The sequence below is a fragment of the Dasypus novemcinctus genome, chromosome 4 (genome assembly GCF_030445035.2).
Source record: "Dasypus novemcinctus isolate mDasNov1 chromosome 4, mDasNov1.1.hap2, whole genome shotgun sequence".
Lineage (NCBI taxonomy): Eukaryota > Metazoa > Chordata > Mammalia > Cingulata > Dasypodidae > Dasypus > Dasypus novemcinctus.
Genome location: NC_080676.1, coordinates 71526988 through 71642064, shown reverse-complemented (window position 1 = coordinate 71642064; position 115077 = coordinate 71526988). Strand labels below are relative to the sequence as shown.

The following is a 115077-nucleotide window of genomic DNA, read 5'->3' as shown; positions in this document are numbered from 1 at the left end:
AGTTCTTTATGTCTTGACACTCCATGGAAATCTTTGAAGATAAACAAATAAACAACAGCCCACATGGGGGAGGCCAGGCTCTATAAAGGGCCTCTGGCATAGCCTCTAAGATCCTCAGGGAGTGAGGAGGGGAGGGAGTGACGGTGAAGAAAGAGGAGCCCTGAGCCCTCTCAGTTCAGCCACTACACAGGAGACAGTCTCACTGGGGATGCTCTTGAGGGAAGAGCATCATTAGGGGAACTACACCTTTAAAATGTTTCAAGTCTAAGAATTTTGTTTGGGGAATAAGGACTACACTTCCGGTTAGCCTCAAGCTTTATGGTCAGTTTCAGTGCAGTCACTGCCTGATGAGTCTCTCCTCTGTATCTAAACTGAGTCACGCTGGGTGGCACTGCGCGGACAGTTACCGGACATTGTATGTCCTCCCATGGCCCACTGGGTGGACTGTGGGAGAGTGTGGGCTATGGTGTGGACCCCTGACCATGAGGTGCAGCAGTGCTCAGAAGTGTGTTCACCAAGTGCAGTGAGTGTCCCATGATGATGTAGGAGGTGGTTGTTGTGGGAAGAGTGGGGTGAGGGGGGTGGGGGATATATGGGGACCTCATATTTTTTGAATGTAACATTAAAAAATAAATAAAGACAAAAAAGAAAAAAGAAAAACAAAACAAAATAAAAATAAACTGAGTATGGTCATGGCAGAAGGGGTTCACTGCCATGACAGATAGCCCTTCTTTGGAGCTGGTGTTTCTGCGTGATGGAATTGGACTCAGAGGGGATCTCTTTTCACAAGACTTGCATGCTACTTTATTGGAATTGTAGTTGGTGCTGGGTTTAAGATATATGTAGGGGATTTGAATCTCTGGACTGATAATATGACACCCAGGCCCAGAGCCTCAACAGACTTCAGCTCCTACACTTTGATTTTTTGGACTTACTCCACTCAGCTAACATGGAGTTGAAGAAGGTCAACCACCACAACATGGAGCCTAAAGTGTCTACAACTGGAAGCGGGAGGAGTGCATCCAGTACCCATGTGGAATCTAAGCCCTCACTTGACATAGATGTGCAATGGACACAACCAATCCAATGTCCACAGAGAAAATGTGGAATGGGTGTGGGAATGGTAGCCATGGTGGCTGCTGGGTGTGGGGAACGGGAGGAAGAGATGAGATAGTGGAGGCGTTTTCGGGACGTGGAGTTGTCCTGGATAGTGCTTCACGGACAATTACGGGACATTATAGATCCCCTCAGGGCCCACTGGATGGAACTTGAGAGAGTCTGGGCTATGATGTGGACCATTGACTATGGGGTGCAGTGATGCTCAGAGATGAACTTACCAGGTGCAATGGATGTGTCATGACGATGGGAGAGAGTGTTGCTGTGGGGGGAGTGGGGTGCGGGGGCTGTGGGGTTGAATGGGACCTCATATTTTTCATAATGTAATTAAAATAAATAAATAAATAATTTAAAAAAATAAAAATAAAAAAATAAACTGAGTCACAGGCCCCAGTGGCCCAGGCGAGGTTGGGGATGCCATGGCCAGTATGGCAGGGACCTTCCTTGCTGCCTGAGAAACAGTCAGTCCTTATGACCAGGAGTCAAGAGTCTGGTTCTGAATCCTGGTTCTGTTACTTCCTAACAGACTGGGCAAGGTATTTAAACTCGCTAAGCTCAGGTTAATCATCTATAAAATTTGGATTATTGATCCTGCCTCAAAGGATCACTGGGAAGACCAAATGGGATAATGCATATAAAATACCTCACCCAGGATCTGACTTGGCATGTGGGAAGTGCTCAATAAATGCTTTATTATTATCATCATCATCATTATTATCAAATGTGGCATCCTGGCACTTGTGGATGGTGGCTTTCCCATCTTCTGCCTAGCTGGGCTACGGACTTGTGTTAATTAGGATTTGGTTTCCCTGCAAAGACAGAATCCCAAAATAGTGATAATGCAAAGAAAATAGCAGTTTATATCTTCTCACATAAAATCGGAGTGGGTGGTCAAGGGTGCTAAGTGGCTTCCCAGTGTCTGGGATCCAGACACTGTCTTGGTCTGCTAAATGTGGCTTTGACCTGATGGTCAAGATGGCAGCATCCAAGTTCCGGGCAGCAAGGATGGAGGAAGGGATGAAGAAGAAGCCAAAGGTTGCTTGTAAGCCATCTCTTAAGGTTGGTTCCTGGGAGCTGCAGCACTTTTTGTGTACATCCCATTGGCCAGAACATAGTCACATGACAACTCCTAGCTGTACTGGGAAATGTAGTCTTTATTATGAGCAGCCATGTGCCCAGCTAAATATTGGTGGATATGGACCTATAGAAGGAAAGCATGGCTTTCAGGGACGTGTAGCCATCTCTGCCACAAACCTCCAGCTTATCCAGGCCATCAAGGCAGCTAGGAGCCTGGTACCTGAGGGCTAAAGAGCAGGGACAGGAGCATGCTGCTTTCTCCTTGGCCACCCCCAGTGGCTCAGTGTGCAATTGAGAATGTGGCAAACTGCTGCTCCCCAGGTTTACACACTTCTTTCTGGAACTCTGGCCTCCTACCATGGGTCAGAGAAAGCCCTGCCTGTTAATCACTCCCCTGTCCCTCCCTGACCTCAGCTTAAAGGCAAGAAAGATACTGGAGAGGCAGCTGGCTGCCCCCTTCTCATCAATGAGAGGACACTGAGCAAAGATGAAGTTCCAGGGACAGGGCAGCACAGCAAACAAGAGTGCCAGCCACAGTTTGATGACACCACCCACAGCACGACGGCCACCTACAAACTGTGGAGAGGCCAGGCCACCAGCCCATACCACCGTCCAAATGCCTAACTGGAAGGACAAATCCCCACTAGCAGCTTCTGCCCTTCTTTTCCTGGTAACAATAGCACGCTGGCAGGCCACCTGGCCTCTGCCGGGCTCACAGTACACCTGGCACCCTCCCTCTTAGCCTACCTTTCTCCCAAATGTTCTTTGAGAAAGGAAAGAAAGTTCACCCTGATGCTCCTGAACTTGCTTCAGGAGTTTCCTCGCTAGTAATTACAAAGGGGCAAGCAAATCCACAGTCACAGATGCTCTAGCTCTCCCATCGTGCGTGCGGCGGAAGGGCACTGGCTAGGGGCAGGGCACCTAGATCTGTCACAAACCCAGGACACAGGCCCCTCCTTTCTCAGACCGTTCCTTTCCTGTCTGTGCCTTGGAGTCAACACTTAGAAATACAGGTTCCTGGGCTCCACTCCAGGCTCACTGGTTCAGTGGGCATAGGGAATTTGCCTTTTAATCAGCTCCCCAGGAGAATGCAGTTAGTTGAGGAACCCAGGGGCTGGATGGCTTTTGAGGTCCAAAGGAGAGTGATCTGGTTTCGACAGAATCGGTCTGTCGGACTGGTACTCTGAGCTCTCGCACCCCGTTCTTCTCCCACCGTCCTTTTATTCCCAGGGCCTGGAGTTCTTCAAGCCTCCCCAAATGGCTGCACTTCCCCTTTAAAGGGGCAGCCTTCTTGGATGTGGGGTCTTCACCCCTGCTCTTCTGTGTGAAATGCCCTGCCAAGTGTCCTGCCTCCGCTCCCACCTTGTAAAGGCTCAGCTGGAGCACAACGCCTTTAGGAATTTCCTTCTTCCTTCCTGGGTTCCCACAGTGTGCCTGCCTTGTCGCAGGCTGTCGGGTGGGGCTAGTTCTTAGTTTGGTGCCCATCCACCTGACCCCATTCTGCACCCGCACAGCCCCGCAGGCCTGGGACCTCCTTGAGGCTGGGAGCGCTGAGGGCAGGGCCCCTGCAGCTGGCCCTACAGAGAACTCAGCCCTCAGGACCTGGATGCCGAAAGAGAAAGGGCTGAAAGGAAGCTGGGGCCTAGTTAGGGTTACAGCAAGACCCCAAGCACAGACCGCCATCGGAGTGTCCTCCTCCCCTGAGCTGAATGGGCTGATTCCCTCTTCTCACCCCACCCCACCCCCAGGGCCACTTCAAGGGGTTGTGCTTCAGAAAATACCAGTCTTCTCTGCCTAGGGTGGACATTTTGTCTGGGCATCTAGGCTTAAGCCCTTCTGGCCAATAATTCCTTAATCCACTCAGCATCCCCTTCAGCATTTCCCAGCAAGGAGGTCACGGAGGGCTGTAGAATTTGCTCTGCATTAGCAGTCAGAAAGCGGTGCCTGCAGGAGGAGGCCCCTGGGAGGAGCAGGCCTCTCGTGGCTGTGGTTCAACCCTAAGTGTTGCTCAGTTTCTCTCTCTGCCCCTGGAACACTTTTGGACTGAGGTCTGAGCATCCCTCAAAAAGGTTGGGGCTGGGGTGGGAATAGGAGATGCTGATTAAGGCAGCAGGTACACTGGCCAGGGCACTTCCTTGCCCCAGATCGGTGGCAAGGGGGTTTATACCTTCGTCTAATCTACACACAATCCTGCAAGGTAAGGATTGTTACCCCATTTTAGGCAGAGGGACACTGGGTAATTGGACAGCATTATGCACCTGGAAAGTTACAGGTTTCAAAGTCAGGTCCATATGGCTCCAAAACTTGCGTTTTTTTCTACCCAAACTTTCTGTTATGCCTAGAACCGAATTTCCAGCAAGGCCTGTTTCTCTCCCATCTCTCTGACTGCAGGGTCACTGAGGACTTGTCACCTCTAAGGGGGCATCGCAGCATTGTATGTGGGCTGCCTTCCCAGGGGTTGTGCATCCGGGTCTCTTACCGGGTCTCTTACCGGGTCTCTTACTGCTTCTCCCTCTGCTGCAGGAACACAAAAGCCTCCCCTGCTGCTGCTGCTGCTGCTGCTTTTTTTTTTTTTTTTAATGTTTTATTGCATTCTTTTGTTAGATGCTTAACCTCACTGAAAATAAAGCCCCAAGGTGGAAAACTCCAATTTGTCACATTCCTTGAGGGGCCAAGCATGCTTCCAAGTCTGTGCTCAGCCTGAGCTGGTCTGGGTCTGCCTTCACCCTCCATCCACGCGCCCAGGCCCACGGGCCACAGGGCCCCACCGCAGGGGTGGTCTTCGTGGCCCTGGCACCGTTTGCTCGGCCACCTCATGCTACAGGCATCAGGGCAAAACCAGCAGTGCTATTCTATGGATGCTCAGTTTTTATTATTTCAAAAGTCAGGGGACTCCCAATGTGGGGAGACTTCTGTCCATTCATGCCCCCACACATCTCCAAGACTGCGGGGAAGAAGACGGGTTGTGTTGAGACTGGAAATGACTGTAGCTTTATCATAGCTGGTGGAATAAAGCCTTTCCCTTCTTCCCTCAAATACAAGACCTAAACCAGAACCAGGAAACTCCGTGGCATATAAAACTTTGCGTTTTCTCCCGCAACCCTTCCAGTTCTTTCCCCTTCCAGTTGCAGCCACATTCCATTCCGAAATAGTTAAAAGGCAAGCCTTAGATCTGGTTGTAAACTGGTGACTGATAGTAAATCTTGTAACACTGCATTCTTTAGAAGTCCTGCTGCCCCTCACCCGTCTTCCCCATCTGCATGTAGGAATGTAGTATAGAAGACCCCTCTTGGGGAGGGGAGTGGGTGTGCTCAGTGGTTTGAGTGCCTGCTTCCCATGCAGAAGGTCCTGGGTTCAACCCCTGGTGCCTTTAAAAAAAAAAAAATGCTGTCTCTCCTCCTGTGCAGAGGACAAGGTACATAATAATTGTTCATTGGGAAATGGACTTTGGCCCAGTGGTTAGGGCATCCGTCTACCATATCGGAGGTCCGCGGTTCAAACCCCGGGCCTCCTTGACCTGTGTGGAGCTGGCCATGCGCAGCGCTGATGCGCGCAAGGAGTGCCGTGCCCCGCAAGGGTGTCCCCCGTGTGGGGGAGCCCCACGCGCAAGGAGTGCGCCCGTGAGGAGAGCCGCCCAGCGTGAAAAGAAAGTGCAGCCTGCCCAGGAATGGCGCCGCCCACACTCCCGTGCCGCTGACGACAACAGAAGCGGACAAAGCAACAAGACGCAGCAAATAGACACCAAGAACAGACAACCAGGGGAGGGGGGGGAAATTAAAATAAATAAATAAATCTTTAAAAAAAAAAAATTGTTCATGAAAGGGTATTGATTTTTTTTTTTTTTTAGCAAATTTGGGTGTTGCATGTTGAAGGCCTACCCACCAAGCTTCTCATTCTCCTGCGATCCTTCCTCCATGAACAGCCTCATTACCTACCAAGCTGCCCAAACTGGATTCCTGGGAATGATCCCTGATGACATTCCCCAAACTCCCTCATTTAAGCCACCACCAAGTCCTGTAGAATCTCCCTCCAGATCTCTCTTGAATCCACCTTTATTTCACTATCCTTATCCAAGCCACCTTTTGCCTGGATTATTCCAACAACTTTTTTTTTTGAAGAGGTACTGGGGATCAAACCTGGGACCTCATACATGGGAAGCAGGTGCTCAGTCACTGAGCTACAACTGCTCCCCTCCAACTTTCTAATGGTTCTTCCTGTTTCCACTCTTGCCTCTCTCTAATCTGTTCTTCACACAGAAGCCACAGTTTCTTCCTAACATGTAAATTAGATCATGTGACTTGATTGATTAAAACCAATTCAGGGAGGGAAGCGAATGTGGCTCAACTGATCGAGTGTCTACCTACCATATGGAAGGTCCAGGGTTTGGTATCCAGGGCCCCCTGGCCTGTGTGGCAAGCTGGCCCATGCGCAGTGCTGCCGTGCACAAGGAGTGCCATGCCACGCAGGGATGCCCCCGACATAGGGGTGCCCCACCCACAAGGAGTGAGGCCCGCAAGGAGAGCTGCCCCACAAGAATAAAGTGCAGCCCGCCCAGGAGTGGCACTGCACACACGGAGAGCTGATGCAGCAAGATGATGCAACAAAAAGAGACACAGATTCCTGGTGCTGCCTGACAAGAATGCAAGCAGACACAGAAGAACACACAGCGAATGGACACAGAGAACAGACAATCGGGGGGGAGGGAGAGAAATAAAAATTTAAAAATCTTTAAAATCAGTAAAAGAAAACAAAACAATTCAGGAAGTGGATGTGGCTCAGGCAATTGGGTGCCCACTTACCACATGGGAGGTCCTGGGTTCAGGTCCCAGTGCCTCCTAAAGTAGACAAGCAGATGCTGCACCCACTGCAATGAGCTAGATGCTGCACCGCCACAACGAGCAGACATCTAAACAAGCAAATGCCACAAGGCAGCAGATGCCACAGCCCACAGGGGGCAGATGTGACTCAGGCCATTGGGCACTGGCCTCCTATGTAGGAGGTCCTGGGTTAAGTTCCCAGCGCCCCTGGAGAAGACGAGTAGACAATAAGTAGACAGATGAGAGAGCCATAGTGGGGTGGGGGGAGGGCAAAATAAAAATAAATAAGTAAATAAATAAAACTTTAAAAAACAACCAATTCAGTGACTCCCTGTTGTCTTTAAATTAAGTGAAAAACTCCTGCCAGGACTTACAGGGCCCTTGGTGACCAACTCTTGTCTGTCTTTATAGCCTCCTCTCGCTCAGCTCAACTCCCGCTGTCCTGAGCTCTTGCTTTCCTCCAGGACTTTGTAAATAGGCCCTTTGAAGATGTTATTGGTTTGTACCCATGGGAGCATGGACTAAGACTTGAACATTTCTTTGTGGGAGACATGATTCAACCTACCACAATCAGCCAGGAAAAGAGTTCCAAGCAGAGGGAATAACATGTGCAAAGTTAAGGAGTGTCCACCCCAAATGAGGATGGGCCTTACGCCCACATGGCTGAAGTCCATATAGGCAAACAAAACTGGGCATGAAGAAGAAGCCACAAGTTAGCAGAAACCAGAGTGGCAGACACAAGGAGAGAGAGAGCACTATGTCATAGAGGATTACTGGAATGCAACAGGTTCTGGGAGAAAGCAAGCCTTGACAATACCTTAATGTTGAACTTCCAGCCTCCCAGACCATAAGGCAATAAAAGTTTACTGTTTAAGCCATCCCTTCTGTGGTATCTGTCATAGCAGCCCTGGCAAACTAACATACATCTACTCATCTTTTGGGTTTCAACATAAATGTGACTTACCCCAAGAAGGCTTCTCTGACCCCAAAACAGGTCAGGTGCCCCAAATCCCCCCAATCTACCTCCATCATTGTACCTACCTGTCACACTGGGTTAAACTTTCTGGCTTCATCAGGTAAACTGTAAGCTGGGAGGTCAGTGGGTTGCCTGCCATTGGTCCTCCTATGCCTAGCCATAGCCTTGCACAAAGAAGAGACTCAAATATTAATAATAGGGGGGTAGAAGGGGGGGAGGGCTGTGCTATTAAGCATAGGACTGCACTCCTGAATATGGATTATCCTTGGCAATTGCTCCTTGGTTCCCACCAATGCCCTGAAATCACAACATGCCTGCAGCCAATTTCTTCCACTGGAACAATAGTCTATCGATGGTGCCAGCCTGCAGTGACCTTTGCGATGCCCTTCATAATGTCATAGAACTTTCATCAACCCCTTGTGGTCTGCTGCTCTTACCCTGTCTCTTTGAGGCTGCCCTGGAGTCTCTATAAAATCTCGTCCAGCATGATGCTCTCTGTTTCTCATACTACTGTACTACTTTTATACACCTTTGGTCAGACACCATGGTCCAAAACTTTGGACCAGAACACAACATATGTGGAAGAGAGAGGCCCCAGCAGAGTAAGCAACCCAGGCACAGATCTCAGGCCCAGCTGGCCCAGCAGGGCTCTTGCCGGCTGAGTGGTCCCAGGAGGGTGGCGCCCAATACGGTCCCCCATCTTCACTCTCAGTGTCTGAGAGCAGAGTTTAGCAGCACTCTGAAACCTCAGGATTGAGCAGATCCCCCTGAAAGTGGGGTGGCTACAGCTGAAGCTGAGAAGACAGCCCACTGCTATTTCTGAAGGAGCCCAGAGTGATTACTCAGTGAGCTGTAATTAAGCTCATCTATAATTTGATAAGTGAGAACAGCCTCACATTTATAGAGTAATTAAGTGTGTCTCACTGAGAGAGTAGCACGTGGTGTTTCCAGGTCCCAGTGCCTCCTGACATTGGCCCCCACTCCCACTCCCTCTCTCCTCTAACACATCTCCCTCAGTGCTGAGGCCAGGATGGTCCTCAGCCACAGCCCTGGAAGCCCTTCCTGCCCCTGCTCCCTCCACTCTAGAGCCTCCATCAGTGCCCAGGCCCCTGGGAGAGACCCGGACACATGTGCAGTGAGGACAGGGAAGGCCAAGCCTTCCTTTCTGTGCTGCTGTCTGCAAAAGTGTAGACTGGGAAAGAGTTGACTTTCATGTTCCCCCATCCGTCACTCCTTCACTGTGCTACATGGCCAGCCTCTGACAGAGCTGAGATCAGCCCAGTTCCAGGGTCCTGATGGGGAGACTGAGGCAAATTGGGGTAAAGGAAAGGCCCCTGGGATGGAAGCAGCAAGGCCTGGGTATCTGCTTTGGCTCTTCCACTTTCTGGCTCTGTGATCTCGGGCAAATCATTTCACCTCCCTGAAGCATTTTCCTTATCTGTAAAATGGGAATATTGGTACTTGCCCTGCCTAAATCTGACGCGTTTTTGAGGATTAGATGAGAGATTAGTCATGAATGCGGGTTACCTGTGCTATGGGCACCCATGCACATGAGGAGCTGTCAGCCTCTTACCCAAGGTATGAAAACCTGTCTCAACATTCTTGGTTGCTTAAGGGGAATTCTGGTGGCCATTCAGCCTGGCACGTGTCATTTAGAACCAGGAATGGGAAACCACAGCCATAATCTTCTCTTCAAATAGGGAAGAGTATGGAAACCTGGCCAAATGAGGGACCTAGGCTCTTCCAAATATCCAGCAGGCTATTGAAAACATCAAAATTATTCTGTGCTGTGGTTCTCAGTCATAGCTAGGTGTCACAGGAATTAAGTTAGAGGGGTACAGTCTTTGGATAAACTCCTATCATGAGGTAATGATCTCCCTGTCACTGGAGGGGTTCAAGCCCTGGCTAGCTGGCCCCATGCCCAGGAGGCTGAGAGCTAGTTTGATGATAGGTGATCCCCTTTCCTTCTCTGAGTTTCTGGGGGTCCTGGCAGCTGCTCTCAGCCCTAATTCTCATCCTTGACACTGGACCCAATAGACACTCACCCCGTACCTCTGAAGCTGCCCCTCATAGATCACCCTTCCTTATTGCCTGCACACACCAGAAAGGCCTTATTATGCTCTGGGTTTTGTTTGTTTTTGTTACCACCAGAGCATGAGTTCCACAGCCTTCTTCATTCCATGTCCTTACCTGAGGAGAAATACTTCCTGTGTATCTCAAGCTCTTTGCTCATATAGCCCTCAAGCCCTGTGAGGGCAGCCCCAGAACCTGCTTCTGCCCAAGGTTTGGACTTCAGGATTCCTAGAGCATCCCTTTGAAATGGCCCTGTTGGGGCAGTGCTAGCCCTGCTGAGGCAGATTCCCTACAGAAGGGAAGCAGGGGGCTCCTCCAGCACTTCTCTCAGCCCAAGGGGAAGGGAAGGAGCTGGCTCATGTAGTGGTCCTCTGCTACTGTACATATGCTTAAGGATTTTTCTCACTGTTACATAATTGAGGTTTTTTTTTTTTCCCCCTCTTTTAGATCCTGGTACCATCTGCCCTGCTTTTCATGCATCACTAGCTCTGGGTTGGAGGTTATGACTGGCTTGGAGATCTGGCTCTATCCCTGTCTTGGTGAGATACTAGGGGTAGCATGTTTCCTTCTCTATAAAATGATTTAATATCCACACCCTGCCTAGCTCCCAGGGCTGCTGTGAGAATCAGGTAAGAGGAGGCAGGGAACGGGCTGGGTAGTGTGCCCAATTCTGTATGGCTGTGCCTGGTGACACTCCAGCAGCCCCAGCCTGGTGCCCCCCAAGCTGGGGGAGCCTCCTCCCATGTCTGCACCTGTTCCAGGGAAGAGATTTGCAAAGGTTTATGGAGCTGGGTTCTGTTTTAAATACAGGAAGTAAACAGACCTCACAACTGGGGAGTCTACAGGTTCCCTGCTGTGGGTGGCAGAGGCAAGCCTGTAGGACTCTGGCAGGTAGAGCCAGGGGCCCTGTCACAGGCCAGCATAGCTTCTTGGCCCCTGGCAGACTATTAAGTGCAGCATGTGCTTGGAAATAAAGCACTTGCCATCAAGAGTCTCTTGCAAAAAGCCCTCACCCAGCCTCCAGCCAGAGTGGGGGTCAGTGCTGGCTGGTGGCACTGGACCATGGGACCCCACTGACAGAGGAACTGGGTGAAGTTCTTTTTGGGTACAAACTGAGCCGAAGCAGCCTGCAGGTCGATTCAGCAGTGCTGGCTCCTCCTAGAGACCTCCCATTCCCTGCAGACCAGAGTGTCCTCTCCGGGGTGCAGTGCACTGTGGCTTCGGACCCAGCAGGTGACCATCTCCCCTTCCCTCTAGTTCCCTGGTATCGTTACACAAGTGGAACTCAAGGGTTGCATCCATTTTTCTTTAATAAAATTTGGCATGAAAACAAAATCTACCAAGATGTAAAACTACTACTCTGAAAGGTTCCTGGGAGACGTATGCCCAGTAGTACAAAAACATCTTATTGTTATGTAAACACAGTGGCCTTCAAGCACTCCTCTCAGGGCTCTGGACAGATTCAGCCTCTGCCTGTCCTCCTGTTTGAAGATGAGGGGACAAATGGCAAACTGAGCTTGCTCATTAGGAGACCCATTTTCCTGGGAAAAGCCCAAGCCCCATGGCTCATTCCTGCAGCCCAGGTTCCTCTGCCATCCCCTGACACCAGGCTCCAGGTTTAAGCCAGGCAGTTGATAGAAGAGCAAGAGCGCTGTGTCTAGAAGGGCCTGGCTTCTTTGTGCAGGGACTGTTTCCCAGATGGCGATCGCCAACCCTTTGTGAGCCCTCAGGCTTGCCTGGAAGCTGAATCTGAGCAGGGCAGCCCTCCCAGCTATGGATGAGGCAGGGAGCCCTCTAGCGGCAGGCCGATCCCCACAGAAACTCCAGCTTGATTTACAAGACTGGCAACTGGCAATCGGCGCGCAGCCACCTGGATGACAGTGGTGCCTGGTTTGGGTCCAAACATCCAGACCCTGGGCAGGCAGCCTTTAAACGCAAATCCACAAGAAGTGATCACACAGACTCTGCCTATCGGGGACTTGGCTTATTCATTAAAAATAAGGCCACAGAAGGAAGGGTGAGTCATCAGTGAAGGCCACCCTGAAACCCTGCAGAACAGAAGTGTGTGTGAGTGTGAGTGTGAGCACCACGTGAGACCGGCAGGGACCAATCCCCGAGGCACAGAGCCCTGCCTGAGCACCAAGGCTGCTCCATCCCCAGGCAGGACCAAGCAGACCCAAAGCAGACAGCAACTGCCCTCCAGCCAAAGAGCATCTCCACACAAGTCTACTTTACATCTTTAAAGACTGGGGAAACCTCAAATGGAAAAGATCCCGAATGATCCCACGCCCTCCATATAGTCAGCCTGAACCACCTGGCCGCTGGCCAGTCGCACAGCACTGAGGACATGCAGAGAGGACATGAAGTGGGCCCCTGGTATGCGTGGCTCCGACGAGGACACAGCTGGCCTGCCGTGAAGCAGCCCTGAAAAACAAAATGGGAGGTGTGTCCACAGCAATGGCAGAACACACGACTTGGACCAAAGGGGTTCAAGTCTAGGCTCTCTACTTAAAAGCAATAACGGCTTAGTCATGTGTTCTCTTTGGGCTGCAGATTCCTCAGGTACAAAAGAAAAAATGATATCAGTTCTTTTTACTTAGGAGGCTGCTTAAGGATCAAATGAGATAAATTGTCTGAATTAACATTTTATCATAAAAGTGCAAGGAAATTTGGATTCTAGTCTATAATAAATCTATTTTTAATATGAAGTTGTTTCTCCAAAATCTCTGAATAAAATCAACCCTAGAAAGGTGGGTGCACCATGTTGTATGAGGTTTAGGGGTTCCTGTATCCCATTTGTGAAGGCTCACTGTGCAAACAAGTGAGGCTGGGTTATTCCCTCTGGTTGATGTGAAAACTGGTAGTGCGTCCCCCTGGGACACCGCTGTGAATGTGGGTAACCCAAAGGTGACTAAGGTGGCAGTATAAGCTCTCCTCCCTCCCTCCCTCCCTCCCTCCCTCCCTCCTCCCTCCCACCAGGCCCCACATCAGAGGCCACAGAGAAACTCCTCAGTGTATATAGATCTTGTCAGAGAGTGCTCCAGGCAAGTGGGTCATGATCTGCATTCGCAGCCACCAGTAGTAGTCCATGGGGTGGTAGCGGGTATAGGGGGTGGTGGCGGTCAGGGCGTGGGTGACAGCATTGATGACGGAGGACGTGTCTGTGGAGCCACTGTTGCAGTAGTCCTCCATCTTGGCGATTTTCTTGTCAAAGTACTCCCTGCCGTAGTCCTTGCGCACCACCTCAGGCAGCTCATCCCACATCTTCTTGGCGATGGCCTTGATGGTCTCAGGGCTGTAGAGGCTGGTAGCAGCAATGAAGTTGCCAGGCTCCACCACACTGACCTTCACACCCAGGGGATGCATCTCATAGCGCAGGCAGTCAGAGAAGGCCTCCACGCCGAACTTGGTGATGCAGTATGGGGAGCGGGCTGGGTTGGCCATGCGGCCCATCATGCTGCTGATGTTGACAACGCGGCCTACAGAGGGAGACAGCAGACGTCTGCTCAGGTGTGCACACCTGTGGGGACAGAGGCTAGGGCCAGGCATGCTTCTGGAGACCTTGCTGGAACCTGGCCATCCTGACCCCTGACACATGTCATGCTGCCTGTCAGGCTGGGGCCCAGTCTTCTGAAGCACCCAGGGTCCAGAGGCCTTCTCGTTTAATACTCAAGGCTAGCTCATTTAATACTCAAGGTTAGCTCATGCCCCACACCTCAGCAGCAGCATCGCTGAAACGTCTCAGGTGCTTGGCTGTGCCAGGCAGGACAGAGGAGGAGAAATGAGTGAGAAGCAGGCCCACGTGCCATGAGGGCACAGGATAATGGGCAACACACTAACTCAAAAACCAAACAAAGCTCACCAGGTGATGATAATATGGAGTGAAATGCAGTGGGCAAATGTGGGATGGTGAGCCAGCATTCACAACTGGCAAGGTCTGACGCTGGGCAGGGAGAAATACAGCCTAAACATACCTCATAAGGTTTAAACTCGAGCTCAGATAGTAAGACAGATAGATAAGTAACATGGCTGAGTCCAAGCGCTTACTGACAGATGGTGGCAACAACAGGCTGGGGCAAGCAGGAAGAGCCTCAAGGCAACGTGGAAAGAGGAGAAGGACTTGCACTATTAGGATAGAGTCCCCAACTCTGCCCCATTCTGGATGGAGCCTGAGACAGCAGGCAAAGAGGGAAGCAGATAGGGCAGGAGCAGGGTTTCCGAACCTGACTTCAAAGCTAAGACACGTGGGCAGTCTTGGGCACTGGAAGAGAGCTGAGCTCGAAAGGTCTGTGGGTGTGGGGACCAAGCATGGCTTCTCCCAGCCCTGGGGGCAGACTTCCTAGAAACTGCCCTTTAGCTGTTCTAGGAAGAAAACCAGTTAGTGCCTACTGAGGTGGTTTGTTCACATTTGGCAATCCAACGTGGTTTGGGTATTTTGTTTGTTTTCCAAACTTCTAATCATTCACTGTTTTTCTTTTACTTAATACCAGGATTGTCTCATTTTTTAAAACCACAGCATAATAACCCATGGAATGAATATGCCAAAATTTACTTAACCACCTCCATAGATACAATGAAATGTAGTTTTGTGCACAAAGGTGAATATTTTCTAGTTTATGGTCCTAGAGGTGAGATCACTGCTCTAATCTTCCTGCCTTTGGTGCTTAGACTGCTGGCGTCATACCTGCTCTACTTTCTGAAAACCACAAATCCTTTCCCACTGCCTGGACATGGCACCTCTGCTCGGCACCACCACAGGCCCTGCATGACCTTGGGATTCAGGTGCTCAGCCTTGCTGGGCTGGGATATTGGATCTGCTGAAACAGGCCCTGCCATTCTGAGCAAGGATGGAAAGCAAGGTGGGGGGCAGGTCCAGGGAACAAGAAGGAGGTTCCTTTCTAACTCACCTTTGGCCCTTCGGATGAGGGGGAGAAAGGCTTTTGTTGTCCGTACGGTCCCCCAGAGGTTCACTTCCGCCACCTCCTTGTAGGTCTCCATGCTGGTGAACTCCACCTCCCCAAATGTAGAGATGCCTGCATTGTTAACCAGGCCCCACAGTCCTGGACAGGAGAGGACAGACTTGGCAGTCACCCCAAGGGCTCAGCCTCGGGCATCACCCTCCAGTTCTCCCCACTGTTGTCCCCTTGTCCCCTTACTTCCCAGTCTCTTGCCCATGGCTCTCAGGACCCTTCCTAGAGTCACCCAAGAGTGACAGGAGAGCAAAAGGCCTGAAGTGTAGATTGTGACCCTCTCTATAGTCTAGAATCTTGTTGAGAGAATCAATTCTCTGGGCCAATCACGACCAGCCCTGCCAAGTTCTCCTGGTCTTGAGTCCTACTCCACCTTGATCACTCACTTCTACTCTACTCCATCCAACTCCTCCTGTACCCCAACTCCTCCCCGCCCTACTTTCAGGCACCTGCTTTGTCATCCCTGCCTCTGAGCCTCTGCTTACATTCTCCCTCTTGCCAGAAGCCATGGGAACTGTCCAGGTCGACCTCTTCTGGAGGACCAGACAGGAGACCCAGCTTCCAAAATCACACAGCAAGTTAGAGACTCATTCAAGGCTTGATCTGGGGTTAGGCCCCTATACTCCTCTACTCTGAGACCCTCCTAACAATGGTCTTGCTCTCTGACCTCACTTCTCTGAAGCATGGAACTTTTTAATGATTACCACATGTTAAGCCCCTGTGACATGGTGACCTGTTCACAAATATCCTACATGCACACTCCTGGTCTTCGCAGCTAGAGACCAACCCTCTTCCTCGTGTGGTCCCACAGGGCTGAGTACAGGATCAGAGCTAATGTACACTGTCAGGACAGATTTGGGTTTAGTGCTTCCTGCAAGACTAGCTAGGGACAGCTGACTTTCTTAGACTTAGAAAAGGTTGGTGCTGGAAGGGTCCTTGGAGTTCCTTTGGTCTGAAAATTTTACAGTCAAGGAAATTGAGGGGAAAGGACCGGCTTAAGGTTACTCTGTAAGTCAGAGGCAGGGCTGAACTGGAAGAAAGTGGCAACGAGCAGGCAGCTTTGTTCTGTGGGACCCTCTTTGAGTTCACTTTTTGGGGTGCAAGGACTGGACATGCAGGATCCTTAGGACAGAGATAGGCCCTGCCTCTTTGTTGTGGAAACTCTCAGTTTACACTCTCCACACAGCCTGGTGCGAGCAGAGCTTCTGTCTGCCTCTCAGAGCTGGTCTCCTGCCTGCAGGGGAACTGGGAGAGTTAATCTTGGAAATGAGTTCCTGTAATGACAGAGTAATTGGTCTCTAGCTGCCTTCCTTCCGTGTTACCCAAATTGAGCTTTGTCAACTGACCGCTAGTGCCTTCTCCTTCAATTATGGAGAATTAAGGAGATTTGTTAGAGAAAGGAAATTGCTAGTTAACCGAGAGCTCCTGATGTGCTGGCTCCCACTCCCTGCTGTGGCACTTTTGGAGCCTCCCTGCACTCAGATCTCACCCTGGACCTTGCAGTGGCCTCTAGTGACAAGATCTACATCATCCACTACAACCTCCCACACTCCCGCCCCAGCCCCTCAGACCTCCCCGAGCCTCCCAGGATGAGCAGGCGACCATTTTCTGCTCTTCAAGGCTGATGCTTCAGCCCTAGGTTTCAACAGCGACCCATCAATCTTCTCTCTCCTTTAGGCAACTGCAACTTTTACCTTGTCCCTGGCTCCTTTCCCTCAATGTTGCACACAGTAGGGGCTCAATAAATGTTTGTTAAATGGATGGATGTTTACAAATACCATGCTGCCATATCCTTAAAGAACCTTTGAACCATGTGTCCTCTCATGCCACTGTCTTCTCTCCTTCCCTCCATGGCCAGGCTTCTGAAATATTATCTATATTCTCCAGGTTCTCATTTCCCAGCCATTCCAGGTTCCCAGCCCTGCCCTCTCCAGGGTCTCCAGGTTACCACATGCTAAGCATGCCCTTGCCCCCATGCTCACGCTCCTCAACCTCCGCACAGTACGAGGCAGTACTGATTGCCCTTTACACTCACTTCTCCCTTAACATAAATGATAGCCATGCATCTCCTCCATCCTGCCTCACCCTTTTTTCCTACCTGTGCCCCTCTAAGTATAGGTATCCCCCAATGGCCTGTCTTGGGCCTGCTTCCCCACTCAATCCTTAGCCAACCACATTGACTTTATGTCTGTGGAATTTCCCAGCTGCTTTGTGTATGATTTATACAGGATAATATCATGTGACTTAAAATGCATACATCTTGCCATCTAAACATCAAAGCAACTACATCTGATGTGGATATCCAAAAATGTTCAATTGAACTTGCCCTCTGAAAGCACATGGCTCCTGGATTTTAGCTCTGCTCACTTGGTAAGCAATAACAGCTTATGGACCTAGTAGTCTTCATCCAATGTTCTGAATAAACTCACAACATTCCTGCTGGCCTGAGTGACAGCTGTTCTGTGCAAAAGCCACAAATACCACCTCTACATCCATAGCTCCCAGGTTCCCCTTGGGAGTCATGGCTCTCTCCTGACCCCAGTCTCCTCCCCTCACAGACACTTCACCTGAGAGTCCCACCCTAACAACCAACACATCCATTTCCCAAGCTGTGCATGCCAGCTTCTCCCCTTTGTTAACAGTTTCGCTTTCCTCTTTGACTCCTTCACTTCTCCATCTGATGAGTCACCAAGCACTGTTAATATTACTGCTAAAGATCAAAATGACAGCTGCCAAGCCTGAGCTAAGCACTCTGCATCCATCGATCACCTGATCCTCACAACCAACCTAGAAGGTAGACATTAAATTGCTACATATCTGGAAGAGACAACTGAGGCTCAGAGAGGTTAAGTACATGGCTCATGTCACCCAGCTAACCAGTGGGAAGGAAGGGCAGGATGTGGACCCAGGTCTGTCTGCGGACACAGCCCTTGTGCTGAACTCCACGCTGTGGTTGGTTTCCTTTCCTGTGTCACTAGAATCTGTCTTCCTTCCTGTTTCCATTTCTATTGCTTCAGGTCCTTGTTCCCTCTCCCCTGTATTGTTGGAGAAGCCTCTTCCCGGGACTCCCTGTCTCAGTCTCTCTCCTCCACCCCCATCCTGATATGACCCCCTCAGCCAGACCCTCCCTTCCTGGCCCCCAGCTGCTCTCCTCAGCTGCTTCCTGGCCCGTTCCATGGAGCAGCTTGTGAGGCCTCCTTTTCAGACCCCCACCTCCCCCAAACACTGTGCCTTCTCTAAGGCTGACCAGCCTGCCACTCCCCTGCCATCATGGTCCCTTCCTGCCTCTGTTGCTTCCAGGCTCTACTCCATCCCCCCACCCCTCAACCTGACAGCAACAACTGGTAAAATTCTACCTATGCTGCAGCAGCAGCCAGCTCTGGGTGTGAGTCCTGGACGGCTCAGAGCACTTTTCCCATTCCACGGATGGGCCAGCCGAGGCCCACATGAGTGAAAGTCACCCTTCTAAGAAGAGGTGAAGCCCAGAGGAAATTCAGTCTTCCCACACTCTGACTGAGGGTGGCCCTGATGTGGGGTCTTTCCTGTCCATGGCATAAAGCCCCCCAAAGTATATCCAGTCCTCAGAGGTCTTTCCCAGAAGTCAGTGGCTCACATCCAGATGTAAACCACCCCCCGCCAGGCCATGCCCCTTCCAATGCCAGCACCCTCCAAGTACACAGTAGGTACTCAACACATTTTACAGACTGACTCATGATTGATGGGGCCACTGTCTGCCCAGGCCCTCCGCCTACCCAATGGCCACCACCCGGCTTTTCCCTAGGGTGGGGGTGGAGAGGGCTGGTCCCAGGCCAGATGCCCAGTCCCTCAGAGTCCTGCTGGAAGGAGAGGGCTGGCGACAGATGGCTCATCCACTCTCATCAGGGTCCTCTTCATCTCACCCCCTGCAGCTGGCTCCCAAGGATTTGGCAGCAACTGTTCCAAGGAACAAGGATGAAGGGCATCAAACTCACCATCAGAATATGCCCCTCCACGGTGTGGGGGGGGGGGGGCAGCTCTCCTGGAAGGTTCCTGCCTGGGTAGAAGTGAGTCAGCGGCCGTCACCGCCTAAGGATGGCCAGGTGGTCTGAAAGCCCTGGGAGGGCGCCACCTGGAGTTCAACACCAGCATTGTCTTAGAGGAGGGGGACTTGCTGCTGCTTTCCAGGGCAGAAAGACTGGCCCAGGAGAGAAGTGTGTGTATCCTGCATATCTGCCAGATTATTTTCTTTTTAGGACATAAAAATCTTCAAATCTTTTTCCGAAAAATGCAGTACTGGTGAAGTAAGGTCATGGTAAGTGGTATATCAAACCCTCCCTGAACGTGTCATGTAGAAAAAGCAGTCGTCATAGGATTGTGCTGGGGTGCTGGGGTTTGAGCCCAGATCCAAGGGCATGGAGGCAGGCACCTCTCCAGGGCAATTTGGAGTCTACCCTGCCTTGCCTGGTTAGGCTCACTGGCCAGTCCAGTACAGGCAAGAGGCGGTTCTGTCCCAGTGGCTGGGGACAAGGACCGTGGCCCTGAGCAGCTCCTAGTCCTTTGGGGACAATGGCTGAGGGCTGGTGCAGCTCCATTCTGTCCTCAAGTCCACAGTGACGATTCCCTTCCACGGGCATTTTAAATCACCACAAAACCCATAGGCTGTAATGAAGTGGTTTTATGGTGCTGACTGCAGCTGTTTTCCTGCCTACTAGTTTATGAAGGCAATATCCCTGCCACCCCAGGGAAGGTGGTGGCAGGAGGATTTACCACCATGGAGGGCGTGAGCAGGCTGTACATTCCAAACTGATAATCATCCCAGTGGGACCCATCCCGCCAATTCTTAATGGGACAGGAGCCCTGGCTCTGCCTATTAATTATTAAACAGATGTTGGGTGAGTTCAGGAGCTCACAGGCTTCTCCTCAGAGAGCAGGGGGGCGCGGCTTGTTGTGAAGGGTGGGGGTGGAAGTGGGCCGACAAGGTCACATCTCAGTGATAGGCTGGCAACCCAAGCAACAGCTTCTCATATAGCCACAGCACAGAAGCTTAAGAGGCCACTGCTCACAGTTGACCAGCTTTTCTGCCTGACAGAAACTTAGCACAGAGTACCCAGCACCGTCTCTGGTCACACTGCCTACTCCCTCCTCAGGAGAGCTGCTCCCACCTAGGAAATGAGGGAGCTGAAATGGGGTACACCCATGGTATCCTTCCCTTCTTGCCTGGGCTGCCAGGAAGTGCAAAGGAAAATTTCACAGATGAAAGACTAGACCACACTTGCTTCTCCATGAGGCTGCCATGCTGCCGAATTCCAGGATTAATTGCACCATCTCCACTGTATCTATGTGGATGACATTCCCTGAAATTTTATGACAGAGCTCCTGCCACCAAGCCCCTCCATGTGGCTGAATTAGGAAGAACTTGAATCCATAGGTATGGGAACTTTTGCAACACTTGGCCATGTTGGCTACTGGCCCTCTCAAATTCCCTGTTCCTTTAGCTTCTGAAAACACTGCACCCAGACCTGACAGTTCTTCCTCAGTCTCCTCCCTTCCTCTGGTCCCTAAACACTCACGTTCCCCCAGAAGACCCTCCTTGCATCTCCCCTCCTCCTAATCTCACCTCCCTCCCTGGACACCTAATCTCCAGTCAGGACACTCACCAGGTCTTCCATGGGCAACTTCAGCATCTCCCTATTCCTTCAAACTGCTCCTCAGATGAGGGGCATAAGGTATCCTGGATAGAGACCTTTTACCTCTCCCTCAGCCCCACACTCACGAGTCACCAAATTCAGCCACTTCTGGGTTCTCTGTCCCAATACTCCTTGACTCTATGCCTCCTCTTTCCCAGCACCCAGCAGTCAGGACTCTGTCACCTATACTCTCCCTTAAATCCAAGCTCCACACACCACCACAGCCCCTGAAGGAACGCGCACGAATCTGATCAGGCCCTTCCCCTCACTAAAATCCCATCTGTGGCTCCCCACTGCCCTTAGGAGCATGGTGCTCCCTTCTGACACTCAAGGCCTGGACGGCCTGGGCCCCACCTCCCTCTTCAGCCTCACTGGTTGCCACCAGTTCCACCAGACTCGACCCTGGACTAACACCAAACCATGTGTCACCCCAGCACCTGTGCCTCTCCCGACCTCAGAGCCTTTGTTCAAGTCCTCCTCTCCTCACCGGCCACTTCCCCCACCTCGCCCCCAAGACTGGCTAACTCCCTCTTTCCTGGGCTGCTCGGCTCTCTCAGGGCACTGTTCCTGTTGAGATCACCTGGGCAGCCCCCACACTGAACTGTGTCCTCCTGGACAGGACCGGGTCTTGGCCATCCTTGATCCCAACACCCAGCCCAGCCCCTGGCCCAGAGTGAGTGCTCAATCACGAGTAGCTGAACTGACCTAAACCAGACCATATCCATTCATCACTCCTATAGATCCTGACATCACTTTCTGGCTTTATTTTACATTGCCTTATTGCACAGATATATTTAATTTAATCTACTTGATCCCACTGTGCGTGAGGAAGAGTAGAAACAATAAAGAAAACAGTCTCTTGGCAGGATACCAGCAAGTGGAGGTGGCATTTAGGAAAAGACCCTTGGAATTGCCCCACATACCACCCCTTCTGCCCCAAAGTGCCCCCTACCTTTCTCAGGTTGCTTCAGGCTCGAGTGGACAACTGCCACCGCTTTCTCCACCTCCTCGATTTTGCAGACGTTGATCTGGACGGTTTGCAATCGGTCACTCTTCAAGCTGTCCAGCTCCTTGACCCCAGGGCCCCCTTTGTCCTGGAAAGGAGAGAGATGCTGCTTCAACCCCCCTCCTTTCCATCCTGAGACTTAGGGGGCCCCAAGTCCCTGCCAAAGCCTCAGGCTTACTGACAACTGCAGGAGGTGTTTCTGGAGGCCCACGTGGTCCCGCCCCACCATCAGGCATTTCCCTTCAACCCCTGAGCTCCGATGATGCATCAAGCACTAAGCTAAGCACCAGGGACACAGCCGAGGATAGAATGGAGACTTTGCTGATGAAGACTCACAGTCTGGCAGGATGATTTCTCTAAGCAGGTGTTGCAAACTTGCTGTATGTGGGGATCAGACAGTGGGGAGGGTGGGCTGCCTCGGGAGCTGGAGCTCACACCTCGCCTCTCACCCCTGGCAGCAGTGGTCTGTGAGGTACTGTAAGCCCTGGGGTTGCCAGATGCTTACGTTTTTTATCGTAACTGGGATTTCTGTGTGAAATCTAATTTTAAAATACTTTTGGCAACTTATTCACATTTAAAAAAAGAAAAAAAAACCAGTTTGGGCCAAAACACATCTACAGTCCACCTTTGACCAGCAGGCGGCCAGTTTGCACCTCTGTGCTAAGCCAAGGGCCCGTCAAACCCTGAATTGGTAAGAGACCAGGCTCCAACTCCAGTTCCATCATTAACCAGGCTCTGTGTGCTCAGGGCGGTCCCTTAACTTTGTGCCCAGTTTTCCCAGCTGTAAAATAAGGTGGGGCGTCACCACCTGTCCCCACCTGCTCAGGTTACTGGAATGGAGAAATAGTCTTGTTTTGTTTAAAAAAACCTATTCAACAATAAATGCCATGCAAATTCAGGAATTATTAAACATCAGAAAAGTGCCACTCATTCAGCAAGCATTTCCTGGGTCTCTATCCCAAGACAGGCACTGTGCTAGGAACTGAAAACAGAAAGATCAATGATGCAGTCCCAGTTCTCAAAGAGTCAGGTTCTAGGGAAAGAGACATAAAGTAAGCAAACAATACAGTGAGGTGAGTATTTGTGGTATGTAACATGTGTGGGAGGGGGCACAGAAGGTGGGGAGGGACAGGGACAGCTTTCCAGAGGCAGTCTCAACTGAGGATATTTTGTGTGAGTTCACAAGGGGAGCTGGTGGAGATGTGCACTTTAGGAGATATACGAGGATGGACACTGAGTCACTGGCTGGAGCCAGAGTAGAAGTAGAAGCCAGTGGTGGGACACAAGGCTGCAGGGGTGTGTTTGGGGGCAGCAGTGAGCTGCTGGAAGATTTTCGAAAAAACAGACATCATTTCTTCAGTGTTTACTGTGGTGTGTGCTGTGTTAAGCATCTCACATGCATTATCTCGTTAGTCCTCATGTCACAAGGCAGATTGTATTAACATCTATTCTATGACACGTTTTTTCACAATAGGTATGTCTTGCAATCCACATGAAAATTAAATGTTGTCAGTTTAATTGGCAGCATTTTTTTTCCTAGTGGCCCATGGAATATTGGTGCATCTTACAAGAGGAATGGAGTAGCTGCTAGAGAATGACGTGATAGAGAAATGCCTACTCTCCACCCAGGGCTTGCCAGGGGCACATATGACTGGTACTGAAGCAAACATACCAGGCAAAGGGCAAGAGTGGAAAGCACAGATGATAGCATCAAACAAGGGTAGAAAGTTTCATCTAAAGGGCAGGTTGAACCTAGTGAATGGTATAAACCAGGAGAACCTTAGCCTCAGTCCTGGAGGACCTCAGCAGTCCCCACATACAAAGGAATGGAGGAGAGAGTGGTGAAGGGACTCTGTCACACGGTGCCAAAGGAGCTGGAGATAATGACTCTGGAGAGAAGACATGGGGAGAAAAGGACAGTGAGGGAACCAACTGCTTCTATGCAGCCCCAGGGCCAAGGAGTCAAGTTCGCTCAAAATGAGGAGTGACTTTTGCAGTCTGAAGATGGCATGGACTGCCTGGGAAGTGTTCAGGCAATGAATGCGTAACAACCTGTGGTGGTGGTGGTGGTTAGAGTTTGGAGAGGGATATGGTACAGGGAAGATCCAGGCATCAGATGGGATGTCAGGCTGATTTCCCTCTAACATCCCTTTCAACCGTAAACTGTCTCCCAATCACAGCTTAGTTTTCCATCTAAGGGAGCCTCCCCAATGGCCCTTCTGAAGAAACAATGTGATGTGATGTGAACCATGGAGTCCTTGCCAAGGCCTGGCACCAGGAAGGTCAGTTACACCCAGAGTCACTGCTGCACATACAGCTTGATTGGTCCAAGGCTTGGCTCTGAAATCCCCTGGATGTGCCAACCTTCCCAAACAACACAGCAGATGTTCCATCTACAGGGGAGCAGGCAGCCTGGAGCTTATGCTGCCATTCTCAGAGGCCCACACGGAGCTCCACCAAAAAAGAACTACCAGGGAAGCCACCTTTAAGTACAGAATGGGAAGGTGCTGGTACCCACAGACTATGCCTCCAGACACCTCATTCTTCCACAGACAGCACATGGGCATCAGGAAAACATGTATCTTGTTTTATTGCATCTTCCACATGGTGTCTCCTCGAATGGCCCTGGCGGCCAAGCCTGAGTGTTCTGTGAATCTCAGAGGCTGCTTGTGTCTACTTCTAATACTGAAGATTCCAGCTTAGGCACACCAAAGGACGCTGAACGTCTTTTTCTTTTTTTTTTTCTTTTTTTTTAAAAGATTTATTTATTTATTTAATTTCCCCCCCTCCCCTGGTTGTCTGTTCTTGGTGTCTATTTGCTGAAATGGGAAGTGTGGGCGGCGCCATTCCTGGGCAGGCTGCTCTTTCTTTTCACGCTGGGCGGCTTTTCCTCACGGGCGCACTCCTTGCGCGTGGGGCTCCCCCACGCGGGGGACACCCTTGCGTGGCACGGCACTCCTTGCGCGCATCAGCACTGCGCATGGCCAGCTCCACACGGGTCAAGGAGGCCTGGGGTTTGAACCGCGGACCTCCCATATGGTAGACGGACGCCCTAACCACTGGGCCAAAGTCCGTTTCCCATGAACGTCTTTTTCACTTCCCAGGACTTAAACTCTGTTATCAGCAGCAGCAACTCTTGGACTCCCCTACTAGATCTTACCTTGTGCCTCTAGTCAGCATCCCCCCAATGTCCCTATGGTCCTCAGGGAAGCCCCTCACTCAAGGTCAGGGTGTCCACATGAATTCTTAACTGGCAGCTTGTCAGTGAAGAGCCTTTGCTCAGAGCAACTCACTGTCCCTTCTCTGTATGTTGTTTTTCCATCCTTAGATGAGATTTCAGGCAAGTTGTGCAGCTTTTCCAGTAATTCTCAGATAATAGACAGAAAGCTCTTTGTTTTAGCATTAAAAGCCCAGTTCAGTATAATAATCAAATAACTCCAGGCCAGCCTGGTTTGAAACCAGAACCCCCAAACTTGTATCCGATTTAAAGCTTTTCCTTGACCCGGACCTGACCATGCGTGGGAAGCTGGAGAATGCTGGTGGAGGTTGTCTATCTCTATTTTCTAGCTCCTCTTCCTCTTCTATTTAGTAGCCTTAATTTCTGACCCATCCAGGATAGAATCCAGAGGATGACAAATTAGGGGGCAAGATTGTGGCCTTCTGAGCCTAGTGCATTTGTCAACTGCTATCAGTACTCTCAGAAAGGTACACGCACAAGGCTGGCTCTTTCTCCTTGGGCACTTCTGTGGGTTCCACAAAGATCCCCCACTGGAGACACCAACTGCCATTCAAATGGGAAGAGCAGTGCCCTCCTCTAGCTGGAGCACCCTTCCAGCCAGGGTCCCTTGGAGCTTCCTAACAATCTCCCTAGGGGCGTGCCTTTAAGGGGATGACTCCAGGCTGCTCTCATTATCCACATCAGGTCCAGGCAACTGTATCCTACCCAGGTAGGACAGCCCATTCTCAGTGCAGCTCTCTTTGCTCTGCTTCCAGGTAAGTCTTTCTAGCCGCATTCTCAGGCCTGTAGACTTCTTTTGGTAAACAGTATCTTGCCATTCTGTGGCCCCCAAACTCCAGGGCACAAAGGAAAAGGCACAGGCTCTCAGAGAGCTCTTTTGAAATCCACCTCATTTGACTTCAGATCAAAGGAGAAATAACACAGCATACTAACAATTCTTTCCAAAGAAATTCATATTCTCAGTCTCTTCCTCCTCAATTTCTTATAAATACTGAGGAGGTAATGGGCTAATCCTGGCAGGAAGGTTTTACAGTCTCTCAGCACCTCAAGGCAAGCCAGTAGAATATTTGGCACATATTATATTTGAGGATCTTATCACACATAATAGAAACACTGCAGCGACAGGAACAAGTCTGGAACATTGTAATTTTTAGAGGATGAGCAGGAGGAGGAGATAGCGAAGGAGATGGAGAAAAACCAGGAGAGTATTGTGTCCAAGAAGTCAAGAAAACAGGGAAGCGGATTTGGCCCAGTGGTTAGGGCGTCCGTCTACCGCATGGGAGGTCCACGGTTCAAACCCTGGGCCTCCTTGACCCGTCCCGTGTGGAGCTGGCCCACACGCAGTGCTGATGTGTGCAAGGAGTGCCGTGCCACGCAGGAGTGTCCCCCACGTAGGGGAGCCCCACGTGCAAGGAGTGCGCCCCGTAAGGAGAGCCGCCTAGCGCGAAACAAAGTGCAGCCTGCCCAAGAATGGCACCACACACACGGAGAGCTGACACAGCAAGATGACGCAACAAAAAGAAACACAGATTCCCGTGTCGCTGACAACAACAGACGGGGACAAAGAAGAACACACAGCAGATGGACACAGAGAGCAGACAACTGGGAAGAGTTGGGGAGATGAGAGAAATAAATAAATCTTTAAAAAAAAAAAAAAAGAAAACAGAGTCGCAAGAAAGGCAGTCTATTTGGTCAAAAGTTGCTGATAGGTTGAGTATGATGGGGTCGAAGAAGTAGCCAATGGGTTATGCAAAATGGAGGTTGCTGGCATCCTTGATAAAAGCTGTTTCAGGAGCATTTAGGGCCTTTCGTGGTCTGTCCTGCCATCTTTTCCCAGCTTATTTCCTCTTCCCCACCTCAAACTATTGGCAGTTGCCTGGACATGCCAAGGCCACCCATTTCACGTGCTGTTCCCTCTGCTCAGGGAACTCTTGTTCATCCTTCCAGATGGCACCTCTCATCAGCATTCTCTGCTCCTAGAGAGAGGCAATTTATTCCTTCTCAGATACAAGATCTCTCTGTCCCACCCCCACCTTCCTCCATTCTTATCTCACCCTACTCCCCCATCACCACCCTTATTCCCTGTCACAAGGCCTCCTACTGCTTCAAACACACCAGGTACACTCCCTCCTAGGCTCTCTCCTCTTCTTTCAGATATCTGTAAGTCTTGCTCCTTCACCTCTTTTGGGCAAAAGAACTCCAATGTCACCATTGACCTCATCCCTCCATCCCGTCTTCTTTTCCTGCTCTATTTTTCTCTATAGCTTTTATATTCTCCCACATAGAAATAATTTACTTATTTTATTCCCAGTCTATCTCCACAAGGGCAAGGATTTTTCAATGAATTGTTACATACTGTATCTCCAACAGACAACAGTCTAGCCCATAATTAAGTGCTCAACAAATACTTGTTGAGTAAATGAACAAATGAACAGTATGCTAGGGGCAAACCCCCAAATAAGGTAGGTTGAAAAGAAAATGAAAGGTAAATAAGTGGAAATCCTAACTGACACAACCCTTTAAGAGTGCTTTTTTATAAAGGAGAGGAAAAATGAGATAGTGTCAGTGGGATGTGGTATTGTGTAGGTCTGTGTGTGTGTGTACACACACAAAATGACCCAATAGAGAGTGAGGAGTTAATTGATATAGAAGATTGGAGACCTCAGCTGGAACTAAATCCTTGAATTGACCCAAGGCAATGAGATCTAAAGCACAAGAGGAAGGGTTACCCATATATAACAGTAGACAGTATTTGGGCATAGATGTAGCCAGAATCCTATCATATGACTTTAACATCTCAGAAACAGGCTGGAAGACTAAGACTAATTCTCCCTTTTCAATTCCCCTGGCACTGGGAGTAGCTATGAACACTTTCTGATTTGCATAACTAATAGTAGACATACCAGGTTGGAGTAGAAACACTGTCTTTAGACCCCTAGTAATTTCTTGCCCCTCTGGCTTTTGACAAGAAAAGATAGACCACGATACCAAAATGGTTAAGAGGTACACACCAATAGACATACACTGCATTTTGCAATTCCATATGAATTTGAAGATAATCTTTTCTATTTCTGCAAAAAAAAGGCCTTATAAAAAATTTATAGAGAGTGCATGGAATCTGTATATTGTGGGTAGTATTATCATCTTAACAATATTAAGTCTTTCAAACCATGAACATGGGATATATTTCCATTTATTTAGGTTATCTTCATTTCTTTTAGCAATGTTTTGCTTTCATGTATAAACCTCTCATCTCCTTTGTTAAGGTTATTCCTAAATCTTTTAATCTTATAATTGTTGTTGTAAATGGAATTTTTTTCTTAGTTTTCTCTTCATATTGTTCATTGCTAGTGTATAGAAACACAATTGATTTTTGAGTGTTGATCTTGTGCCCTGCTACTTTGATAAATGAGGTTACTAGTTCTAGTAACTTTCTTGTGATCCTTGGGATTTTCTATATAAGATCATGTCTGTAAATAGAGATAGTTTTACTTCTTCTTTTTCGGTTTGGATGTCTTTTATTTCTTTTTGTTGCCTAATTGCTCTGTCTATGACCTCTAACACAATGTTTAATTGCAGTGGTAAAAGTGGGCATGCTTGTCATGTTCCTGATCTTGGGGGGAAATTTTCAGTCTTACACCATAAAGTATGATGTTAGCTGTGGAATTTTTCATAAATGGCCTTTATTGTGTCAAGGAAGTTCTTTTTTATTCCTAGTTTTTTGAGTGTTTTAATCATGAAAGGGTATTAAATTTTGTCTGATGCCTTTTCTGCATCTATTGATATGATCTCATGTTTTTCCCTTCATTCTACTAATGTTGTGTAATACACTGATTGATTTTTGTTTGCTCAACTACCCTTGCACTCCTGGGATAAATCCTACTCTATTGACAGTGTGTAATGAGTTTAATGTGTTGTTGGATTCAGTTTACTAGTGTTTTGTTAGTGATGATTTTTTCCATCCATATTCATAAGGGAACTTTGCCTGTAATTTCTTTTTCTTGTCATTTCTTTATCTGGCTTTGATACTAGGGCAATGCTGGCCTCATAGAATGAGTTAGGAAGTATTCCCTCCTCTTCATCACCCCCCTCCAGCAGAGTTGGAGAAGGATTGGTGTTAATTCTTTAAATACGTGGTAGAATACACCAGTGAAGTCATCTAGAGCTGGGTTTTTTCTTTTTTGGGAGGTTTTGGATTACTGATTCAATCTCTTTACTACTTTTAGATCTATAGAAATTTTCTATTTCTACCAGAGTCTGTTTAGATAATTTATGTGTGTCTAGGAATTTGTCCATTCATATAATTATCTAATTTGTTGGCATATAATTGTTCATAGTATTCTAATAATCCTTTTATTCTGTAAGATCACCATTTTCATTTCTATTTAATTTATTTGAACCTTTACTCATTTTTTCACTGTCAATTTTATTGATCTTTTCAAAGAACCAAATTTTAGTTTCATTGATTCATTTTTTTCTGTTTTCTATTTCATTTATCTCTGTCCTAATCTTAATTATTCCCTTCCTTGTGCTAACATTGGGTTTAGTTTACTTTTTTCCAGTTCCTCAAGATGCTAAATTAGACTAATGATTTCAGATCCTTCTTCTTTTTTTAATATAGGTGTACACAGCTATAAAATTTCCTCTGGGCACTGTCCTAAAAGTTTTGGAATGTTGTATTTTCTTCTTCATGTAATCCCTGTGCCCTTGAGAGGAATGTGTATTTTGCTGTTGTTGAATACAGCATTCTAATATTTGTCTGTTAGATCTAGCTGTAATGTTGTTCATGGCCTCTATTTCTTACTGATAGTCTATATAGATGACCTATCCAACACTAAAAGGATATATTGAAGTTTCTATGTTTTGTAGAACTGTCTACTTCCCCCTTCAATTCTGTCAAAGTTTATTTCATATATTTTAGGGCCCTGTTCTGGGTGTATATATATGTTTATAATTGTTACGTCTTCTTGATAAATTGACCCTTTTGTCAATACAAAATGTCCTTTGCCTCTTGTAAGAGTTTTTGACATAAAATCTATTTTTACAAATATTTTAGCCACCCCCATTTTTACAGATATTTGGTTACTATTTGCATGGAATATGTTTTTCCATCCTTTCATTTTCAACCTAGTTGTGACTTTGGATCTAAGATGAAATTCTTGTAAACAGTATATATTGGGTTACGCTTCTTTATTCATTCCTCCAGTTATTGCTTTTTTATTGGAGAGTTTAATCCATTTACATTTAAGGTAATTACTGATGACACAAGACTTACATCTGCCATTTTAAATGTTTTTAATGTCCTATGCCCTTTGTGCTTCTCCTTTACTCCATTACTGCCTTCTTTTATGCTCAGATAATCTTTTACAGAGAACCATTTTAATCACTTCTCATTTCCTTTTGTGCAAATGTTTAAAAAATTTTCTTTGTGGGGTTATCATTTAATATTCTAATTCTATTACAATTTAGTTCATATTGATATCAACTTTCCTTCAATAGCATACACTAGCTCTACTCCTATATCTCTCTAGAGACGTTCTTCATATTATTCTTGTCAAAACTTACATCTTTATGTTTCTGATATCATAGATTTATGATTGTTTCTTATGCATTTGTATTCTTCACCATGTAAGAAGGAAGAAGCAAATATGGACTGCAGGAGGCAAGGAAGAATGCTGATGTATTGAAATGGATTAGAAGATCAGTATATGCTCATGATTTATACATATTATAGATATGTGAAATATTTATACAAAATGTACATAGGATATAGGTAGATATAAATATAATGTGTGAGTATATAGGTGTGCGATTATATGTATTCTAGCTCTGTCCACAGAGAGGGCTTAGGAGCAGCAATGCCCCATTAGCAATGAGCAGACCTAATGTCTAGATCTTTGTTTCTTTTGTTTGTTTGTTTCTAAATTGTGTTAAAACAGGGGTTTTTAACCTTTTTTGTTCCATGGACCCTTTCTCAGAATGTAGCAGTAGAAAGTTTTATGACACTCAACTAGCATCAGGTCTAACAACTATTGTAATTTTGAAGTATGGATGAGTATAAGTGATTTTTTGAGATATGTAACAACTATAATATGATGTGAAATGATTACTATTGTAATTCATCACACACATTCATAAGTGAAGGAAATGCTAAATTTCTGTTAGAGTTCAGAGAAAATAAAGACATTAAGTTGATTTTTTTCAGCTCAAGCTCATGGACCCCCTGAAATCTTTCCACAGACTCCTTGGGGGTCCGTGGACACCTGGTTAAGAACCCCTGAGAATGTATGCAAATGTTCATAGAAGTATTATTCATAGCAGTAAAAAACTGGAAACAATCCAAATATCCATCAACTGTGAATGGATTTTTTAAAAAGCAGTATATCCCTACAATGGAAAATTATTCAGTAATTTAAAGGAATGAACTGCTGATAGAAGCTACAACATAGATGAACCAGAAACCATTATGCTAAGTGATGGAAGGTGCAAAAGAGTACATATTGCATGATTCCATTTAAATGAAATGCCCAGAAAAGGCATACTTAGAGACAGAAAATTAGTGATGGCCTAGGCTGGAGGTGGGTATGGGAATTAACTGCAAATGGTCATGAGGGAACTTTGTGGAGTGATGGAAATAATCTAAAAGTGGATCATGGTGATGGCTGCACAGCTCCCTGAATTGGGGGAACTTTTCCCTAATTACTTTTGCAGCCTCATGTCCCAGTACTTCCTTTTATGGGCCCCTAAATTCCACTTGATGGGCCCCAAGGAGTCTCGTGTTTCTTAGCCTTTGTTTACATTATGCCTTCTAACAGGTCATCCTTTCCTGACTTCACCTATCACATTATTCATTATCTAAGACCCAGAACACGTCACCTCCTCTCTGATGTAAGAATCAATCCCTTCCTTCTGGACACTCATTTAACATTCTTTGTACATCACTGGAAACCATGCTCACTTTAATTGTCCAGCTATGTCTGTTTTTGGCTGCCCCTCAACACTGGATAGTGAACACTTTGGGGGTAAGGACTTGGTCTTATTCTTTACAGCACCTAGCAAAGTGCCAGGCACGTGAAGCAGATTTGGCTCAATGGATAGAGCGTCCGCCTACCACACGGGAGGTCAGGGTTCAAACCCAGAGCCTCCTGACCCGTGTGATAAGCTGGCCCACATGCAGTGCTGATGCATGCAAGGAGTGCCCTGCCATGCAGGGGTGTCCCCTGCATAGGGAGCCCCACGTGCAAGGAGTACGTCCTGCCTAGCGTGAAAAAAGTGCAGCCTACGCAGGAGTGGTGCCACACACACAGAGCTGACGCAGCAAGATGACACAACAAAAAGACACAGATTCCTGGTGCCGCTGACAATATAAGCAGACACAGAAGAACACACAGCGAACGGACACAGAACAGACAACTGGGGGGAGGGGGGAGATAAATAAATAAATAAATAAATAAATAAATAAATTTTTTACAAGTGCCAGGCACAACATTAGTATTTGGTAATGAATGAATGAGTGAATGAATGAATGAGTGAGCAAAGCTATAAAGAACAAGTGAGACTGAAGCCAATAAAAAAGGTACAGGTGGTTTTAAGCAACAGATGAGCCAGATGTTAAGAATGCTATTAAAAACTGCAAGGCAGTGATTGTGTGTAAGAGACAATGGTGAAGATGGCCCATCTCTTACCTTCATCAAGCAGCCAGCAAACACGAGGAAGCCTTTTGAATGCAGATGCTTGGCCAAGGAGAACCCAAATCCAGAGTCACAGCCTGTGACCAGGACAGCTTTGCTGCCAACCTATTTTAGAAGGTCAGATCCCACATTAAGAACCCAGAGTTCTGAGAATGGAATGACCAGTCCTCTCCACCTTCTGTGAACTAACAATTAGTGCTTCTTGAGTGGATTAGGCCTGACCATCCCGCCTGACTCTCGCTGTCTGAAGAAGCACCATGGTATAGAGGACAAAACTCGAACTCAGAACCAGGAGAGAGGGTTCTAACCCAGACTCTGCCACCAACTAACAATGTTGCTGGGAACATAATTCCTCTTCCTGTATCTCAGTTCCTTCAGCTGGATTCAGCATTATCATTACCATTGTTGTCATGATCATCATCATCTTTACCATCAACACTAACTTTTATGAGTATTGACCATAAGCAAGGCAAAGGGCATATGTTATTCTTATTTAATCCTCACGATAATCATATATAATAAGTAGGATTATTATACCATGTTACAGGTGAGGAAACAGACATTTTTTTAATGCCCAATGTATTTAGTGATAGACCTGGAAGTAAAACCAGGACTGAGAGATTCCAGAGTTCAAATTTCTTTTTTTTTTTGGCCAGGTGTAGTTTTTTTAAAAAATTTAAACTTTAATTCAAATTCAAAAAATAAAATAACAGACAAAGGCAGCTCAACAAGTTATGGAAGCATTATTTCTAAAAAGTTCTGTCCAGGCACTTTTATCTCAGCTAATTCCAACAAAGTCAATCGTTCCTCCAGTGTTCAGAAAGATACACAGTTGAACACGGATTAGTTAAATGAAGTCCAAATTCTTAACCCCTAACTTCATTTGATTTGATGGGGTGGGGGTAGGAAGGGGTTGTCAAATAAGAAAATAGCCCCGAGAGTCCTAGAAGCTGAGGGTAGCCTAGGGCGTGGGGGCTCAGGGGAAGGACTGTGATCATCTGATTGACTCCCCAGGAGCCTGGCTGCCACTCACCGGTTTCACCTCACTGGCATAGGTTCGACGGCCACATGGGGCAAAGGAGGCGGAATAAAGCAGTAGTTTGTGTCTGTAAGAGAAAGTGAAGCCATGAGTACACCCAGCCCCAGACCCAGGCAGAAGCAACTCTCGAAGGGCCCTTGGCGACCACTCAGTCAAAAGCAACACTGGTAGTCTCCCCAACCCAACCTACTGTTGGTACCACTGAGAAAGAGGCCCTCTTTCCACCAGGGTTGTTAGGTTGCTAGAAAGTGAGCCAGTAGTTATCTTGGACCTCTTTGCCACTCTGCAGGAAGAGATGTCCTGGAATAAAGCCAATTCAGTAACTCCTTTTGTAGGGAGGCCTTGTTGAAATTTGACATCCTGTGTAAAGTTCCATTTTCTACTTTCTAAGGTGATCTAGACAGGTAATGTTTCAGAATAATTCATATTTTGCCTCCCAGCAATACAGCTTTATTAATAAAGGCTTCTGCAAATTCAGTGTCTTAACTCCCAGGAGGTTTAATGTTGCTTCCTTAGTTTGTTTTTATCTTAAACTTTTTATTTTGACATAATTATAGATTTGCATAATATAGACAGATGTCCCGTACCTTTTACCCAATTTCCCCTAATGTAACATCTTGCAAAACTATAGTACAGTATCACAATCAGGATATTGACATTGAGGCAGTCAAGAGAGAGAACATTTTAATCACCACAAGGATCCTTCATGTTGTCCTTTTATAGCCACACCCACTTCCCTCCCACCCAATCACCCGTTAATCCCTGGCAACTGCTAATCTGTTCTCCACTTCTAGTTTTTTTCATGTTATATAAATGGAATCATATAGTATGTAATCTTTTAAATTTTTTTATTAAAGCAGTTATAGACTTACAGAAAAATCAGGCAGAAAGCACAGAGTTTCCATACACATCCGTGTTGGGGACTGAATCACATCCCCAACAAAAAGGTATGTTGGGTGTGGATCCATTTGTAAAGAGGACCTTTGAAGATGTTGTTAGTTAAGGTGTGCCCAGACTGGATGAGGGTGAGTCTTAATCCAATATGGCTGAAGTCCTTATACATAAAGGAAATTGGACACAGAGAAGAAGCCATGGGAGCAGCCAGAAGCTGGAAGTAAATGAAATCTGGAAGAGAAAGGAGAAGATGCTGCCATGTGCACTGCCACATGATGGAAAAGCAAGGATCAGGGATTGCTAGCAGCCAGTCCCAGAATGCCACAGTTTTTTGGAGAAAGCATCACCTTGCTGATGCCTTGATGTTGGACTTCTCCTACCCTCAAAACTGTGAGTCAATGAATTTCCATTGTTTAAGCCAACCCATTCTATAGTATTTGTTTTAGCAGCTAAGAAACTAATACCCCTTCCCCCAACACACACACACATCTTTCCTTATTATTACCAATTTTTGTATTAGTGTGTGGTAGTTTGAGGCTTTTATGGACCCCAGAAAAATCATGTCCTTAAAGCTAATCCATTTCTGCAGGTGTGAACCTATTGTAGATGGGAACTTTTGATTAAATTACTTCAGTTAAAGGCATTCTTATTAGATTACTTCAGTAAGGCATGACCCAAGGTGAGACTTAATCCTCTTACTGGAGTCCTTAATAAATGGGATGGATGCAGAGTGAGACACACAAGAGAAACCCACAGAAGCAGAGAGAAAGCCAGAGGAAACCAGATACTGAAGCAATGAAACCCAGAAGAAGGAAGACCATGTGCCTCACACGTGCTTTGTCATATGACGGAGGAGTCCAGGATGGTTGATAGCTGGTCTTGGGGGAGAAAAGCATTGCCCGATGAAGCCTTGATTTGGACATTTTCATGGCCTCAGAAGTGTAAACTTGTAAGTTAATAAATCCCCATTGTAAAAGTCAACCCATTTCTAGTATATTGCATGCCAGCAGCCTAGCAAACTAAAATATTATGGTACCTTTGTTATAATTGATGAAACAATAATTATTAATTCTAGTCCATTGGGTTTATTTTTTGTGTTATACAAGTTCTATGGGTTAAAAAAAATTTTTACTCTAGCAATATATGTACAATCTAAACTTTTCTATTTTAACCACTTTCAAGTATATATTCAGTGATGTTGATTACATTCACAATGTTTTGCTACCATCACCACAATCCATCACCAAAACTTTTACATCATCCCAAACAGAAATTCAATACTAATTAACTCCCACCCCCACCCCTGACACTGGTAAATTGTATTCTAATTTCTGACTATGCATTTGCATATTCTAATAACTTCATACAGTGAGATCATACAATATTTTCCTTTTGTGTCTGGCTTATTTCATTCAACATGATGTCTTCAAGGTTCATTCATGTTGTTGTATGAATCACAACTTCATTCCTTTTAATGGCTGAATAATATACCATAGTATATATACACCACATTTTGTTTATCCATTCATTGGTTGATGGACACAGTTGCTTCCACGTTTTGGCAACTGTGAATAATGCAACTATGAACATCAGTGTGCAAGTATCTATTCATGTCTCTGCCTTCAATTATTTGGGGTATATACCTAGAACTGGTATTGCTGGATCATATTGTAATTCTATTTTCAAGTTTCTGAGAAACTGTCAAAGTTTCTCCATAGTGGCTGCATCATTTTACATCTCTACCAACAATGTATGAGGGGTCCTACTTCTGCACATGCATGCAACACTTGTTATTTTCCATTATTCAGTAGTAGACATTCTAGTTGGTATGAAGTGGTATCTCATTGTAGTTTTGATTTGCACTTCCTTAATGGCTAATGATGTTGAGGGGGATTGACTTGTTTTGCTCAACATAATGCTCTAGAGATTTTTTTTTTTTAAGATTTATTTATTTATTCCCCCCCGTGCCCTGATGCTCTTGAGATTTATCCGGGTTGTTGTGTGTATATATATATATATATAGAGAGAAAATGTAATATATGTTATAACTTACATGTAATATATTATATATTATTATATATATAATGTAAATATTATGAGATATTTCATAGAAAGTGGCTCATGAGACTGTGGGGATGGGTAAGACCAAATTTCATAGGGAAGGCCACAAGCCAGGAACTGCAATGAAGGTTTTCAATGAATTCCCCAGGAAAAGTTGGCTGGCTGAAGCAGAGATAGAAAGTCTTTCTCCTGACTGCTGAAATAATCAGTTCTCCTTTTATGGACTTCAGTTGATTGGATGAGACGTCTCTCATTGTTGAAGGCAATCTCAGTGGATTGTAGATGTAACCGGCCATAGATACAATCAACTTATGGATGATTTAAGTCCACAAAATAGCCTCACAGTAATAATAAGGCCAGTGCTTGCTTGATGAAACCACCGGACGGTAACTGGCCAAGTTAACAAAGGAATTTAACCATCACATTGTATGTATCAATAATTTGTTCCATTCTATTGCTAAGCAGTATTCAATGACATGGATATACCACAATTTGTTTAAACATTCACCCACTGAAGGACAGCGGGGTTGTTTCCAGTTTCAGGCTATTAGAAATCAAACTGCTATGAACATTTGTGTACAGGTTTTGTGAAAGCTTAGGTTTTCATTTCTCTGAGATAAATGTCCAGTAGTGCAATTGCAGGATCATGTAGTAATTGCATGTTTAGTTGGCTGTTTGGTGTTTTGTTTTGTTTTAATAAAACTGCCAAACTTTTGCAGTGTCTGTACCTTTTTATATTCCACCAGCAATGTATGAATGGCCCCGTTTCTATGAATTCTCACAGGCATTTAGTATTGTCACTTTTTTATTTTAGCCATTCTGATAATTGCAGAGTGTAGGGGTCCCCAAAGTAATGTGTGGGGCTCAAGCCACCTTGCCAGGGAGGATGTGTGCAGAGAGGTGGGGGTGTGGTCAGCTGTGTCTGTACCTGCAAGTAAGCAGAAAGGAGCTGATGTCTTGATAAGAAGAAACTCTAAGAAAACCATCCTTAAAGAACTTCATGCCTGATAGCCCCTCCTCTGAGAACAGTGACCTAGTTAACTGCTTTAAATAAAGCTTGTGGTGCCAGCTCGGGGCCTTGGTTTTGCCATCAGCTAGCCTGGCCCGCCTGGCCCCCTCTAATCTTGTCTTTGTCTCTATGTGTCTTTCTTCAGCTCCCGTGGCCTCCCCTCGGGTTCTCAGTTCACCAGGGCAGGTTGCAGCAAGTGGCGCACGAACAGGGACCTGAGTATGGAGGAACACAACGAGAAGGCGAGGAGTGCCCTGTGAAGAGTGGTAAGTACAGGGAGGAAGCGCTGGGTGTAAAAAATGGGGAGTCAAGGCTTGCCACAGCGTAGTTTGTATGTCCAAATGTTGAAAGCTTTGGTAACTGATAGAAGTTCAAAAGTACCTCACAAGTGGAAATGCTTTTAGATTTTGTGTAACAGACCTGCCCTTGGTTTCCTGAGGAAGGCATAAATGAAGAGACATGGCGGAAGGTTGGCCAATGCCTTCAGGACCCTTACAGTGCCGAAGGGCACAGGACATGCCAGTGGGCACCTTTACTTTGTGGGGCTTAATAAGGGATTCCCTGGATCCTCTGAGGGAGTTGGAATGCAAACCTATGATTGAAGCTTTAGCATCCACAGTTAATAAAGGGTTAAAGGAGTCCTCTCCAGCTGCTGCTGAGGACTCCAAGAAAGAGGGGGAAGAGATTACCATGCCCTTGGGCTCTGGACTAGGGGGACTACCACACCAGATGTCTCAATTGTCTGTGCAGGATCAGAACTTGTTAGCTGCAGCTCTCCCTTCTACTCCTGTGGTGCCTGCCCATAAAGCAGAGGCTCCTTTGGTATCTCCACTGCAGCAAGGGCTGCACATGGCATGTCTTGCTGGGGAAGATGTCACAGAGTTCCAATTGTTCCCTGTGATAGAGCACCCAGACCCTAATAATCCCGGTCAGGTCTTGCGCTCTCATGACCATTCCTTTTAAATTGCTGAAAAATTTAAAAATGGCTTGCAGTACTTCACCTTTCACCATGTCCCTTTTGGAATCTGTGGGTACTGACCCCCTTTGCCCAAAGGACTGGACAGTTCTTGCTAAACTCATCCTCCTCAATGGGGGTTAGGGTACCCACATTTTTAGCTGGGATCACTGATACTTCAACCCAGCCAACTGCAGTACCCATAGTTTGGCTATCCAATGAACCTGTCTGGGTGGATCAGTGGCCCCTTACACAGGGGAAGTTAGTTGCTGCAGAAATGCTAGTGAATGAACAGAGAGCTGCCGGCCATCTCTGTGAAACTTTTAGTCCATGGAATACTCCCATTTTTGTTAATAAAAAGAAATCAGGAAATTGGCGGTTGTTACAAGATCTGCATGCAGTAAATAAAACCATGCAAATTATGGGTCCATTACAACCCAGACTCCCGTCTCCAACTGCTATCCCTTTACAAAATGACCTTTGGGTACTAGACCTGAAGGATGCCTTTTTCACTATTCCCTTGCACCCTGCCGACCGCCCCCTGCCTTTTCCTTGCCAAGCCCTAATTTTCAACAACCTTTATGCGATGCTGTTGGACCATACTGCCTCAAGGCATGGCCAACAGTTCTGCTCTCTGCCAAGCTTATGTGGCTAAGGTGCTGACCCCAGTGCAAGAAAAATACCCTTCTGCCTATATTATTCACTATATGGATCATATCTTATTGGCTTGTGCAACAGAAGAACAGTTGCTTTCACTTTTTGCAGACACCCAACCGCTGCTTACACAATGGGGACTGCAAATTGCTCCAGAAAAAGTTCAAAAAGACTTGCCTTTCACTTAGGCCATCTAGTGGAAAAGCAGCGAGTAGTGCCACAAAGGCCAACTATTCGTGTGTCACATTTAACTACTTTAAATGATTTCCAAAAATTGTTAGGGGACATTAATTGGTTGCTACCCTCTTTAGGACTAACCACAGGTGATTTAACCCCTTTATTTGACATTCTCTGAGGAGACTCTGATCCCACATCCCCACGGACACTGTCACTTGAAGCTGAGTCTGCTTTACATCTTGTGAAGCAAAAAATAGCAGACACCCAACTAACACGAGTCGATACTACCTTGCCTGTTGAATTACTGATTTGTGCCACTACTTTTTCCCCTACAGGTGTTTTGTGGCAATCAATAGGCATCCTGGAGTGGATTCACCTGTCTTAAAGTCTGCAAAAAAGTTTGCTTCCCTATATAGAAGAGGTTGCCACCCTTGTTGCTAGAGGCTGTGCTTGTGCAATTCAATTACTTGGCACAGAACCCCAATGGATTGCTCTTCCATACTCAAAAAAAAAAAAAAAAAACCAGCTTGATCAATTGGTAATGTTCTCCACCCCTTGGCATTGCATACTGCTGCAATTCCCAGGAGAAATTAACAATCATTATCCAAAACACCCTCTATTACAGTTTCTCTTGTTAACCCCTTTTGTGTTTCCCAGTCGTACTTCTGCCTGTCCAATACCACATGCAAGTACTGTCTTTACAGATGTTTCCAGTTCGGGTCGGGCCACCATTGTTTCATCTTCCTTCTCTTGCGTCTGGCAAACGCCTGACACTTCTGCTCAGCGAGCGGAGCTCTGTGCGCTTTATGATGCTCTGCAACATTTTCCACATGAGCCCCTTAACGTTTATCCTGACAGCTGCTATGTGATCCATGTGGCCCTGCGAACTGTTTAAAAACTATCCTGTCTGAAGAGCTGTTTGTTTTGTTTTCTCATTTGCAAACTCTTATTCGCCAACTGTCTCTTCCCAGTTATTTCGGTCATCTACATGTACACACATCTTTACCTGGACCCCTAGTGGAAGGTAATGCCCAAGCCGATCATTTAGTAGCCCCCACCTTTGACAAGGTTTCACAAGCCCAATGCTCGCATGCTATGTTCCATCAAAATGCAAAAAGTTTGCAGAAACAATTTCAACTAACCTGTGAACAAGCCTGGCAGATTGTAAAGCAATGTACTGTCTTCCTTTCAGTTGTCCCCATTGTTGGAGCTAATCCCCGCAGCCTGTGCCCCAATCACCTCTGGCAAATGGATGTCACCTATTTTGCCCCTTTTGGCTGCGTTCAGTGGGTTCATGTAACTGTAGATACTCACTCCCATTTTCTCCATGCTACCTGCCAAATGGGAGAAAGTACGCGGCACGTTATCAACCATTGTTTGCTAGCATTTGCAGTTATGAGTTTGCCCCATCATGTAAAAACTGATAACGCTCCCACTTATTGCAGCTGTGTACTGCAACAATTCTTTTTCTACTTACAGTTATCTGCCACTCAACCGGCATTCTATACAAATCAACCAGACAAGCAATTGTTGAGGGGACTAATCGCACCCTAAAAATGCAACTCTTAAAACAAAAAGAGGGGGGATATGAGGAGGCAGCAAGGAGTCCACAGCGTCAATTAGCTGCTGCTCTTTATACTCTTAATTTTAAAAATTGTGATGCTTCAAGGACCTCTGTGGCTGAACGGCATTTCACTAGGACCCCGCGGGAGACAAAAGGGCTCGTTATGTGGAAGGATTTCCTTACGGCCAGGGGCATGGTCCTGACCCTATTATTATGAGGCCAAAGTTATTGTTGTGTGTTTCCTGAAACAGCAGATCAGTTGCTGTGGGTTCCTGATCATGCAGTCTAGCCAGCCACAACACCGGCGATCCTGCCCCGAGCTGAACGAGAAGTTTCAGAAAACCAGGAAAGGGGCCAGCAGGATGCTGAGAAAGGAAGCGGGGTGGTTAAAATGGTTGCTGCGGTTAACCTGCGTTCAAGCATCTTATTCCTATTGGACTTTTTTCCCCAGGCCTCCCCTATTGCACCTGGTCACTTGGTATGACCCGCCTGCGCCTATGTTTGTCAACGATACGGCCATGATAGAAGGCTCATTGATGGATCACATCAAACTTCATGTTGTCAACTCATTTAACTACAGTGGCCTCACTGCCCAAGTGCCTCTTTGTTTTTCTCCCTGGGAAACTGTGGGTTGTCTCCATACCCAGCAGGAAAATCAGACCGCCTACAGAGGCAGTCGTGTAGCCAATGTTGCTGGCCCGTGGGATCTCTATAATACATCCAAACTGTGAGCAAATGGGGATTCACTAATGATACTCCAGTGTCCATGCACCATCGACCCCACTTGCCACTCTGCGCTAAAAGCACTAATTTAGAGTTTAAGGGCTTTCCTCCTTGAGTCTCGTGTGCTTATGTCCCAGCCTGTGCTCATAACATCTCAGGAGGCTTTGGTACTTTATATACCTGGGCCCACCATGTGGACCCCCAGCATCCTATTATTCATTATGTGTCTGCAGGAGGTTTTGTTGCTAATGTCATCGCTTCTCCAAAGTTTGTTTTGCAAGATAAGCTGTGGCAATTGGTTGCTGCGACCCATCACATCAATATCACAGGTGCTGGGACTGCAGACCATGGTCTCCAGTGTTGACATGGATTGAAAGCCTGTGTCCCCAGCCCGTATGCAGTTTGAGCTGGCCGTGTAAATATTTCCTTTCAGGGTTCTTATTATGTGGTAGAACGCGCCCTCTGTAACCTTACCAACTGCATTACCACTGCTAACTGGGATGATGATCTACTCATTGTCCGACAACCTAGCTTTGTCATGCTCCCAGTGACCCTAGATGAGCCCTGGTATGATGACGCTGGGGAACAGACGTTGCAGTTCACACAGCATGCACTAGAGTCACGACGCTGTAGAGCCCTCGGCCTGATCATTGCTGGCATTGTTGCCCTCATTACCATTATAGCCTCCTCTGTAGCTGCTGGTGTGGCCTTAGCAAATAGCATTCAGACAGCTCATTTTGTAAATGATTTGGCTAAAAAAACTTCACTAGCATTAGAAAATCAGGAACATATTGACCAAAAATTGGAAGCAAAATTAAATGCACTAGAAAACATAGTCCTTTCTTTAGGAGATCAGTTGGAGGTATTGCAGTACAGTGTACAGCTACAATGCCATCCGCAGTACACATTTGTTTGCGTGACCTCTGTCCAGTTCAATGAAACTACCTGGAATTGAATGGCAGTGAAACTGCACCTATGAGGGGTATGGAATCATGAAGAAATTAGTATGGATCTAAAACATTTGCATGATGAGATCTTAGGTCTCCAAACTGCTCACCTGGCAGTTAGGGACCCCAAAAAAATTAGCTGAAAACTTCCTACGTACTTTACATGGTTTCAATCCTTGGAACCTGTTGCAGCATAGTTTCTGATATTTAGCAGGTCTTATTGTCTGTGTTCCTGTGTTGTAGTGCATGTTTTCTCTATTTTGCAGCCAAACTTGCCAAGTGCTCTGAAATTTGCAAACTGAAACCATGCACCTTAAACTCGCACACAAGCCTCAGCGTGGCCTCTGATCGCTCCCATGGCACCCCATGCACAATAGTCTGTAGCTGGTTGGTAGTCAATGATGGGTAAGAGTTTCAGAGGAAACCAACCTAAGACAGGCACAGCCAATGTCCAGACAAAAAAGAAAAGGGGGACCTGTAGGGGTCCCCGAAGTAATGTGTGGGGCTCAAGTCACATTGCCAGGGAGGATCAATGTGTACAGAGAGGTGGGGGTGTGATCAGCTGTGTCCATACCTGCAAGTAAGCAGAAAGGAGCTGATGTCCTGATAAGAAGTAACTCTAAGAAAACCCTCCTCAAAGAACTTCATGCCTGATAGCCCCTGCTCTGAGAACAGTGACTAGTTAACTGCTTTAAATAAAGCTTGTGGTGCCAGCTCGAGGCCTTGGTTTTGCCATCAGCTAGCCCTGGGCCACCTGGCTCCTCTAATCTTGTCTTTGTCTCTATGTGTCTTTCTTCAGCTCCCATTGCTTCCCCTCAAGTTCTCAGTTCACCAGCGCAGGTTGCGGCAGCAGTGATATCTCATAGTTTTGATTTTCATTTACCTAATAGCTAGTAATGCTGAATATCTATTTATGTGCTTATTTGCCATCTGTATATTCTCTTTGGTGAAATGTCTCTTTACGTCCTTTACTCATTTTCTAAATTGTTTTATTTGTTCTTTAACTGTTGAATTTTGATAATTCTTTATATATTCTAGATGCCAGACATTTGTGACATATGTGGTTTGCAAATATTTTCTCCCTAATTTGTTTTTTCATCCTCTAACAGGGTTTTTTAGAGCAAAAGTTTTTAATTTTGATGACATTTGATTTCTCAGTTTTCCTTTGTATGGATCATGCTTTTGGTGACAAAGCTAAGAATTCCTTGCCTAGCTCTAGGTCCTGATAGTTTCCTCCTGTTTTCTTGCTAAAAGTTTCAGTTTTATGTTTTACATTTAATTCCATGATCTGTTTTAATTTTTGTACAGTGTATGAGACTCAGATCATAGTTGATTTTTTTGCCTACAGATATCCAATTACTCCAGCACCATTTTTTGAAAACATTATTTTTCCTCCATTGAGTTGCTTTTGCACTTTTGTCCTCTAAAGGTCGGGCATATTTGTGTGGGCCTATTTCAGGGTTCTCTATTCTGCTCCATTGATCAACGTGTCTATCTCTCTGTAAATACCACAGTCCTGATTACTGTAGCTATATGATAAGTCTTGAAATTGGGTAGACTGATTCCTTCCACTTAATTCTTCTTTTTAATAAATGTTTAAGCTATTCTATTTCTTTTACCTTCCCAATAAATTTTAAAATAACCTTATCTGTAACTGCAAAATGTCTGGCTGTGATTTTGATAGGAATTGCACTAAATCTCTATAATAGTGTGTGGAGAACTGACAACTTTACTTGAATCCATGATCACAGTATGGCTCTTCATTTATTTTGATCTTCTTTGATTTCTTTCATCAGCATTGTGTAATTTTTAGCATACAAGTTCTGTATATATTTTGCTAGATTTACACAAGTATTTTTGAGCCATTGTAAATGGTATTGCATTTTTAATTTTGATATCCACATGCACTTTGCTAGTTTGTCAAAATACAATTGATTTTGGTACATTTGTTGTGTATTCTACGGCCTTATTGATTCACATTTTAGGTCTAGGAGGTTTTTTTTTGGTAGCTTCTTTGGATTTTCTATGTAGATAATCAGGTCATCTAGAAATAGAGACAGTTTTACTTTCTCCTTTCTGGTTTGTATGCCTTTTATTTCCTTTTCTTGCCTTCTTGCACTGGCTAGAACTTCCAACACTATGTTATATAAAAGTGGTGAGTAGAAATTCTTGCTTCATTCCTGATCTTAAAAAGCATTCAGTCTTTCATCATTAAGTGTAATGTTATCTGCAGGGTTTTTGTAGATGTTCTTTATCAACTTGAGGAAGTTTCCCTCTATTCCCTTTTTTTTTTTTTTAGAGATTTTTTTTTTTTACCATGAATGGATGTTGAAATTTGCTAGATGATTTTTCTGCATTCATGGATATGATCATGTGATTTTTCTTCTTTAGTCTGTTAATATGTTGAATTACACTGATTAATTTCCAAATAATTGAACCATACTGGTATCCCTGGGAAAATCCCACTTGGTCATGGTATATAATTCTTTTCATATATTATTGAATTCTATTTGCTACTATTTTAAGGTTTTGCATCCATCTTCACTATGGATACTGGTCTGTAGTTTTCTTTTTTCATGTTGTTTTTGTCTGGTTTTGGTATCTGGGCATCAGTGCTATTGCTGGGTATAGGTGAGAGTTCCAGCTCCCCACTAGGCCTCCATGGATCCTGCCCTGGCTGGTAGATGTTAGAAGTGTAGGCTTACTGCTGCTCATACTGCTGGGCAGTTGATAAAGCCCTATGCCTCCTCTCACATCCGAAGCAGGGAGGGCCACCTATAATTGATAGGTTAGGATGAAAGTCCCTGCCCCTACCTGGCTTTCTCTGACAGCCACTCCAGGTCAGGGGGTTGGGACACTTCATTACAGCCTGGTGAGGGTGAAAGTCTAGTTCCCCACTGGCCTTTTGCTGGTAAGTTGGGCTACAATTTTTTCTGTGCTGTTTGGCTGGAGTAGAACAGTTATTTTATAAAGGTTTCTGCCTTGTAGGCTCCTCTTTTCCAGGTCCTATTGCTAGAGAAATTAGTGTTTTGTGGGGCTTCTTTTTGGTCTGCATTCACTGGCATTTCTGGCAGCTTTTTCAACTCCAAGTATGGGATGTATGAAGCAAAAAGAAAATCCAGGGAACTTACCACCACATTGTTTTTTGGGTCCCAAGGTCCCTAGCTGGCCTGCCTTCTTCTCTCCACCTTAAAGAATGTTGGGTTCACTTGATGGAAATGTGAGGTCACTAGGAAAATTTGCCAAGGTAACCCCCTTTCCATTTGAACTGACACAGAAGAGTCTCTTTGGATTTTAAATCATTATGTATGGATGGTCTTATGTGAGCAGAATGATGTGGTTAAATAACTTTACCCAAAGAAAATCATTCCTTTTTCCCATGACCCCAGGTGTTGCTCTGCAGAAAGGACAAGGTGTTTCTGCTGGAATGGATTACGTGTGTTGCCTGCCACCCCCTCAGCACTATTTGACATTTTTAAAAGTAACAAAAAGGACTATAAGAGGAAGAGCTTATTTCAGACTGACTTGCTGCCAGATTTTCTCTAATCCACCTCCCCATTCTCAAATATATCCAGACCTGAACTTGACTACCTCTGATGTATTACACCAGGCTCTACCCACTCATGCCAACTTGTACAGTCCAACTGTCACTGGCATAGCTCTTTTCCACAGAGCACAGGCTCCATCCCTCCACACACCCCCAAACGCCCACCCCTAGAGGCAGAGCCATGACGAGATGAGTTAGTCGGGACTAACTGCTGGGGCACTTCAGTTTGCAAGAAAGGGCCCTGCTGGGCACTGCTTGGCCTCTCAGCCTTCCCCTCTGGACACTGCTAGGGTTGCCTCATCCTGCTCTTTTTTCTCTCTTCTCACTTTGGAGTTCCTACCTTATTATTATTCCTGGCTCGTAGCTGCTTCTCAATTTAGAGGGGCCTTGAGCCTGGAATGGCCTTAGCACCTCAATTCTCAAACTTTAGTTAACAAGCACCTGAGGAGTTTGTTAAAATGCAAACTCAGGAAGCAGATGTGACTCAAGTGATTGGGCTCCCATCTACCATATGGGAGGTCCAGGGTTTGATACCGGGGCCCCCTGGTGAGGGCAAGATGGCCCATGCAGCAAGCTAGCTGAAGCAGAAAGCTGGCCCATGTGAGTGCTGGCCCGTGCAGCAAGCTGGCCCAAGTGGAAAGCTGGCGCAGCAAAATGACGCAACAAAAAAAGACACAGAGGAGAGACAATAACAGACACGGGACCAGGGAACTGAGGTAGCACAAGAGATTGAGAACCTCTCTCCCACTCCAGAATGTCCCAGGATCAGTTCCTGGTGCCACCTAAAGGGAAGACAAGCAGACACAGAAGAACACACAACAAATGGACAGAGAGAGCAGACAACTGGGGAGGGGCAGAGAGAAATAAATAAATCATTTTTTTAAAATGCAAACTCCCAGGGAGCTGCCATCATCATTCTGATTCAGTAGGAAGGAGTGGCACCTGGGTATCTGCATGTTTAAGTCTCTCAGGAGATGCCAGTATAGGAGGTCCAGAGGAAAGGGCTGGTTGGTGTAGGTCCAGAGCAGTGGTTCTCAGGTGCTCCTCACTCGGGAATAGGGTTAGGCTATTAAGAAGAATTCTTATCATCTAGACATAGATACTAAAATGTTAACAAATGAAATATGGCCAGGATTTGCTTCAAAATCACCTAGTAGGGGAAGGAGGGAAGAAAATGGGTAAGGAAATAGAAGAAACATAATTGGGTACAAGATGATAATTGTGGAAACCTAAGTGATAGGTACACCAGGAATCAAAACACTAATTTCTACTCTTGTATATGGGTGAAATTCTCTATTACATAGTTTAAAAAGGATCACCAGGGAAGCCTTACCCCCAACCAGTTAAATATGAACTGCTGTGGCGGATATAGGAATTTTGCCCCCACTGTGCTCTAGGTGATTCTATCCTTAACCAGAGTTGAAAGCCACAGCTTTAGGGGGAACAAAAAGGACTTTTTTCCCTTAGGATTTCCTTTCCTCCAAACACATACATACTTCCTTCCTTTCTCTGGGTGGTAAGCTCCTATTTAATCTATTTTTAAATTTCCTTTTCTTTATAAGTAACATACATAATATAAAAGTTTCCAATTTAACCATTTGTAAGTGCACAATTCAGTGGCATTAATTACATTCATAATGTTGTACAACCACCGCCACCACCCATTACCAAAACTTTTTTTCATCACCCCAGAAATTTTACCCATTGAGCAATATCTTCCCTTTCCCAACTCCTTCCAGCCCCTGGTAACCTCTAATCTACTTTCTCCCTCTGCTTCGCTTATTCTAGATATTTCACATAAGTGGAATCATATAATATTTGTCCTTTTGGGTCTAGCTTATTTAACTTAGCTAATGTTTCCAGGGATCATCCATGTTGTAGTTTGTATTAGAACTTCATTCTTTTCTATGACTGAATAATATTTCATTATATGGATATACCACATTTTGTTTATCCATTCATCTGTCAACGGACACGGGTTTTTCCACCTTTCGGCTATTGTGAATAATGCTGCTATGAACATTCATGTTTAAGTTTCTGTTTAAATCCCTGTTTCCAACTCTTTTAGAAGTGGAATTGCTGGATCATATGCTATGTTTAACTTTTTGAGGACCTGATAAACTGTTTTCCACAGTGGCTGCACCATTTTACATTCCCACCAGCAATGCACAAAGTTGCACTTTCTCCACGTCCTCACCAACATTTATTTTCCATTTTTTAAATATCCCTCATCCTAGCTGGTATGAAGTTGGTGGCTAATGATGTTGACCATCTTTTCATACACATATTGGCCACCTGTACATCTTCTTTGGAGAAATATCTATTCAAATCCTTTGTCCATTTTTAAATTGAGTTGCCTTTTTATTATTGAGAAGAGTTCTTTATATATTCTAGATACAAGTCCCTGATCAGAAATATGAGTTACAACTATTTTCTCCTGTTCTATAGGTTGTCGTTTTACTTTCTTGATAATTATTAACAAAACCTTTTCATTTTTATGAAATCCAATTTATCCTTTTTTTTTTTTTTTTACTTTTGTTGCTTACATTTATGGTGTCATAGCTAAGAATCCATTGCCAAATTTAAGATCATGAAGATTTTCCCCTATGTTTTATTCTAAGAGTTTTATGGCTTAGCTCTTATATTTAGGTCCATGGTCCATTTTGAATTACTTTTTGTATATGGTGTAAGGTAGGGTTCCAACTTCATTCTTTTGCATGTGGATATCCAGTTTTCCCAGCACCATTTGTAGAAGAGACAAATCTTTCCCCATTGAGTGGACTTGGCACCCTTTTAAAAAATCATTTGGCCCTAGGTATATAGGTTTTTTCCTGAAATCTATATTCTATTCTATTGATCTATACGTCTATCCTTATGCCAATACCACAATGATTTTTTGTTTTTATTTTGTATTTTTTTCATTGTTTTGATTACTGTAGCTTTGTAGTAAGTTTTAAAATCAAGAAGTATGAATCCTGTAACTTTAGGGTTTCATTTTGATTCTCTTTACTACAAAAACGCTAACATCTCTGGAAACAAAATCCACTCTAGACCACTGTCCAGCTTTGGCAGTCATTGTCATTTGCCTTCCAAAATCCATTCTTTTCATTTGCTCACTAACAAAATTTGGACTTTTAATGGGCGTGGCAAGACCTCAATGCTTTAAGGACTTCTCTCTAATTACTGGTCATGTGATCCACTTCTGGCCAATAAGGTCTAAGCAGGAGTCTGCAAGGATTGCTGGGAAAGTTTTGCTTTCCTGATAAGGGTTCCACTCACCCTTTCCTCCATATTGTTCTGCTTCTTCCTACCTGGATTAAAGCTGGAGGTGGAGAAGTATCACATGACCCTGTGGGAAGAGCCACACTAAGGATGGCAGAACAGAAAGAAACAAAGAGCCTGGGTCTCCTGAAGCCACACCAGCCCTGAATTTCTGGGGCTTTCTGCTATTCTTAGTGTGATACAATCCTAACTGATATACTTGCCTACCAGGGCTAAGAGTGCCTCTGAGGGTTAAGCTCAAACCCCATAACGTAAAATAGGATACATTTCCCTGGAGGGTCTGTTCTGCCCAGGAAGGTCCTGCAGTGGCAGCAGACTTCTGGTCAATGAAGCCACTATGCACAGGTAGTTCACAGGTAGTTCAAGTTCAACTCAGGATGGCCTGTAAACTTTCTGAAGAGTGGAATCCTAAAGGGCTGGTGGCCAGATTCAGAGAAGAGTTTCCTGATTTCTTCCCTGACCCAGAAGCAGAATGGGACTGGCTGAAGGAAGTGTAATCCAGCCCTTCCCCAAGGGTCTGTAGAATAACCTGCAGGTCCTCAGAGCCCTGGAATCCATGAACCTGCCAGATCACATGTGAGAGACCATACCTTCTGGCCAGGGCATCAATTCTGGCTCCTTCTGCTTCTTACAAGCCCAAGTCTCTACTGCTTTTGTTTCTCCCATCATGAATGGACAGCAGTAACAAGTAACCCAGATTTCTGCTGAGAGAAACAATGAGTTGATTTGATAGACTGAGTCTAATGAACTGGGGCTTAGAAAGAACAAATATCAAGTGGTAGCTTGGGAGAAATATGGCCTTACAGTAACCTCCGCAAAAAAAAATTCAGTCTGGTCAAAATTCAGTCTGGTTTTGGCTGCTCAAAAAAGCTATGTGAGCTCAGGAAAAATGGGAAATAATCTAGGATAAGGGAGGCAAGAGCCCTACTTCACTCTGCCTGGATCAGGTTACCCCTGGAGTGCGGCTTCATCCCAGCAGGTAGAGCCGAGCACTAGGGCTGAGCCAGCTGGTGTGTGTAAACAGGATCCAGGGGGTAGTATCCTAGGTGAGGAACACATAAGTAAATCACCCATTTCAAGAGGCTTCCACACCTTCTGGCAAAGCCAGAGATCTGAAATCTGAGGGCCCTGCAGGACCAGTGAGCAGCATAGATGGCCAGGTACTGGGGCAGGAGGAGCATCAGGCCACTTCTGGAGAGGTTTTTGTTCAGACAGTTGTATGTGCACTGGTGACTCCTGCTCTGAGCCATATAAACAGTGGCAACTGTTCTGCTCTGGATACCACATTTTAAGAAGGAACACATTATTAAATTGAAATTTAGCCTAATATTATATATTGCTTAAGAGTTACCTCTTGAAAACCTTCCTGTTGTTCAAAGGTGGCCTCTATCTAAGCCATGCTCAGCATATAAAGGCACTACCTTCCCCCAGCATGGGACATGACTTCCAGGGATGAGCCTTCCTGGCACCGAGGGGTGCCAAATAGTGATGCATCTGGAAAAAGACCTTGACCAAAATATTAAATAGAAATGAGTTTTTATGGCTAAGAGATTTCAAAGTGAGTCAGGAGGTCATTCCAGAGGTTACACTTATGCACATCTCAGCAGGATCTCATTGACTGCCACAGTAAACAGTGCCTCAAACAGCAGGTCTCCTGAAGGTTCTAGAGACATCTAGACACTACAGGCAGGGCAGACAATCTCAGAAATTCAGCACTCTGTCAGTGCGCCTTACTTTGGAATATGTGCTCCCCAATGTAATAGTTAAAACTCATTTATAAATTCCCTACACACGGTTCTTCTACCCCTTTTATTTGAACCTATAATTAGCACTGGTTAAAATATATGTCCCAGAGACTTAAATCTTCAGTCTGTTCATATGCTGGTTGAGCCCTGAGTCTCATCAGAGTTGCAGCCAATACCTACTCTCCAGTTCATTGGAATCATCCAGGACAACTAACAAATGGATAATGATGGACAACGCCCATTCCAAAAAGAGTACCTACAACTGCAAGCAAAACAGTTCCATCCATCTGCCCCATGGAATCTAAGCCCCCTCTCAATCAGAAACGAAGTGGTCATCACTATTCCCAAATCCTCAAGATTGAGGAATGAACAAACATAAGTGGTGAATGCAACTATGGACTAAAGTAGACTTATTATTATTCTAGCAATGGAAGAACTTGTATCACTGATATAAAGGCAGTGGCCACCAGAGGGTCTGAGGAAAGGGAGAGGGAAGAATAGGTATATCATGGGGACATATTATATTTGTGACATTGGAACTGTCCTGCATTACACTGAAATGATGTATATAGGCCATTATACATTTTGTCAAAACCTATAAAATTGTGCTGGGCAAAGTGTAAATTATAATGTAAACTATAGTACATGGTTAGTAGCAATGTCTCAATACATGTTCATCAGTTGTAACAAATGTACTACACTAATGAAAGATGTTGTTAATGGGGGAAAGTAGGGGGGAGGGAGTGGGGTATATGGGAATTCCCTATATTTTGATGTAACATTTATGTAATCTAAAGCTTCTTTAAAATTTTTAAAAAATATTTTAAAAACTAAAAAAAAAGGAGAGAGAAAAAAAAAGGACAGGCCAGTTAGAAATCATTCATGGAGGAACCTGGGTACTAAGTAGGGAAATCAGGAGAGATAAGTAATGAAAAAACTTGCAGATGGATTAAGAAAAGACAGGGTATGTGGGTACTGGAGTGGCATGATCACTTGTCTTCAAATATGACAAGAATGTCACTGGTGGTGAAGAATTTTGTGTTCAGTATGAATACAGAATACAGATCCAGGAACAAGGAACACCATAATTTGAAGAAAGATTTCTCCTCAATATGAAGAAAGGTATTATAATAGAGTCAACCAAAGACATGTCTGGGACTTCTGGGAAGATGGTGGAATAGAAAGACATGGTTAAAATGTAAACTATAATGTAAACTATAACATAACCAAAAATTTATAAAAGTGTACAGTCTAAAATGTAAACTATAATAGAACCATGGTTAGTAGCTATTTTTCAATATATGTACACCAGTTGTAGCAAATATACATTCACATGTAAAAAGATCACTGCTGGGTGGGGGAAAAGGGTTTGATGTTGCATATATGGGAGTCCCCTCTATTCTATATGTGACTTTACTATGACCTAAAACTTTTTTGAAGACATAATAAAAAAAAGAATGTAGACATCAGAAAAAAAAGACATGGGACTCTCTTCTCTCCCAGAAAAATACCTAGAGGACAGGCAGAAACAGCCTGGAAAAAAAATCTTCTAGGGCTTAGGACACTACGGGAATTCTGGACACCACCCAGAGGAGAGAGGGGTAAAGGAAAATAATTGTGACGGCAAAACTATGGGTTAAAAACCACAGTTGCAAATACTGGTATCTTCCCTTACCCTATAGACACTTTTGAATTCTCAGGCCTTGTTACTGTCAGCTATAGGAAAGGGGAGAAAGACACAGCCTAAAGCTGATTCAGCTTTTGACCCACAAATTCGGTCTGCTCTTTCAGGCCAGCTGAGGCCACACCAATGCTTTCCTTGGGAGCCGGCAAGGGACTAAAGAGATCCAACCCTCTCGATCTTCTTTACTGACTGGGATTTGTTGTTGAGGATGCAGAAGGGAGTGGAATTATTTCCTATCCAGGAAAAGGAAAGGGGTTGCCAGCAAAGGTTAGAGAACTGCCGCTGAGAAAGTTTGAATTACCAGGCTCCTAGCCTCCAGGTAGGATCCTCTTATCACACTGATTCAGTTCTTTTTGCACAAACACATTCCTACCAGGAACTGAATTAAGAGGGCCAAAGAGTGCCATTGTCTGGCAGACCAAGGAAGTGCATGTGAAGAAATTCAAAGTAAGATAGGCTTTTTCTGGCATTTACAGCCTCCCTTCCCAAGGCCCTAGGAAGCAGGTCTGCAACCCATTACTGGGTCCAGAGCCCAAATTTTAGCAACTAACAGGAACAATCCTAAAGACCCAGAACAGGTTGAACCAAGAGTCAAAGAACAGCAGTAACACACAGCCTCCTACCACTAAAACCCTATGAAAGAGAAATTGAGTACCTAAGTAACTCACCACCCTAATCAGATGCCTTGATATCAGCAAAAAATTACATGCCATACTAAGAAAATGGAAGAAATGGCCCAAGGAAAGTAATATATCAAAGCCCCAGAAGAGATGTAGGATTTGAGACAACGAATTAACTTGATGCACACAATTTCCAAAATCAAATTAATGAGTTGAAAGACAATATGGCTAAAGTGATAAAGGACTCAAGAAGACACTGAATGAGCACAAAGAAGAATTTGGAAACCTGAACAAAAAAGTAACAGAGCTCGTGGGAATGAAAGATACACTAGGTGAAATAAAAAACATATTAGAGGCATACAATAGCAGACTCGAAATGAGAGAAGAAATAATAAGTAATATCAAAGACAGAATAGCTAAAAATTGAAAAGAGAGAAAAGAATGGAAAAAACTAAGCAGGGGCTCAGGGATTTGAATGATAACACGAACACAACAACATAAGCATCCTGGGAGTACCAGAAGAAGAGAAGGGAAAGGGGGCAGACAGAGTAACTGAGGAAATAACAGCTGAAAATTTCCCAACTCTCATGAAAGAAATTAACTTACATGTCCAAGAAATGCAGAGTACCCCAAGCAGAATAAATGTGAATAGAACTATTCCAAGACTCATACTACTCCAAGATAAAGAGAAAGTTCTGAGAGCAGCAAGGGAGAAGCAAACCATCACAGACAATAGATGCCCAGTAAGACTTAGTGCAGATTTCTCATCAAATCAAAGATAGGCCTGCTGTGAGAGGTACTTACCTCCCAATCACTGGAGATACTGAAATGGAGACTACAAGACCACTGGTTAAGGATGCTGTTGAAAGAACTCTCTCACAGGTGGGGGGACTACAGTAGGAGTTCTTTCCCAACTGAGATTCAAGCAAAATGACCAGGCATCCTCCCTGTCCCTGACGACTGTCCCAGGCATAGTCATCACCCACAGATCCATCTTCCTTCACATACCTGAGCCACCCCCTCGCCTCTGCTCACACCTTTACCCAGTGTGTCCCTGACCACCCCCTCTCTATGCTCCCTCCACTTAACCAGGCTGTTTCTAAAATCCATCCACAAGATTCAGAATCTTCTTGTGACAGCCTTTCTCTTTCCCCTCAAACAAGCCAGATATTTGACATATGCCTCACTTCCCTTTGAGGAGAAAACCTTGGGAAAGATGTTTGAACTTCCTTTGGGATTATTTTCTTCTCATGAAAAATAATTTCTAGAAATCTCTAGAAGCCATGTTTGAGGCAAGTTTTGGCATTTCAATTAATCACTCACCAAAAAAAAAAGCAGTGATTCACCCTTCAAAAGTTCTTCACAGACCCAGGCTTCATTCCCTGGCAATGGCTTGGAAATGGAGCCCAGCTTCCTGCTGCCTCTGCTAGCAGAGCCATATAAACTCTTCTCACATGATGTCCTCTGGTAACTAAAGCCCCATCTCCAACCAAGCTTCTGAATCTCTGTGGATATGCTTTTAAGTAAATGCTGCTAAGAGACTAAATACACGTTCTTCTAAACATGCTTATTAGCATAGAAATATATCTATCAATTTTTTAGCTGCTAGGACTTTGAATTTAACCTCACAATGTCACTCCCTCAAATATGAAAGAAAGAAAAGGGCATTTAAAATTTTTTTCCTTTGCTCTAATTGCAAAAGAGGAAAATGGGGTAACAGAGCATGCAGTATCCCCTCAATAAAAGCAATTCAACAAGTTCCAAAGAAGAGCAGCTTGTTTAATTTCTATGTACTTGATGCTTCTAAATCACATTTTCAGACAGTTCAGCGAACTTTCAAGGCATTTTAGTTAACTGGTTTCATATGTACAATTTTTATTTAAAAAGCAGTTATCCAGGTGACCAAAGTAAGAATAGATACAGCAACATCATGCACCTCCTGGTGTGATGCACTGAGAAGGACAAAGCATCCTCTGTGGGTTTCTTGCCCAACATGCATGACCTGAAACTAAACATGAGGAAATATCACATGATTCCAAATTGAGAGACATTCCACAAATGTGTGGCCAGTATCTTTCCAAATTGTCAAAGTCAATAAAGATAAAGACCACGGAACTGTCCCTGATAGTGACTAAGGAGACATGACAACTAAATGCAATATGGGATCCAGGATTGGCTTCTGGCCTGGAAAAAAAATATTAGTGAATATTTTGCAATAGGTGAATAAGGTCTGTATATTAGCTAAGAGGCATCAATGGTAATTTCCTTGATTTGATCATTTCACTATAGTTTTGAAAGATGCTATCATTTGGGGAAATTGGGTAAAGAGTATATAGGAACCCTTTGTACTATTTTTGTAACTTTTATATGTTGGAAATTACTTAAAAAAAAAAAAAGTAGTTATGCAAGATATTTCTTTGCTCTGTCTGCCCTCAGGAGGTTGTTCTGTGGATGCCTTTGCATTTCCTTAACTGGAAGGGCTGGGTATTTGAGAGACCTCGGTGAGTTTTAGGCTTTATCACTACCTGCATTATATATGTGTGAAAAGCTCTACTTTGCCCCAGAAAGTGTGCCCTTGGGGGCAAACTCCACTTTTCATTATCTTACCTCATTCCATTTTCTTTATCATGGAAACTCAGGCTTTTCCCTGGGAGCTGGGAAAGGGGTCTGGAGAGGCGAGTGGTCAGCATGGTGCCCACGAGTGGTAGAGCAGCCTGCTTCCTCCTGGTGGGTTCTGAAACACAAAATGCACCTCAGTCTTACCTTGGTGCCTCCTGGAGGCAGGAGAGTCAAACTGGGTTCTGTCTGTTTAGCCCAGGTCCAGTCATGTACCAGGCAGGCCCACCTGCACCTCCCTCTCCAGCTGCAGCCTCACGTGGTGGAAAGATGTGCCAGCAAGTCACTGGGTAACCCTGGACCAGTCATTCCCCATTTGTAACATGAGGAGGTTGGACCAGACCAGCAATTCCCAAACCAGGCTGGGCAGCAACCACAGGGGACTCCTGGACCTAGCCCTCTGGGGACTCTGACTCAGTGTCTTGTTCCTTTGTACATGTTCCCTCTATCCAGCAAAACATCTACCTGTGGTGACCCAGGGCACTGACCTTCACTCCCGATTTGTTCACAGGCCTCTTCAGGTGCCTTTCCAGCCCCAGGTCATATAATATTCGATTCAACTCTTTACCTCTCACTCCCCCACACTTCCCAACCTTCCCCAAACATAGGGTCTGGCTCTGAGAAGTAGCTGAATTCATCAGTAACTCATTAGAGCATGGAGACTGGAGCTATCAAATGCGACTCTTTAATCAAACTAAATTAAAACACACACACATATTCCAGGTTAAATCAACCTAATAACAAGGCCATGTATCATTCAGTGTCACCTTAAGGCTACTTAGCACTGTGACCGGTTGTGCAGTATTAATTGTGACTGTTGTGTGCGTTAGTTAATCCTCCATTTTAGTTAATAGTGATTCCTTGGCCTAACAGGGAAGGAAGAGGAGGCCCAAGGGAGTTAGTAAGGCCACCAGAGTTTGGGCGAGATGTTGTTCTTTTCCTGGTGAATGGGTTCTAGCCTCCATAAGGCATTGGCTTATTATTTATTAAGCAGCTCTTCCCCCACCCATCTGTCACCCTAAACCTAACAACTGATAACCAACTTCCAGGGCCAGTGGGTCAGTAGTAAGTACATTAACAAACTGTTGCACTGTTCACTGCGGGAGGCAGGTGGAGGTGTTTAATCTGTTCAGTCCTCAGGAGAAGAAAACAACCAGAGGTCTCTTTGGCTGGTGTTATCTTTCCTGGACTATGCAAACAACTCCTAAACACCACCACTTCTGTGCCCCCTCACAACTCATTTTCAGCACTGCAGCCAGCAGCTTCCTTCTCACCTCAATCAGACACTGTAAGTCCCTTGCTTAAAAGCCTCCTTGCTGTGCCTCCCTTTGGAACCCTATCTGGTGCCATCCTCTCCTTTCCCCTCTGTCCTGACCTGAAAGTTTTTGTGTGTGTTTCCAGCTCTTTCCTGCCTCGGGGCCCTGGCCCTTGCTGCTGGCTCAAAGGGCTGAGTCCTTTGAACTCTTCAGGCCGCAGAGAGGCTGCTCCTAATCCCTCTTTCTAAATAAGCTCCTCATACAACACACAGAGGGGGCTCTCTGTAAGATCACCCTTCATAGCACCTAGCTCAATTCCAAATTATCTTGTTTATTTACTCTGTCCTTTCCCACTGAATTAAAAGTTCACTGAGGCAGGGACTATGTTCGTCTTGTTCACCATGGAATCCCCAGCTCCTAGACTGGGGCCTGACACAGAAGAGGCAGGCAGTGGATCTCTGCTGAGCAGAGACAAGCTGAGTGAGCTATCTCAGGCTGCTGGAAGAGGAAAAGTCAGTCTGTGGCCCAAACCAAAGTTTCCATGGGAAGTATAATACCTTGCAGGTACCAACAAAATCAAGCCCAGACTTGTCCTTTATGGAAGGCACAGGTCCATGTTTGGCTCAGATTCCTTACTAGGGTGCTCCCATCCCCCATCCAAGGATTGTGGAGCCAGCCAAACACACACATCTCCCCCTCCTCCCTCCAAGACAAGAGTCTGAGGTCACCACCACTGGATGATTTCAAATCCTGTTGTCTATAATTAAAGTCCTTTCCATCCCTCTACTCAATGCCTGTGGCAGAAAATGCTTCAATGGCATCTCCAAATAGAGGGCTGCTTTCAATTTTATTTCCCTTAGAGTCAGCAATACATAAAATACTGGGGTCAAAATAGTCAGAACTGCATAAAAACTTAGGTCCCTTGAATTCACTGCGCACAATGTAGTCTCTTATGTATGGAAGAGAAGTTTATATTAATTTTTCCTCTTTTTTATGTTCTGAAACATTTTACTATTTTCACTCTAAACACAATGCTATAGGTACACAATGCTGAAGGACTCTTCCTTGTTGTCTGCCAACTTAGTGCTTTGTGCTGGACTTTATTCTCTGTAAATATTATATTTTCAAGCTTGAAAAGCCACTCACTTGCCTTTTGGCTTGGGAACAGAAATGGTTGTGGGAGGTAAGTGCTGCACAGAGAAAGGCAGAACACCTGTGGGGCCTGGGGGCCAGTCTCCTTGGCCTTGCCATACAGAAAGCAACTAGCTGCCTGAGAGTGACTTGACACAGGAGGCTTGACTCACAGTGATCAAATTCAGAAGATACTATCCAAAATCAAGATGCTCACCTACCATTCTGTATTCTTGCAGAAACTTTTCTAATGCTGGGAACACTTGGGTTTGCTCTCAAGGGCATCTCCTTTCCAGTGTCAAGGCATAACCCATGGAAAGCCACACATACAAATTCAAACAAACAAAACAAACCCACGTGCATATCTTTGTACTGATGCTGGACTCACCATGTTCCAGTCTGACATGACTATCTTGCAGAGGACAAATTTAAAACTGGCAGGGTAAGCCAGCATTCCATCTCTAGGGCTTACTGACCAAACTGGAATCAGACTACTAAACAGTTGAGTCTCTCGGCACCACTCTGTACTCAAATGTCATTGCTTCAGTAAGATATCCCCTGGATACCCCATGTAATCTCTCCCCCGACCTGGACATTTTATATCCCCCTTCCCTGCTTCCATTTTTTATTTTCTCCTTGGCATTTGCCAAATTATAACATTCTACATAGTGTACTTTTATCATTTGTCATTTTTCAGTCCCACTAGAATAGAAGCCCTGTGAGATCAGAGGTTTTTGTCTGTTTTGTTCATTGCTGCATCCCCAACAAATAGAACACTGCCCTGCACATAGTAGACACATAATAAAATTAGACAGTTTTGAGCAGAGAATTGCCATGGCCAGACTTATATTATAATAAGTCAAGTCTCACTGGCTTAAGACTAGATTGAAGAGGATGGGCAAGGGCAGAAGGGAGACAATCCAGAAACTAATGTAGTAATCCACAGTGGAAATATATAGTAATGCTGGTTGTGCACTGCACAACTTTGGTGAAATGTGAAAAGGTACCCACTGGAGGTATATAAAAGGGCTGCAATCTCTGATGGAAACCAGAGAGGTGATTTGAAGTGGTCAGATTCTGGCAATGTTTTCAAGGTAGAGTCCACTGTAATTTATTGACACACTCAACAGGGAGTGTGAAAAAAGGAAGAATAAAAGATATTTCCAAGATTCTTGGCCTAGATATAAAACAAGACACTAGTACCATTGACAGTTTAAGGAGCCATTCTATTCATAAGTGCTTCCCACATTTTGAATCAGAGTGAAGTCAGCTAGTAAGATAGGCAATTAATAGATAGATCTGGAACCTGGCAAGAAATCCACATGGACATCAAAACCCCAAGAGAAATCCAATTCAGAACAAGATTTCCTCTGGAAGCCAGGAGAAGCCCCAGATACTCTCCAGGGGCCTTATTATTGGGCCCTCCTGAGGGATTGATGGGTGGGGCGAACAGATGGAACACCATCCCTGCCATTAGCAAAGAGGTGGAATAATTAATGATTTAAAAAGCAAGCACAAAGGCTGAACTTTCCCTCTCTTGGCTTTTGACCCGTTCTTGCCTTCTGTGCTCTGTCTCCAGGTGTCCCCCCTGCATGGATCAACACACAAGTAAACCTGGGCATTTATAATCTATAATAGGAAACTATAATCTGTAATTCAGCCTGCTTTACCACTTTTCAGACACTTTCTCTCTACCTAGGACCCATGATCTGTTATTTTCTCCCATTTCTCTCCCTACCTTAATAAATTACTGGCCTAACTAACCCAGGTGCTCTTAAAATTCATTTCTGCAGCATAGCCAAGAACCTAAACAAAATCTGGTTACAATAGTACTCCAGATGGGCATCCTGGTACTCACCTGGCCCCTCCAAATCACATCTACAATTGCTGTTACACCATTTGCTACGACCCTCAACAAGCCCCTTCCTTTCCATTTTGCCTTTCCTAATCCCGTAAATCAAAACTCCAATCTCTTGCCCACATATGCATTTAATTCCTTCCATCTGTCATTTCCAAGCCAGGGTAGTTCTATAGGTATTTCTGTTTCTAATCATTCACTGCCCCTATCCAACCACCAATTCCCACCTGGACTGTAACCGCCCCACAGGAACCAGGTGGTGAACCGTTTATTCCCGGCTCCTCCAAAATATCTACTCCGTTGCCTCACAGAAAGCAGACGCTCTAATGAAGTGTGTACTGAGGGAATATATAAGCTACAAATGTCAATTCCAACGCCTTAGGAATATATGCCCTGTGCAGAGTGTACGTTAGAAAAAAAGGGCATTTGCTGCGTCATAAAGGATCCTGGCAGCAGCAGGCCCTCAGTAGTGAAATGCGTGCCTCTGCAACCTTAAAAGTACTAACCGCAGCGTTACACACTGATCCTGCGTCAGCTGACTTTGGCTGACTGGATGGAAAAACCCGCGCGCAGAACCAAGCCCTCCCCCTGGCTCGGCGCGACCCCTCGGTAGCTGCGCCTACACCGCCGGGGCCCATCACTGCATCCGGGACCGACGCTGTCTCCCTCACCCGACGGCGCGCGGCAGGGCGCGGGAACGCCCCATACACACAGGCGCAGCCTCGCGCGACGGCGCGCCAGCGCCATCAGGGGAGCAGCCAATCACAGCGCCGCGGTACCTTTCGGCCCGCGGAGGGCAGGAAGCCGAGGGGGCTCGGCCCGGCCCGCGCTCCCATTGGCTAAGACGGCACCGCCCAGACAAAGCCCCACAGTCCCTGCGCTGGCCGCCGCGGTAGCTCTCGACCTTTCCCGGATCCCCGCCCCAGCACCACCTCAGCACTCCGGCGCGTCTCCGCAGTGCCTCCACTTTGCTTCGTCCTCCTCTTCCCCGTCCCAGAAGCCTGTCCGGCCCTCCAGCAATCGGCGGCTCGATTCGTGCTCAGGCAGCTGGACCCGCGGCCTGATCGCAGTACAGCATCCTCCCTGAGGCCGCAGTGGAACGGAGGGGGCTTGCCCTAACCCCCCAAGAACAAGATCCTCCAAGAGGATGCGGGAGAGGGTGGGCCTGCAGAATAGGGCGGGGAGGAGGTGCGGTCCGGAAGGAAGCCGGGCCTAGTACCTGGGGCTGGGCCCCTTCTGTAAATTGCGGCGGGGGGGGGGGGGGGGGGGGGCGGGGTGTGAGTCCCTAGGGTTTCACTTAGAACCGGAGCCTCCTCCTGCCTAGCACATTATTTCGAATGTGAAACGCCATGTCTCGCTCCCCGAGGCGCGGGTCGAGGGGAGTGGGATCAGGGGAATGCGAGAGGGAGGCGGATGAGGACCACCTGGGGTCGGGTCTGGGAGAGCTCGACCCATACCCCCCTGCGGCCGCAGGGCCCTGGCGGCCAGCATCCGGGCGGCCTGATTAAGCGCCAAGGCCAAACCAAATACAGCAGAGGGCGCCGGCTCATCCCACCCGAGTTACGTACGGAGACTTGGTTCCCTCCTCTTACCCCAAACCAAATGGGCCAGGGGCTCCGCCTGAAGAGGGTTTGTGCAACCGTCTTACCTTAGCGCCACGTAGGTACCTGCGCTCGGCCTGGACGGCCGAGTGGGGGCGCTGCCGCCGTTACTTTCTCTAAGTCCCTTCACCAGCTCCCACTCCTCCGACCTCGCCTTAGCCGGGGTGAAGTCCGAGACACCTAGGGCGCGCGCGTTAAGGCTGCGCGGGGCGGAGCCGGGCGGCGGGCGGCGCCGGGGCGGGGAATGCACCCGCGCCTCCTCTTTAGTCTGGGCGCGCCGGGCCTGGCCCTGCTCCAGCGAAAGGTACTCCGAGACCCAGGCACCCGGCCGGGGATCAACAGTGCCACTTGTCTGGGCCCTAACCCCGGCGCACAAGCTCTGCGCACATCCTCACTAAAGTCACCTTCCTTGGGAAGCGGGTGGGAAGTCTTCAGCCCCAATGGCTACGAGCGGGAAAGAAAAGGTGCACACCAGGAAGTGAAGACAGCTCTGGTGAGGATGAAGCTCACCTCCTTCCAATTCCTATGTGTGTTTGCTGCCCTTCGAGCTCATCAGGGTTTGTTTAAATTTGTTTGTTTTATCAGAAGAAATTCATTTAAAGATTCCTCCGAAGGGTCTTTTAAAAATGATTTAAGAATGTCAGAGTTTCCACAATAGAATATCAGAGGCCAAATCAGGCCACTTTAAGAACAAGTCAGGGTAAGAAGCTGAGGAGAGAAGGAAGATATCTAGGCAAATTTATATTTAGGACAAATTCTAGAGAAGGACCAGGCAGTTGGAAATAGGCTTTAAAGAAACCTGTCAACTCTGTTTTTGAGTGCTGAAATTGTGACTTAACTTCCATATTCCTAGCTTCTGACACATACAGGCTTCCTTGTTTGTGAAGAATGAGTCTTGAAGACTGGGAGAACTCTTGGTTCTCAGTATCTGTTTCACAGACAAACTCAAGCCCAGATTTCTTGCTACAGTGATGTGTTTCAAAATAGTCACTTGTCCATCATGCCACAGCTCTATCAATAAATCCCTATACTGAGTGAGCACGTTACACTTTGAGGGCTTCACACAGCTGGAAAAGCAATTAAAGGAAGAGTTAATCTTTCCTCTTAGGAAAACCATAGATCCTGACTGGACAGGGAATGAAATGGAAATATAGCTCTATTTATGGCAGACAAGGAAAGAACATTTGACCTGTCTGAGGTTATATCAGATATCTCCTGTGGCTGGCCTCACACATTCCTGGTCCACCTTTTTACTTCATCTTTTGCTGTGGCAACCAACTTCATACAGGTATAACCTGACGGCACCTGGCCTAAGCTGCACCCGGTATCTCCCAGTCTCAAGGCTTTTCTGTTTCTACAGCATAGGACCCCTGCAGGAACTCACTGCCCATTCTGACACATGTATAAACCTGGAAGTACAAAAGAGTTAATACCCCATGGGGCAACCTTTGACCAATGGCAGACAGGAGCTAGAGTAGAGAAATGCTCTGCTCTTCACTCTTCTGGTGGACAACACCAAGGTACATTCTACTCAGCTCCTAAGATGATAGAGTCCTGGTTGTTCACCAGTTCAACTCAATAATGAACCCTTGGACTGCCTTTCTCTTTCCCTTCTTTTCTGCTCGACTCTTCTCTGCCCTCCATTCCTGTTCCTGGGGATTTATTCTCCAAGCTATCTGTAGGCAAGTCCTTGCTCAGGCTCTGCTTCGGGGATGGGGGCGGGGGCAGCCAGGTTAAGCAATGGTGTAGCAGTTTGATATTGTTTATAAATTCCAAAAATAGTTATTGGATTATGTATGCAAACTGGTATGTAGTTGGGATCACATTTTTTAAAATATTTATTTATTCCCCCCCCCTTTCCCTCCTCCCACCCTGCTGTTTTGCTGTGTGTGTGTTGTCTTCTCTTCTCATTTTCCCTCCTCTAGGATTCACCAGGATTCGATACTGGAGACCTGTGATGGGGAGAGAGGTTCCCTGACAATTGTACCACCTCAGTTCCTGGTTTCTGCTGCACTTCACCTTGACTCTCCTCTTGTCTCTATTTGATGTGTCATCATCTTGCTGCATGACTCACTTGTGCAGGGCATTGGCTTACCATGCGGGCACTCGCGTGGGCACTGGCTTGCCATGCAGGTATGCCTTCTCTTCTTCTTTTTCACCAGGAGGCTCCAGGGATGAACCCAGGTCCTCCTATATGGTAGGTGGAAATCCTATCACTTGAGCCACATCTTCCCAGTATCACTTTTAATTGATTAAATTATGATTAGGACTTTGATTGGGCCACTTCAGTAGGGCATTGAGGCCCTGCCCTTTGGTGGGTGGGGGCTCACAGAAAACACATGGCAAAGGATGGAGTTGGGAGTTTTGATATTGGAGCTTGGGAAGTGAACACACAGGGAAAGAACAGAGGACTAGAGATGGCTCCTTAAGCACACCAGAAGCTCCACAGGGTGAGACAAAGCCATTTGCCTGATAGTCTACACCTGGCCTTGTGGTGAGAGCACAGCAGCTGAGCCTGGAGAGAAACGAGCCCCAGGAAGAGGAACCTAGGAACACTTGCAGACATCGACAGCCATTTTCCTCCAACATGTGTACAGACTTTGGTGAGGGAAGTAACTTAGGCTTTATGGCCTGGTAACTGTAAGCTACTACCCTAAATAAATACCCTTTATAAAAATGAACTGATTTCTGGTAGTTTGCACGAGCACCCCTTTGGCTGACTAATACAAATGGTTAACCCAAAAGAGGCATCCTAGCCCACTTTTCAGTTCCCTTTCCCCACCAGACCTTTCCCAATCCTGAGTTGATTTGATTGGTTTAAGCTTGAGTTCCTTTTATTTCCCAGTTACCCTGTTCTTCAGGGCATTGCAAATAAGGCAGAAAGTGTCAGAGATTCCCAGGAGAAAGGGCCAGCTGAAGGGCTGAGACCACATGAGAGGCAGCAAAGACTTTCTTAGCTGCTCCTTAGACCTCTCCCTTTTTCCAAGGTCCTGGTTGCTGACTTCGGGAAACTCTCAGCCCTGGGGTTGAACATGCCAAGCAGAGACAGCATGGGAACCAGATTGCTCCCAACACAGCCAGTGCCAAGAATTTGTCTCTCCTGCTCTCCTGTCCTCCCCCATAAAGGCATCTTCTCTGTGCCAGATACAAGGTCTCAGGCCAGGGTCTCCAGCCCTAGCATGTTCATCTCATTTCAACACCAAGAGGGTGTTGACTGCCAAGCTAGGTTTGGGAGGGAAGCAACCCTCACGTCAAGGAGGAAAATGGGACATGCACACAAGCTGAATGAATTGTTGAAAGTGTCTTCTAAAAGAGGGACATTTAAGAGTAGTGGGAGTTCTGGCAAGGGCTCAGGATAGCCTTTGTAGAAGATGTAGCATCCTGGAAGATTTTCAGTCAGAGTGGAACACTGCTTACCCCAAAAATACTCTCCCCGGCCAAGAGAGCCAGTGGTGACTGCTCCTATCTCTGTGCCAGCTGCTAACTGCCTCCTCACTCACACTTCCATCTCAGCCTGACTGTTCATCTTGCTAGGCCCTCCCCTGCCAGATCTGATCCTGCCGTGTCTCTGAATGCCCATGTTCTTCTTTGCCCTCAGGGATGTGCTGAATGCCAGGGGCAGGTTAAGTCTTGCCCTTAACCAGTTACTTCCAAGCCCTCAAGGAGTCCAAGCGTGCAGTTCTCGGAGCTGGCTTCTGCTTGGGGAAAGAGAACAATAACGCTATCTGCCACCCCAAAACCCACAGGTCTTTTGTTTGTTTTAATGCAATGGAATTTTCTTTAAACATATTTATTTTGCTAGAAATCATATATTTTCAAATTTTTCAAGTAGCTTTTTAAATTTTATTCTATTTTTAAAGAAGTTTTAGGTTACAGGAAAGTTACATTGAAAATATAAGGGATTCCCATATACTCTATCCTGCCCCCTCTCAAGTAGTTTTGTGTATAATTGACAGTGAAGGAAAGAAAAAGTCCAATGTATTATTCTGTGCTGCTCCTGAAACAAAGCTGTGGTGCTCAGAATCTAGAATGTTGAAAAGCACCCTTGACAGTTGATCTAACGTGACTACAATACCAAATTCTGCAGATGAAAAACAACTGGAGGTCCAGCCTCTTTCCTGCAAAGACTGAACAAGTGCTTGGACCTTAAGGGAAAAAGAGGGGCAGTATCAGGCACTCACATCCCCACTCCTGTCTCTTGACTCTGATGTGTTTCACTAAGATGATTGTTTAAGTCACAGTGTTTGGGGTGGAGTTGGGATTCGAGTTTGAAATCTTAAGCAAAGTTCTTTTAAGGTGCACATGTACCTACATAAGTAATTGGGTTCTTTGAAGAGAGAAAAGTATAAGGAGGTAAAAAACAACTGTGTCCCACCTCCCCTCCTACCCACTCCATCCTAAACTACCACCTATAAAGTTTCTTCCTCCCTTCATTCCATTCACATCGATTGAGCCCTTATGATATACAAGGCAATGTGCTATGTGCTTGGAATGCAATGATAAACCAATGTGGGGTCCCCATCTCCAATAATGCAACTTAGCAATTAGTAATGGATCACTATGTGCCATTCACTGGGCTAAGTGCCTTATATGCCCTATTTCACTTACTCTTTGCAACAGTCCTAAAAGTAACCATTTTGCAGCTGAGGAAGCCTTGTCCCAGAAAGGGGAAATAACTTGCTCACAGCAATACAAGCAGGAAGTGATGAGGACAGACCCCAACCTAAGTTTCTCCCACTCCAAAGACATTACCTTAAGCATACTACCAGTTGCCCCCAAGGTTCTTTATTTGAAGAAGCTGATCTAAAAAAACAATCCCAGATATAAGGCACTTTGAAGTACATAATTTTTTTATAACCAGCTGGGCATTGTTGCTGCAGGCAGTCCAATAGAAGCTGGAATTGCTTCGCTACATGGAAATTTCTTTCAATGAGACCTGTCTTGGATACAACACAGGTGCCAAGATTTGATGCCTCAACTAGGAAAAGTAACTGTAGGTTCTAATTGACCATATAAACTTTGAAAGACAAAAATATGACACAAGATCCTCAGCTAAATTTGATTTAATTTTCTGAATTTCAAATTCATTTTTTTTCAAAAGACCTTACTATAAACTGCTAAAAAAAATGATGCAAAACCATATGCTTATTCCTTTTTATCCTATCTGTACCCAATAAATTTATACTCTTTATATTCTGCTTATTGCTACAAGGGGCAGAGCCTGCTATTTCAAAGGGAAAGTGAATTGCAAAGCTTCTGCCTCTCCGTTTTGGGTTGCCATCACCTTTTCAAAGCCTTTTCACTCCTCCCCAACCCCCTCCCCACACACCAAATCCTACCCAAACCTTGAACATTTCCTTTGGCTGATAGCCCTCCCGTTTACCCTTCTCACCTTAGCCAGCCAGGTTCCCTCCAGCTAACAGCCCACAGGATCCTCTCCAGGCAAATTACAAGCCAGACACTCCTGGAATCCTCTTAATTTTCACTTAACACAGTGAAATAGACATCCTCGGAAATCTCTAGGCTTTATGTGTATAATCTCTATGCTCACGTGGTAAGCAAAACCACCTGTTAGAGAAAAAGGCGCTCACTGGGATGGGGAGACTGATTGCAGGCAGGAAGTTTATTGAGAAACTCTCCCAATGGAGGGGGTCTGAAGATTAGACTTCAGCCCCCTTGCCAGCATGCCAGGGTTCTGAAGAGAGACTCCAGCCTGCCTCTGGCAGAGGCAGTCATGAATTTATACAGGACATCTATATGTGGGAAAGTGCTTAGTCAGTGGGAGGGGGTTGGGGCTTGGGTAAGACCTGAGGGCCAATAGGGATGGCTAGGGGGTGGTGGGCTAGGGGTAGTGAATTCTAGGGATGCAGGAGGGGTTGGTGGTGTCATGTGGCTCCTTTGTCTAGTCTTGTGAAAAAAATAAACTGCATCTGAACATGTAGGCTCTGGATGGGGGCTGGTCTATGTCACAGGAATGTAAGTCACTGTTAATCATTGTAAACCTTGTGATCAGTTAATCATTATAAACATTGTAAGGGAAAAACCTCTAACACTACCTTATAAAAAAATACAATGGGAGATATCCTGGATGTTTGTATTGAGCAGGCAAAGTTCACTTTTGTAACTGTTTGTTTTAAGCTTAAAATGTCTGTGAATTTGGCCCTCTGACAAAGGTCAAGGGGGGTAGATGCCACTGCTTAGAGACACAAAGAAAGATGCCAGAGGGAAGCTACAGCTGAGACCATCCTGAGTGCCCCCTACCAGGTATGTGTGAGCATAAAAGAGCTCAGAAATTGGCTTGAACAGAATGAGAAATACCCAGAGAGTGCCCAGAGCATAATGTGGAATCAGCACCTGAGAGAGCATTCAAGATGGCCAAATGGCTTTGGACAGGGTCATCTGCAAGAAGGTAAGGCCAAAACCATACCCCTTGAGTGTCACAAAGTGGTCACAGGCTTAGCATACAAGGCAGGCCATTTATCAAGGCAAGCACACCAGGCTTTTGAGACTGCTTCATCCTAAAACTTGATCTAATTTTTTTTTCTTTGGATCACTCAAAGCTTTCCTGAAATTCCTAATAGTTTTAGTGGGTGGTTTCTAAAAAGCAGTCTGGATCTGTATTTTTTTATTAGTCAACCAAAAGGGTGCTGATGCAAAATACCAGAAATTGGTCGGTTTTTATAAAGGGTATTTATTTGTGGTAGGAGCTTACAGATACCAGGCCATAAAGCATAAGTTACTTCCCTCACCAAAGTCTATTTGGAGCAAGATGGCTGCTGACATCTGCAAGGGTTCCAGCTTCCTGGGTTCCTACGTTCCTGAAGCTTGTGTTTCTCTGGGTTCAAGGTTGCTTTCTTCCTAGGGCTGGCTTCTCTTTCCTCTGTGTGCTGACTTCCCAGGGCTCCAGCTTAAGTCTTCAGCATCAAACGCCAACATCAGGAAACCAGCAACTCTGTCCTTTGCCATGCCTTTTATCTGTGAATCTCCACCCACCAAGGGGCGGGGATTCAATGCCCTAATGACGTAGCCCAATTAAAGCCTTAACCATAACTCAGGCCCAAGTACAGATAAGATTACAAACATAATTCGATATCTATTTTTAAAGTTCATAACCATATCAAGCTACTACAATTTTCTAGTAGCAAAGTGAATTATTTGAATAAATCACTCACAAACACGACAGCTGGTGGTTGCCCACCCAGCACTCTATTCACCCTATGGATATAGCATTTTCCACTCTGGGTTTTATCTATTCCCAAACATCCCCACACAACAAAATGTTATTTGAGAAAAAGAAAATTCCCGTTGAATAAAAGGGAGCATAATTACTTTTGGTGTCATTCCTTTTTCTTTCACTAATGTCTACCAGTCATTTTCCTTAGAGCTGTTCCCCTCATCCCCCACATCCTTTCCCCTCCCAGTCACCCAAACCAAAAACCTGGGATTCATCCTAGATGCCCTCCCCTTCACCCTCTCATCCAAGCTGCCAGGGCACTGCAACCAGCATTATAGGGGAGGGTGGGGGTGGCAGCAAGGACCAGGTGGTATCTGTCAGGACTACCCAGTTACAGGGCTTGGGAGACACCCAAAGGCAGATTACTTGGAGAAGGTCCTGACTTAGGAGGGGGTCCACTGCAGAGAATAAGCAATAGACCAAGCCAGTGGTCAAACCGAAAGGAGGAGTAAGTAGAAATGGCTGGATAGAAGGGTAGGGAGCTTAGCTCCTGAATTTATTTTTATTTTATATTTCATTTCATTTAATTATTTTATTTATAGGAAGTACCAGGAATTGAACTCAGAACCTTGTACATGCTAAGCAGGCACACAATCACTGAGCTACATCAGCTCCATTGTAAGCTCCTGAATTTAATGTGTCTGCAGTGGCAACCTCTGTTCCATGACAGGTTCACTGGGTGATGAGAGGTGTGTCCTTATGGCCACAAAACTACCCCAGTACTTGTTCTCCTCTAGGAGGTACCAGCCAGCCTGGGCATAGTTGGATTCCTCTGGGTTACTTGGGGCAGACCAGGGTTTCCAGAAACCTCTCCTTGCTTCCCTTTTCACCAGGTTCTATAGCAAGCTTCCAACTACAGGAGGAATTGAGCTTATCTGCCTTAGCATCCTTATTTCCTTTCTCTGACCACTGAGACAGGTCTGGGCATGACAAAGGACATAGGACACAAGCTGAGGGCTCAGTGAGTCATTTAGAGAAGAGTCAAGGAAAGCATGGCAGGAACGGGAGAGTGAGGAGATGCACAATAGGGGTAGGAGTAAGCCTGAAACAAAAGACTCCCAGATTGACTAGACCAGTCTTCTGTATTGACCCTAGATCTTTAATTTCATCTGTAAGAAAAGGCAAACGGGTGATGTGAAAGGAATTGAGCCATGATGGAGCCCAGATGTTGGCTGACATTGGGAGTAGCAGGTCATCCTTGGAGGCTTTTCCTTGGATGGCTGCTCCTTTCCTGCATGGCATGAGGCAGTGGAGCCACAATAAAAAAGGGTAAAAGCCATACTTGCAGGAGGTGTGTTCTGACAACCAGAGGCTGGCTCAGATGGTGAACCCCACAAAAATAAAATAGAGCTCCACCCATAGTTGAGGGGCTTGAAGCTCAAGGCAGAAACCCAGAGTCATGTCCCAAAGGGTTCCAAAGAGAGATGCTGTATCCAGACACTATAAAGGGAGGCTGAAAGGCAAGAAAAAGAGATTAGGTAGAAATAAAGAGTCAAAACTACAATCTAATAACTTAGAACATTTAGGATAACTAGCACAAAACAGAGTAATAAGGGAGTTCAGGAAGTTGGGTGAATACAAGACATAGGGACACAGTGAAAAGATTTCCCCTTTGGATATTATAATGGTAAAAAAAAAATCAAAATCACAATAGCAACAGAAACTATAAAGTAACTAGAGGCAACAAGAAAATGCAAAGTCTTTATAAAGAAAAGTATACATCTTTACTAAGACACCTGAACAATGGGCTGAATAAATGAGGAGACAGACATTTTCCTAATTTGGTGGACAGAATTACAAAAAGATGGATTTTTTAAACCATATTTATCTAGGATTCAATGCAGTTTGGGTAGAAAAGAAATTTGTCCAGTTGAGTCTATGCAAAATTAAGCAGGATAATTTTTTTAAATGCCTCATTAAGTTTGAAACCTGTTTTTTTTAAAGATTTCTTTTTATTTATTTTTGCCCTCCCCATTCCTCCCCTCCCCCCACCCCCACCCCCTTGTCTGCTCCCTGTGTCAATTTGCTGTGTATTCTACTGTGTCTGCTTATGCTCTCCTTATGCTGCTCCGAGAACCAATCCTGGGACCTTCCGGAGCGGGAGAGAGGCGAGTACTCTCTTGTGCCACCTCAACTCCCTGTTTTGATATGTCTTCTTATTTTCTTTCCTCTGTGTCTCTTGTTGCATCATCTTGCTGTGCCAGCTCTCCACACTGGCCAGCACTGCACGTTGGCCAGCACTCCTGGACGGGGTGGCTTTCCTGTGCAGGGCAGCATTCCCATGAAGGGTGACATTCCCACACAGGGCGGCACTCCTGCACAGGACCACATTCCTGAGTGGGCCGGCACTCTGCGTGAGCCAGCACACCACGTGGGCCAGCTTGCCCCCACCAGGAGGCCCTGGGGATCAAACACTGGACCTCCTATATGGTACATAGGAGCCCAATTGGTTGAGCCACTTCCATTTCCCTGAAGCCTGTTTTAAAGCCCAGCTAATTATAAAAGTATGGCGCTGATACATGAATGGGAAAAGCAGATTAATGAAACAACTAAGGTGGTCCAGAAATAGAACCACAAATTAATGGAAATTTAAAATACAATAGGAGTGGTATTTCTAATTTTAAAAATTGAAAATGAATTATTTAATGATATAGAGGCAATCATCTAATAAATACCATATACAAAAATAAATTCTAGGTTTAAAGTTCTAAAAATTAAAACTAAAGCTATAAAAATACTAGAAGAAAATATGAGACTATTTTTATAATTGAGGTTTGAAAATGACTTGCTAAGTCTGATACAATCTCAGGAAACATGAAGGAAAAGATGGAAAGATTAGACTACTTAAAATTTTACTTTTGTACAGGGAGAGTCACCATTCAAATCATTGACTGGAAGAAAACATTTGCAACACATATAACAGATATGGGCTAAAAATCCACAACATACAAAATGCACCTACATATAAATAAGAAAAATAATAAACACTCTAATTGAAAAAAATACACAAAGGAGCAATAAATCACAATAAAGCAAAAAAAGCGCTAGTAAATGTGAGTTGATACTATCATCAGTTACAACTGATTAATCATAAATGCAAATCAAAAGTAAATATTTTTTTCATAAGTGAAGATGGAAAGATTGAAGCAAGAATGGGGAAGCAGCACCATCATAAACGGCTATTAGGGGTGAGAATTGCAATCTTTTTGAAAATTTGGCAGCATGTATGATACCTGTTGACACAGCAATTCCATTCTAGGACTCTGGTCTGCAAAAATACTAACACATTTACAAAGATATGTGCACATGGGTATTCAGTGCAACATTATTTGTAGCAGCACAACAAAGGCTGAAAACAATCTAATTATGGAATGTTTAAGTAAATTATGGTCCACCTTTACCAAAAATATTGTCTGCTCAGTTCAGTTGCTTTTCTGGGAATTACTCTTCCAGGCATCTGGCCTTCTCCATCCCCTGACCCTTTCCTATGATTCCTGTTAGAGTAACTCTGCCTTCTTGACCACACCTGACTGATTGGTGGTGCTCACCAGATCCACAGCAGGCCAACCAGAATCTCATCCCCTGAAATTTTGGACTGGGAGTGAGAAGAAGAACTAGTTTAAAGATTCAAAATATTAAGCTTTTTCAGTACCTCATATTACAAGGTATTAATAATAGGGTGGTATATGGGGGGAAAGACAATGCAAACTATAGACTAACAGTAATATTTTAATAATTTTTTCATCAATTGTAACAAAGATACCACACCAATGTTAAGTATCAACAATAATGGGGGTACAAGGAGCAGGTGTAGCTCGTGGTTGAGTACCTCCTGCCCATGTACGAGGTACAGAGTTCAATCTGTGGTACCTCCAAAACAAAAAACAAAAGAGGGGGAAGCAGATTTGGCTCAACGGATAGAGCATCCACCTACCGCATGGGAGGTCCAGGTTTCAAACCCAGGGCCTCCTGACCCATGTGGTGAGCTGGCCCATGCACAGTGCTAAAGTATGCAAGGAGTGCCGGGCCACGCAGGGGTGTCCCCTGCATAGGGGAGACCCACATGCAAGGAGTGTGCCCTGTAAGGAGAGCCACCCAGTGCGAAAAAAGTGCTGCCTAACCAGGAGTGGCGCCACACACACGGAGAGCTGACACAGCAAGATGATGCAACAAAAAGAGACATAGATTCCTGACGCCACTGATAAGAATACAAGCGGACACAGAAGAACACACAGCAAATGGACACAGAGAGCAGACAACTTGGGGGGAGGGGCAGGGAAGGGGAGAAAAATAAAAAAATAAAAAATAAATTAAAAAAAGGGGGAGATACATGGGAGTGTTGCATATATATATATTTTTGTTAGGCCAGTAAAAAGAATTTGTTGGGAAATGGGGGAAAGAACAGAGCTTGCTGAGAAATGGGAGAGAAGGACAGAAATACACACCAAGATTTGGTGGGGGCTCCTTTAGGAAGAGTGAGCCAGTGTTGTATTTTTTACGTGGCTTTTATGTAAACCTGCAACTTCTCTAACTTAAAAAAATTACTAAAACTAAAAAAGAAAATAATATGCTAGGTGAAAGAAACCAGACACAAAGTACTTCAATATGGTATGATTCCATTTGTATAAAATGCAATATAGGTAAATCTGTAGACAGAATTAGATTTGTGATTATGTATAGAGGGGTTGAGTGGTGACTATTAAGGGGTAGGAGGTTTTTCTTTTTGGAGTAATGAAAATGTTGTAGTGATGAATGCACAAACTAATTATACTGAAAGTCATTGAATACTTAGGTTGGATTGTATGGTATGTGAAAATATCTCAATAAAACTGCTTTCCCTCTATATATGTATATATTTTTTCTTCCAACCAATGATTATATATATATATATATATATATATAAAGTTTTTTTTACGAGAGGTAGCTTGGGAGCCTTTTAGGAGACAAATTTCCAGCCACATGATCTCTACAAAGGCAGCTGGCTGGAATGCAGGGAACATGAAGGGAGAGTGAAACTGAGACACAGAGAAGTTCTCCACGTAGAAAAGGTGGGAGAGTCCCACCTGGCTCCAGTTGTCCCCCAGCCCTAGCCATAGGTCTTCTCATGAGTTTTATGAGACACTGGTTATTAATCTCTATGTTCAGTTCCCTTTGTGAATTGAAGTGAAGCTGGCAGTCACAACCAAATACTAACTAATGTGATGGTTAATTTCACGTGTCAGCTTGGCTGAGTTACGGTGTACCGTCATTTGTTTAAGCAAGCACTGGCCTGATTGTTACTGTGAAGGTATTATGTAGGTGGATCTAAATCATTAGTCAGTTGATTGCATTTAGGGTTGGCTGCATTTACAACCATTAAAGGAGATTGCCTTTAACAATGAGAGGAGCAGTGTCCTCATCCAATCGGTTGGAGGGAGACAACTGTGGATTTCAGCAGTCAGAAAGACTTTCTATCTCTATTTCAGTTAGCCAGCTTCTCCTGGAGAATTCATCGAAACCATCAGCATTCCCAGCTTGTGGCCTGCCCTACAGAATTCGGACTAGCCAATCTCCACAGTCTCATGAGTCAATTCCTATAATATATCTTTTAATATTTACATATATACTCTGTCATTCTGTTCCTCTAGAGAACCCTAATACAGCTAATATGATAACCCACCAAGAATACTGTGCAGCCACTAAAAAAGACTGATGTCAAATGTATATAGAGAGAAGGGAAAATATCCAGGCTATATTATAATGTGGAAAAAATCAAGGTGCAGAAAAACATGTATATCATTTCATTTAAAATTTTTAAAAATTTTAAAAGAACTTAATTTGTGTAATACACAAAATTACAAACTTTTGTTAAGGCATGGAAAAAGATATCAAATATTAGACACTAAACTTCCAACAACTATTATTTCTGAGGGGTAGAATTGGGGCAACAGAGGGTTTATCTGTCTGCCAAAGGAATTTGATGCAAAGTCCCAGAAATCTGTTGGCTTTCATAAAGGGTATTTATTTGGGATAAAAGCCTATAATCCCAAGGCCATGGAAAGTCCAACTCAAGGTACCATAAAAGGTACTTTCTGGGAAGCAGACTTGGCCCAGTGGATAGGGCGTCGGTCTGCCACATGGGAGGTCCGTGGTGTCCACTCCTCCTGTTCTGTTCTTTACTGTTCTTCAAGTTCTCTGAGGGAAAGAAGGATTGAAGGCAGCCTGCACCAGAAGGACAATGTTGTGAGGAACCCATACTCTAGAGTCTGGCAAGAAATTAGCAGTCCAGCAGGTCCAAACATTTCTCAGAATCAAAAGAAACAGCATTCAGTTTCTGCCCTGAGATCTTAGAGCCTCTCCCTCTGGACCTCCATCTCTGCATACTTAGAACAACAAGGTCGGCTTGGGTAATTGTGATGATCTCTTAGAGTTCTGATTTTCCATGATTTTTTTTTTTAAAGATTTATTTATTTATTTAATTCCCCCCCCCCCCCCCCCCCACTTCCCCGGTTGTCTGTTCTCTGTGTTCTTTCGCTGCGCCTTGTTTCTTTGTCTGCTTCTGTTGTCGTCAGCAGCACGGGAAGTATGGGCGGCGCCATTCCTGGGCAGGCTGCACCTTCCTTCACGCTGGGCGGCTCTCCTTACAGGTGCACTCCTTGCGTATGGGGCTCCCCCACGCGGGGGACACCCCTGCGTGGCGCGGCACCCCCTGCGCGCATCAGCACTGTGTGTGGGCCAGCTCCACACGGGTCAAGGAGTCCTGGGGCCTGAACCGCGGACCTCCCATGTGGTAGACGGACGCCCCAACCCCTGGGCCAAGTCCGTTTCCCTGATTTTCCATGATTTTATCCAGCGTGAGACCCTCCTGACTCCTCCCTGGACTGCACTGCCCTTCCAAGCTCCAAGAGCTATGTATCTAAGGGGCATGAGCAGGACACACGGTGGAGAATCAGAAAAGAGACCAGCATCCATTCCCAACACTGCTGCCAGCACATGTGAGCAACTGCAACAAACCCAATTGGTTAGAAGGTGGATCTTTCCATTTAATCGAGAACTAATTAAGTGGTATGTTGAGTTAATTGTATTACTGAGTATTTTGGGTAAATAATATTCCCTCAAATATCAATAGACTCTGCCAAAGATGAGTGACTCATGTGTACAGTTGTAATTGCCTTGTTCCTCTTGTAGGAGAAACTAATCTGAATGTGACAACTTAGTTTTGGCTGGAAACAGTAAGAAAGGCAATCTAATGAGTTTAAGTTAATTAACGTAAGACCTCTAAAATTTATGGCTTAACAGATTTGAATGCCATGCAATTGTAGATATTTATTCCCTTAATAAGATTACCATGTTAAAAATGCATCATTTTGCTCCCAGGTGCTCAATGGCTTTTTTTTTTTTTTTTTTAGATTTATTTATTTACTTTATTTATCGTCCCCTCCCCACGATGCTTCTCTTGTCTGTCTGCTCCTTGTTTGCTTGCTTTATCCAGGAGGCACTGGAAACCAAACCCAGGTCTTGAGAGCAGAGTGCCCTGTGGCCTGAGCCACATCCGCTGTCTGTGGGCTATGGCGTCTGCTGGCTTGTGGCATCTGCTTACAGTGGGGGAGGCATCTTCTCGTCTTCTTTTTTTAGGAAGCATTGGGACCTGAACCTGGGACCTCCCAAGTGGTAGGCAGGCACCCACCTGGTTGAGCCACATCTGCTTTCCTCAAGGGCTTTTTGTTTTTGTTTTTGTTTGTAGATGTTCAATGGCTTTTAAAGCAGCAGCCGCCTCAATTCTTAGAGGTTGCTTTGGAAGCTTGCTTTCTTGGCTATTGCTCTCTCTCTCATGTCCTTTGGATACCCCAAGTTAAATTTTAAAGGTTTTTAAGACCAAGCCAAATGACAGCCCTGGAAAAGCAGTGACCCTCTCAAAGATCCAGTTTGCTTGATGGTGGGTCTTTGATGGCAGGGTCAGCTCATAAGAGATTCTGACCTTGACATAGTTGTTTCTGCAAGATGCACTTGTGCTTCCTGCCACCACCAAGCCACCTGGCTCCTGAACCACACAGCCTGTACCACTTATCAATGAGTTTTAATTACCCCTGCACTGTTCATGACATTTGTCCAGAACTATGCATTTTGACCCACACCAAGTACACTCCAATCTCTCCTGAGCATCCCAGCTTGTGTCCTATTTTCCTGTCTTTGGGGTAAATCTTACTCACTCAAACTTAATGCTTGACACTCATTCTTTTATTTTTGCTTCCATCCTACCCCACTCTTTTCAGGTGTTCAGGAGTCCCCTAGGGTTTGCGAGTTTCCTGGAGCATTACTGGGGAAAACTGGCTTCTTATCTTGGGAGAGGTTTTGGAAGCAGAGGGACTTCTGAGAAGCTGCTGAGAGGTGGAGCCTCTCCACAGGGAGAGCATGGAGCAGTCACATCTGCCCCTTACAGAGCATCCTTATTCTCTTAGCCCCAGATCCTCCAGACCAAACACCAGCGTGTCAGGGGAACTCAGGCATCCAGCCCCTGATGAATGCAGAGCATCTGTCGTTCCCATTCCTCCTACCTCTGTCCTCCCAGTGTCCTGCTGCCCCCTACTTTTGTGTCCACAAATACAAAATAGCTTATTCCACCCCTGTATTCCAAAAGTAGAGCTTCTTCATTCAGAAAATATTTATTGGGCATTTACTATTTGGTAAATATTGTTCTAGACACTGGGATATAGCTGGGAACAAAACACATAAAAATCCCTGCCCTCATGGAACTTAAATTCTAGTGAAAGAGACAGAAAACAAACAACATAAAAAAATAAATAAATATCAGTATTTCAGACCGTGATAAGTGCTAAGGTTAATAATAAAGTGGGAACAAAGGATAGGAAGTGCCAAACATGGAGGAATGATGGTGTGACTTTAAATAGAAATTCACTCCAAGGGTTATCTTTGAACAAAGGTTTGAAGGACGTAGAGAAGTGAACATTTCAGATATCTGGGAACAGAAGTAGATCCAAGACTTTTGTGGGACCTGATGTTTATGCAATTTGGGAGCTCTCTTTAAGAAAAATATAAAATTACCAACACAAAAGTAGGTACATGGTCTTGGAGAAGGCCCATGTAAGTGAAGGCTCTGAGAAGTGATCTGATTTGGAATATGCTTTGAAGATAAGTCCACAGGACTTGCTAACAGATGAGGCAAATGGTGAATGGAAGGGTGGGGGAAGGGGTGGAGATGTCAAGGATGACTCCAGATCATCCAAGGATGATTCAATCCTTGGAAGGATGTAGTTACCATTAACTGAGATGGGGGAAATTGGAAAGAAAAAGCAGATTTTAAATGAAAGATTAGAGTTCAGTTTTAAAGATAAGTTTGAGATGCTTATATATCCAAGGGGAGAGGTGGAGTCTGGAATTCAGTCTATAAGAGATCTGGGCTAGAGAGAATAAATCCCTTGAGTCTGGATGAAATTAGTAAGGGAGTGAACATGGATAGAGAAAAATAAAGGATCCTAGCTTTGAGCCCTGGGGTTCTCTGACATTTAAAGATCTGGGAGAAGAGAAGGAATTGGCAAAGGCGACAAAGAAGGAACAGCCAGTGAGGTAAGAGAGAAAAAGAGCAGAACAGAATAGTCAAGTTCATAGAGAGAAAACAGATTAGTGGTACCAGGGGCTGGCGAGACAGGAGACTGGGGGCTGATTGCTAATGGATACAGGATTTCTTTTCCAGTTGATGAAAATGTTCCAAAAATTAGATAGTGGTGATGATTGTGCAACCCTATAAATAAACTAAAAACCACTGAATTATACATGTAAGAAAATGGGAAATTTTATGGTGCATAAATTGTATCTCAATAAATCTGTCCATATATAAATTGAGAGAGAGGGAGAGAAAAGTTTCCTAGGCCTAGGTCCTCCTCCGGCCTGTGACACCCCTTGGACAGAGCTACCTGTACACTTATTCCTGGGGAAAGTAACCTTGGGCTCTTGTTCTGATTTTTTGGACTGGATCCAGAGGCAGTATGTCCAAAACGTGCTGGAAGAAAGCAGACCTTGTTTGTTTGTTTAAATGATCTTCAAGTGATACAGGTTTTAGAAAAATATGTAAGAGCATATAAACAACAGTCATAAAAAAAGAGAAAGAGGACAGAACAGAAAAGGAAAGAGAAGAGAAATGATGGACAAATGTGAAAGCAGAAAATATGTAAACATTTATATGGAAAAAAAATCACCCTAAACAAAATCAAAATATAAATGACAAAAAGAGGGGAGACGAATAGTTGCATTACCCGTGACAAACAGCTAATTAGCTTAGTACACAAAAAAACACAAATGAAAAAGAAAAAGATTTTTTAAAAAGATGAAGTGAGTAAGGAATATAAACAGGTAGTACACAGAAAAAGAAATTTAAATGGCTAAGGAACATATTCAAAGGACATTTTAAAGAAATGTCTATCAAAGTTCCCTCTAGTGTTGAACTCAGTTGTGGTTTCCTTACACATGGCTCTTCTGGCCCTTCTACTTGAACCGGTAATTAATACTAGAGTTGATAGATTTAGGTCCAAAAGACTTAAATCTTTGGGATGTCCATCTGCCAGCAGGGCCCTGAATCTCAACAGAGTTGCAACACCTACTCTCTAGTTCATTGGACTTACCCAGGACAACTAACAAGGAGATGATGAAGGACAATGACCATAAGAAACCAAGAGAGTCTACAACTGCAAGCAAGAGAGTCCCATCCATCTACCCTATGTTTTCAAAACCCCCTCTCAATTAGAGGTGGAGTGGGCATCACCATCCCAGAATCCTCAGGTTTGGGAATGAACTATGGACTAGAGTGGACTTATTGGTATTCTACTATAGACTTATTGTGATTCTAGCAATGGAAGAAATTATATCACTGATGTGGAGGCAATGGCCACTGGAGGCTCGGAGGGCAGGGAGAGGGCAAAATAGGTGTAATATGGGGGCATTTCGGGACTTGGGAATTGTCCTGAAAGACATTGCAACGATGGATACAGACCGTTATATATCTTGCCATTATCTACAAAAATTGTGTGGGAGAGAGTACAAAGTACAATGTAAACTATAATCCATGCTTAGTGGCAATGCTCCAAAATGTGTTCATCAATTGAAATGAATGTACCACACTAATAAAGATGTCGTTAATGTGGGAAAGTATGGGAAGGGTAGGGAGCAGGGCATATGGGAATCCCCTATATTTTTTATGTACCATTTATGTAATCTAAGTATCCTTTTAAAAAATTAAAAATTAAAAATTAAAAAAAGGAATGAGGAAAAAAAAGTTTCCTCTAGCATTTTTCACCAGTGGATGGGCAACAATTAAAAACTTGGAGATGACCCACCCCTAACATTTGCAGGGTTAAAGCAACAGTGCAAATGTATGTCCATATACCATATAATTAAATACTTGAAAGTTATGAATCAAGTTAACAAAGTGTTGGATAAAATATGTTTTCTCTTACCTTAACAAATATACTTCAACAACAACCTGAAAGGCCAGGTTCAAGTTTAGAATTCTCAGATTCCCCCAGGTTCACTAGACAATGGGCGCAGGAGAAGGCCCAGCACCCAGCTCCTGGTTTGTGGCTTGCTCTCCCTTCTCTTCCTACCCCCAGCTCCATCCTCTCCTGTGTGGTGACTTATGCCCATGTGGTGTCCATCCCAGCCCAGACACCCAAGCCCCATCTGCACCCCATATAGAGATACCTGTTGGCTACCCTAGGGCCTCAAAATCAGCATACTAGCCACACCCACTTCAGAAGATGGAAGGAAGAGACTTGTGCAGACCCCAGGATCAGGATTGGGCTCATTGGGCAGAAAATTCTGGGGTCCAGTTACCTGGAACATGATCTAGAAGGGGGAAGGGTTCAGGCTATAAGTGGGCACAGAGTTTGCCCTGTGGGAAGAAGCACAATTGAAGAAGAAACAGAGTGAAGCCTTCTACATTTTAGGACCTGTGGCACAGGCCCTTCTTGCCTTGGTCCAAGGGTGGTACATGATCTAGGGAAACAGTAATCTCATATACTATCTGTCCAAAAAATTTATCTTCCAAAATTCAACTAAAATTTTCCACTTCTAGTAATGTTTCACCTAGACTTACTTACAGGGCGGTGGACTTGGCCCAGGGGTTAGGGCATCCGTCTACTACATGGGAGGTCCGCTGTTCAAATCCCAGGGCCTCCTTAACCTGTGTGGAGCTGGCCTGTGCGCAGTGCTGATGCGCGCAAGGAGTGCCGTGCCACGCAGGGGTGTCCCCGTGCACGGGACCCCCACGCACAAGGAGTGCGCCCCGTAAGGAGAGCCACCCAGCACGAAAGAAAGTGCAGCCTGCCCAGGAATGGCGTCGCACACACGGGAGAGCTGATGCAGCAAGATGACACAACAAAAAGAAACAGAGATTCCCGAGCCGCTGGCAACAACAGAAGCGGACAAAGTAGACACAGCAAATAGACACAGAGAACAGACAACCAGGGTGGGGGGGAAGGGGAGAGAAATAAATAAATAAATCTTAAAAAAAAAAAAAGATTTACTTACAGAAGGAGCCTAGCAATGTAGGAATAATTTTGTTCACTATAACATTATTATATCAAGAAGCTAAAAATGAAATTAATACCCACCAAACACCAAATTGTGAATGGTTAACTATATTCCCGTATACTTGTACAATGAAATTTTTTTTCAGCCATTAAATAGAACAGCCTGATATGAAAGATCTTCGATACATAATTTTAGGTGAAAAAGGCAAATTAAGGACTAGAGGTATAATGTGACCAACTGGATGTGTCCACATCTCTATCTATATTTATACTTTCATTGGCTAAGAAAATTTCTAGAAAGAATTATAAGAAACTACTAAGAGTTATTGCCTTAAAGGAGTAAGACTAGGGATCCAAGGAGGGAGTTATTGCTTTATACTGCTCCCTGGATTTGTTGTCAGAGTGTTGAGTATAATTAAAACAAGAAAGCAAAGTTGCTGAGCTAAACTTCTCAAACATCCAATAACATTCTAGCCTCTATCAATGGCAGCAAAGGGGGCAACACAGAGATGAGTCAAGAATCTCCTCTCCAGCCCGGTAAAATTTTGTTCAGCCATTTGCTGTTGGTTATTTCTCCTTCCTCATTTCCAAGGTGGCAAGAACTCTACAGTAACCCAGGGGAAATACCTCACATGCTCAAGTGTACTTTCTGCACTGATTTACCTAGAAGGTTGCTGACCTGGGCAGTGGGTCACCAGCCACTCTGTTAGTTATCACCCAGCTACCCAAGGGCCCCACAGGCCCTGACCTGGCCTAGTCTTACAAAGGCTGGCAGTGGATCAGAGGACTTTTGTGTTACTGGGAAAACAACTCAAAGGTTGACCCTACCCAGCGATCAGCAAATACCAACACCCCCAATTCAGAGAAGGGCCCAAAGGGACGACCTCTTGCCAGTCATGATGTCCTGCATGGCTTGTTCTTTTTTTTTTTTTTTTAAAGATTTCTTTCTTTCTTTATTTCTCTCCCCTCCCCACTTTGTGTCTATTTGCTGCATCTTCTTCTTTGTCTGCTTCTGTTGTTGTCAGTGGCTCGGGAATCTGTGTTTCTTTTTGTTGCGGCATCTTGTTGTGTCAGCTCTCTGTGTGGGTGGCGCCATTCCTGGGCAGGCTGCACTTTCTTTCGTGCTGGGCGGCTCTCCTTACGGGGCGCACTTCTTGTGCGTGGGGCTCCCCTACACGGGGACACCCCTTCGTGGCAGGGCACTCCTTGCACGCATCAGCACTGCACATGGGCCAGCTCCACACGGGTCAAGGAGGCCCGGGGTTTGAACCGTGGACCTCCCATGTGGTAGATGACGCCCTAAACACTGGGCCAATTCCGCTTCACTGGTTCTTGATTATTTGTCTGGAAACTCCTGGACCTCAGGGACCAGACTGGATTAATCTCTGTATCCTCAGAGCTTGATGCAGGGCCTGGACACAGGTGATGCTGTATGAATGTCTGCTAAATTGACATCAGGGCCTCTCCCCTTGCCTGCCCCATCTCTCCTCCTCTGTGAAGAGCTGACTGCTCCTGAGCTTTCTTCATTCCTTTGGGTTTTGAAAGGTCAGCTCCCTGAAGGAGGTCCACTGTCTTGCAGAATCTGCACTCTGCATCCAGGAAAATTCACCAGATGAGGAACACTTGATGACTTGTTCATTTTAATATTGATAGCTTAGCCTGGAGAATTTAGAAAATAAAGATTACTAAGATAGTAAATAAATAAGAATTATATTTCCCTTCATCTTCCTCCTCTAACAGAACTCTAACCCTTCCCTGCAGGCAATTTCAGGTGGTGATTTTTCTCTCCTGAGGTGTCTTCCTTGCTCATGACTGACCCTTCTAGGCTATTCTCCCTCCCATGTGGGCAGTCTTTAGGCAGGACTTCATTTACCACCTGGAACCAGTAGGTCCCCTATGCAAGGGAGCTTCAGTAATGCTTTCGGTCTCCAGGTATTAATGTCAACTCAGACCCTGTGTCCAATAGTCCTCAAAATGACTGGGTATTTCCTTGTTCTCATTGTACCCAAATAAATGGCTGCACCTCTGGCCTTGCTGGTGAGGACAGAGGAACATCATCCAAATGGACATTAATGAGCCCAGCTCTGTGGTCCCCTCTCCTACCATTAGCCCTGGGCTGCAGAGCTGAGCAGCTCTGAACTTAGTGCTGCTACTGCCCCTCCACCAATGCATTCCTTATGACCTCAGTGAATGCATGTCCTCTGGGCCCTTGATCAAACATACTCCCCTGGCAGAACTTCTGGCCTCCTTATGTGTCCCTTCCTAGGTGCTCACTTCCCTTGGCCTCTTTATGCTTTCTCTACCACCTGCCAGGGAAACTCAGTTAATTCTTTTTCTCCCAGCACTGGCCACCGCGCTTTCCAGGCTTCTAAGAGGCACCTTAGCAGCAAATTTGCTCCATGCCCCAGAGTCCTCGTCAGTGTATCAAGTCAGTGCAAGTCAGTGAGATCTTGCTTATCCAGTCTTACAGCCGAGCTCCTTCACCAGGTGTCCACTGACTGAGCAGTCAGCTATTTCCCTGTGGCCTGTTTGGCAAAACATTGTCCTGTATTTGCTTTGCCTCCTCACTTCCCTTTCTCAGTTTTACTTTCCTAGAACTCAAACCCTCCCCCGAGGAAAGTCTTCACCTATAAGCTCTGCCCCAGGCTCCATTTTCTGGGATACTGGGCTAAGGCAGGGACTGCAGAGTCTAGAATGTTCTGAGGCGAGGTTTCCTAAGCCAATTATTAAACCTTTGGACTGGAGTGTGGCCATTGTAAATCCACCTAGCCTGGGTAGGAAGGCGGAAAATGCAGCTTTAATGGAAAGACATGAGCTAAGAAGTTAGAAGGGCACCATAAAGGCTAACTAGATAAACATTTTAACAGGTTCAAACAGAATCTCTCCTGAAATGACGAAGCATTTTTAATTGAATATAATTTGAAGGTGGTGCTTAGCAGAGGCTGTCCCTTTCCTTAACTTACAAAGAACAGGTGGTGCTTGTACTTTTCAGCCAGGAGTTACTCAAGCAAACACTACTAGGAAGTTTTTATTTTGCTAAGAGAAAATTATGTTAACAGCATCTTCTGAGGATGATAACTTAAAACCCCCATTTCTAGTTCATCTGGAACATCCCCTGTGTCATCCTCCCAATCCCCACTCTCCCCCCACCCCCCCACCCCCGCCACAGTTGACCTGGCAGATTTTCAATGAAGTCTTAGTGAACAGCAACTTGAGGTTTTATCAGCACTTAGAGTTTACAGGAGTCTTAGCCCCAGTTTTGCCACATCACTGCCCCTCTCTGGATCTTGGTGTCCCATGAATGAAAGGTGAGGTTTGGACAAAATAATAATGAAAACAATGGTTTGAGTTTTGTAGTTTATTTGGCACTTTCACACATATTATCTCAGTTAATGCCCGTAAAATACTCTTCCCTCCCCATTTTTCAGAAAGAGAAAGAAGAGAGAGAGGATTGGAAAAGCACAGTCATTTATGAAGATCAATATAAAAAACGGCCACAAAGAAACTTCTGCAAAAACTATCACTTATGTGACTCAGTGACCCTTTATACCAACTTATGTGAAAATTTCCTCCTAAAATTTAGTGCCTGACTAATATACTGCTCCAGAGGACATAAAATATGTCCATTTACAAGACAGTATCAACTTCCACGCTTTTGTGTTTTTCTTCTGTTCTGTCTGCCAGGAAGCTTAGTGCTAATTATTCCAATTTTATAATAACCATTTTAACCTCAAATTCCTGGTAACAGTATCTCCAACATCCTCTAAATCATAATGCCTCACTGTTTACTTACATAGACTGTGATTAGGGTGGCTGTGTAATATGCCATCTAAAGGAGATGGTTTTCAGAGTGGAAGGGAACAAACATTATGGGTAATCATGACAGGATGACAGCTGTAAACCTGGACTGTTCCACACAAACCAGCCTGAGGGGTTGCCCTACCTATGATATAGACTTGGCAAAAATTATACACAAATAACCCTCAATTTGACCTTGTAGATGCAACAGTCTAGGGTCTCATTAAACTCAGTAAGGTCTCATAGACCTGGAGGTAGACTATCATTCACAGGAAACCCCCAGAAAGAAGGTGCTGAATGTATTTGTATGTTTGCAAACGGAGAAGATGTGGTACTGTCCCTGCCCTCTTCCTTCATGCCTCCCTTTATTGCTTTATTTCCCAAAGCATATAACCTCATAAGCACCATGGACACCCCATTCCACGGCCAATGGCAGCTCTAAAATTTCCATACAGGAGGCTCTTAGGTAAGGTAATTTGTCTAGAAGGGAAGGGGCTTTAATCCAGAATTTCGTAGCACTTTACCCCAGCCTGGGAAAATGTGGATTCTCCATCTCAAAGAACAGGGTGGGGCTGATGAAGGTGGGGGTCCTAAAAAGCCACAGTCACCACATGGTCCTGCTCCCTCACAGGGCGAGCCCCTCAACACTGGCCTGCTCTCAGACTGCTGAGCTTTCCCTTTGCAGAGGGCAGGGCCACAGAGGACAGAAGGAGGCCTCCGAAGGGAAGGCGCTTCCCAGACATGGTTCATGCCTTTCCCACCCTCCCCTTCTCCAGCCACAGGGGCAGGTGAGCTTGTTGGAGCTCCTCTTCTCAGAACCCAGTCTTGGGCGTTGAAAGAAAAGAGGGACAGAGACGGACATGCTGTGTTCAGGAACCGGCCTGAAAGGCCCGAGTGTGTGCAGGCAGGCTTCCTGAAGCTCGAGAGTCCACGCTCTCCGCCTCCGCCTCTCCCCTGCCACACCTGCGGGGCTGGTCTCACCCTCTCACTTCACTGCTGAGCTGATCCCACCAGGCCTCACCAACGCACAAGGAGCCTCCACGCCTCTCCCAAGAGCCAACACTAGAGGGCACTCTTCTCCAACATCACACGAAGTCGTGAAGGAAAAGGCCCGGCTTCTGTTTAAACTTCACCTTGGGTGGTGGGTCTCTGGGCCGGGATCAGAGGTGATAGCTCCAGGCCCACCCTCTCCCCAGAGGGGAAGCAGCTGCTCTGGGGCAGGTGAAAGGACTCAGCCCACAGAGCTCCAAGGGAGGCTCACGGTTGCTGAGGAGAGGCAGGGCTGGGCTGGATGCAGGGGGTGAACGCAGATAGATGAAGTGGGGAGAGGCCACCCTCACAGTCCTTTCTCCTGTGCTGGCCTTCTTCCTGCAGAGAGGATGCTGTGCTCTGTGGGCAAAGTGCCTTGCGGTCTGAGACACTACCTGGTGGCAGGGCTGGGAAAGACCTAATCCAAGGAGAAAGACTTTCCACGAAAGATGAACTTCTGGAAGCAAAAAAGCCCATGCAATCTGGAGAGTACCGAGCTACTGTGTGTGCAAATTATAAAGTGCTATGCATGCAGAGGGGGCTACATCCATTTCTAGTTGGACTATTATTCTCCTTAGATATGGACACTGTGTAAGGAAGCCCTGGGTGTCCCAGGAGATTGTCTTGGGCCAAGCCTCCCAAGATGGCCCTGAGCCCAGGTTCACTCTCCCTCTTGGCCAGGCTTTCCTCACCGAGGCCTGGTTTTCAGTGTAAAAAGAGAGGATGCTTCCAAAGGGCAATTCTACAACTTTTATCTTTAGTTTTATGGCCACACCTGTTTTCAGCTAGAAGCCAGAAGGGCTTGTTCTACATACAAATGGGACCACTGAGGTTTAGACGGGTAAGTATCCTGCTCAAGTTGATAAAGAGGCCTGTCTAGAACCCAGGCTGGCTCACGCCCTGCCTGCGTCTGGCTGCCTATCTCACACAGGAGAGCTACTTGCCTTCCCCAGCAAACGACTGCAGGGTCAAAACCAAAACTCTGCCCAGGCTGAAAATTTTTAAACTTGGTTAAGGGCCTTGTATTAGTCAGCCAAAAGGGTGCTGCTGCAAAATACCAGAAATTGGTTGGCTTTTATAAAGGGTATTTATTTGGGGTAGGAGCGTACAGATACCAGTCCATAAAGCATAAGTTACTTTGTTGTAGAATTTGAGAGAGGTTCAATTATTTGCGTATAGAAAGGCCAGCATTCAGGAATGATTCTGAGAAGGAAAAATGATTTATTGATAGCTGGCCAGACTCGGGAGCTTTCTGTTTCAAACCCAAGCCCCAAACAAGAGTTTCAAATTCCTTTTATACAGGGTGGGGAGTCAAATGGTGCTTTTATCAAAGAACACTACTTTCTTTGTTAATTAAGTTTTTGCCTGAGTACCAGATGGTTTTGAATTAACATATCGCCCACATCTCAGGTGAGCTTGGATTAGCATCTTGCCCACATTCTGTCTGGATGCAACCTTGAATACACATTCAATCTTACATCCTTTCTGAACATTCAAAGCCCATATCACTTAACTGAATTTCTAGAGACTAGGCACACTTGGATACAGAATTAGATGATTTTGAATGTATGCACAGGCTATATTATATTTCCCACTTGAGGTCAAGTCCAAGTTCCCTTAAGTTTCGGCATCACCACCATCAGAGTTTCCCTGGCTGGTATGTATATAGAGTTTGCATTGCTAAACGACCTCCTGGGACTGGAGTCGTTGCCATGGTCACCAAGGGCAGGACTGCAGCCTCTTACCGCCCCACACCCACAAGTCAGGACAGACAGTTTAGGTCATCTCTGAAGAGACATAGCCCACATCAACTTCCCTCACCAAAGTCTATTTGGAGCAAGATGGCTGCCGACGTCTGCGAGGGTTCAGGCTTCCTGGGTTCCTACGTTCCTGGGGCTTACTTTACTCTGGCTTCAAGGTTCCTTCCTTCCTGGGGCTGGCTTCTCTTTCCTCTGCATGCTGACTTCCCAGGGCTCCAGTTTAGGTCTTCAGCATCAAACTCCAAAATCAAAACTCCAACATTAAAAGCCCTCAACTCTGTTCTTTGCCACGCCCTAATCATAACTCAATCATGCCCAGGTACAGATCAGATTACAAACATAATCCAATATTTCTTTTGGGAATTCATCAATTATATCAAACTGCTACAGACCTCAATACAAACAAAAATAAAATGAAAAAATCAGAAAACAAGCACGTCTCAGGCCTGTAAGCAATGAGGCAGTGCTCCCGCAGGCCCATCCCTGACTGAGCCCTGTGACCTGGCCTTTGGGGTGGGGGCAAAGGCCACCCACTCACTTCTACATTTAGAGTAGGAGCCCCTTGAGAACAGGAGCCATGGCTGAGTCCTCCTAGCACCCCCACAAACCCATCCACAGGTGCTTTACTTAACCTCACCATGGAATTGAATTAAGCTACGACTGCCTCTCAGAAGAAATGTGTTTTTCTGGAACAGATCCTTGGATATAACAAGAATATGTTTGAAACCTCATAATCCTTTAAAGTCATCTGTTTAAAATTTTTACAGTAATTCCTAAAGAGATGACCTTTCACAAACAGTACCATCTACCAAAAGCAGACTTTATCTAACTTCTTCTAGGTTCCTATCTCAAGAACTAACAGTTTTTCCCTGAGAGAGTGCCTTTCTTGGTGTGCTTCACCATCCTCAAAAACAGGGTTGTGAGAGAAGCCAGGAGAGCAGTCTGCTGTTACTGGCCTCTCCTTGACCTTGAAGATCTTCTTTAAAGTGTCACTGAATAAGAGAAGCCAAAATATTCCTGAGGTTATTTTTACGTATTTTCCTTCCTGGAAGTCCTAGGCAAGATTTCTTCTATAATCAAAACTTGCCCTGAGCCCCAACCTGTGACTACAATAGCCAATTTAACATAAAAGTCCCATTGTCATTTTCTGTTGTCCCACAACCCCATGCTGCTTCAGGATCTCAGTCCTCCCACCTGGAGCCTGCCGCTGTTCCCACTTATCTCTGGGAATCCCCGAGTAGTTTACACTCAGGGTCAGCTCCCACCCAGACTTGGCTTCAGCCAGTTCCCGCTCCTGCCTCTGAAGCCTGGTGCCCTCCCAGGGTCGCTGTGGAGGCTGTCCCCCATGCTCCCAGAGCAGCAAGACTCTGAAGGTGTTCTCTGTCCCTTGGAAACGTTCAGACTCCATCCCCAGGCCGGGGGGCGGGCTTGCGGGGCCTGACGGCAGTGGCCCTTGTCTGCTCCCCTTGCTCTCGCCACCCACCCATCCCGCAACAGACACACAAAAGCTGCTCCTTCAGAATCCCTTGGGGAGGCTCATCCATCAGTTTGTCAGTCCAGATTATTTCGGAGAGTTGCCATAACAGATTGCGGCAAACTAAGCAGCGTTAAACAGCAGAAATGTACTCTCTCACAGTTCTGAAAGTCAGAAGTCCGGAACCAAGGCGGCGGTGAGTGATGCTCCCTCAGTGGTCTCCAGGGAGGAGCCTTCCTTGCCTTTTCCTGGCTTCTGGCGGCTCCAGCAAACTTAGTCGTTCCTTGACTTGTAGTGGCATCACTCCAATGACCTTCCACCCTCTGTGATTATCTCTGGGTGTCCTCTCCTCTTATAAGGACACAAGTCATACTGGATTTAGGGCCCACCTTAAACCAGCATGACCTCATCTTAATCACTTTCCTCTGCAAAGACCCTATTGCCAAATAAGTTCTCATTCTGAGGTTCTGGGTGGGAATGAATTTGGGGGGGACACTATTAACCCCACTACACAGTTCCAATCAGACAGATCCCAGAATGCACTTGGCAGGGATCACCACTACTAAATAAGTGCGACACCAAAAGAAACAAAGAAAAACTACCCCTTTCTCAGGGCTGCACCTGGAATGGGTGCAGCCTGACTGTGACCCCAGTTTCTTATGGGCTGTACTGTGCCAAGAGCAGGGCCAGCGCCAGAAACCAAGTGCTCCTCGAATTTTGCACCCTGGCACCTCGCCGACCGCCCACTTGTCCTGGCCCTGCTTCTATATCTAGCTGTGTGAAACCTCCCCTTTCGTCACCCCAGGCCCTCATCTCTATCATTCGCTGCTCCCAGGAAAGGCACTGCCATAAGCCACATGGGCCATGGGGCAAACTCCTGCCTCCCTCTCTCAGGTGTGCAGTGATTGCAATACCTCTGACCACAGGACAATGTGACTGAAGCAAAGAATGAGGACACCAGAGCACCACTCCTAGTGGCTGGCTGACAGAGAGGCGAATACTCCATTTCTCTTGTGGTGTTACGGAGAAGAAATGAGATACCTCACTTGAAAGTGCTTCAGTAAATACTGATTTCCGATCTCAGGAGCAGGTATGTATGTCAGAGGTGTTTTCAGGAAAAGAGGGGGGAGCGCAGGTAGGGGCAGTAAGGGCAAAAGGACTTTGAAGACCCTCTGAAATTGCTGTATATATCAGGCCACTGATTTAACTGCACATAAGGTGTACTTACCAGATAGAGTGGAAAGCTTAGATGAGACTAGAAGCAGGGTAGCGAGGCTTTTCCGACCGCTTAGGGTGAAATGCATGAAGTTCTTTCCTATTGTTCATAACTGCCTTCTTGAGACAGCTGTTGTATGAACCCACTAACCACTCACACCAGGTAGTTAACGCTGTCCTCATGTCCAGTCGTTTTCGTTTGACTTTGAATGAAAGATGTGTGGGGGTGCGCACACACAAAGAAACCCACAACCCCACTTACTTGAAGCTTCATGATCATGGAGAGCAAATGTCAGATTTCGGAAGGATCTTTGAGGATGAGCTCAGCTTCCACTTCCAGGAGATGCCTCAGAATCATGGCCTGTGACTTTTATTAATATCCTCCCATTTGTGATGGTTTGAAGTTGTGTTTTATCTCAGAAAAATCATGTTCTTAAAGCTGGCCCATTCCTATGGGTGTGAACCTATCATGTTTGGGCCTTTTTGATTATGTTACTTCAGGAAGGCATGGCCCAGGGTGGGTCTTTTTTTGTTTGTTTTTGTTTTCCAGTATTTTATTATGAAAACTGAAAGATCCATACAAAGTTTGAAGTAATATAGAGTGAACATCCATATACAGACCATCGAGATTCTACAATTATTTTACTATATTTGCTTTATTACCCATCTATCTTATCTATCCATCCCTCTTCTCATCGTCATCCACTTTTTTTTTTAATGCAGGCATCACTGTACGGTGCAGGCATCACTGTACTTCATCCCCAAATGCTTCAACATGTCTATTATTAAGTAGAGTTCAATATTTTATGCTTTTTTCTTTCATTTTGAGATAATGTTTACATATGATGAAATGAATAAATCTTAAGTGTACACAGCCACATCTTAAAAACTTAAATAGCAACTTGTCTTAAGTAATAACACCTGTAAAATCATGAATTTGATGCATTAGTTGTATTTCACTTCTAAAATAAATGTACAATCATTCAAATGCCAAATGTTCTTCCATACCAAGGTGGGTCTTAATCCTGGAGTCCTTTATAAACAGAATGAAAACAGAGAGAAACACACAGAAGCAGAGGGAAAGTAATGAAGCTGAAAACAATGAAAGCCGGGAGAGAAGGCAGAGAGCAGCAGGAGCTGCCACATGCTTTGTGCCACGTTCCTTCTTAATCCCAAGACTAGTTCCACCTACAGGCAGGCTGGCTTTGGTGTCAGCAACCTTATTTCTAAGCTGAATATGCCCATCTCCAGGAACCCTTAGTTTTCAGGGATATCTGGAGAGCTGAGCAAGAATTGATGGATGCCCCTAACCCACCCAAGCCCTGGTAGGACAGAAGGAAAAGAACAACCAACACCGAGTACCTGCTGTGAACTAGGTGTTTAATTTCATGACGACTCTGGGAAGAAGGCACATATTGTCATTTCTCTCTCACTGAGGCGCAAAAGGGCATATCATGTGAAAGTTCACACAGCTGTGAGTGGCAGAACACTGAGGACTGACGGCAGGAACACCTTACATTTGTATGGTGTGTTATTCTTTTTTAAATAGTCTGACATCCACCACGTTATCTCATTTGAACCTCACAGAGAGGCATCATCGTCCATATCACACTAAGTCACTCATTTGGTGGGGAGGAGGCGGTAACAACTGGCACAGATATCAGGCCAGTTTCTGCCCTCATGGCACGCGGGTAGAATAGGAGTCCGGGGCCACAGGATCCCTCTGTTCTATGAGGCAAGGCAGATGTAATAAGTGTTGTGAGAAAGGCCCTTTGTGTCCCAGGTGTGTTCGTGCATTATCCCATTTAATCCTCACAAGAACACCCTAGATATTTTTAATCCTCACTCTGCAGATAAGAAACCTGAGATTTAGAAAGGTTAGATAATTTGCCCAAGGCCAATGAGGAAGTAAATGAACCAGTTTGGATTCCCACCCCGGTCTGCCTGGCCCCATTTCTAAGTTTTCCCTACTTCATCACACTGACCTGTCTGTCCTCTCCCCCCTACCCCCATTAAAAACAAAGAAGAAAACTCACTTCTGGCTCAGGGTTCAAGAAGGAGGTAACCCGTGAAGAAGGGTAGAAATGTCAGAGCACTCAAGAGAGGAAACTGAACAAAGGCGCAATAGAGGAAAATGGGGGTGCATCTGAGGGGCAGTGAGTAGTCCCAACTGTCTGCGCCTTAGCCCAGAAAAGAGATGCTTCCAACCCACATGAAATTTTCTTTGCTCGTAGGGACTGTGAGGACCCAGGCCTGGGGAGGAAGAGCAGGAGGGAAGCACCTAGCAGTGCTGGTGGCCTGACTAAGGAGGGCATTTGCCAGGCATGGGTTCAGGAGCCCAGACTTTAATGTGCTGAGCTTTTGTTGATTACACATCTTTCAGACTGAGAGGACAGTAGAGAGTCCCCAGAGGGCTTCCCTGCCGCGGGGAGTGAGAGATGTGCTGAGGGAGGCACTGCTGCTGGGGGTGAGGAGACTTCCAGCTTGGGCTTTGCCGTTCCTGGCCTTGTAATGTGGTTTAATTCCCTTCACTTCAGGTCTACAGTGAGGGAGCATGCCAGAAGCCTCTCAATCTCGGGGGGTAGATCTATTAGGTGTTATGGATGTAAGCACTTCGTAAGCTCTGAAGCACTACACAATCTAAAAGTTTTGAAATTGAAGGAGCTGATCCTTGAAGGAAAGGTTCTGTCAGGCACATAGCATAGAGGCATCATGTTTCTCTTTTCTGCATTCCCTCCGAGATAGTAGGGTATGCATCTCATCAGTGGCTTTTGTAGATAATTAAGAGCATCAACGAGGTCCCTCCATTGACAGACCCAGCCCTAGCCCTGGCTTCAGTTTGCCTACATACATTTGTAAGTTCCACGGAAACAAATAAATTACCATCCTTTCCCCCCCCCCCAAAGTATACAATCAATGGTATTTGGTATAATCACATTGTTGTGCATTCATCACTTCAAACATTTTTAGAGCATTTTCATTCTTTCAGTAATAATAATAATTTTTAAAAACCAGACAAACAAACAAGAAAAGTCTTTACCTCTCAATCTCTCTATGCTTCCCCTGCCACATGAAGCTGCTATTTCTGGCTATTCTTGCACATTTATTTGTTTTTTAAGCAGTTTTATTGATATATATTCACACATATCATACAATCTATCCAAAGTATATAATCAATGGCTTTTAGCATAATCACAATGTTGTGTAGTCACCACCACAAAAAATTTTAGAACAATTCTATTATTCCAAAAAGAAAAACCCCACACCCATTAGCAGTCACTGCTTAATCGTTCTGACCTTCTACAGGCATACATAACCACCAATCTAATTTCATGTTTATAAACTGATTTCTATTTACATTTTAAATAAATGGAATCATACAATTTGTAGTACTTTGTGTCTGGTTTCTTTCACTTAATATAATTTTTTGACTGATATTAAAATCTTGTATTTTAACATGTATTAGTTCAGTTTTAAAGAAAAATAGTCTTATATATGCAATTTTACCCATATTCATATTTCACCTTTGGTTTTACTATGTTATACAGTCCCATGTTATATTTTTTAACTTTCCTTTTAGAATATATATGACCTTAGACTTTCCCTTTCAACCACTGTCATACCCATATAATAGTACTGCTAGTTACAAACACTATGTTGTGCTTCATATTTTCTTTTCATTTCCAAAGATTAACACACAGCCTTTTAACCAATTCTGCACAAATATGTTTGTTTGTTTTTAAAGATTTTATTTATTTATCCCCCCTCCCCTCATTTGTGCTCGCAGTCTACTCTGTGTGTATATGCTCATCTTTTTTCTGCTCCTGCTTTTTGTGCCTTTCATTGTGTTTCCTCATTGTGTCATCTTATTGCATCAACTCGCGGCACCAGCCCGTCATGTCAGCTCACTGTCTGCTCATCTTCTTTAGGAAGAACCAGGAACCGAACCTGGGACCTCCCATGTGTTAGGGAGGCACCCAGCTCCTTGAGCCACATCCATTTCCCCAATTCTGCACGTTAACCCTCAGCATTCCATTCTCTAACCTCATTCTATTTTCTGGTGGCCCATATTCAAGTTATTAACCCCATGAGATTACACAATATATTTAGTTCATAATAGTGCGATCATATAATATTTCTCCTTTTGTGTCTGGCTTGCTTTCTTCAACATAATGTCCTCCATATTCGTCCATGCTGTCTTATGCTTCATGACTTCATTTCTTCATACAGCTGCATAATATTTCATCATGTGTACAAAGCACAGTTTGTTTATTCATTCATTGGTTGATGGACACTTGGGTAGTTTCCATCTTTTGGCAATCGTGAATAAGGCTGCTATGAACATCATGTGTGGATGTCTGTTCATGTCATTGCTATCAGTTCTTCTGGGTAATATACTCAGTAGTGGTATTGCAGGGTCACATGGCAAATCTATATTCAACTTCTTTAGGAACTGCCTAACAGTCCTCCACAGTGACTGTACCATTCCACATTCCCACCAATAGTAAATAAGTGTTCCTATCTCTCCACATCCTCTCCAACACTTGTAGTTCTCTGTCTTTTTAGTAGTGGCCTTTCTAATAGGTAGGAAATAATACCTCACTTAGCTTTGATTTGCATTTCCCTAATGGGAAATGTTGCATATTTTTTCATATATATATTTTTTTGCCATTTGTATTTCTTCTTTGGAAAATTGTTTTTTCAAGTTTTTGGTCCATTTTTTAATCAGCTTGTTTGTCTTCTTATTGTTGAGTTGTAGCATCTCTTCATATATCATGCATATTAAGCCCTTATCAGATATGTGATTTCCAAATATTTTCTCTCATTGAATCAACTACTATTTCACCCTTTTAACAAAGTCCTTCGAGGTGCAAAAGTGTTTAATTATTAGGAGGTCCCATACATCTATGTTTTCTTTTGTTGTATGTTCTTTGGGTGTAAGGTTGAAGAAACCACCACCTACTACAAGGTCTTGAAGATGTTTTCCTACATCTTCTTCTGGCAGTTTTATGGTTCTGGATTTTATATTTTGGTCTTTGATTCATTTTGAGTTGAGTCTTGTATAGGGAGTGAAATAGGGATCTTCTTTTATTCTTTTGGTTGTAGATATCCAATTCTCCCAGCACCATTTGTTGAAGACTGTTTTGTCCTGTTAACATAGCTTTGGTAGCTTTGTCAAAAACCAGTTGGCCATAGAGATGAGGGTTTACTTCTGGACTCTCAAATCTATTTCACTGATCAATGTGTCTATATGCCAATACCATAATGTTTTGACTACTGTAGCTTTATAATATGTTTCAAGTTCAGGCAGTGAAATTCCTCTCACATCACTCTTCTTTTTAGAATGCTTTTAGCTATTCAGGTGCACTTTCCCTTCCAAATGAATTTGATAATTACCTTTTCTATTTCTGCAAAGTAGGCTGTTAGAATTTTTATTGGTTTTGTGGGCTTTTTAATGTATGCCTTTTATTATATTGAGGAATTCTCCTTCTATTCCTATCTTTCAAAGCATTTTCATCAAGAAAGGATGCTGTATTTTGTTGAATGACTTTTCTGCATCAATTGAAATGATCCTGTGGTTTTTTCCCTTCAATTTGTATTATGTTAATTGATTTTCTTATGTTGAACCAGCCTTGCATACCAGAAATAAATCCCACTTGGTCATGGTGTGTAAGTCTTTTGATATGCTTTGGATTCTATTTGCAAGTATTTTGTTGAGAATTTTTGCATCTATGCTCAGTAGAGAGATTGGTCTGTAATTCTCTTTTCTTGTAGTGTCTTTATCTGGCTTTGGTATTAGAGTGATGTTGGTTTCATAAAATGTGTTGGGTAAATTTCCCTCCTCAATTTTTTGGAAGAGTTTAAATAGAATTGTTGTTAACTTCTCTAGAAATGCTTGGTAGAATTCACCTGTGAAGCCATCTGGTCCTAAAATGTTGGGACATTTTGGATGACTGAGTCAGTCTCTTTATATGTGATTGGTTTGTTAAGATCTTATATTCCTTGTAGCATCAGTGTAGGTTGTTTGTGCATTTCTAGAAATTTGTTCATTACATTTAGGTTGTCTAGTTTCTTAGCATACGGTTTCTCATAATATCTTCTTATGATCCTTTTTATTTTTGTGGAGTCATTCACAACTCCTCCCCTTTCATTTTTTACTTTGTTTGCATCCTTTCTCTTTTTTTCTTTGTTAGTCTAGCTAAGGGTTTATCAATTTTATTGATCTTCTCAAAGACCAGTTTTTGGTTTTGTTGATTTTCTCTATTGGTTTTCTTTGCTCTCAATTTCATTTATTTCTGCTCTAATCTTTATTCTTTCTTTCCTTCTGCTTGCTTTGGGTTTGCTGTTCTTTTTCTAGTTTCTCCAGTAGTTCAGTTAGATCTTTCTTCTGTTTTAATATAGGCACGTAGGGCTATACATTTTCCTCTAAGCACTGCCTTTGCTGTATCCCATAAGTTTTGATAAGTTGTCCTCGTTTTCATTTTTCTCAATATGTTTATTAATTTCACTTGCAATTTCTTCTTTGACCCACTGATTGTTTAGGATTGTATTGTTCAGCCTCCACACATTTGCAATTTTACCTTTTCCTGTCTATTATTGATTTCCAGTTCATAACATTATGATCTGAGAAAGTGCTTTATATTATTTCGATCTCTTTATATTTATTAAAATCTGACTTTGACCTAACACGTGGTCTATCCTGGAGAACGGTCCATGAGCACTTGAGAAGAAGATATAATCTGCTGAGTTTGGGTGCAATATTCTTTATATGCCTGCTAGGCCTAGCTCATTTATCAAGTTCTCTCTTTCCTTTTTGATCTTCTGTCTAGTTGTTCTAGCTAATGATGTGAGTAGTGTATTGAAGTCTCCAACTATCATTGTAGAGATATCTATTTCTCCGTTCAGTTTTCAGAGTTTGTCTCATATTTTGGAGCACCCTGGTTAGGTGCATAGATATTTATAACTCATTTCTTCCTGGTGGATTTTCCCTTTTATTAATGTATAAAGGCCTTCTGTATCTCTTATAAGTTTTTTGCATTCAAGGTCTGTTTTCTCTGATATTAGTACAGCTACCCTTTTTTTTTTTTTTTTTTTGGTTACTGTTTGCATGGAGTATCTTTTTCCAACCTTTCACTTTCCCCTGTTTTGTGTCCTCGGTCTAAGGTAAGTCTCTTGTAAGCAGCATATGGACGGTTCATGTTTTTTTATCCATTTTGTCAGCTACATCTTTTGATTGAGGAGTTTAATGAATTCACATCAATTTTATTACTGTAAAGGCACTATTTACTTCCACCATTTTATTCTTTGGTTTTCATGTCATCTCTTATTTTTGTCTGTTTTTTGTTTTTTGGGGTTTTTTTTACTCTTTTGGTTATCTTTTCTGCTATTCTTGTCTTCTATACTCTCCTCCAAGTTTCTCTCTCCTTTTTCTTTCAGATTGTAAGGCTACCTTTATATTTCCTGCAAAGGTGGATTTTTTTTTTAAACTCTTTCAGTTTCTGTTTGTGAATATTTTAAACTTGCCTTCATATTTGAAGGACAAATTTTGCTGGATAAAGGATTCTCAGTTGGCTGTTTTTCTCTTTCAGTATCCTAATTGTATCATTTCACTGTCTTCTCTCCTCCATGGTTTCTGATAAGAAATCTGCACTAAGTCTTACTGGGTGTCCCTTGTATGTGATGGTTTGCTTCTTCCTTGCTGCTCTCAGACTTTTCTCTTCATCTTTGATGTTTGACATTCTGAGCAGTATGTGTCTTAGAGTAGATATTCATGTTTATTTTGATTGGAGTATGCTTATTAGACATATAAGTTCATTTTTTTCATGAGAGTTGGGAAATTTTTTGCTATTATTTCCTCAAATACTCTTTCTGCTCCTTTTCCCTTTTCTTCTCCTTCTGGAACTCCCATGACACATTTGTTGTTGCATTTCATGTTACTATTCAGCAACCTGAGCCCCAGCTTAATTTTTCCATTCTTTTCTGTGTTCTTCTCTTTCAATTTCAGCATTTCTGTCTTCTGCATCATGTATTCTTTATTCTGTCATTTTGAGTCTTCTGTTGTATGCCTCAAATACATTTTTTGTCTCACATATAGTGTCTTTCAGTCCCATGAGTTCTGTTATTTTTCTATTTAGGTTTTCAAATTCTTCTTTGTGCTCTCTCACTGTCTTCTTATTTGTTTGTTTATTTATTTCTCACCCTTGCCCCCCCCCCCACTTGTCTGCTCCATGTGTCCATTCACTGTGTGTTTTCCTGTGTCCACTTGTATTCTTGTCAGCGACACTGGGAATCTGTGTCTCTTTTTTTGGTGTCATCTTGCTGCATCAGCTCTGTGTGTGCAGTGCCACTCCTGGGCAGGCTGCACTTTTTTCACACGGGGCAGCTCTCCTTACAGGGTGCACTCCTTGCACGTGGGTTCCCCTACACAGGCATGTGTGGCATGGCACTCCTTGCATGCAGGCCAGCTCACCACACGGGTCAGGAGGCCCTGGGTTTGAACCCTGGACCACCCATGTGGTAGGCGGACACTCTATCAATTAAGCCAAATCTGCTTCCCTCTCACTGTCTTCTTGATGTCTTTTATCTCTTTAGCCATATTATCTTTCAACTCATTAATTTAATTTTGGAAATTTTCATGCATTTCTTTGATTAGTTGTCTCAAATCCTGTATCTCTTCTGGGACTTTGATATATTCCCTTGCTTGGGCCATTTCTTCCATTTCTTGGTATGGCTTGTAATTTTTTGCTGATGTCTAGGCATCTGATTAGGGTAGTGAGTTTACTCAGATGCTCGGTTTTTCTCTTTCATAATGTTTTAGTGATGGGAGGCTGTGCATTGCTGCTGTTCTTTGATTCTTTTGTTCAACCTGATCTGGATCTCTAGGACTGTCCCCATTAGTTCCTCAAATCTGAACTCTGGACCCAGTAATGTACTGCAGACCCACTCCAAGGGCTTTGGTAAGGGAGTAGTTTTTCCATCATGATTCTTTTCCTTTGCCCCCAGAAGGGCAGTGTCCAGCCTTCCCCTAGTGTCCAAAACCCTAGGAGATTTTTTGCAGGCCATTTCTGCCTGTCCTCTAGCAATTTTTCCTGGGAGAGAAGAGAGACCCATATCTTTCTAGTCTGCCATCTTCCCGGAAGTCTCTTCTACTTACCATTCCTTTGCGTGCACCCAGTGCCTGGCACAGCATCCTGTGCATCCTGGATGTTCAGTGAGTATAATGTGGACTTCTTAGAAACAGAACATATTGGGGGAGACCTTGCTCAATAGGATATATGATAAAACCTTGGGGATTTTAGCTGACTCATATGGTTAAATAAGTAAATGTGTAATGTTTAATAAAGTAAAAGATATGCAACCCAGTTACTCAACCATTCCAGCCACACATATGCACAAGGAGTCATGATGGAGAATGTTCATTGCAACATTGTCTATAATAGGGAAACAGGAGAATGAATAAATTCTTTGTGAAAAATTCAATGAATTACTACAGAGCAGTTCAAATGAATCAATATGATAAATTTCCAAACTTAAGTTAGAGAGATACATACAGTGTGTCCCAATTTATTGAAGTTTGAAACATTAACATCAATGCTATGTACAATTTTCTGATTCATAAATTCACACCATATAAAAAAAATGCACAGGAAGGTTCAGCACTATATTTGTGGTAATAGTTTCTCCACAGGAGATGGGAAAGGGAGTATGAGTATAGGGGGTTCAACTGTAGCTGACACATTTTATTTCCTATTAAAGTCTGAAGCAAATATGCCATCATTTTTGATTGACAAAACAGAGAGGTGGGTTCTTAGGAGTTTATTCTATTCAATGTTTTTTTTTTAAAGATTTATTTATTTCTCCCCTCCTCCCTCCATTGTCTGCTCTCTGTATCCATTTGCTGTGTGTTCTTCTATGTCTGCTTGTAGTCTCATTAGGCGGCTCTGAGAACCGATCCGGAGACCTTCTGGAGTGGGAGAGAGGCAATAATTCTCTTGTGCCTCCTCAGCTCCCTGGTGTGCTATGTCTCTTATTGTTTCTCTTCTGTGTCTCTTTTTGTTGCATCATCTTGCTGCACCAGCTCTCCATGTGGGCCAGCACTCCTGTACAGGGCAGCACTCCTACATGGGCCAGCATTCCACACAGGCAGCACTCCGCATGGGCCAGCACTGTGTGGGCCAGCTCACCACATGGGCTAGTTTACCTTCACCAGGAAGCCCTGGGTATCAAACCCTGGACCTCCTATATGGCAGACGGGAGCCCAATTGCTTGAGCCACATCCTCTTCCCTTCTAATGCTTTTTTTAAAAAAAGATTTATTTATTATTTTTTTTTTTTTCTCTCCCTTTCCTGGCCCCCCCCCCCAGTTGTCTGTTCTCTTTGTCCATTTGCCGTGTGTTCTTCTTTTTGTCCGCTTCTGTTGTTGTCAGCGGCATGGGAATCTATGTTTCTTTTTGTTGTGTCATCTTGTTGTGTCAGCTCTCCGTGTGTGCAGCGCCATTCCTGGGCAGGCTGGACTTTCTTTCGCGCTGGGCGGCTCTCCTTATGGGACCCACTCCTTGCACGTGGGGCTCCCCTACGCGGGGGACACCCCTGCGTGGCATGGCACTTCTTGTGCGCATCAGCACTGCGCATGGGCCAGCTCCACACGGGTCAAGGAGGCCCGGGGTTTGAACCGCGGATCTCCCATGTGGTAGATGGATGCCCTAACCACTGGGCCAAGTCCACTTCCCTATGCTTTTTTTATATGCCTGATATATTCCATAATTTTAAAAACCTTTTGTTAACAAGGGAGAAACACTTTAAATGAAGCTTATGTACATTAACAAAAGCAGTGTGTCCCAGACAAGAACAGGGATCAGTCTCTGAATTCTGCTGTGTGGTGGCTGTGGGAACGTTTAGTTTCATTCTGGACACCACATTTTTCAGGGGGCCTGCAAACCAGAGCCCCATGGGGTAGGGAGAAACAGATACCGAAGGGCTCAGGAATCATTTCATATGGGAAATTTAAAGGACCAGGGAATATATAACTTGGAAAAGAGAGGATTTAGAGGAGCATATGACCACAGCCCTCAAATATAGGAAGTGGGGGCAGGGAGTGGACATTGTGTGTGGTCCTGAATAAAGAAGTGGGAGAAAAGTTGGGAGGAAGAGGAGGCGGCTTCAACTCATTCTCATAGTCACAGCGGTTGGTCAATGGGCCCAAGCTGCTCAGTGAGGGGTAAGCAAGCTGCCCCAGAAGTGATAAGGAAGAAGCCGATCTTCCATGCTGGGGGAGGATTCTGGGCCCATGTCAGAGGATGGCTAAATAACCTCTAAGATCCTTTCTAATGTTGATTCTTACATATTTGTAAGAGTTTATGTCGTGAAACTGACAGCATTTACTTTTTAGTGTTGATATCCCAAAAGGTAAATAATAAGTATTATTCTATTCTATCTTATCATTTCCTCCTAGTGCCTCTATTGGGGTTTTTTCCCCTCCCTCCATTTTTTTTCTGTGTGTCTGTGTGTTGCTGGTTTTCTCCCTGTGTTTGTAGCTTCTATGCGGGTCTCTTGCCTATGTTCGTATCCCAGGGTCTCTGTCTTTCCTTTCTGGTTCTCTCACTCTTATGCTCTCCCTGCCTTCCTCTCCTGCCCTCCAACACTTCACCTCCCTCTATCTCATCTCTTTTTCCCCACTAAATATTTCATCTGTATATATTTTAATCAGCCTATTGAGGTATGGTTTACATGTAATGAAATTCACCCATTTTAAGGGTACAGTTCAAGGAATCTTGACAAGTATGTTCACTTGGGAAGCCACCACCACAATCAAGATGCAGAACGGTTCCATCACCCTACCACGTGCCCGGCTCTTCCCACACCTGCCGGCACCTGGCAGTCACTGATTTGCTTTCCGTTACTATGTTTTGCCTTTTCTAGTATGTCATATAAATGGAATCATAACACATGTAGTCATCTCTGTTTGGCTTCTTTCACTCAGCATACATAATGCTTTTGGGATTCAGCCATGTTATTGTATGTATGTGTCCAATGCTTGGCTATATCACAATTTGTTATCTATTCACCAATTGATGGATATTTGGCTTCTTTCCAGTTTGGGTGAGTAAGAATAAAGGTGCTGTGAACTTTTGTGTACAAGTCTTTATGTGGCCTTAAGTGTTTATTTCCCTTAAGTAAATACCTAGAATAGAATTGCTGGGACATATGGTAAGTGTGTGTTTAACTTTAGAGAAATTGTCAGACTGTTTGCAAAGTGACTGTATTATTTTGTGTTTCCACCAGCAGTGTCCGAGAGAGCCTGTTGCTCCACATCCTCTCAAACACTTGCTATGATAATTCTTTTTAATGTTGACCATTCTGGGGAATGAGCAGTGGTATCTCATGGTTTTAATTTGCAGTCCCCTAATGACTAATAATGTTAAGCATTTTTTCATGTAATTATTAGTCATTCACTATCTTTTTAGGTGAAGTGTTTGTTCAGATCTTTGACCCATTTATTTTTTTAGGAGGTAAGAGATTGAATGCAGGACCTTGTACATGGGAAGCAGGCAGGTGCTCAGCCACTTGAACTATATCTGCTCCCTGCCCGTTTTTTAAATGCAGTTTTTTGGGTTTTGTCCTTTTATTACTGAATTGTAAGAGTTCTTTGTATATTTGGAATACAAGCCTTTCATCAGATATGTTTCATGCATATTTTCCTCCAAGTCTGTGGCTTGCCTTCTTTTTTTTCCCCTGAGGTACCAAGGACCAGGGATTGAACCCAGGACCTAATAGGTGGGAAGCCAGCACTGAACTGCTTGAGCCAGATCCACTCCTCCCTTTTCATTTTCTTAACAGTGTTTTTGAAGATCAAATATTTTAAAATTTCATGAAGTCTGTTGGGGATTGAATCATGCCCTCCAAAAGGCATGTTCAGGTCTCAGCCCCTTGCCCTGTGGGTGTGAACCCATTTGAAACTAGGACTGGGAAGCGGACTTGGCCCAGTGCTTAGGGCGTCCGTCTACACATGGGAGATCCGCGGTTCAAACCCTGGGCCTCCTTGACCCGTGTCGAGCTGGCCCATGCGCAGTGCTGATGCGCACAGAGTGTCTTGCCACGCAGGGGTGTCCTCCGCGTAAGGGAGCCCCAAGCGCAAGGAGTGCGCCCCGTAAAAGAGCCGTCCAGCGCAAAAGAAAGTGCAGCCTGCCCAGGAATGGCGCCACACACACAGAGAACTGACATAGCAAGATGTAGCAACTGAAAGAGACACAGATTCCCGTGCTGCTGACAACAACAGAAGCGGACAAAAAAGAACACACAGCAAATGGACACAGAGAACAGACAACTGGGGGGGGGGGAGGGGGAAGAGGAGAGAAATAAATAAAAATAAATCTTTAAAAAACAAAACAAAACTAGGACCTTTGAAGATGTTCTTAGTTACGGTGTGCCCAGACTGAGTGAGGGTGGGCCTTGATCCAATAAGGCTGAAGTCCTTATAAGCAAAGGAAATTGCACAGGAGAAGCAAGAAGCCAAGAGTCAACAGAACCCAGAAGGCAAAGGAGAAGATATCGCCCTGTGCATAGCCACGTGATGGAAAAGTCAAGGAAACTCAAGGAAGGCCAGCAGCCAGCCGCTGAACACCAGTCTACAGGAGAAAGCATCTGTTTCCATTTGCTAAAGGTTGCCAAGGCAATATACTAAAAATGAGTTGGTTTTTACAATAGGAATTTATTAGCTTACAAGCTTACAGTTCTGAGGCTGAGAAAAATGTCCAAATCAAGGTGTTGCAGCAAAGCCAGGAGTTCTGAACATCAGAAAACCCAAACAGGCACTCGGAGATGTGAAGGAACAGATTTATTATGCATGGGCCCAGAGGAGAGTAAATCTCCAAATTCTGAACCCCGTTTTTCAGTTTCCATAGGTTTATATAGGATTTCATGTGGGATCAGCATGACTTTTGCTAATTGGCTAATGCACTGCTAGGCAAAATTTTGCAAGCGGGGTTATAGAAGCAGAATGTAGGTGCAAGGCCGTGCTTTCATAGGCAGATTTACAGAAGCAGGGGCAGGAGTCATTCATTTGATATTCTCCTGCAAGGCCATGTTTCCACAGGCTGATTTACAGAAGCAGGGGTGGGGGGGCTCATTAGATATTTTTGCAAGGTTATGCTTTTTATTTCTCAACTAAGGCATCAGGTGATACTCTCTCCCCAAAGACATGGCTGCCAGTAATCCTGGACGCCTAACACATGGCAGGGCACAATGAAGGCATCTGTTATCTCTCCCTTCTCCTCTGGGTTTCACTGGTTTCAGCTTCTGGCTGCCTCCAGCTTTTTCTCTGCTCCTGTGGCTTTCTCTCTCCTGGGTTCTACTGATTTCAGCTTCTGGCTTCCAGGACTTTCTCTCTCAGCCTCTGCGGGTTTCTCTCTGTGCTCCTGTGATTTTTCTGTCTGTCTGTATTTGTCCCATTTATAAAGGACTCCAGTAAGAGGATTAACACCCATGCCTTACTGAAGTAACTAATCAAAGGTCTTAACTGAAGTAATTTAATCAAAAGGTCTCACCTACAATAGACTCAAACCCACAGGAATGGCTTAGCTACCAGGACATAACCTTTCCTGGTGTACAAACAGCCTCAAACTACCATAGCACCTTGCTGATGCCTTGATTTGAGACTTCTCCTACTCTCAGAACAATGAGCCAATAAATTCCTGTTGTTTAAATGTTTCACAACAGTGCAAGGTTTGTAGTGGGGTGATGCATGAAAGCCCTCTATGATGTTATGCATGTTTGTTTCACAACTTCTACTATATACTTACTGGTTATGTATGTTCATATATGAATGAAATACTTGAAGAAATTATTTAAAATGAAAAAAAAAATCCTGTTGTTCAAACAATCCATTGTGTGGTATTTGTTTTAGTAGCCAGGAAAGTAAGATAAGGTCCAATCAATATTTTTTCTTTTATGGTTCATGCTTTTTGTACCTTAGGAAAATTTTGCCTAACCTAAGCTCACAAATATTTTGGGCTAAGTTTTCTTCTAAAAATTTTTTTTACTGTTTTAGCTTTAGTGTTTAGGTGTATGATCCATTTCAAGTTAATTTTTGTATATGGTGTGAGGTAAGTGTTGAGTTCAAATTTCTTCTAAATGGCTATCCTATTGTACTAATACTATTTGTTGAAAAGACTATCCTTTCCCCCATTAAATTACATTAGCATCTTGATCAAAAACTAATCGACTACATTTATGGCTCTATTTTAGTACTCTATTTTCTTTCTTTGATCTATATGTCTATCTTTATGCCACTAACAGACTGTCTTGATTACTGTAGTTTTATCATAAATCTTGAAATCAGGTAGAAGAATTCACCAACTTTGTTCTTTTTTGAAATCGTTTAGCTATTATCAATCATTTGCAATTCCATTAAGTTTTTGAATTAGTTTGTAAGTCTCTACAAAAAAAACTTACTAGGAATTAGATTGTGATTGTGTTGAACATATAAAGCTATGGAGGAGGATTGACATCTAAATGATGGCAAGTGTCCTCTCTTAGATGTCAACCAATATTCCATTGCCTTTTAAACTGATCTTAATATAAACTATTTTTTATCAGATGTTCTATATTATATTGACAAAAATTGTAGCAAAACATTTTGTACTTTAAAAAACTAAATATATTTGTGGGGATTGTGGGGGTGGTCTCAAGTGCAGAGAGTTGAATTAGTTATACTACTTGGTTCATGGAATATTGTCATCACTTGTCCATGAACGTCCTCCTCTTATTTTATTTATTATCTTTTATCCCAACTCCAACTGCCATTCCTCTCCCACGTCCCCATATAAGTTAACATTCTAATGTGTTTAACATATATTCTTTTTTTAAAAAAAAACCCATACATTTCTCAATTAAATGTACTGGATACATATAATTTTTTGTACTAGATACATATAAATTTTTAAAAACATACAATATGTTACACAATATATTTGGCTCATAGTAATACAATCATACAGTATTTGTCCTTTTGTGTCTGGCTTGATTCTCTCAACATAATGTCCTCCAGATTCATCCATGTTGTCATATGCTTTACGATTTCATTTCTTCATACAGCTGCATAATATTCCATTGTTTGAATACACCACAGTTTGTTTATCCATTCATCAGTTGATGGACACCTAGGTTGTTTCCAGCTTTTGGCAATCATGAATAATGCCACTACAAACATCAGTGTGCAGATGTCTGTTCGTGTCACTTCTCTAAACTCTTCTGGATATATACCCAGTTTTGGTATCGCAGGGTCATGTGGCAAATCTATCCTTAACTTCTTTAGGAACTGCCAAACAGTCCTCCATAGTGGCTGTACCATTCTGCATTCCCACCAACAGTGAATAAATGTTCCTATCTCTCCACATCCTCTCCAACACTTGTAGTTCTGTCATTTTATTGGTGTGAAATGATTCACACCATTCTAATTGGTGTGAAATGATATCTCATTGTAGTTTTGATTTTCATTTCCTTAATCATTAGTGATGTTGAGTATTTTTTCATGTGTGGTTTTTTTTTTGCCATTTATATTTCTTCTTTGGACAAATGTCTATTCAAATCTTTTGCCCATTTTTTAATCAGGCTATTCATCTTTTTATTGTTGAATTGTAGCATCTCTTTATTTATCCTGGATATTTATCCTGGATATTAAACCCTTACTGGACCTGTGATTTCCAAAGATTTTCTCCCATTGAATTGGCTGTCTTTTCACCCTTTTGACAAAGTCCTGTGAGGTGCAAAAGTGTTTAATTTTGAGGAGGTCCCATTTATTTTTTCTTTTGTTGCATGTGCTTTGAGTGTAAGGTCCAAGAAACCACCACCTATTACAAGGTTTTGAAGGTATTTCCCTACATTTTCTTCTAGTAGTTTTATGGTCCTGACTTTTATATTTATTTCTTTGATCCATTTTGAGTGAGATAGGGGTCCTCTTTCATTCTTTTGGTGAGAGATATCCAGTTCTCCCACCATTTGTTGAAGAGACTGTTCTGTCCCATTAACATGGACTTGGTATGTTTGTCAAAAACGTTGACCTGGGAGGCGGCTGTGGCTCAATCAGTTCGGCTCCTGTCTACTGTATGGGAGGCCCTGGGTTCCCATCCTGGGGCCTCCTTGTGAGGTCAACCTCACAGGCACAGAAGCGCTGCAGAGAGCTACTGCCCGCAAGTGCCACGGAGAGCTGACTCAGCAAGGTGATGCAACAAAAAGGGAGATAAGTAAGAACACAGAAGAGCAGACAGCAAATGGACACAGATAGCAGACAACAAGCAAGCTGAAAGGGGGGGAATAAATAATAAATACAGACACATAGAAGAATGCACAATGAATGGATACAGAGAGCAGACAGCAAGCAAGCCCAGGAGAGAGGGGGGATAAAAGAAAAAAACAATGTTGACCACATAGCTGAGGGTTTATTTCTGGACTCTCAGTTCTATTCCACTGATTGATATGTCTATCTTTATGCCAGTAACAGGCTGGTTTGGCCACTGTAGCTTTGTAATATGTTTCAAGGTCAGGCTGTGAAATTCCTATGTTGCTCTTCTTTTTTAAAATGCTTTTAGCTATTCAGGTGCACTTTCCCTTCCAAATGAATTTGGTCATTGCCTTTTCTATTTCTGCAAAGTAGGCTGTTGGAATTTTGATTGGTTTTGCATTGAATCTATAAATCAATTTGGGTAAGATTGACATCTTCACTGTATTTATTCTTTAAATCCATGAGCACGGAACATCTTTCCATTTGTTTAGGTCTTTATTTATTTATTTTAGCATTGTTGTAGTTTTCTGTATATAGGTCCTGTAATTCTTTGGTTAAATTAATTCCTAGGTACTTGAGTATTTTGTTGCTATTGAAAAGGGAATTTTTCCCCCTGATTTCCTCCTCAAATTGTTCACTACTAGTATACAAAAACATTACTGATTTTTGCATGTTATCTTGTCTCCTGCCACTTTGCTAAACTCATTTATTAGTTCAAGTAGCTTTATTGTGGATACTTCAGAATTTTCTAAGTACAGAATCATGTCATCTGAACTGTGAGACTTTTACTTCCTCTTTTCCTATTTGGATACCTTTAATTTTTTTTTTCTTGTCTAATTGCCCTAGCTAGAGCTTCTAGTACAATACTGAATAACAATAGTGACAGTGGGCTTCCCTGTCTTGTTCCTAAGCTTAGAGGGAAAGCTTTCAACCTTTTCCCAGTGAGTACAATGTTGGCTGTGGGTTTTCATATATGCTTTTCATCATATTGAGGAATTTTCCTTCTATTTCTATCTTATGAAGTGTTTTTTATCAAAAAAAGATGCTGGATTTTGTCAAATGCCTTTTCTGTGTCAATTGAGATGATCATGTGGGTTTTTTTTCCCTTAATTTGTTAACATGGTGTATTATGTTAATTGCTTTTCTTATGTTGTACCAGCCTTGCATACCAGGAATAAATCCCATATGGTCATGACGTATGAGTCTGTTGGACTCTATTTACAAGTATTTTGTGAGAATTTTTGTATCTATGTTCATTAGAGAGATTGGTCTGTAATTTTCTTTTCTTGTAGTATCTTTATCTGGCTTTGATATCAGGGTGATGTTGGCTTCATAAAATGTGTTGGCACGGACAATTATGGGGCATTGTAGATTCCCCCCAGGGCCCAATGGATGGAACGTAGGAGAGTGTGGGCTATGATGTGGACCATTGACCACGAGGTGCAGCGATGCCCAGAGATGTACTCACCAAATGCAATGGATGTGTCATGATGATGGGAGAGAGTGTTGCTGTGGGGGGAGTGAGGGATGGGGGCGGTGGGGTTGAATGGGATTTCATATTTTTTGAATGTAATATTTTTTTAAAAATGAATTTAAAAAAATGTGTTGGGTAATTTTCCCTCCTCCTCAATTTTTTTGGAAGAGTTTAAACAGGATTGTTGTTAATTCTTTTTGAAATGCTTGGTAGAATTCATCTGTGAAGCCATCTGGTCCTGGACTTTTCTTTGCTGGGAGATCACTCTTTAAATGTGATTTGTTTGTTAAGTTCTTTTATTTCTTGTAGCATCAGTGTAGGTTGTTTGTGTGTTTCTAGGAATTTTTGTATTTCATCTAGGTTGTCTAGTTTGTTGGCAAACTGTTTCTCATAATGTCTTCTTATGATTCTTTTTATTTCTGTGGGGTCAGTCGTAACTTCCCCCCTTTCATTTCTGATTGTATATATTTGCATCTTCTTTTTTTGTTTTTTGTTTTTTTTTAGATTTATTTATTTATCTCCCCCCCCCCCCCAGTTGTCTACTCTCTGTATCCATTCGCTGTCTGTTCTTCTGTGTCCACTTGTATTCTTGTCAGCGGTACCCGGAATCTGTCTTGTTTTTGTTGCGTCATCTTGCTGTGTCAGCTCTCTGTGTGTGTGGTGCCATTCCTGGGCAGGCTGTGTTTTTTTTTTATGTACAGTGTGGCTCTCCTTACAGGGCGCACTCCTTGTGCGTGGGGCTCCCCTACACCGGGGACGCCTGCACGTGGCATGGCACTCCTTGCGCACATCAGTACTGCACATGGGCCAGCTCCACACAGGTCAAGAAGGCCCTGGGTTTGAACCGCAGACCTCCCATGTGGTAGGTGGATGCTCTATCCATTGGGCCAAATCCGCTTCCCATTTTTTTCTTTGTTAATCTAGCTAGGGGGCTGTCAATTTTCTTGATCTTCTCAAAGAACCAGCTTTGGTTTTGTTGATTTTCTCTATTGCTTTTTTTTTTAAAGATTTATTATTTATTTATTTCTCTCTCCTTCCTCTCCACCCCATTGTCTGCCCTCTGTGCCCATTCACTGTGTGTTCTTCTGTGTCCGCTTTCATTCTTGTCAGCAGCTGCTCCGGCCGGCAGGGGCAAATCCAGGGACCTGTGGAAAGAAGCAGGGTGGGGCAGGAGTCAAGAGAAGAATGGAGACAAGACAGGATTCTGATCAAGTCTCGTTTATTGGGGGTAAAACACGGGAATTTATAGGGAGGGAAGGGAACGTGTACATAGGTGATAGGCTGGTTTTGTGGGTGGCAGATGTCCAAGGAGGGGATTGGCCGACAGTTTGCGTCGGGTCTGCAGAGTCTCACGCCTTATGCATGCATATGGCTGTGGTCGCCGGAGTTACGGCGGGAAGGGGAGAACAAAGAAACAAAGAGAGTTGCGGTGGGAAAGGGAGAACAAAGAAACAAAGAGGAAGAAGAACAAGGAAATGATGGCAGATTTGTGAACTCCACCATGTTGTGAGATCCACCATGTTGTGGCAGGTTGTAAATAGGTCTCACAGCGGGCAGCTCCCCACAGGTCCCCCTTTTCTGTTTAATGGGTAATGAATTGAAGAAAGGAACAGCCGGCGACGGCTCACGTTAGAGCAGGGCTTATTTTCAGTAGTGGCATGCGGCTGTAAGGTGCTCCCGTGCTGAAAGGGGGGCTGTGCCTGTTTTAGGTTGGGGCTGCACCCGGTAAGCGATTCGCCTTACCCAGTATGCAATCAGTCTTACCCGTCATTGGGAGTCATGGCAGCAAAAGGCCACGTCCCTGTCTTAGGTTGACTGATGGGTCAGCCCAGTTGCCCGTCATTGGCTAACCAGTCCAGCGCCTCAGCGACAAGTAAGCTATAGTGGGGAGTTCTACACCGCGCATGACATGCATGATGTACTGAGATTAGTGGGTGTGGCCACACCCTCCCCGGTCTTGTAAAGCCAGGGTGCCCGTTGCTCATTCGAGCCGCTGGATTTTTCCCAAAGCTGTTCAGTGATATCAATAAAGCAGAGAAGGTTATAAGGGAGGTGGTGACTGTAAGGGGAAAACAGGCAGAAAAATGCTATTAGGGTACAGGATAGCAAATAAGGCAACATAAGAAATTTGCATTTTCAAAGGTCGGTTGTTCGTTCTTCAGTCCGGATGGGTTGGTACTGACGAACAGCGGCAAGATACATCACGTGGGCTGAGATTTGCTTCATCCTTTCTTGGAGAAATTTAAGGAGGCAAGGTGCAAATGCACAGATTAATATGAGAGTGATTAGGGGGCTGAGGAGGGGAGCCAGCCATGTCATGAGAGGGGAAGTGAACCAGGCTGACAGGGAGGAGGTTGACTGGGAGGGCAGTATCCCTTCCCACAATTCTCGTAGAATCTTAACATTTTGCTCAACAATATCAGATTCATTTATGTAGTAGCAGCATTCCTCCTGAAGGAAAAGGCAGGTTCCCCCTTTTTCCGCTGTAAGTAAATCAAGGGCCCTGCGGTTTTGAAGGGTTACTTGGGCAAGCGAAGTAAGCTGCCTCTGGAGGGATTCAAGGGATTCAGCAGTGGATTGTAGGTTAATCTGCCGTAATGCTTCAAAATGTTGTCCCTGCAGGACAGTGTGCCAATCCACCAGCGCTAAGCCCGAGGGCAGTGACTGCGCCCACAAGGGCCGTTCCGATTAGGATTGGGAGTAAAATGGCTCTGGGCTGACGGGGGCCTAAAAGACTATGCAATTCCCCCAGCGTATAGTAGGTTAAGTGGGGGGTAAGAAGAACCGGAATGCAGGGAACAAGGATAGAATCATTGATGCAGCGAGAGATGGTACCGTTACACCAGTAGAGGAGTGGAGGAGGGGCACAGGTAGTGTTGCTAATTAGATTGTGAGTACATTTAAATGGGGGGGCAGAGCGAACTGTCGTGTTGAGAAGAATACAGGTGAGAGTGCCCTGAGGTGGGGCAAGGGCGAAATTTTTGGCAGTGTCATCTGCGGCGAGAGAACTGTTGAATGAGGGGGTAGCGCTTAGAGGGATTGGGGTAGCAATTAGCAAGGACTGTTGGAAGGCAGCGCAGAGAAAGCAGCTGGTGATTTTTAGCCAATTGGTGTTATTAAGAATGTCTAGAGTGGTTTGAATAATCTCTGGCCATGTAAGTAAGGGTGTGCTGGCAAGGCTTGCTTTTAAGCTTAGCTCCTGTTGCTTTATATCTTCTGCGAGGACTGAAATGTCCCAGGTAGTATTGTACTTAGAGATGGTACGGAAGACAGAGATAAAGGCAGTGGGTTTGGAGTGCACGGCTTCACGGTAGAGAGCCCCTGTGACTCCCGCATTCCACTTATCATGGTTAGGATCCTGAATATGGAGCCAGGTAGTACCGTTACGATGCTGGTGGTAGATACACCATTTGTTGGCGATACCTCTGCAAGATTGCGGGTGGTCTATGGTACATTGCCAGTAGGGGCACCCACCATATGTCTTGTCATAACCACGTTGGGTGCAGAAGGTGAGCGTTTGGCGGTGGGGCCAGCACATGTATGAACTAAGGGCAAACAACCCTCCTTCATTTCTCCGGGTTGCCCTATTGATTACAATGTTGAGGGGGCCTTCACACTTGGTTGGACTGCAGTATGCCATTCCTAGAGGTTTAGAATTTTTCTGGACTAGTGGGTCAGTATATGAGTAATGCACTGAAAAGGTAACTGCATAGCAATCCTTTTTGGCCTTACTTGTTGATGTCTGTGGTGCAGGGAATGAGAGAATTAGAGCAAGGGTGAGAGAAAACACAAGGGAGTGCATTATGCATAGGTGGGCTACAGATAATAAGTGATAGCGAGAAGAATGCAAATATACGTTACGAAGAAGAGAATTAGCAGAACTTTCTCTTGTGTGGTCCAGTCGTTAGGTGCTCTGGCGTAGAGCAGGAGGGCTTCTATGATGATGCCTCCACAAATGAGGGGAATTCCAGGAACGGTGCATGCCTGCATGAAGGTTGACGATTACCGAGACGTCTTCCAGGGAATAGGCAGTTCCCTGAAGGTCTCCTCCGCCCAAGCTGAAAGCTCAGGTCTTCCACCCAGGCCAACGGCCAAGGTCTTCCGCCCAAGCTGAAGGCTCAGGTCTTCCTTATTCTCAAAAACTACCTGCGCAGGTTTTTCCTTTGTGTATCAGCTTGCTTCTTCCCCCGGGTCCCGCAAACAACGGTGGGTGGGGCTGTCCCACCCCACGTTGGGCGCCACTTGCTCCGGCCGGCGGGGGCAAATCCAGGGACCTGTGGAAAGAAGCAAGGTGGGGCAGGAGTCGAGAGAAGAATGGAGACAAGACAGGATTCTGATCAAGTCTCGTTTACTGGGGGTAAAACACGGGAATTTATAGGGAGGGAAGGGAATGTGTACATAGGTGATAGGCTGGTTTTGTGGGTGGCAGACGTCCAAGGAGGGGATTGGCCGACAGTTCGCGTCGGGTCTGCAGAGTCTCACACCTTACGCATGCATATTGCTGTGGTCGCTGGAGTTACGGCGGGAAGGGGAGAACAAAGAAACAAAGAGAGTTGCGGCGGGAAAGGGAGAACAAAGAAACAAAGAGGAAGAAGAACAAGGAAATGACAGGGCAGATTTGTGAACTCTGCCATGTTGTGAGATCCGCCATGTTGTGGCAGGCTGTAAATAGGTCTCGCAGTGGGCGGCTCCCCACAAGCAGCACCAGGAATTTGTGTCTCTTTTTGTTGCGCCACCTTGCTGCATCAGCTCTCAGTGTATGCGGCACCACTCCTGGACAGGCTGCACTTTTTTTCGCACAGGGCGGCTCTCCTTGCAGGACACACTCCTTGCGGGACACACCCCTATGCGGGGGACACCCCTGCATGGCTCGGCACTCCTTGCACATATAAGCACTGCGCGTGGGCCAGCTCACCACACGGGTCAGGAGGCCCTAGGTTTGAACCCTGGACCTCCTATGTGGTAGGCAGATGTTCTATCAGTTGAGCCAAATCCACTTCCCAATTGCTTTTTTGTTCTCAGTTTCATTTCTTCTGTCTAATTTTTAAAATTATTTCTTTCCTTCTATTTGCTTTGGATTAGTGTGCTGTTCTTTTACTAGTTTCTCTAGTTGCTCAATTAAATCTTTGAGTTTAGCTCTTTCTTCTTTTTTATATAGTCATTCAGGGCTATAAACTTCCCTCTCAAGACTGCCATCACTGTATCCCATAAGTTTTGGTAATTTGGGTTCTAGCATGTGAATACTTTAAACTCACCTTTATATTTAAAGGAGAATTTTGCTGGATAAAGAATTCTCAGCTGT

At 44.6% G+C, this 115077-nt stretch overlaps 1 protein-coding gene and 1 long non-coding RNA gene across 2 annotated transcripts; one reads left to right on the top strand and one right to left on the bottom strand.

Moving 5' to 3' along the window:
• Positions 1-11351: 11351 nt before the first annotated feature.
• BDH1 (3-hydroxybutyrate dehydrogenase 1) lies at positions 11352-62178 on the bottom strand. Its single transcript, XM_004465901.5, has 7 exons — positions 62041-62178; positions 56139-56265; positions 33664-33736; positions 32625-32735; positions 21648-21789; positions 14967-15119; positions 11352-13538 (listed from the first exon to the last, which is right to left on the bottom strand). Exons 2-7 carry the CDS (start codon positions 56219-56221, stop codon positions 13069-13071), a joined length of 1032 nt encoding a protein of 343 aa, XP_004465958.1. The 5' UTR covers positions 56222-56265; positions 62041-62178; the 3' UTR covers positions 11352-13068.
• A 22-nt stretch (positions 62179-62200) lies between these two features.
• LOC139438881 (uncharacterized) lies at positions 62201-69319 on the top strand. The gene is made up of 2 exons (XR_011648641.1): positions 62201-62486; positions 63919-69319. It is a non-coding gene; the product is annotated as an uncharacterized lncRNA (long non-coding RNA).
• Positions 69320-115077: the final 45758 nt, after the last annotated feature.

Coding starts and splice junctions, on each gene's coding strand:
- BDH1 (XM_004465901.5), bottom strand. CDS start 56,221: ATGCTGACCACTCGCCTCTCCAGACCCCTTTCCCAGCTCCCAGGGAAA. Junction 32,736..33,663: donor ATGCCAGTGAGGTGAAACCG/GTGAGTGGCAGC, acceptor CTTCTAAAATAG/GTTGGCAGCAAAGCTGTCCT. Junction 21,790..32,624: donor TTGCTGGCTGCTTGATGAAG/GTAAGAGATGGG, acceptor TCTCCTTTCCAG/GACAAAGGGGGCCCTGGGGT.